Source organism: Lampetra planeri, chromosome 2 (assembly GCF_965212315.1).
Source record: "Lampetra planeri chromosome 2, kcLamPlan1.2.h2, whole genome shotgun sequence".
NCBI classification, from domain to species: domain Eukaryota; kingdom Metazoa; phylum Chordata; class Hyperoartia; order Petromyzontiformes; family Petromyzontidae; genus Lampetra; species Lampetra planeri.
In genome coordinates this window covers 17,399,261-17,543,439 of record NC_136108.1, presented here as the reverse complement: position 1 = coordinate 17,543,439, position 144,179 = coordinate 17,399,261, and the positions used below count along the sequence as shown (strand labels likewise).

General features: G+C 46.3%; 1 protein-coding gene across 2 annotated transcripts; it reads left to right on the top strand.

Moving 5' to 3' along the window:
- The first annotated feature begins 25,143 nt into the window (after positions 1 to 25,143).
- ZEB2 (zinc finger E-box binding homeobox 2) lies at positions 25,144 to 142,323 on the top strand. Of its 2 annotated transcripts, none has more exons than XM_078609271.1 (9): positions 25,144 to 25,510; positions 97,189 to 97,569; positions 119,197 to 119,268; positions 120,741 to 120,935; positions 122,283 to 122,506; positions 128,308 to 128,413; positions 129,178 to 131,519; positions 133,653 to 133,809; positions 140,973 to 142,323. In XM_078609271.1, the coding sequence occupies exons 1-9, from the start codon at positions 25,435 to 25,437 to the stop codon at positions 142,070 to 142,072; spliced, it is 4,653 nt and encodes a 1,550-aa protein (XP_078465397.1). In that variant the 5' UTR covers positions 25,144 to 25,434; the 3' UTR covers positions 142,073 to 142,323. The 2 variants fall into 2 exon arrangements, with proteins under 2 accessions (XP_078465397.1, XP_078465406.1); XM_078609280.1 differs by lacking the exon at positions 25,144 to 25,510 and adding an exon at positions 27,557 to 27,667.
- The last annotated feature ends 1,856 nt before the right edge of the window (positions 142,324 to 144,179 follow it).

The following is a 144,179-nucleotide window of genomic DNA, read 5'->3' as shown; positions in this document are numbered from 1 at the left end:
CTACGTTTCATAGGTCAACTTCCCAACACTGCAAACCGTCTGCTGCCATGGCCAGGTCAAGTGGCCCCCACATTAAAATCTAGAACTGCATGATGTGAGGATTTCATGTGATGATATTTCAAACAATCTTTTTTTCTCTTGTTACAAATGCTCACATCCGCCCCCCCCCCCGACACACATAGAAAATATTAAGGATTCTTGAGTCAATGAGAAACCCACAGGATTTTGCTGTAGTTTAACGGTTAACACACTGGACTTGCAATCCAGAGGTTGCCGAGTCGAACTCTAGTGAGACAGATTAAAAAAGTTCCGACCCGTATGCCTGCTTTATATTTGGAGTTGGCATGTCTACCCGTGGTCACGTGGATTTTTCTCCGAGTCCTCCAATTTTTCCCTCCACATTTGGAAAAGTGCGTTCAGAGTATTTGGCTGCTCTAAATTCCCACGTGATAAGCCACTTCGTTGAGCTATCATTTGCGGTCAGGTCGCTTATGAAAAAGAGCTACGTAGCTCAGTGGGCTTTGCCTGGTAAAATAAAATAATATATTCATATTATTGGTTTTTTCGGTAAAGTCACGTAGAAGGGAAATAATAACATAATATAAATATAAAACAATAAAAATTCTCACGACGTTTCGACTGCAACACAAGCAATCATCATCAGGTGTGAAATCCACAGCAAGAAAATTTTCAATTTTTTTCAAAATTTTTCAATTTTCTTGCTGTGGATTTCACACCTGATGATGATTGCTTGTGTTGCAGTCGAAACGTCGTGAGAATTTTTATTGTTTTATATTAATATTATTTTATTATTTCCCTTCTACGTGACTTTACCGAAAGAACCAAGAATATGAATCCCTGCAGTCACGAAAGCTTTAAATACAAAATATATTCATAGCTAATTTTAAACAATGGTGCAACTTTCTTAAATCCATCTGCCTCTGTTTACCGAGCAGTAGAACGATCGGCAGGTCGCACGTGGTGGGGTAAAGTGCGGGTACTCTCACCTCTTCGAAGAAGTCTGGTCAACATGGAAGAGTAGGCCAAATACCCTCGAGAGGGGATCTCTAGGACTCCCTCAATTGGAGGACCTTCTGTGAGCAGTGGTGTGAGCGAGTAATGGCAGGTCTTTTAACCTTAGCAAAACAAAATGTTGAAGTCATTGTTTTACTCAATGTTAAACATCAGCATTTTCCTTCCCCTGAGCACTTATGAATGTTTTTTTTGTATGTTACAGTGTGCGGAAGGAGTCGAATTTACATGACTGCAATCAGATCATCTCACTGTAATCCGGGACATTACCCCAGCTTAGAGGGATCAAGGCTTCCCAATGCATTATGCAATTCACCTGCATTCTCTCACTGAGAATCGAGTAAATACGATTTTTCACCTACTGTGATGCTCGTGCATATTTGATAACCCATAGCATACGATACTAGCCTCACAACTGCTTGATTAGACAATGCAATTGTACTACTCAATACAGATAGTCGGGGTCACCTGCAGCTGAACATGATGTAAATCACGTGTAAAAAATGCATCATATGTTGTTATTTTTTATTATTAAAACAAGTGGGTAAAAATCTACGAAATTAGCATAATAAACGGTAATATGAAATGGGCAGCTGGGATCTATGGTGAGCTGACCATCTTGTGGTCCCCACTGACCCTGCAGAATACACACCGTACCAGTTAGGGGTGGAATGTTATCATCATCTCTCATTATCGTTTATTTGTCAAACCGAGCCTCACATGCGGCATAGCCTTAATGGGCATCAACTCGGAACGATGCATCGATTTATTAAAAATTGTTGATTCGTAAGCTCACCGACGTGTACGTTGCATCGTGTTCCTAGGAATCAACGTCAGAAGCCGGACAATAAAGTGTGTAATTCTGAGAGTAACTCCAAGGTCCATACTATATAATACATGTTTTTTTGCGGGTTAGATCGCGTAAATATATATATGTGATGTATAAATGTGTCGTTAAACCAAGGCCGTAATTATAAATATTTAAATATGCTCAAAATGTCCCCCCCAATATATTGCTATAAAATTGATTTCTGTTTATATGATTGTGTTTATGGTTTTACTTTATTAATTCCTAATCTCTGCCATTACATACAATGAAACAAGAAAAGGTAAAAAAATTTAAAACAGAGCAATGTAATACAATACACTTTTAGACCTTATTGTAAAAAATAAATATTTTTAAAATATTTTAGGCAGGAAATTCGTTTTCAAATTTAGATTTTCTTCTGGGGAGGGACCTCTAGACCCCCTGGAAGATTTGGTCCCCCCCAATGTTGACTCCATGGCTACGGCCTTGCGTTAAACCCACCACCACCGACACAACCAATTAGGAAGGTTTGTCACATTACCCATGAAACCTGTATTATGGATATTGGTCGTGAAAGCCGACGTGTTAAGCTAGCCATACTACACTCGGCTGCGCATCGTGTGGTTTAACAAGGGCAATGCCACAAGCAGACCAGCGAAACGACACGTGTTCATCAGCTGCTTGTGTACTTCGTGCTTCCTGGTGTCCATTGGCCACAGCGCTGAGCAATGTTACGTGCCTGTGCAATTCTCATCCAGTTTTGATGTTGTCTGTGATTCCTGATGTTTTTTGTTCGTCTTAAATTTTTACAACATAAGTCCCAAAAGAATGGTCTGGCTCTATTTTGAATGAACTAAAGAAAGGAGGACGGCCTGTGGGTTTCCTGTGGGCAGCTTTGATGTCGAGAGTTTCACGATGAAACCCACATCGGCTCCGAAGTTTATCGTGGCGTGAAGGCTGCGGCACAGCTGTTGGGGCACCCCGGTGTCAGCAGGTGCGGTGCAGAAGCACCTCTCGTCCTACAAAGTCAGAATTGCGGAAGTTCCCTTCGCTTGAACCCGCGCGACATATAAGTGACGTGAACTTCACTCCACGCGGTGCACGACTTCCACATGCTGTGATGTCCGCGTTAGAAGAGTATGAAGAAGCCCTGCACATGGCACGAGCTGTCGGGACGAGAGAGCCGATGTTCCCGACAACAGCACGCACTCTTGTGTAACGTTAGCCCAACGCACAAAGCATCCGGGCTGAGTTCAGGCTGCAGGCCAGAGAGGTCACTCTCCGCTGAGCCAGAAGCTCCTGCCACTGATACTGCTGCTGCCGCTGATTTCTTCCACGATGGCATTGGCTCACCAAATGAGTGCAGGGCGCCACTGTCGAACGCTGACATGACACATGGGAACAATGCGAATCAAGAGCGGGAAGTTACCCGCTGAAGCTAAACAGCCTTCACAGCAGTATATTTAAACTGGATAAGCATCAACGCAACAGGACAATAATACTAAAGGTGGGATGTTTAAATGAGCTCACTAGGACAAGTCTGCTTTTATGCCCTCTGCAACATATGCTGCCCTTTTTAATGCTCATTAGAAAAGCTCTGCCTCTAACATCCTCCACGTGGCGCATGACTCTGCTCGAGTTTGTTGGTTCGAGTCATCGGAGCCATTGTGTTGGACATGAGATGGTTATAAATAACGCTTGCACATCTGGTTCCAGAGATGCTAATCCCAGTGCATCGTGCAAACACAAGGCGCAGTCAGCACGCCGCATGCACACAAAGAGACACAAACCTTCGTTTTTAGCCTCATAAGCTGCACTTTAGGTGCTGTTGACGAGCCCCTATTAGGGCCAGCATGAGGGGTGGTGGCACAAAAAAAATCCCAATCACAGCTGCCTTTGTCTCCCCAATACCGTCATTCACGTTACACCTGGCGCTCACTTACAATTCGAGTTGTCCGAGGGGAGGACGTGGAGGAGAGGTTCACATCGCCACCTGCGTTAAGCATGGCCAGAAATTAAACTCCACGTTGCTGGGACTGTAGCGACACACCGGGCAAACGCTCGCAACCTGCCTAACACACACACACACACCATTCTCTCTCCCTCCCGCACCAAGTGTGCTCCGGGTCCAATTGTTGGGGAATAAAAAAAAACAGTTATTTTTGGCCGGAGATGAGGAAGTGGAACGTGAGGGGCTTATTTTTGGGCCGAGCTGGCACATCGAGTGTTTCGGAGCTCATCCGCTGAACTTTATTCCTGCCGCCGCTGCCTCTCGACGCTCGCTCCGGCGACGGCGGTCGTCGTCACGGAGCGGCGTCAGCTGCGCAGGGAAAGCGACGGCAGGGCTGCTAAGTGTAATATTTAAACATATCTGAGGACGGCTGCTTGCGTTGTGGCCGAAACGTCGTGAGAAGAATTTTATTATGTTTTATTTTTATTATTTTATTTCTTCCCTTCTACGTGACTTTACCGAAATAACCAAGAAGATGAATCCCTGCAGTCACGAAAGCTTTAAATCGATATTTAAAAATACTTTTTAAAAAACACGCTTTAATGAAATGTACCGTACGAGTAATGGCAGAACTCCACGATTCGATGAAGTGGCCCCGAGGCTTGCCATAGCGTAAGGGATCGTGGTGATTTAAGCCAATGTGAGTTGAGCGTGGACAATTAGACCCAAGCCGAAACATAACATAGAACAATAGATTGCTTAAAAATATATATTTTATTTTTATGATAGAATATAGTATTGTCATCAGTATGACATGCGCATACCAAGTTTGCAGTCGATACGACATTGGGAAGTGTGTTAGAATTGAATTACAAGATTTGAGGATACGACAACAGACAGAGTTGAGGATACAACAGACAGAGTGAGTTAAATAAAAAGCGTGTAAAATGGAAATGTTCACACGCGCGCACACATTGCGTGCACTGCAGGTTAGGGGATGCTGCCCCCACCCCCCCGGTGTGATCGTGAGCACGTGGTGCTTGGAGTCCAGAGGTCACCGGTTCCGCCGGTTCACACTCTCCCGAAGGTTATCCCAGCAGTTATAAATGAGTTGAACCACAGTGAGAAGATTGATAGGTGGCGTGTTGCGAGGTAAAATGTGTGCACTCCCGCCTCCTCCGATTTGTCCGACCAGCGTAGAAAAGCAGGTCAAAAACCCTCTCGAAAGTGACATAGACAAAGATCCCCCGTATGGCCTTCATAGACTTTTTGGGGAAAGTGCTGTTAAGCGAGCACCTTTGAATGCCGGAACCTGCACACGAGAAAGGTGGGTTGGCAAGCACCACGCCTGGCCGCCTTTGTATTCCTAGCAACAATGTTTTCACACTGCGCCAGGTATTCATTTGAGGCCGAGTCGACCTCGGGGAGACCCAGGAACGGTTCAGTTACTCATCACTATTGTTGGCCGTGAGCAGGAATCGAACTCTGGTCAACGGGTCCGAAGCGCAGTGTACTTTTTGCGGAATTACCGCTTCCAAAAGATGGCCAGGACCACGCCCGGCCAGCTTTGGGAAGCGGTAATTCAGCAGGCCGGGCATGGTCCTGGCCACCCACCTCCTCGTGTACCGCGTCAGCCTTCATAGGTCCTCGCTAACCACACTTGCCCCAAAAGTTTAAGGCTAGATGGGGGATCTTTGTCTTGGTTCACTAGCAGAGGCCTTTTCGCCAACTGGTGCACCGGCAGACAATTTCAGGCTGCACCTTTACCTTTTACAAGTTAAGAGCTGCATAAAATAGTTGAGACCTCTACACATACTTAAATGTGCGTTGAGCAGCAGTGCTTATCTTGATATGCGGTGCTTTGCCGCTGGTGGAGAGTCCACATCCCTAAGGTCGGCACCAGGCTCTCGATTGCAAAGCCAACGTCGGCTCTTGATCCCAAGGGGATGATGGGCAATGTTTCCCAAAGTAATAAATAAAACACTGAATAAGTGTAAATTTCTGCCTAATTTTTATTTTCAGTTTTCCATTGTTGTATTTTTTTTAGTCTCTGAATACAGCATACATATATTGTTTGGAAATTCCGTAAAATCAAATGTCTAAATATTGACGCGATAAAAAAGCAGTTTAGTGAATATAATTATAACTGCATCTCGTCCAATTATAAAACATGACAACATTTTGAACTGCACAATTATCATTGCCATTCAGTTGCACCAATACTCTTAGGAAACAGTTCTAATTTGTATTGATTCAGGAGACACTCGTCGCAATAGCCACGAATGTAAACATCGAGACATGAGTGCACATCTTAGGGTGTTGCGAAGCCAAAACCTTCCAAGCATCTCCGTGTTTTTCCATGCATTTTATTTTTTGCCTTAAGTTTTAACAAAAATCTCTCGAACGTAAAATGGCACGCGGCTGTCATTTACATCCACGACCCTCATCCCGTGGTGGCGGAGTGCATTAGCACGCCAGGGGTCACCATACGCGCGAGATTACCACTGTTGACTTCCACAAAGCGCTACTTATTATTTACTGACCTCGGAAGGGACCGATGGGTTGATGGGGATTTGAATTCACTTAACGTGTGATTGTCATTCACGCGATCTAAGCAGAGTGTTACACCTGGCTGAATATATCTTACATCATATACGCATCCTGTTTTGCATATGATGATCATATTTCTTTGTTTATCTACAAAAGCTGTTTTAAACATTCAGACTAATTTGGGAAAACGTACTGCTTGAAACATTTGACAAAGTGCTTTTGTTAAACAATTTTTAGCAGGTGGGTCCGCAACCTACTTGCTGTCCTGCCTCCTACAGCCACCTATGTGTCTCATGCACACAATGGGTCTACTTCTGTGTGATCCACCAAATCCCACCACCAACTTTCTGCACGACAGCATCATGCTCGACTATTTTATTAATATAGTTTTTTTGGGTCTTCTAGTCAAATACAGTATACGATATAATATTGTTCGATTCAATATATACGTGTACACATATATTGTGCCACAAATTAGAGTGGCATCTACACAAATGATGCCCCATATGTAAATTGCATGCTGATCATTTCTGACCATCTGTTTTGCTTGGAAGACATGAAAGGTATCCTTTTAAAGTCTTCTCCAAAGGGTGCTGCAATTTAAGGATCGTGACTGACAGACACTCAGTGAGAAACAGACACTCAGTACTAAGCTGAGTAACATCACCATCATTAACACTGCTGACATAAACAACACGGCTGTATAACTTAAACAATGACAGAAGGCAAATGTTTTGGGCGACAGCCTTTCTTCAGAGAAGAGAAGACAGCTGGGTGATTTTCAATGAAGGGTGGTAATCTGGCAAAGCGATCGACTCGGTCATGAGGTCATGAAACGACCACTACTTCTTGGCAAGTCGCCAGAAGTTGTCCTACGAGACCGGCCCCCGCCATAGGAATGAGGAATATCCACTGATTTCTCAGCGTCGCCCAAAAAAAAGTTATGTAATGCGGTTTGTTTGAGCATTGGGGCACTTTGAATGGTTCAAGTGCAAGTTCATTTATTAGGTATAGCCCTGTGAGCCATTCGGCTCTTGAATCTGGTGCAACCGCAACAAACAAAAACATGAACATGAAAACATCCTAAAAGTGACTATGTAACTATGTGCGTCTTGTGTCCAAGCACACGTACAACCACTCCTGAACGAGGGCCTCCTGACACCTTGCAGGTCATAAGGTGAAGGTGGGTGGGGATGGGAGGGGGGCAGGACAATGTAGTTTTCTCTACTGCCCACAATGCCTATCGATTACACCTGTCGTTTGTGCAAGGTGGTCACTCATCCGAGTGCTATCCAAGCACAAAGCCTGTTTTTTTGTCCATATACCTGCAACAACCTTCTGAGCTGCTAACCGCCTATTCCCTGTTAGCCAAGTCTCGTGGAAATGCCTGGCTCCTGTAGATCTTGCAGGGGGGTGAAGGGAGGTTTGTGTGAAGGTGAAAAGACAACACAGTTGCCAGCGTGAGACTCAGAAAAAAAAAACGACCGAACTTGCATTACCTTTGTTTAACACAGTATCTTGATGCTACCAGGGTCATTAATTTCACCTCGTACAGAAAAAGAGAACGTTAGTTTTATTTGATTCTGATTTAATGTCACCGATACATAGGAATATTTCAACATGACCCATGATTGAAGCTGGATGAAAATAATAATAGATTAAAACATGCATTTTAAAATACCTACAAAAACAAAACAAAATAACAGAGTGGTCGTTCTTAGCAGTTAGCTCCCTAAATTAAAAATGCAATACACAAAAGCCATCGCCAGCGCAGCTGTTGGGTCCCCTGGGCTTTGAGCCAAACCTGACTTGGGCCAGGGCCACCTGGTTGAGAAACACTGTGCTCTGCAGGCTTACTGACCCACAAGGGCTAAAGAAGACCCGCAGATTATTATGATGAGAATTACCATGGAAGGGTCCATTCCTGTGGACAGTGGCACAACAGTGTAATATCTTGCTGACCCACCCATACTGGGCATCTGTGAAAAAGAGCTTCATAGCTAATCGGATTCCTCCAATATGAATAGAGATTCTGATCCTGAATATTTTAGAGCCCTTTGCTGACCAGTTGGTATACTCTTCAGATGCTTGTGTTGGAAACGGATGCATGTCATACATTATTGTTATTATTTTAACATTCCAACCTGGAACCTCTAGGAAAGGATTCTTAAAAATTCTGCAAGATTTTCTTGGTAAAGATTTCAAAAAGTTGCCACTTTTCTATTGATTTCTTTACTCATCCTTATATTGCAGTCACTATGAGTGTATAATATTGATTTACTGAGAGCTGTTACTTGTTTCACATACCCACGGCTGCCTGTGTAAAGAATATTTTTTCCCAAGATCTGTCACATCTTGGTTAATACATTCTAAGATTGCCTTTGGAGATTACTTTTCCTATCAAAACTTAGTCACAAGAATACCATGCATCATGTAATGAAATCTTCTGTCATGTCTCATTTTTCTGAATTATGGTTAGAAACCCCAGGTCAATAATTCTATATTTTTTTTTATTGCATTTCTCTACCCAAAACCTGGAAGCATTCGCAGTGTCCTACTTTGTTACTTTTCAATAAAACAACCTTTATTTAACCAGCTGTGAGCACATTCTGCCAAGATGCCTCTTACAAGGGAGAACTGGTTAAAACACAAGAAGAAAACTACTAGCAATGGTGGGATAAGAATTGAAGTAAATTGAAGAAAAACTATTACATTCTGAATTCATAAAAAAACATCCAAACTGAAATCTTAAACATGCTGTACTAAAACATTTTATTTGGTGAAGAATAATTTAAGTATCAAAAACAAATCTTACTGAAGAAATTGATAATGGGTGGTGTCCATATTCCTTGATGGTCTTGAGTCAGTAGTGGCAATTCTACATTCCTTTTATGTAAGCCAATCTATGGAAAGACTAACTTTTGACCTCAGGAAAAGTGGTACTCATTTTATTGTCTCAAAAGGGTTGATAGGCTGGTTGAACCCTGGCCAAGATTGTAATCTCCAACCTTATAATTGTGAAGTAACATCCATCTCATATACAATTCTACCATGTAATATTCTGATGGAACAAGTTGCATTAGGTCATCGCATTTCATTTATCCGTGAGTCAATGGTAATTTCATAATTCTAAACTAAACCATTTTGTTTATCAGGTAAAGCCCACAGAGCTATTAGCGATTTTCAGAGGTGATCTGGCCACACAGTATAGCTTATCGGAGTGCCTTATATCATAACATATTTGCGAATATATAGGAGCGACCAAATCGTCTAAACGCATGTGTCTAAATGTGGAGGGAAAACCCGGAGGACCCAGAGAAAATCCACGCAACCACCACGGTAGAGAGATGACACGCAAACTCCAAATATACAGGCATCACCAGGGTCAGGATTGAACCCACGATCCCCTGCATAGCAGGCGAGGGAGATAACATCTCACCACCATGGCACTGCTAAAGAATACCTCTTAATTACTTTATTTCTCCCCCACCCCTGTGGAGTATGTATTAAATATGGTGATGTATATGTGTAAACAGATGTCTACTCTGTGGGAGTGTGTACATGTGAAGGTAATTGGTGGCACGGTGGTTAGTACACTGTGCTAAAAACCTGATGAAATTAGTTTAATTCCCAGTAATGGCTAATATCAGTGGAGAGTGATATTGTATGAGTTGGTCAGCTTTGAATAAGTATTTTGTGCAATATTTAAACATCAGTACTGGAGAGACATTGGCGACCAGGTGTGGTGTTGATCACAAAATCCCCTCACACATCATGCAGGTATTAATAGGTACCCGCTGACAACACTTGCCCCAACATTCTATGCGCTAAATTATACAGGTAGGAGCAACAGGTTCCACACTGCACACCAGGGATTATTTGTCTGTCTGTCGTGCACGAATGCACTGTCCAACCAAGTTCATACCTGCCCACTCCAAAGGAACGTTGTTAAGCGCGTGCTAAGTAAACATGCACAAACCAAGAGGGCATACTAACTGCAGAGTCGTGGCCTCACCGGTGCAATCCCTGTCGACTGGCCAACAGCAGTGGGCTGGACAATTTGGCAGAAGTGGGTAGAGTGGCTGTGGAGCAGGAGTAGGAGAGACAGGAAGTCTCCATGAAACAAACACGGGAGTCAGATGCAGACACGCGTAGGGATACGCGGAGCGACGCGGAGAGAGAAAGAGGGAGATGAAGGGAGAAAAACTCGCCGTGCTGTCATAGGGAGGCAGGGGCCAGGCTGAAATGTTTTCTGAAGGAACTTGCCGCTCTCCCTTCCTTTGCATGGCGCTCGAAGAGCAACTCACGAACTATTACAACCGTACGATTGAGTTTCGTCACCTATTCTATGGCGGGAGTATACGCCACGTAAAGAGAGTCCGTGCCTCCTGTATGAGCGTGCGATGGGGCGGGGGTTGGTTATTTGATGGAAACAGAATGCACTGCACCACATTCACAACAGGGCAACTATTTCATTTTAATGATAATACACATCTCTAAGGCACATTTCATACATAGCTCCCAATTTATGCTGGCAGACGATTAAGTGCACAGCCACTAACCATGTACTCTCATCTGAATTTTTTTTTTTAATTTTACCAGGTAAGGCACACTGAGCTACGTAGCTATTTTCAAAAGCGACCTGGCCATAAATGAGATATAGCTCAACGAAGTAAAACGAAACAATTTGTTATTTGACCAGGTAAGGCCCGCTGAGCAATATACTGTAGCTCTTTTTCTGAAGCGATCTGACCACTAATGACAGCTCAACGAAGCGGCTTATCACGTGGACATTTGTAGCAGCCAGAATATTCGAAACTCTGAAGGCCCATTGCCGGAAACGTCACCTATCATTGATATGCTTTTTTTCCATCACTTATTTACCAATGTGTTGAGTGTGTAGAGTGTGGCATCATTTGGACTTGTGCACCGACTGTAGGATCATATTTGCCACAGAACGCTGACGCAAATTTTTTGCTCGGCCCGACGACCCTGGCAATGTGACATGTTGTTGGGCCACACCTCGAATCACTCCGGCCCATTTCTGTGCCCGGCAACTTGGGATACGTTCTCGTGTTTGTAAACAGGACGGTGAACAATTGCCATGCTGTACCGTGGTAATCCCGATAAAGGCATGACAATGAATTCTGGTTCCAATTTTTGGACCTGCGGATAAAGAGAAAGTTATCGATGGGGGGGGGGGGGGGGGTTCTGCACGGAAACGCCGCCTCAAATTTGCAAGCAGAAATACTGCACAGTCGAAAACTTCTTAAAAATGAGCAGACCTATTCTGTAGCACAGTACTGTACAGTAAATACATGTGCTGTGGTCTATTGTTTCTTAAGAGGCTCGAAAAGCTTGAGACTATGTTGAACTTCTTTGCACCGTACGTAGCCAACCACGCTAATCGGAGTACAAATGCAGGAAATGAAACATTGTTTTAAGTACTTGTTTTTTTGATTAGCCAAAGAGGAGTTATTGAGGGACTTCAATGTGACGCTCACGTACGCGTTGCTAAAGTCATTGATGCTGCAAAGAGCAACTACGATGCTTTTGGAAGACTGCACAATCATGTGACAGGAAATTATGTTGGGGAAGATGACATCACCTCTGACATGTGACTGTTGCAGTTTGTTGACAATTTGAGGCAGCTGACAAAGTTTGTTGCCCTTCTTGACTGGTCTTGTTACCCCCCCCCCCCTCCTAAACACAAACTCAACACCTTAATCCATAACGCTCAGCTTGAAAAGGAAATGTATATAAAAGTGGTATTGTTAGAGGTTAGCTGTGCATCATTTACCGGTCAATTTTTGTTCCTTTGCATAATTTGGTCCCGGGAACATGGGATTTCCAACACTCACTCGGGGCTACCATCCCAGATGAGCACACCCTGTTTCTCGTTTGAGCATAGAGACACTCTTCGTTTAAAACGCAAAAATTTCATTCCGTCTCAGTTGCAAATGCGACATATTTCACATTCATGGGTCTGGGAAATTGCTCTGGGAAAAAAAAAACCGAACAACCGAACGTTCGAACATCTTCACATCAGGCCCGGCTCCAGCTCGTGTCGAATGGGCAAGGCGGCAAAGAGCTGCTTCGTAGGTCACCATGACATTGGTGTCCCGCCGTGCGCAGTGAACTTGGGCCGCTCAAACGCGACATTTGGTGGTGCATGGCAGAACCCCATCACCTCCTTGCGCCGGCCCCTGCTCCACGCTGCAATTGCACACCACATCTACGCCTCTATATCAGGAACGAAACAGTTAGAATGATGAAACTAGTTGTAATTACCGGCGAAACGTCGTACTCAGATTGTAAATGTTGTGGCTTGGCTCTCTCCAACACATTGGTTAGTGCTGTACTAGTATACTACACTATACACTACTATAAACTACACTATACACTACACACTAGTGCTGTACTAGTGACGAATTGGCCACGTTCTGTTTACGTGACGACCCTTACTCGTTGGCTGTGTCGGGTGGTGACGGGTTTTAACGACACTTTTATATATTTACGCGATCTAACCCCCCCAAAAAACCTCTATTATGGAGTACATATTCCTTACAATAACAACCGGCCAATTCTCCTGGCAGATCAGACGCGCGAGATTTACCTGCGAGACGCCTCCCACCCCCCCCCCAAAACCTCCCACCTAAGGGGCAGGCGCCCGTTGAAGTTGACTGGCGTCATCATCACTCTCCAAATCTCGCGCCCCCCACTGGCCGCTCTCACTCATTGTCTCGCGATATTAGAGGTCTGGGATGGCAAGGGAAGGGAGTGAGACCGTCGCCCACCCCCCCCCGCCGCCCAATGCCACGGCTGGGGACTCTCATTGCTCACGTAGTAGGATGTCGGACCTTTTGGCATATTTGTGAAAACCGGTTCTCGGATGATCCTGAGTCAGCCCAGCTAACGTCTGCCATACTCTTCAAGTGGTCGTGGAAATGTAAAATGAGTTGGGGATTTTGGTTTTTACTGCGTTGGAGGTTGACAGGGGGTGTTTTATGGACTGTGAAGTTTGTAAGGGTGTCAACATTGAATATACCGTTAATTAATCACACATGCAGCTGACTGGTGAAGTGCATTCTGTCTAACCAGGGACTCCATATATAGTAATGTATATAAATGTACTTGTTCATAATCATAAGCCATGATCAATCCGCAACTCAATGAAGGCCACCCCAAGCTGCTGCCATTTCAAATGACCCACCTTGCACCTGCGCACGGGTTGATTTCACGGCTGCATCCGAGCGTTGGACGACGCTCGTACGTGCTACGTGCCTTGGCTGTCACTTTAACGTTATTCTTGACCATTGGCCATCGTACCTTCATGTAACGAGCAAGCCCACTTACATTTCTTAACAGTTTGGATCGTGTCTCACACGGGCGTATGGTTTCTAATTCACGTATTCCTCTTTCTGTTTCTCAATGCAATACCAAGCGTGCATCGCTCCACGCTTCTTTGTGCATGCGGAGATTCTATCCTAGGTACGCACAATCTGCTGTGTTTTGCGGTGGTGTCCCACAAACAAATACATCTCCAATTATAAAGCGAATTTCTTCTCCATGATCTTAGTTTTGCTCAAATTTATCATGAGCCCCACTTTGCAGTCGTATTCGCTACATTCTCGTGTTTCCTCTAGCAATCTAGTTCTTTGCCACTGGATGTTATAATGACCATGTCATCAGAAGATCCGAGATGGGTAATCTTCTCTCCATTCATATGTAAACATTTGTGTCTCATATAATGTCTGGGAAATGTCGCTTAATGTCACAGTGCATAACTTTGGCGAATGCATGTCAACTTGCGAGACACTCCCTTTCATTTGTATTTTCGTACTTTTTGCATATGTTCTTAGCGAAGCTGTTCCATTTTTCTAAATATTTTTTTTGTTTTGTTCAGGCCTCGGTTTGTGAGAGTTTGGATGACAGCATAACGTTCTACCAAATCGAATGCTTTTTTATCATCTACAAAGGCCAGGCATAATGGTGATTGACATTCATTGGTCTTTTTCAGAATCGGATTAATGTGTGGTTGATGCTAGAGAGACCTTTCCAAAACAAGCCACGGGAGCAACCCTGCTTACACCCGTGGTGGGCTGGCAAATTCATAAAATACCATAAAAGTGTCTTTAAAAAAAACATTGTGTAACAGTTGAATAGTAGTAATAATAATACAAATAAAATCTTGACTTAAAGCTTTCGTGACTGCACAAAATTCATGTTCTTTGGGTCTTCCGGTAAAGTCACGTTAGATTGCTTCAAATTAATAAAAATAAAATAAACAAAAAACTACGACGTTTCGATCGCAACACAAGCGGTCGTCATCAGGCGAAGAGAAAAAAGGGGGGGGAGACCGTTTGTTTTGTGATCGAAACGTCGTAGTTTTATTATCATTTTATTTGTATATAATCAGTTATTCCACTGCCGCATGATGTCCTCCCCACGCTGTTTGGCCATAACTCACCACTCTGGTCAGTGCCAGTCGTCGGGGAAAGGGGGCACCACGACTGGTTCAGATACCGTTCACCACCGATGTTATTCATCACTGGAAATTCAACACAGGTCACCAGGTTCAGCGCACAGTTTTATAATCACGCGTCATCGCCGTGTTAGAGAGATGTAGGTTTTCGCGGCTCGATGCACGAAAAACTCTCCCGAAATCTACGTCATCGGGAAAGCCGTGGCGAGCGCTGCTCCCTTCTCCTTTGCGACGTTTCACAACCCACGTCAGAGGCATCTTCAGGCAGCGTTTGAGTTAAAGAGTTCACTTGTTCAACCGTGGGCTGCAGGCGATATTCGCAAAGACATCAACAATGCAGAGAAGAGTGCCATTGTGTAATGCTACAGTCAAAATTTCTCCCTACCCACCCCATGGCAGGGAGATGACTGCATAGTGCCCTATCACAATGTAAACAGGGTTTCCTTGTAAAACAATCTTCATCTAATGCAGCTTCTCAGTATGATAAAGAAAATGAATCAAATGACACATGCAGTAAACAAGACTACAATGCAGTTGAATGTATAGTTTTAGCATGCATACCTTGAGTTCATCTGTTCGATGAGTGAAACGAAACATTAAAAGGGCTGCTTGTAAATGGCTTATGCTTTCAGCCGTATGAAGCTGCTTTGCTTTAGATGTGTTGCATCGATCTACGTGCGATTGATTTAATTGAGAATATCAGTGAATAGGTCTGCTTATTCCAGGCTAAAGAACAAAAAGCCTAATGTTGGGAGCACTCCGAACGGAAGTGTGCAGTACGAATACAATGTTTAGCTTAACATTTTTGAAATGCAATGTTGACACCCTTACAAGCGTTTGTCTGTATTTTAAACGAATAAAATGCATACGACATATGCAATCACAGAGAGGAAAACAAGATCCTGATTTGGCTCAGTTGACTGTGCTTCCGTTATTAATTGTGCAACAATCGCTGAAGTGGAAACAATTCAATTACATATACACGTTACGCACACATTTGCACATTCAGGAGATAAATGTACAAGACTTTGTCCATCCGCTGCTGAATGAAGGCCTCCCGGTGATACGTTGGACATGGTTAGTGCAGGCTGCTGAAGGGAAGGCCTGAGGAGTGGTTTAGCCATCACTTGCAACTGATGGTTTCTGTGGCTCGAAATTGAACTCAGATCAATTGATTCATAGTGCCGTTTGTGAACCACTTTACATAGTTAAGTAGATATGTTTATAGAAACTACCAGATACTGTATATATAAAACCAGTAGCAGCCTTTGTGTTATTTATATCAGACATAGTTGTCTACTCTATGAGAGACAAAATTCTAGGTTCCCTCGGGATAAGCGGTCAACATGAGCCTCAAGCCATTCAGAACGTTGGGATGGCTCTGTCTTGTGAGAGCAAAACCAATCAACCTTCGGTCTGCAATTTTTAGGAGTCCAAATGTGAACATTTTCATTTTCAAAACGGTTCTACTTATAATAGACCTGCCTGTATTTTTATTTGTACTAAATCCCACCTCTTTAGCCCTTCATAAAATACACCAGTCACTCAGATGGCCACAATCATCTCTCTACAAGTAATGACGATGGTTTCCTATCATGGGAGACTACATGCATATACGTGCGTGCACGCACGCTGGTCATATATGATATCTGCGCACGAGGGGCCGTACATTCAAACCGTGTTATGTGTTGTTTTGGATTGTGGGAAATGTGGCCAAAGTGTTACGTTTCATGTTACATTAGCAATGTTCTTTTTTGCGAAATTGAGTAGGGGGTTGATGTTGTGGGGGGTGCGAGGGGTGGGCAGGGAGCAGGGAAGGGGGTGGCACTGCGGAGAGGAATGCGCTGACGTGTTTAACCTGAAGCGAAACTTCACGAGCTTACATTCAAACATTAGTCACGCCACGCAAGTGAATGCGCCACGTTGTGCTATGGAAATTTTATAGACACGAGAGCCTCACCGAAACATTGTCTTGAGACGGGCTCTTTCATTGTGAACTAATACCCCCCCCCCCACCAATAGCCTTAAACTTATAAACCTATTTCTGCGTACACTTTCTGATGCCACAAAAGTGTGATTAGACTTTGCAAGTGGGGGGGGGGGGGGGGAAATACTCGACGCAGGTACCGTTGGGCCTTGTAGGAGACATGTGGGAGATGAGACGATGTTTGGTCATCTATGGTGATATGCATTGAATGCGTTTTGTGCGTTCTTATTGGTGAATCAAAGGAATGTTTGGATCAGCTGGAAAGTTCCAGCACAAAGGCACCCATGGAGACACATTTACACAGCCTTTTAACGAAATGTGTTGGGGGAAAGTGGCATTTTCCTTTGGTGGGATTCAGTGATAAATCAGTTTTGTTCAGTTAATGGCATGCGTTAAAATGTGCACGTCACAATTTCATTTAAAATGCAACCTCTGTGTATGCATATTAATCAATTTTAAACAGGATACTCAATACGCTATTAGCAATGGTTAACTTGCAAATGTTTAACTGAGACATGTGTTAATAGAGGCAGTAGTAATTTTTCAGAATGTTACGGTGTAGTTTTATTAGGGTGGAGAGCTACAAAGATAATTATTATTATTTAAACTGAATTCGCAGTGTACTAGTACTGGCAATAACTTGCTCTAAGTTAAGCTATATATTATTGGTCATCAGTCAATGAAACCTGCATAATCAATTGTTTAAACAACATTGTAAATTGGTAACCTGAAGATCTTTGCAATCCACTTGAAGTGTTCGTTATACTGAAATTAGACTTACAATTGTCATCAACACCGACCAAACCCAGTCGTCACTCCCCGCCATCAACACCAACGCATACAAGCGAACTTGAAGATATTTGATCTTATAATGTATTGTGGGAGGCAGTAAATGGGGGCTTTATATTTACATCGTAAGACCCTTCATTTGTTTATCTCTGAGTGAGTCTTTCAGTCATAGCACCTACTTTTGTAATGATGTCAGCGGCACAGAGTTGAGTCGGGGCTCATTTCGAGCCGGAATTAATTTGGCGCCTGTGCTATTGCTGATACATAATGACCTAGGTAACAAACAAAAAACAGGTCACGGGGGTTGTTTGATTATACTTCATCACGATGCTCAATTCACGTTGGTTTGAACGGCTTGCCATGAATCTAGAAGCGTAGGCCGTAGAGTACAACAATAGATGTGTTTTCTCTGCACTGCCCTCTGTTGATCACCGTGTAGCACAACCCCACAGATATGCCTGACCAGATGGCATGCGTGTTGGTCATCCATAAAAATGCTATCCGGGTTCAAACTCTGCTTAGCTTCCAAAATCTACTGCATTCTGGGAAATGTTCCCCGAGGCAAAACATTTTTTTTACCTCAGTGTGACTCCTAAAAATATACAGTAACCTACACGTTAATTATGAAACATGCTAACAAAAATGGAAATGAAGTGTATGTTTTACTTTTGATGAAATGCTTGCAATGTTTCGGCTACTTTAAACTAAAACCCGCGTTGATTCAATCCAGAAATGAATACATTGGTGCTATAGAAAGTAACACACACTGCTTTGTCTCAGCTTGCGATTTACCACACATTTTAAACAATGCTAATTGATTAATAAGTTTTTTTTAAAAGTGGGTGTTAAACTTTTGCATTTTGTGTTATTTTTATATACAGTATATTATTATACTGGTAGGAACCTCCTGGTTACACCAGCCCACAGGGGATTATTGTGTCCGTCCGTCCGTCGTGCATCCAAAAATGGGAGGGGTGGGGCTGGGTGGAGAGGGGAGGGTGGGGAGGGGCTGGGTGGGGAGGGTGGGGCTGGGTGGGGGGTGGGAGGGGTGGGGCTGGGTGGGGAGGCGCTGGTCACCCCATGGCGCCCTTATAAAACTCAACGTTTAACCTACTCACGCCGGCTTGTGCCCGCCCTCACAGTCGGCCATATTTGCAGAATACACCACGCCGCCGTTGACCCTGGCCATTGACCGAGCAACCCGACGTTCCTACCACCCCCCTCCGCAGGAATGTGTTTATTTTTACAACCTTTCGTGAGTGCACTTCGAGGCGTTGTCCTCCCCCAAGCCACGTCGATCATGGGGGTCGTCTGGCCATAGTTCACCACGCTGGTCAGTACAGGCTGGTGAAGGCCGGAGGGCACTCAGCACTGGTTCAAATGTCACTCGCCACTGACGTTAACCATGGACGGGAATTAAACTCAAGTCACTGGGTTGCCCAACGCAGCTATATGCCGTTTACCTAATGAGGTCTGTTTTCCAGTTTCAGTTTAATTTATACGTGCTTTGACTAAGACTCTCATCTCCGCGTCGAAAAGCAGTGTTGTTAAGAGTGCTGCGTCCGTTGGAAGGTGGGAACGAACCGATTGTGATGATATTTATTTACCATGTCTGTTTTTTGCGTATGTGTACGTTTTTTTCGTGTGAGTGACTCAGCATTCTTGAATACAATAACAAGGGTGGTCATGATGTAGAATTAGTTAAATAGTGAGCGAGGGGGTGATAATTTCTGACCGAGGAACGCAACCCTATTTTTCCCATACGGTCTATTATTCGTCGAACGCGGATTTTCCCAACACAGCATTTCCCAGGAACGTAACCCCTGCGTTCTGTGAGGTTTGCCTGTATTTTTTTTTTATTAACTTCATATTACATTATTTTAATTTATCCAAATAAAAAAAGAAATGTTTTTTGTTCCTTTCGTTGATGCCCTATATTTACGTTGATCTTTTTAGATGGCTTTTAGGTTGTGTTAATTTAGTCACATTGGTTGCCATAGATGCTGTTTAATAGTATTGGCCACGGAACTATATGTTCCCCAAGAGGAGATGAACAAACAAATAATTTAGATCATAAACACAAGCGTAAAGTTGCAAATACACGTCCAGTAAAAATATCTTCCAGCTCGCATAAGCAATGAGGTGATGCTCATCTACTCGGCACTCGGTCAGGAGTGCATTGCGATGGCCGTATACAAATCGGTGCTTGTTGAACACCTGCCCGAAGAGTGTAATGTTGTTAATGTTGTATAGCTACTGTATGACTATTGCCATGTCAGCAAGCCTCTGTGTGGCTACACGCAGACACTGTGATAGGGTCTCGCTGAAATTTTGCCGCAATGTAATTTTAAAACAATTAGAAAATCGCCCTCGCTTTCTTCAGGATCCTCCATGGAATTGTGTCTACCTCGCCGTGCACTCTCCTACCTCTCCCCTCTCATCTCACTCTACTCCCCTGCACGCACTCTCCTACCTCTCATCTCACTCTACTCCCCTCCGTGCACTCTCCTACCTCTCCCTTCTCATCTCACTCCACTCCCCTCCCCTCCACGAACTCTTCTACCTCTCCCATCTCATCTTACTCTACTCCCCTCCACACACTCTCCTACCTCTCATCTCACTCTACTCCCCTCCACGCACTCTCCTACCTCTCATCTCAACCTACTCCCCTCCACGCATTCTCCTACCTCTCATCTCAACCTACTCCCCTCCACGCATTCTCCTACCTCTTTCGTCACCCTACTCCCCTCCTCGCACTCTCCTACCATCCCCTCCCATCTCACTCTACTCCCCTCCACGAACTCTCCTACCTCTCCACTCTCATCTCACTCTACTTCCCTCCGTGCACTCTCCTACCATCCCCTTCTCATCTCACTCCACTCCCCTCCCCTCCACGAACTCTTCTACCTCTCCCATCTCATCTTACTCTACTCCCCTCCACACACTCTCCTACCTCTCATCTCACTCTACTCCCCTCCACGCACTCTCCTACCTCTCATCTCAACCTACTCCCCTCCACGCATTCTCCTACCTCTCATCTCAACCTACTCCCCTCCACGCATTCTCCTACCTCTTTCGTCACCCTACTCCCCTCCTCGCACTCTCCTACCATCCCCTCCCATCTCACTCTACTCCCCTCCACGAACTCTCCTACCTCTCCACTCTCATCTCACTCTACTTCCCTCCGTGCACTCTCCTACCATCCCCTCCCATCTCACTTTACTCCCCTCTACAAACTCTCCTACCTCTCCCCTCTCATCTCACTCTACTCCCCTCCACGCACTCTCCTACCTCTCCCCTCTCATCGTACTCTGTTCCCCTCCACGCGCTCTCCTACCTATCATCTCACCCTACTCCCCTCCTCACACTCTCCTACCATCCCCTCCCATCTCACTCCACTCCCCTCCACGAACTCTCCTACCTCTTCCCTCTCATCTCACTCTACTCCCCTCCACGCACTCTACTACCTCTCCCCTCTCATCTCACTCTACTCCCCTCCACGCACTCTCCTACCTCTCCCCTCTCATCTCACTCTACTCCCCTCCGTGCACTCTCCTACCTCTCATCTCACTCTACTCCCCTCCACGCACTCTCCTACCATCCCCTCCCATCTCACTCTACTCCCCTCAACGAACTCTCCAACCTCTCCCCTCTCATCTCACTCTATTCTCATCCGTGCACTCTCCTACCTCAGCCCTCTCATATCACTCCATTTCGTGTTGTTGACTCGTTTTTCTGTTAAAGTCCAGGCTTATAATATCCAATTTCCACGTACATCATCTTGAGATGTGGTTCCATTTAGGCGCTGTATCCATCTTAATTGCATCGCGTTGTGGTTATGCACGTTGACAGTAACAGTGGACACTTGCAGAGGACATGTATCGCCAATCACGGTGCAACCCCAAGAGAGCATTGGAGTACACACAGTGCTGTACAGCATCGGGCATCCCACCTCCTGCACTGATTCTCTCGTGATGGACTAAATACCTCGTGGGGATATTGAAATATTTGACATTTGTACAGGGGCTTTCAAAATATCGAGGTGGGGGTGGGGGGAGTGCCACAGCCCGAAGCAATTCACGAATACAATAGATGATAGAAATACTGTAGACAGTATATAGTCAACCAGAACGCAACGATATGTGATGGGTGGAAATCGACAACTTGCATGCGTTTTACGTTGAAAATTAACGTCGCAAACCACTCAACTCGCGAACTTACGAGCGACGCAAGAATGTTACTCATCGACGGGTCAGAGCGTCATCGAATGTCAATCATTCGCAGCTCCTTTGTCAATCCACTGTTGGATGAAGGCCTCCCCCACGCCGCGTCAGTAACGGGGCGCTGTTTGACCATACTTCACCACGTCGGCAGGTGCTGGTTGGCCCAAGCAGGATGTGGGAGATGGGGCAAGGTAGCTGAACTCATACGAATGTGAACACAATTTGGACTAATAATGAAGTAGTGTCACAATACAGGGGCAGGCCCCGAGATGCTTCGCAGAGACCTGGCAGGGCAATTGAACTATCAGAAAGATAAGTATGAAGCCAACCGGCAGACACAAACATATTGCAGGCCTACTGAGATTAAGTGAAGATGTAAACAAACCCCGGAGTGGAAGGTTGCTGTAGCTACAAATCAATCATGAGCGACAGCGAGACTCGTGGGTCTGAAATGAAAGCTCCGTTGTAATCTGCGTATGTGCAAAGCAAATGACAATAACACGAGGGGCCGATAAGCCGACAACGGTGGAATGGGGTTGAAGCAACAACCGTCAGTCACATCACAGATGGGACGCGGCGTTGGGAGAGGGAAGGGCATTATTACGGCTTTCTGGAGCAATTGGAACTAAAGTACTGTCACTGTGTGGACGTGGCGGAGGTGTTTTGCCCTGACGTGCGGGCAAGGAGAAGCAAATTATAACGAGGACGACGCTGGAGCCTTCATCGCGAGGGGCGTTTAAGCGCGAACGGGAGAGAACGTTGGATCGTTGCGGTGCGCGGCAGAGTTCACGGGACGAGACGAGTGGGGACCGCGCGTCGCGTGAAGCGCAGAGACCCGCGTGGTGGGTGCACGACGGCGCCCCCCCCTCTCTCTCTACTCATTACCAAAACAACGAGAGATTGAGGACTCCTCCATTGTATGTACACGTATTGCGCTTGCGTTCCGCGATGCGCACCGAGATGAAATATAGTTTCGATCGCGCGTGATGATGAAAACCCAACATCAACAACAAGACCCCCCACACACACACACAATACCACACGGGCCAAAAGAGGGCGTGTATGTGTGGGTTATTCCCGAAAACCTGAACAAGAGGCTTCTCCAACGGTCTCCATTTCGCGCTGAATGGGAGTCATCGGTGCGGTAGAACCCCATGACTCGCCGAATGCCGCGTCGGCAACATCTGGGTGCTGTTTTTTCTTTGTGTCTGAACGTTGCGAGGGCCTCCTCGTTTAGCCAATAGTGGCGCATCGACTCAGCGGTCCTCCACCTCCGCAGACATCGCCCATTGGACATCACACAGTCTTTAGCCGTGAGCCCGTGTGCGCTGGCGGCGTTCGATGTCGTCGAGCGTGCAGGTGGCGGTGCAATTGCACAGGGGCCCACTGGTTAGATGAGGCCCTTTGGGCCGGGCTGCGAAGAAAGGGGGTCAGGCAGACAGGAGCCCCCCGCCATTTCTTAAAAAAAAACCATGTTTAACCAGGTAAGGCTCACGAAGCCATATAGCTCTCTTTAGAAAGCGACCTCGCCACAAATGATAGCTCAACGAAGTGGCTCATCGTGTAGACATTTATCGCGGCCAAATGACTCTGAACGCGTGTTTTTAACTTTGGAGAGAAAAAACCGGAGGACCCGGAGAAAAATCCAGGCGACCACGAGGAGAAAGAGAAAGACATGCAAACTCCAGATATACAGGGTTCATTGTCGGGATTGAACCCATGATCTATCTCCTGTATACTAATCGAGGTAGTTGACATTTCGCCACCTTATCGCCCCCTTGGTGCATTCAATGCATCAATGTGCCAAAATGTTGTGTATGTTTCCGAACCATATCGAAACAAATCGGGGGTGTCCCGAAACCCACGATACTGTCAGTGACTTGCACGTCTAACAGCAAGACCCAACCACGCTGTGCGCACTGCACGTGGCGTTTCGAAGCCCAGAGATGTAGAAACCACGTGCCCCCCACCACTACCTGCCGCAAGACCTGCGCTGGCCCCCTAGACATGGGCTCTCACGTGAGGCCGATCCGGCTTGTTGAGAAGCCCACACGGACGTGAATATGCACCGTCTGTGTGTGTGCGTACGCGCGCACGCGTTAACTGCATCGACGCGTGCGGCTCGATTAAATATCGAAGCCGTTTTTTTTAGTAACGGTGAACGCACCTGCATTAACACAAGACGCGCACGTGGGAACCGCTCGTTTTTTTGGGGGGGGGGACTGTGATTACATCGACAAAGACATCGAGCTCTGCTATCTGGTGTTGTCATTGCACCCTTATTGCTTCCATTCACTCTTGTTTATCGATGGCTTAACAAGCCGCGTCACGAGATGGCGGGCCGTGAAAAAAAGATGATCCAGAAGAAAGGAGCGTGCGTTAATTGAATGAGGGCTCAATGCAAAGCGCCTATTAATTGACGCGTGCGTGCAGTTCAATACAAGTCGGCCGCGCACTTGCGATAGCAAGCGCAGATAGCTCCGAAGTTGACCCCATTTTTTTTAGATAAGAGGCTCTCAACTAAAGCAAAGCGACCGGAGCGTAACTGCGCAAAGTCTCGTGAGCGAGCACCTAGCAAGGCACCCAGGTCCTAAACCATGGGGCAGGAACCTGCGCCTCCGGAGTAGCATGCGGCATCTTTAAGGACTGAGTTTGTTTCAGCGAATTCTAAACGAAAAAAAATGCGTCTCTCTACTAGTTATTTCAGTTGCCGACCCCCTGGTCTAAACAATACAACTCACAGTATCCTTGTCCCTCAACCGCTCATATTGTCTGCACATAATTTCGGGCTTAGTCGACCTAGGAGAGGGTCGTGTTGTATGCGGAGGACAACAGTGGTGTCGTATGGCCAGCGATGTAAGCTCGATGAATGAGATATAGCATCGCGGCGGTGCGCTAACCACTGCCCCACCACTCCCATGCGTAGCGCACGTTGAGACACAAACTACCGTAGCAGTCTGAAAACGTAAAGTATCGTTTAAGCAACTCCCGTGTCGCGGCGGTGGAACGAGCGATGCAAGGAAAACATTTAAAAAAAGAAGACTCCGCACATCACTTGTGTATATCCTATACCTGTTGCCAGCGTACGTGCGTGTGCGTGTCTGTTTCTACCGACACTCAATCAGGTCGGGAACCGCCGCGCATAACGCTGCGATAACGGCACTCGTGGCGAAGTTTTAAAAAAAGACAGAGCTAACGCCGAGCCCAGCGGGCGCGATGAGTGTGTGTGGCTGCATGTCAGCAGCGCAGTGTGCGCGAGTATTAAGTCCATGTGTGTGAGTGTCTGTCCGTGTGTGTGTGTGGGTGTGTGTGCGAGTGCGTCTTTGTGTGTGTGTGTGAGTGCGTCTGTGTGTGTGTGTGTCGCGCGCGTGTGTAACCGCGTGCGTGCGTGCGTGCGCGGGTCTGGCCACGTTGTGTGCGTGAGTGCGCAACAAAAAAAAAGGTCTCCAGGCGTGCGCGGCCACGTACTCGATAATAATAATAGGTGTCGGGAGGTGACGGAGGCGCGAGCAGGGCGGGCGAGTGGGCCGAGCGAGCGAGAGGGAGCAGCGAGGGGGGTGAGGGAACCCGCGTCCGGCTCTTGCGCTGATCCCTCCCCACGCCTCAAACATGAAGCCGGAGCGGAGCATGGCGGATGGCCCCAGGTGTAAGCGGCGAAAGCAGGCGAACCCGCGGCGGAAGAACGGTGAGTGGTGGTGGTGGTGGTCGCTCCCGCGACCGGCTCTTTTTTTTGCGACTCCGCGGGCACTCACCGCTCCGCCCGCGGACGGGGTTTGTTTGTATTTGTTTAGCTGCTGGCGTGGGTGTTGTTGGTTGGTGGTGCTGGTGGGTGATGATGGTGCTGCGGGTCTTGTGTTGTTCAAGTTGTAGGAGAAGCAGGAGTTAGTAGATTCTACTGTGTTTGAACTCGCAAAGTTTGCGCGCGGGCATGCGCGCGCGCCCTGTGTCTGCGCGTAAAACCGAACGGACAAAAAAGTTGCCGCTCCGACTTTGTCAGCCGGGGATGCCGCGAACTGACGACGATGATTGCGGTGGTTATCACGATCTTCAACATCGTCTTCATCGTCGTCGTTTCATTGCGTGAACGTCACTTTACCGGGTGAGACGGTGGCGGCGCGGCGACGATGACGATGGTGATGATGGCGCTGTTGCGGCCGGGCCCGTTACTTACCGCTGCCGGTCGCGGGGATAACGGGACCCGAATTCGCCGCGCCTCCCCGGGCCGCTGAGCGACGCGCCGCGCCGCGCCTGCCCAGTCTCGCTAGAGGTCACCCCTACAAACGCCGTTACATCACATCGTGGCGCGACGTGCGTCTCTCTGTGTGTGTGTGTGTTGTCCAACACTCCCGCGGTGTGCGCGCAATCGCCAACAAGATAACGCGACGGCAACAACAAAAAGTTCAATCGGAAACCCGTGCAAGACTCACCGAACGCACCTTCGCTGCGAGGTCTGCCCGTTCGTAATCTTAGCCGAGTTGCGCGCGAGCGCGTGTGTGTGTGTGACAACACCGTGGAGCGGACAACTCAACTCGTCGCTGCGATGTTGCGCGCGTTGAGAGAGAGAGAGAGAGATGAGAGAGATACGAGAGAGAGAGAGATGAGAGAGATACGAGAGAGATGCGCTCCGTGTCAGCTGCAGTCGTGCGTGTTGAGTTGTCATTCAGCGGGCGGTGGACGGCACGGGACAGTGGGGGGGTAAAACTTGCGTGGCCGTCCTGTGCGTGCTGAGCGGAGCGTGAGGTTGCGGGAGCCGCCGAGAGGAGACGGATGGGACGTTAAATTCGCCCCGTGTTTCGCGATCGCTGATCCACGCTTAACACTGCGTTGACAAACTCAGAGCCCCCCCCCAACGCCCCCCACATACCCCCTTTTAAGAGAGCCCGGCGATTCGCTTTACGCAGGAAAAAACGCGGCGCTGAAAAATGTAGGGTTAGTCGTGCTCGCTAATTTGAAAAGAAAAACACAAGTGTATGTGTGCGTGATGACATGCAGGACAACAGTGCTATTTATCTATATACTATCCACAGCTCGTAGAGTCGTTTGTTTAATATTTAGCCTCTGCTGGTTTTGCGTTGAGAAACAATGCATCGCGTAGCGTAATTGTACTCGTGTGCTGTAAAGAATGACCCATTGCCCGAAACGTCGCCTATTGTACGTATATTTTCACCTTAAAGACCACAACGTTGTTGATGAATCTTCAGTTTTTTCTTATTGTACTTGGAAATTGATCACAAATACGCGGCGGCGCGCCCCTGTGTGAAACCAAACATAAAGACCCCCCGTATAGCCTTCAACAGACTGTTGGGGCAAGGGCTGTTCGTGAGCATCTATGAATACCGGCACGGTACACGAGAGGGTGGGTGGCCAGCGCCACGCGCGTCCGCCTTTGTCTCCCTAGTAACGATGTCTACGCGTCACACCAAGTACTGATTTGAGGCTGAGTCGACCGAGGGGAAGCCCAGGACCGGTTCAGATAATCGCCACCGATGTTGGCCGTGAGCGAGAATCGAACCCGGGTCGCCGGGTTCGTAGCGCAGCCCGCAAACCGCTACACTAACCGCTCCCTGTATGAAGCCACAACCACCACCCACCACCACCACCCACCACCAACCCCAACAACATTGCAAGTGACACAGGCGCAGCGTGAGAGCGGCGCGGAGTGAACCCGGCTAAGTTTCGGCGCTCGCGAGTTTTGATGTTCACGCGGCACACAGCCCCCTGTCAACGGCGGCGGCCAGGGTTTGCGTGCAAACGTGGAGAGTGCGAAACAGCGGGGGGCTCCGTGAACCCAGCTCGACACAGAATACAACGCGGCCCTCGGTGAGCACCGCTGTGCGTTGCGGTGAGTGCATCATCCAGCAACTTGGTGGAGTCCTCCCGTGGGAGAATCGTCCCCGCGATTATCCATTCCTATAGAACTCGCTTTAACGGGCGAGCGTGGCTATAATAAAACACATTGCGCCTCCGTTGAAAGAGCTTATTATGTTTGAGTCGTCGAACGCACCGCGCGCGTACGTGCGGGGTGTATGGACATTGCGGGGAGCGGTAATGTAGCGGTTAGCGCGCTGCGCACCGAACCCCGAGTTCGATTCCCGTTCACGGTCGATTATCTGCACCGGTACTGGGTATCCCCTACGTCGGCTCAACCTCAAATGAGTACATGTGGCGAGGGTGTAAACATCGGCCGGGCGTGTTGTTGGCCACCCACTCCGCTTGTGTGCCGTGCCTGATTCAATAGGTGCTCGCTAGCAGCGCTTGCCCCAATAGCCTGTTAAAGCTTTACGATGAATCTTTGTCTTATTTCGTACATGTATGTATGTATGCAGGTGTGTATGTACGTGCCTTCTTTTTTTATTTTAAACACGCAGAACAGAGTGTTGCTTCTCACCACTCAAACATATCACGGGCCGCTTGGTGTAACGAGACGAACAGGGTTATGTGACACGCCCGAAGCAGGCGACCACGTTTGTTCACGGAGTTATTCTACCAGCAGAGCGGCAAATTGCATCTTGTTGAGACCGTTCATCCTTTATCTCCCGTTGTTTATACAGACAGACGTGTTCGTGTATAAGCACTTCACGAATATATATACACACACACACGTACAAAATGCAACATGAAGATAAGTTGTCTCGATGTCCGTCGGATGACGCCAGTATTGCACGTTCAAGACAAACCCAAAACTTTATCGCCGCTCAGTTGCAGTGTGATCACAGGCACACACACACCGTGTTATACTGTTGTGTGTACAACAGTATAACACTGCTGAACCGCGCGCGCGCAACACGTAACACACACACACACACACGACGTGCACATTTTCATGTCAACCCAAGTCTGCATCGGCACAAATTGCTTCGAATTCACCGTCGTCGGTTCGTATGTATGTCTGTTGAACTTCTTTCGCACCGTACGTAGCCAAGCGTGCTAATCTGGAGGCGCTTTCGTTCGCAAGACCGACAAAGCCACCTCCAACACCACATTGCTCGATCGACGTTACTGCGCACAACGTTACCGAACGTCGGCCGTCTCAACCACCCCACCCCTTCAACCCTCCCCAACCTCTACTCCCGTAGGTGGCATCGCGCCCAGTCGGAGCAGCTCGCAGTGAGTGGTCGGAGCGAGTTGTTTGTGGGGGCGGCTGCCCACGCCGCACGACGCGCCACGACAGTGTCCCTTTGTGCGTCGCGACTCCAGCAAATTGCCCCATTGTTTGTGATGAGTCGTGCGCGCTTCCCGGAGTCTCTCTCGCCACCGCCACCGTCTCCCCCCTCCCTTCTCGTTGATTGCCGCTCGGCGGACGCGGGCGTGCGCTTCTTGTTCCCACACACCCCGCGCGTGCTTCGCGAGAATCTCCGAGCGCGCAGGAAAGACGACGGAACGCGGCCACCCCAATTGATCGTTCGTCGACCACGCGGGTGAAACGTTTTAACGTCATCCGCACGCTCAGCATCGCAGCGTGTACAACAACACCAATGATAATAATCATAATCATGGGGGGGGGGGCATTGCTTCCACCCAAGTTCTGGCGCGATGTGAATTCTCGTCAGAGACTACCGAACCTTTCTTTTTGTTCATCCACATCGCAAGTGCCGTGCTCGACTCGACCCGAACATGATGAAGCGCTTGAAGAGTATAACTTGACACAGGGCATTTCGCGTCTCGGGGGAGTTTTGATTGCGGCCCGGTCGTTAAGACTGGCAACACGAGAGACGAGCGTAGATCCTGTAAACGATGCGTAATGAGGTGATCGCTGTGACGTTGAGCGCACGTTTTTGCGCCGTCACGGGTCGGCCGTGTTCAAATGCACACGGGCACTGATGCGATCGACTGCCCCGCGAACGCGAAACTTCCAGCGGGGGCGATCGCTCGTTAAATCGGCGAACGAAAATACACATATGTGTAGTGCGCTCGGCTATTTTAAAACAACTCCGGCTTACTTCGACGCTGGGTGCTCACAATTCCACGAACGCGTGTCAATAGTCCCTTTGTCGGTTTCTATAAATGTGTTATTAATAGTCTCCACTCCAATGCCCGATCTTCTCCGTCATTCCATTCCATTCATTCGATCATTGTTAGTTTTTTTTATCATGCTCTTAAGCGGTGCTTAGTCTCGCAATAAATGCAGCGCACCTTCATTGGAGCAGCGATTATTTTCAAAGTGTCATCGTGGGTAAGACTTTGCGAGGCGAGAGCTTTCTGAGCGAACCCAAGGCGCCTATCCGTTCTCAGCGGGCTTTAAAGCGTAAATACCGGGCACGTTCGTTTAGGTTGGAATCCACAACACACGGGGTGGACCTGATGTTTGCGCGTGTAATGTGCGCGCGCATAAGTACGTGCAACGCGAAACACACACGACGCGACATCGCACGAGTCGTATCAGCGCGCAGGGGAGATCCGAACGCGGCTTGCCCTGCGCTTTGTTGACGCGGTGCGACAATAATTTATCCGCGGTTTTAATCGCGATGACAAATACCGGGAGCGTGGAATCAGGATGGATCTCATCGTCGGCGGTATGCTGTTATTAACGCCCCGCTTTGTTTGTTACACTGCACGTTACGTTGTTTTTATTATTGCATACACATTCAAACTATTATGTGCTTCGTAATCGCAGAGTTGAGGGATTGCAGGCGGAAGCCGGCGTCGTTTGTCCGCCCCGTCCCCCCGCCACCCCCTCCTAATTGCTTTGTTTCTCTTAAACGTTAATTTCTTGAACGCGCCCATAACGCGCGTTGCAAAACTCCAATGTGACCAAAGCCGGAACGCACAATGTACGAGTCGAGCTTCGCGATATTCCAGCCGGAAGCGAGCTGATCACAGGCAAAAAGAAAACAAAGAAAAAGATCCCCCGTATTGCCTTTGCAGACTGTTGGGGCAAGTGCTGTTAGTGAGCACCTATGAAGACCGGAACGGCACACGAGGGGGTGGGTGGCCAGCACCATGGCCGGCCGCCTTTGTCTCCCCAGTGGCGATGTTTACACACCGCACCAGGTCACTCATTTGAGGCTGAGTCGACCGAGGGGAGGCCCAGGACCGGCTCAGAAAATCGTCACCGGTGTTGGCCGTGAGCGGGAATTGAACTCGGGTGGCCGGATTAGTCGCGCAGCGTAGCGCTAACCGTTGCAATACCACTCCCACAGATACGCACACACACACACATATATGCAGAGCTGTCGTGGTGCGCACGCGGTTTGCGCTTCCACTTGTGCGCAATTGCGCGCAGCAGCCCCGCGTTCCAAGTGTCGCTACAGCGCGCGCACTTCCTTAAACCACGCGCGCTTCTGTAAGGTGCGCCAAGTCGCGTTAGTTACAAGTAACGCGCGCCACGTCGCGTTAGTTACAAGTAACGCGCGGGGGTGGGGGGTCGGCGCCGAGAGCCGAGTGACAACGCAGCCAAAATCGCGCAAAGGGCAGACTGGATGGGCACTTTCGCGAGGTTGTTGTGGTGAGGATCTGGTGGCTTCTCTGCGGGTGTGTGTTCGTGGATGTGGAGGCACCGAGGGTGGCTTGCTGTCATCGGGGGGATCAGGGAGTGCATCAGTGGTGCGTGCGCTCTTGCGTTGTACTCTACCGATATTCTATTTTGCCGAGACAAGGGTGACCGGGGGTGTGGCACCGGGGCCCCCTCGTGGGGCATCGTGACCCGCTCAACAGAAGCCCCGCTCACGACGCGAGATCTTCTTGTCACTCTCCCATGCGCGGTGTTAGCGAGCGCACATTGTGCAATTTCTCACGGCGTACGCGCGGCAGAGATGAATGGGGTCGATGTATTTAAAGTGCCGCATGAATGGGTGCGGATGCGGCACGGCGATTTCGTTGCGCACTTTTGCGGAGAGGGGGGGGGAATCGGGTTTATGGTGAACTGCGGTTTCAACGTGCGCACTGTTAGCATCAGAGCTCGTGATCGCGAGCGCGTAAAAGTAAAAAATCCGCTATGGATCAACTCATCCGTACGGAATGGGAAGAATTGGTGACACGCCTCCAGCTTCACATTTCTGGCCGAATTTACGGGTCTCCATCATAGAAAAGCATCGTTTGCACGATTTGGCCTCGGACCAAAGACACATGATCAACTCCAACGCTCAAAAGAACTCGGGGCAACGCAAACTCGCTGGATCACATTCACGCCTCGACGGAACGGCCGAAACACATCGTTGGTGCTCGACGCATTGATGCGTTCCTTTGACAACAACAAACATCGAACCATAAGCGAACATTTCGTCGGCTACATGTATAGCTGGGCCAATGGTTGTAATTAATTGTCTTAGAATTGTTTTTTTCCCATTGATGGGGGGTGATTAATGTACTGCTCTATGAACTCGGCCACCCAGTCACCAGAGTTCAATTCCCAGCCACAACTAACATCGGCTCTATTAGCAATCCTCACTGACCATCGCGGTAAGTAAAGTACAGCCAAACAACGCCCATGACAAAGAGGCATAGTGGAGGTCATTATTCACCAGTGCATTGACAGAGTAATGTAAATTATTATTATTATTGTAAAACAATCCGCCACGAGCGATGTTTGGGAACTCGGATTTTAAATGAGTGTTCGTTCTGGTGTCGTACTGGCTGCAGGCAGCCGGCCGTGCACAATTCTCACCGCACCACCCGATAGCGAGCGCTGCTGTACTGGCCTTAACAGGCGCTCACCAACAGCACTTTGTTGTTGTTGCTGGCACTCTATAGAGCTAAAGAAGGGGGGGGGGGTGGCACCTTTGTGTCTGCACGAGTGCGATGCTTCATGTGGACCATCAATCAACGCGTGAGTGCGCTCGCTGCGCAAACAATATATCTGGCCATCATCACCACCACCACCACCACCACGCTCGTCGTCATAGACGTCACTACCACCACCACCACCAACAATAACATGGTTATTCTTCACAGCCACACCGAGTGGTAAATAACGTTTCGCAACGCACCCTCCCGCGGGCCACCTCAATGTTAGAACTTGAAAAAGGGTCGGGGGTGGGGGCTCGTAAATAGAGAGCGGCAGTGGCGGGCGGGCGGGCTGGGGGTGGGGATTGGGCACGGTGAGCAAAAAAACGGAGCGCAATCGGAGAGAATGGTCATCGGCAAGGGGGCCACTCTATGAGCGGCGTGGATCGCGAGAGCGCAGCAATCGAGAAGCTGCGGCGTTGTTCGTGAGCGCGGATCAAGCCCCGCTCACGACGGCGCCACCGGAGCGCCTTGCGTTGCGGCTTCATCTATCAGTCAATTAGCCGTGCCCTCTATTGGAGCAGGTGGAAGCCTACCAGTCAATTAAGCAGGTAATTCGTTATTTTATGTTTTCCGTGGTGAAAAATAAAATAAACAACAACGGGTTTTGCCGTTAATTATTTTTGTCAACTATACATAATTTTATTTAGAAAAGAACAACATTTTTCTTCACGGTTACGTGCGAATTGTTGTTATCATCAGTTTGAATGAACGCATGAATTGCAAGGTTAAGATTGACACCGGCACGCAATGGACTGCTGTTGGGAACGATGCCACGGGGTCTGTAACACCCACTTTGCGGCAAATGGTACCCTTTAGTGATAGCGACGTGCAGAAATCACTGGGTGGCCACGGGAATCGAACCGTCGCTTTCACGTAAACCTGCTCGGTAGTGAATAAGCCGATGAGAAAGCCATCCATCTACTTCTGTGTGCATATTCTATAATAGCGTTCGGCTATTATTATATTTTTTTGTTGTTCAATGAAAATAACCCACGGCGCAACGCCAAATCGTTCATTGTCAAATGCAAAATACGGTCGGCGCTTCGCGAACACCGAAGCCACGCGTCTTTGTGAGTGATCGCAAACGCCGCCGTGCAGTGTGCTTCGCAATGAGAGTTCATGAATTCTCCGTGTAAATGACACGGCGGTGTCTCGGAGAACGCTCGTGCGTCTCGCTCACGCGGCTCTCGCACCGTGGCGGACGTCCATCCACGAGGAGCATTTGCCGCCGAGCATCCGGAGAAATGCGATGCGAGCTGTAACTTTTTATCAGGCGTGTGCATGGCCAGTGGGCGCGCGCGCGCGCATGCGTGCGTGTGTGTGTGTGGAGTAGCGGTGGTGTCGCGGTTAGCAGGCTGCGCTATGAACCTGGCGACCCGGGTTCGATTCCCGCTCACGGCCAACACCAGTGGTGACGATTATCTGAACCAGTCCTGGGCCTTCCCTAGGTCGACTCAGCCTGAAATGAGTACCAGGTGCGGTGTGTAAACATCGCCACTGGGGAGACAAAGGCGGTCGGGCGTGGTGCTGGCCACCCACCCCCTCGTGTACCGTTCCGGCCTTCATAGGTGCTCGCTAACAGCACTTGCCCCTACAGTTTGTTATGGCTATACGGGGGATTTGTGTCTTTGTCTTTGGACCGTAGCGTAGCGGTTAGCACGCTGCGTCACGAACCCAGTGAGCCGCGTTCGATTCCCGCCCACGGTCAAGACCAGTGACGATAATTTGAACCGGTTTCTGGGCATCCCCTAGGTCGACTCAGCCTCAACTGAGTACCTGGTGCGGCGTGTGAACATCGTCACGAGGGAGACAAAGGCGGCTAGGCGTGATGCTGGCCACCAACTAGTGTGCTGTATCAGCCTTCATAGGTGCTCAGGAACAGCAATTGCGCCAAAAGTCTGTTAAGGCTATACCGGGGATGTTTGTCTTTTGGGGGCCGTAGGAACACATGCTCTTAGCGAGCACCTCGTAAAGGCTGGCACAGCACAGGTGGAGGCGGTAGTGTGCCTAGCACAACACCAGACCCCCTTTGATTGAAGCAGGTGCTGAAATGCCACACCAAGTATTCGTTTTAGGCCGAGTCAACAAAGGGGAGGTCCAAGACACGTTCAGAATCCACTTTGGCATTTGTGTGTCGGTACGTGTCTAGGTAGAGTGGTGGCACAGTTGTTATCGCAATTCCCTATGATCCCAGCGACCGAGGTTCGATTCCAAGACCATGCACATCCGTGGTACCTGCACCTGTCTGGGGCGCAACCGAAGGTTTAACATCCGAATTCGCCACTGAGCACGTTGTGTGAACATCAGCGCGGGGGAGAGAACAGCAGCCCTATGCCGTCCTGACCGAACCATTGCCATAGCGCGCGCTGTGTTGGCCTTAATAGGTGCCCATCAAATGCACTTTCTCCTCGAGCACATAGGGCTACGGTAGGGATCTTGGTGTTATCTTGCAGGTGTTGCATACTTATGGGTGGTGGTCAAAGAGTGTTAAGAATAAGAAATGAAATTATGCTATGTATCATATATCAATCTACTGCTTTATGCTATATAAATGTTTCGTCATGTTAAACGTAGTTTCCTGCTCTTTCGAGCAGTGATCGGGACTCGTCACTCGTGATGCTCTTACCAGTGGTGAAAATGACACGTTCCTATGACAGTGGCTATTCTCTCAAAGCTATTGCTACAGTCCCACTAAATGGTGATGATTTTACCGACCTCGAAGGAATGATAGGCACATTTGATTTTGAAGGGTGGTGTGATCTCGTCACCTTGCAATTACCAGGGCAACACTCAACTCACCCGGCTTTTCGCCTGGCGTAATGAACATAATAGCACACGCCAATTGATAGCAATGGGTCAACGGATAACAAAAAAACTGATTGCACCCTCGTAAGTTGGCAAATGTGGTGTTTGTGTGTGGTGTCTGCCTCGGTTTGGTATATCTCTCCATGGGTGTATCTGCATGCACCTGTGCTCGCGCGTGTCTCTGGATTTGCACGTGGGAATTTGTTACCTCGCGTGCGCGCGCGCGCGGGTGTGCGGCGGTTAGCGGCATTTGACAGCGCGTGCATTGCGTAACGGGGTTTTGCCCGGCTTTTTTCACACACACACACAGCCACCCACCCACCCTCTCCTGCTCACTGCCTCTTTAACGAAGGGATGCACCGTCGAGAGACCTACCGAGCGATCACAGCGCCAGTGCGTGGCGTGTACACTGACACGCGTACTCAACGCGCCGTTCCTGTGTAAAAGCGAAAGAGAATCAAGGGGCGGTCAACAATGAGCATGTTGGCATGGCTTGAGCCCAAGCCTACCCCTTGCCCCCCTATCTGGCTATCTGTTTGAGCAGACAAATTCAACACGCTTTCGTAAAACCTAACGCAGATAAATTGACGAGAATACACTCCACTGGCTGCTGGCCACATCCCAACACCGCTGCCACTGAGGTGTGATCGGTGTTCAGCAATAGAATGTTCCGCATTCCGACTTCGTTGAAACTTTCTTTGGCCAGTCCACCCAAGGGGTGCAAAGTCCTGAGTGGTCCCTCGTAAGTGTTGATGCTTAATAATGCACCCCTCATTGTTATCACAGCGCTCGTATTTTATGCGTGTAAAACCAAGGCCGTAGCCATGGAATCAACATTGGGGGGGACCACATTTTCCAGGGGGTCGGGGTCCCCCCCCAGGAAAAAAATATCTCAATTTGAAAACGAGTTTCCTGCCTGAAATGTATAAAAATTCACTAACACATGGGATGGACTTTTTTTTTACAATAATGTCTAATAGTGTATTGTATTACATTGCTCTGTAAATTTGAATACCTTTTCTTGTTTCATTGTATGTAATGGCAGAGATTAGGGATTAATAAAGTACAACCATAACCGCAATCATAGAAACAGAAATCTATTTTATAGCAATATATTGGGGGGGGGGGGCATTTTGAGCATATTTGAATATTGGGGGGGGGGGTGTCTCCCCCCCAATATATATTATAATTACGGCCTTGGTGTAACCCCCCCCCCCCTCCCCAGGTAATACCTGCTCAAATATTGTCCACTTTTGCGCCACAAGCTTGCATGAGCAAAGCTCTCTGCTCGACCACACGGAGAGTCTGGGCGTGTGCCCGTTATGGGTTAAGGTGCAAGCGAGGGGTGGGTGGCGGTGGGGCTGTTGGTGGAGAAAAGGGGAGTGGGGGGGGGGGAAACTGTTTATTCAATCGCAGTCTACGTTTAATCTCCGTGGTAATTACCGGCATTTACTCCGGTATTTGGTGTAAAATTTTGTGCAGGGACTTGGAATAGCACCTTGGGAAAAACAAATAAATGTTGCGTTGTGCAATGTACACGCGATCAGTCGTTTTCGGTATTTTTCTGCAACGCTTTGATACATTTCCACCACCTTGTTAAACTTCTTAACGCAAGACATCCGTTATTGCTGTTACCGTGCGGATGTCTGCTGCTGCATTGGAGCACTTGGCTCCGTCCCAAGTTTAGAAGTTAAAATCATAGGTGTGCTTCAACTCAGTCTAATCATCCTTCCGGGTTTGAAAGAAACAAGTACCACCACCCAGAAGAGACCGGTCCCTGCCGTAGACACGTGTACTTATTCACCACCACTTTTCTCACCGCGAACACAAACGAGTGCTGCTGTTAAATGCTTGTTTGAGCATCGAGACACTGACTATTATTATGAATTTTGCCAGCTGTTTTTTTATACGTACCAAACACATTATTATCTCTTTTATGACACAATCCCTACCATGAAATAATTCAGGGGCAGTGTGCGTGTGTCCCTTTGTTGTCGGACACAAAAGTGCATGTTCGGCAGCGCTGCCGCCAGGGCCCGTGCTGGAGTCGCGAGCGTGGAGGTCGTTGAGTTGCCCTGGTTTTTGTGGGGAATAAATCGTGTGAGAGTCAAACGTTAAAGAACTTACCCTTCGTTGACTAGACGTCACCGATAAACCTCCCAGCCAGGGGTGAAGGTCGAGCGGTGGAGAGATCAGCGACGCGGTATTAAAATTACGCTTCTTTTAACACCCCTGACGTAATGTATATCCCTGTACCTCCGATTAGCGCGGTCGGCTACGTACGGTGCGAAAGAAGGTCAACGTACGTACGTGCGTATGTATATGTCAACCCACTTCAGGGGGGCCCAAAGGGAGGCAAGGCCCTTTTGCTCGTCGGTTGCCCCCTCCAGCTATCACTGCACTGGGTTAATAAGGCTATTGGCCTTGACCAGCAATGCACGTTACAAATGCCCTCTGCTGCCTGGCAGAGCTGATTTAAAAAGCAGAAGCAGAATTGACCTCGAAGCGACATTTTCACGCACCATGCGTAGTGTGCGCTGCTTGATTGGTGTTTGCCGTACAACATTCTCGAACGTGGAACTTTCACTTTCTTCCAAGTCAGTGTTTGTGGGCAGAAGCGTCAAAGATAAATTAACTTTCCTTTATACAATACACAAGAGTAATAGCACATTCTCTACAGCCTGTTGTCAGTGCACCGCTGGTTGAAAGTTTCCGCGTGCCTTTGGGTTACTGGGGTTGTTTGACCATACTTTGCCACGTTGGGCAGCGCAGATTGGTGAAGGAGTGAGGAACCCAGAACTGGTTCTGATACCACGTGATGTTGGCTGTGGCAGGAAATCAAACTCAAGTTGCCGGGTGCATGGCGCAGTACGCGATTCACTGTGCCACCTCACCACGCAGACAATAATGATTACTTCCCAAGCCAGGAAAAGTCTTGCAATAATCCCTATACCATTACATTGTAAACTGTTTATTCAAATAATGACTCTTGACTCCTCGTAGATTGGAAATAATGACATTTCCGTACAGTGCCCGCTGTGCTTGTTCATCCATTGCGGAGTTGTTGCATGTCATGGGCAGGATTTCCTCGTCGTTTAAAGTATGCTAAGTCTCTTGCCACATATCTGTGCCGGTATTTTTAGGTTAAAAGCTCCGCTTAGTGGTAGCAGTGCAGCGGGTTCTTTTTTTTTTCCCGCCTTGTTTTTGCCCTCATCCCCCAGGGGTAATTGGGGCATTTTTCCCCCCTCTGTGTTTAGAGCTGTGGTTTTTTTTGGCTGCCTGTCGGGCTGGCCCTTTGATTTAATCTAACGGTAAAACAGGAGACAGGCAGGCAGGCACCGTTAGCTGAACTCCGACCCTGTCTGTCCCGTGAAGCTAATCCCTCCCACACGCCCCGCTCCTGTCTCCCTCCCAGCCCCTCCCCTGGCCTAATGCCTGGAGGTGTGCTTTAACTCTCACTGGACCGGACGGCCTTTCAGATACAATTCCTTTTTTCTCTTCTTGTGTCCACTTTTTTTCCCTAACCTTTTTTGTGCCTTCCTTTCTCTCTAATTTCCCACCCATCTTTTGTCCCCGAAGTGAACATTCTATAGGTCAGCTTGTTTTCCCACACGTTTGTATAAAATATAAAGGTCCATCCCCCTGTTGTGTTCTTTGACACAGGGGTGGGTGGGGGGTTGGGGAGGGGACGGTGACTCACATAATTACTAGTGATAGTTCTTCATCCGGGAATGAGCAAATAATGTGTTTAGAACATTGTCCTGCAGAAGCAAATGCATTCCTGAGAAAATGATTGGCATTACATATTGTGGAGCAATCATATTGCAAACATTTTAAATAAAAGCTGATGATATTGGTCTTCCATATGAACAATTGAGCAGCCAATACTGCCCAAATCATACATTGATAGTTTATGGTATAACAACTATTCCACCCACCCAAAATTCTGGTGCAGCTGCAAACAATTCTCTAATGGGATTGAAGCATTTTGGCACAATTGTTGTGCTCTGTAAGGACGCAATGCATATTTTCTTCCGTGGAAGTTTCCCCGTCAGCGGCTCGCCTCTTGTAAACGCACTGTTCTCCCCCCGAGTGACAAACTGTTGCAATATTGAACACGAATCGTGTTTACACACCCACGATTTCAATTTCGCAACTTTTCCAGGGCTGCAGGCACCTCTACACACTGTTCTAAGAAGGCTTCAACACCAAAATATGCTTTGGAGGACTGCTTTGGGCTTGAATGATTATTCTTATTTTTCAGATTACAGTATTATTTTCTAGATTAGTTTTCAGCATGTACATGAAGCTTGAGATCTCGGTCCCAGTGTGAAGCATTCCTTTAGCTTCTCTCTTCTCTGACGGCAGCAGACAAATACAGCATGATCTGAACTCGGCAGTATATTTACACCTTCAAGGGTCTACTGTGTCTTTCAGCTGCATCTCACAAACATAACTTTTTGAGTTCAAATCCTGGTACAGAGGGACTGACTCAGGCCATCATCCATCTGAGGCTGAAACGATGAGCACCGCCTTGGGAGAAATCGTGTGGAGAGATTGGCTGCTGCCACAGGAATGCGAATTTATTTCACCCCTGTTTAAGGGCCACCGATGTTCAAGATCACCAGTCCATTCCTGAAATGACCGTGAAGGTAATGAAACTCGTCTTTACCTGTCAAATAAACTCTCGCAGTTCCGTTTGATCCAATTAATTCCACAGACCAATTTATTTATGACATAAAATGTTCATACAAGTCAACGGTTACCGGACTAACGTCGTAAAAAAAAGACGCACGGCACTCGGGCACCCGCCTTTTTACCTTGCATGGCAGCATATGGAATCAAGCCCTGGGATGGCGGGCATCATTGACTCCACGCTCCGACACAGCTGCAAGCATGAGCCCCATCGTGCCACCCAGCTACGCCGCTGGCCCCAACGGCAAAGTGCTTCCTTGTTGCCGAGCGCGAGCACGGAGGGCGCCTGGGCTTGCGGTATAGGGCGGAGGGCGCCTTTTGACCCTGGGTGGCAGGGACACTGGGGGTGGGTGGGTGGGTGGTGGGGGGGGGTGTGAACCGGGAAGCGCGGGAGACTCGTGATGGGCGCATGCCGTGTGACACTGGCCGTGAAGAAGCCCTTTGTCCCGGGAGCATCTCTGGCCGTGGTCGCGCAACCTCCTATCGCTGGCGGTGCAGACGGCGCCTAAACATGTGATCGTGTCGTTAACTCGACGCTCAACCTCTGCATTCTCCTCGTTTGGAATTTTTTGTTTCTTGTTTATGGTGTTCTTTTTTGCGTGCTTCCCATTCCCATTTGCTATTGAAAATAAACTGCCGTTCGGAGTTTCGTGGATATTTTTTTTTACGAATTTTGTTCGTAAATTGCGCCACTCGTATATGTTGATAGCTCCTAGTCATTGGCACAAATGTCCACGTTATCATGGTAGGGGCCAGTCTATCCATGAGATGCCCACTGTTGAATTCTCATAATTTTGGTACGCCTTTTATAGCCTCAGAGGAATGATAAGCTATGTCATAAATCAACCTCTGACAGGGACTTACACTCATAATAAGTTAATTGAAATACGACTGAGGGAACGTACAAGAGTAGTATTGTAATGAGAGTGGACGCATACATCTTCAAATTCAGTCGTCAAATAATGTAACCACCTTCATATATGATAATAGGTTTTTCCCCTTTTTTCTGGCAACAAAACAGGTGTCAAGATGTTAAAACACCAAACTGAAACCTTTTACATTCATATATGTCTTGCGTGTCTGTTTGTGAAATATTGTTGTTTATTTTGTAAATACTGTACAGAATTTTAACGACATGAGCAGAAGCAGACTCCAGCGATAAAAAGGCCACGAGGTTACCATTGGGCACCCCTTCCCCTGCCAGCCCCACAAAGCAGCGGAGAATAAACACCGTAGATTAACAAAATTATAATAATTTACATCAAATAGGTGTCTTCCCAAATTTCTTGATGTCCAATTGATGTACGGCGGTAGTGTATACTGCGTTGATTAAATCTCAGTAGCGCGCTAACCCCTAGAGAACCCGTGAGGACGGTAACACGTCCACACAAGTTGCCCTCTGATGGGCAGTGCTCAGCGAAGCATTTCGAGGAGTATTTATTTGGGTAATGTCCTGTCCCTATCTGTTTGTCAAAATACGGGGAGATACCTCATTATTTCTGTATTCTGTAGCGTAAGGGTCACCGAGATGTTTTATTTTTTCTCTCTTTCTAAAGGTGATCCTTTCGAGGGCGCAATGCATTAGCGAAGGATCGCGCGGCATTGCGACAAACGCGAGCCGAGCTAACGTGAACAGAGCCATGTTAGCCAATGATGAGGGGGAAGACTACGAAAAGTAAACCTCTTAAAGGATGGAACACACGCATTGCGTTAAATTAGCAGCGAGTGTTACCAATGAGCCAAAATAAATCTCAAAGGTGTCTCCCAAGTTCACAGGGAGCAGAGGAAGGCGCTCGTTGTTGCGTTGAGCCAGCCCTAGAACCACACTCGGGGCCGTTGAAAATTCACAGGGTGGCCAATATGATATAAGTGATACCCATTTTATCCACCTTGATTGGATGACTTCATTAAACTCCTGAATGGAATTTGAACTCGTAAACCTTCTGAATGCAAATCAAGCGTCACGTAACCAGTGCCAACATAGTCCATCTACTGCTGGATGAAGCCCTCTCCACGTCGTGTCGGTCGTAGGGGCTCTCATACCATACCAGGCTGATCATTGTGGGTTGGTGAAGGAGAGGGGGGGGGGGCAGACCAGGACTGGTTGAGATATCACTCCTTATTGATGTTAAATGCGGATGGGAATTGAACTCAAGTGCCCGGTTTCATTATGCAGTGCATTACCCAATGTGCCACTACCCCCCCCCCCTCCCTGTACATCTCCCCCCCCCTCCCCCATTGTGCCACTACAGCCCCCTCCCTCTACATCCCCCCCCTCCCCCATTGTGCCACTACTGCCCCCTCCTTCTACACCCCCCCCCCTCCCCCACTGTGCCACTACTGCCCCCTCCCTCTACATCCCCCCCCCTCCCCCACTGTGTCACTACTGCCCCCTCCCTCTACATCCCCCCCCTCCCCCACTGTGCCACTACTGCCCCCTCCCTCTACATCTCCCCCACCCTCCCCCGCTGTGCCACTACTGCCCCCTCCCTCTACACCTCCCCCCCTCCCCCACTGTGCCACTACTGCCCCTCCCTCTACACCTCCCCCCCTCCCCCACTGTGCCACTACTGCCCCCTCCTTCTACATCCCCCCCCCCCCCACTGTGCCACTACTGCCCCCTCCCTCTACACCTCCCCCCCTCCCCCACAGTGCCACTACTGCCTCCTCCTTCTACACCTCCCCCCCTCCCCCACTGTGCCACTACTGCCCCCTCCCTCTACATCCCCCCCCCTCCCCCACTGTGCCACTACTGCCCCCTCTCTCTACATCTCCCCCCCCCCCTCCCCCATTGTGCCACTACTGCCCCCTCCCTCTACATCTCTCCCCCCCCTCCCCCATTGTGCCACTACCCTACCCCCCTCGACATCTCCCCCCCCCTCCCCCGCTGTGTCACTACTGCCCCCTCCTTCTGCACCCCCCCCCTTCCAACCAATAACTGTGATGCCAATGTTAAGTCATTGCTGTGTTATCATCAACACTTGTCTCACATTGTACCGCTAACTGAGTGGCGGTGTTGCACTGACCAGTGTACTTAATGCCATTTTACCAGGGTTTTGCAGAGTCACTAAAACGGCTTACTTCGGGGACATTACTGAAGTGTTCCTATTTTGCTGCAGAGTGAATGTACAAAAATCTTTAGCGGTGTTCAGTTCCTGGTTGAGGCTCCACTCCGTTGACTCGACACTTCATCATTTATCTGGGAGGCCAACAGTTGCCATGGCCCATGGAGAGGTTGTCTCATAGCAATGTGGAATTTCCACCATTGGATTGTTTGAGTATGGCAACACATTGCCTTTCGACTTGGATCCGTCCATCCGTGACTATGTCCACCATGTTTCTCTTACAAGTGAGATTGTGCGTCTCAACGACCTCTCAGCATGGTAAATAAAGGACGTGGGATGATTTGTTGATTTCCTTGGCCCCAGCTACGGGTCCATGAGAGTTACATTTTGGTAAAAAAAAAGGAAATGAAATACTCTTCTATTGCTACATTACATTGTTATAGCAGTTGCTAGTGTTGGAGTCAAGTATAGATGAGAAAAATCCCTATTGAGGAAAAGTACTTTACGTAATAATAATATAGTGTGGGTAGTTAATCTGACCACAAAACCAGCAAACAGTCGATTCTGCTTGTGAACATTGTTGAACCATCTTGGAAAAGCCAAGAAGCTAATCAGCCATTGTCTTTATTCCACCTATCCAGATTCTCAGTGCTATGGTTAAGAGTGTTTAACTTTACATGAAGGGTTGACTCATGCCTCCAGGGTCAATTATATAAGTATAATTGTATTAGTCGTCCAAAGTGGTCTTGCGAAGAATGGACTGGCCCCCACCATAGAACTGAAGAATTTCCACTACTGGCTCAGGAAAACACCAAGGGTGATGCACACCACTCCTTTGGGAGACACTGATTGGACTGGTCAGCCCACACCACGAGACCAATGACTTTGTCTTTTGTTCGCCGCAGCACAACGTGGCAGTGTAGTCAAAGGTCCCGACACGAGATACACTGTGTCTGTGCAATAACAGGTAAATAAATAAGAGCGCCGTTGAGATTATGCGGCATTCAATTAGTCGACCAATGGCCCTCTCAGTTGAGTGTATTTTTGTAGGATTTGTTTAAAGAATGTAAACCCCTGGACCAGTGTAAACTTGACCACATTGCAATATAATGCATTACTTCAGCTTCATTTTGTGCTCTTTCCGATGACATCAGGTTACACAGCAGCACGTGTCCAACAGGCCATACACTGCTGATGAGACTCATTGAAGATAAAACAGATGTACAAACTAGCAATTAGGCGGCATTCATCTCCATCGGTGGTACTGAGTCAGAGGTGGATATTGCACCGTGCCTATGGTGGAGATCAGTTTATTCGCATGCAAATCACTTTTGATGTGTTGAACCCCAGAGGGATTATGGGATAAGTCGACCTCATACAGAGATTTGAAATCACGACTCGGGTGCTCTACCATAACATAATCTGGCCGAAGGAAAGAGTAAAATAAAATATATGTTTAATAATGTGACAGCCTCTGCATGCTATGGTGGGAGAACTGATCATTACATATTTACCTGCACATTTCGGCAGTGCCACTTGTCAAATTGTATGTTTTTCAGCAGTATAATTAGAAGTTTGCAGGGAAGAGTTTCATGATGTTCATTGCATTAGATGTTGGTCGTCATATACCTTCAGAGGTTTTCTTAGGAGCAAGGTAGCACCAATTACGAGTGCCCCCCAAGCTAAGTAAGCATCTTATTCCCACGTTAATCTTACCCCGTGCTCCTACGTTTACACTGTGTCTCTCTCAATCCTCGGCATGAATATTCAAGCAGTGGCGCCGCTTACTGAAAACAAAGATAACGCTGAAGGTCTAGTGCTGGGGAAAGTTTTAATTAGTGTGCCAGGGTCATCTTGCTGGGACCCCTGCAAAGCCGTGGTGTCAACCACCAAGTAAGTACAAGCAGGGGACGTCTTGATCTCTATGGGAACACGTGGGCCTATGTGGGAAAGGGACTCCATTGCTGAAAATGTGCACGTGTACACGGGCAATGTGATTTCTTGCAACAGAAGACCTCCAGTTGGCATTAGCGAATGATTTCAACATAAACTCACATAATAAAGTTTTAACAAGCTTTAAATTTAAAAAGCGAAATATTCCAGTTGTCCACAATTTAAATGATAATTTGGCGATACTCAACTCTGTCCGCAGGTCAGACCCAGTGATGGAAATTCCACATTTATATGGTGGGGGCCAGCCTCTCTAAGGAAAACTGGTCAACTCCTATTGTGATACTCACTCTATTGACCCTGGTGAGATAATGGGCTGAGTAGACCCCCCCACCCCCCGCTGTGACTTAACTTTTTTTTACCTGATTGCAGGCCAATTAATTACAGGGAATCCGGGCAAGGGGCACTATGGTTAAAGATCACTTGACTCACAATTGAAGACTGTACGTTCCAATTCCATTTGGAAAGTCCATCACCCCTCTGGAGTTGGTAAAATTATTAGTACCACTTTGTTGGATATCAACAATGGCCATCCTGTGGAGAGACACTGACTCTCACCAAATTAATGTGGAAATGTTGCCACGGGCTCATGACCCTTAACGGAGATGAGCACTGCCCCATTGCTTTATTGAGCGGGCAGGCGCTTTTTGTCTGAACCTGACTCGATTACAATGTCTGCTTTTCTCAACACAACGTGGGTGCGATCGTGTAAGCCAGCGACAAACCCAGCCTATCCCTCTTACCCCTACCCTCACTTTCCTCTCGCCTACTCTGGAACCAAATAGGTGCTTCACCACTTCAATTCTGGAGAACACTCTTCGCCGCTTCCCCGTTTAAGCCCTCGATTCACCTTTCCCTCTTTCCACGGAGCGCACAGTCGGCTGGTCGGTCGGTGTAATTAACGCGAAACTGACGGTAATCGTTTCCGACGGGCGGTAATTAACGACTCGGCCATGTGAAGTGCAAACCCTCAGCCCCCGAAGGTTGAGCGAAGGGAATTAGAGAGGATGGGCGGGGAGCGAGGCCTCATTAACCCTTTCAGCTCGCAGTTAAAAAAAAAAACACCACGAGGAAGGCAATTGCGTTGCTCACCTCACTGCCACAACGCTTAGTCTGCGCGCTCCGGTGAGTGGACGAATCTTTCGCTTCCAAACTCACATCCAGAGCAACACCTCCCGTGCTCCGTCAAAAGCGTTTTCTCGAATTTGTTTTCTTACAAAGCTGTTATGTTCAGCCAATAATTGACGACTAATTTATGAGATTAATTATTTTATTTAATCGCTCCTCCTGGCTCCGAAATAATGCATCTTATTTTCTTTGGATCGGCACGTGTTGCCTGGCCGCGACATTTGTTTTTTTGCCTTAATTGTAGAGAAGCCGTTACTGACTGGTATTAAAACAAAAATAACTTAGGAATTTTATAGGTCTCAAGTGGCATGTGAAATTATATGCACATGAAACAACGCCTATGTAATTTAAACAACATTTATATGGCAGTACTTATGGTAAAAGCAGGCGTTTCTTAATATATGATGTGGGAAGCCTGTTTAAATGAGCATTGGTTAGAGCAGATGTTCATTAGCACCTCGATCCATCATGGGAACCCCTCTCTCCACAGGTCAACCCAACTTACTACGTAGTTGGTACTCATTTTATTGACTTTGGAAGAGTCATGGGCTATGACATCTCTCAACCGCAATTTGAACTTGCAACCATTCTGATTGCGAGTGGAGTCCTCGAATCATAAGCACACCACCTTTACATATCGTACAAAATTGCCAATGGGCTATCGTGATGGTCTAACGGACCAGTATTTTTTTATTGATTCTTTAATCAATTCGTTGGGTGTTCTAAAATAAAATGAAACCTCGCATCCTCAACTGGCTGCGTGGAAGGTTAGAGCGCACAGCGTAGGGTGCGCCGGCTCTGCCGCCAAGTGACGTAAATGACACTTGGTATTGATTCAAATACCGTGTCCAACTGCTTTAGTGCTGTTATGAAATTTGCTGGAAATTGCAATAAACAAATTGCGAGTTCAAATTCCGGTCAGGGGTCGAACACAGCTCATCACCCACCTGGGGCCAATAAATCGCGTACCGTGCTGCTTTTTTTGGTGGAGTTGACACCGATCGTCTTACGACCGGTGGCAGTCTGGTCTCCATCACGGACATGCCATGAACAGAGATCTGTGCAGCCTCGTGCTCGCTTGAGCAGGGGTCGACGCTCTTCGCTTTAGATTCGGACTCTCCCCATCATCGCGCTGTGCATCGGGGGCTAAGAGCGAAGGGTTGCGGGTGAGACACGGAGGCCGCCCTCCACAGACACGCGGCGACGCGCCGCGTGCACAGGGCGTCCACGCCACGTGGGTCCACGCAGCCCAGAGGAGACCAAAACAAAGATCCTCCGTGTAGCCTGTAACAGACTGTAGGGGCAGGTGCTGTTAGCGAGCGCCTATGAAAGCCAAAACGGCACACGAGGGTGTGGGTGGGCCAGCACCACACCCGGCCGCCTTTGTCTCCCCAGTGGCGATGCTTTTACGCACCGCACCAGGTACTCAGTTGAGGCCGAGTCGACCTAGGGGAGGCCCAGAACCGGTTCAGATAAATCGTCACCGGTATTGGCCGCGGGCGGGAATCGGGTAGCCAGGGTCGTAGCTCAGCATAGCGCAAACCGCTACACCGCTGCTCCCCGCACACTCTCCCGCCCGGGCCGCCCGCTCTGGCTGAAGGGGCTATTCAGTAAGTGCCAAGGAATCCGGGGAGCGGGGCGCCCCCGTGTTTGCCCCTCTCCATCCCAGCGCGTGCACAGACGTGCGGCGACGCGGGCTTCATGGGAAATTCCCAGCGCCGTGGCCGTCGTGCACCCTTGTCGCCTTGCCTCTTTAGTTAGTCGGCCAAATGATATTTGTTTTTCTACACACAGGTCATTTATTTATTTCGTTTTTTTTTACTATGTATATAAGTCTCTCGTGCTTTCTCTGAGCAGTGCTGGGCTGGCCAATGTGTGGGTGTGGGAGGCCCCGATCTGTGTAGGGGTGGGAAGGCCTGTGGAGCGGTGGCTCTGGGATGAGGAGCGAAGGGAGGGGAGGGGGGGCATGAAGGTGACATCACGTCCTAGCCATGCCTGTGATGTCCCAAGCTCTTTTCGTTTGTTGTTTGATCATTATGCCACATACGCATGGCGCCAAAAAAACGACTGTAAGGTCCTGGTCACTCCCAAACTGCTTTAGCAGAGGTGAACAAATCAAACAGGTTCAATCACACTGGGTGGAAAACATAACTTCAGCCACTTCTTAATGATGTGTAACGGCCGCCTTTGTCTCCCCAGTGGAGATGTTTTTATGCACCGCACCAGGTACTCAGTTGAGGCTGAGTCGACCTAGGGGAGGCCCATGCTTGAACGAACGATGAGCAATACCTATCTCTGTTGCTGGTCATGAGCTGGCACAGTAAAACCCTCTCAATATGTGGATTCTTCTTTCGCGAAATATTGATTATTTTTGCGACATCATATTTGTATAACCAGTTCATGTTTCGCGCCTTGTTTTGTCTTGACTATTCGCGATTTGGCAACACGGCATCGTGGCGGAGGGGTGCTTGTCCGGCAGTGGATTGAGGGGGCCGTGTGTGCGCACCCGGCCCATAGTGCGAACACACTCGACGCGCTCACGCACAACGCAAATGTGCCCCACATTGCCAGATGCATCTATCGGTCCACTCGTTGAGGACGTGTGCCGTACGTGCGCCTAGACGGGCGTATTGACAATTCCATATTCCTATAACAAAGACGAGCCCCTTCTGTTGGACAAGTTGACCTCGGTAGGTGAACTCATGAGCCATCTGATCGAGAGTTCGCCAAATGTACGAACAACTGTGTGGGTGTTGATATTGCATAAGATAAAAAAAAAAGAAACATGCGGCAAATACATTTTTGCACACACCAGAAGGAGGGGATTAATTCAGTGTCAAGAGTGAAAGTGTGTATCCGGCAGTAGTTGGAGAGCGAGATGACAAAGTTGAGGCTGATAAATAATGAGCATTTGGCTCAACGGACACAGGGTGTCCACTTGTTGTATCGTTACATATCTGTTACTTAATCCGTGTTTCGTTGCGATTCTTCGTATTGGTTGAGGTTTGAGCGACGATTTTCTCGTGGCATACGCCGTAGCCTGGTGATGGTGAGGCTCACATTTTAAACAATGTTTCAGTATAGCCAGTCCAGTGGCACTTAACCAAATTCGCGCGCAGTGTAAGCCCTTTCTAATAATGCTCCTGCTATTGTCCTCACGTTGAGCTCAGTGGAAAAGCAAATGGACTGTATGGTAAATAAAGCAATGCAAAATGCCGTAGGCGCCCTTTCCGATTTTCTCACAATTAAAAGTTTGTCGGAACAACATACGGCATTCAAGCGTGGCCTGAAGAACGCATATTGATATTCTGAGAGATAGTGGGTAGGGCCAGCCACCTACGTCACGGTTCGCTTTAGTTGGTTGTTCAGCCCTGCTGCCTAAAGACTTGTGCATTGTCTAAATGTGACACAAATGCATATTTATGAGCGATGGGTTTTAACCTTTTAGACATACTTCCTAATAACCTTGAAGCCCCTTTTTTGCCCATTTCATTATCTCCCCTTCATTACCATATGGTTGCGCTCTGATGGAGGTTTTTTCTCTCTCTCTTCCCGTGCGTGCACTATTATGTGCACGAGGCAGGCGCTCGTATAGATTAAATATTTACGGTTTTCGCACGCCGGTGTTTTGTCTGAGCAGGTGATTTCTCAGTCAACGCGGGCGCTGTTCGCAGGCGTCTCAAGTGCCCTGCACTCCAATTTACTGCGGAGTTGAACGAGGGGGGGGGATACACGAGAAGAGGAGCCACTCCCTTAAAGCTACACGGAGGACTAATTAAACGGGCACACTTCAAATCCATTCACACACACACACGCGAAGATAATAGACAAAGATTAATTTTACAAACAGTGCCCTCTTGGACCATTTTTAAATGAATTAATGAGGTCTTGCCTCTTGAATGTGTTGGTGCATTCTTTTACCCCTTCGTATCACCCCCTCCCCACCCTCCCCGGCTTGGCATTTTTATATATATATATTTTTTCCCCCAGTTGATGCCACCATCGGTAAATTGGAATCTCGTTCAGGTGAAACGGCACTAATTTGTTTTCTTGGGGATACGGCGAACAAGGATTTATCGGAGTGACGCCGTTAAATGACAGATACATCGTTTACGCAAGACGGGCGCCATCAGAAAGCTCACTGGCCGTGGGAGACCCCGCAACGTTTGTTAAGAGACGCTCGGGAGATCTGACAGTTTATTAAGTCGGCCTCTGATGTTAATTGTGCTCGAATCGCTCTGCTCCCTCCAAATGTTGCGCGGGAACGGACGTGCAACGGTTTTTTTCTGCCTCGTATAAGCTGCGTTTCAAAATTGTGCTCGTCAACCTTGCTCACACAGCATGAAAACGCCATTCTTTTGAGAAGCTGAGAGCATTAAAAAAAAAGTTCCACGGTGGCGTTTTGTGTTTGCATTGCCGTGCATTTGCGAGTCGCTACTTTCTCGCCCAAACTTGGCAGGCCACACGTCGAATTTATAGATACAGAAATGACACGAGGCACACGATTCATTGCGTGCGAGTTAATTGGTGCTCGATGTTCAGCGCGCATGTTGCGCACCGGGGAAGCGGCGAGGCACACAACCACGAGCTCTGGACAGGAATAGTCGGTAACCACTTTAGAGCGACATGACGATTATGGGCAAAGGGGAAGGGGGAGACCGTAGGCGGACGGGTTTTTTTGTGGGGTGCATTCGTTGGTGTGTGCGGCGAAGTGTCACGGATAGGTGGTGAAGAGGTGATAGAGAAAGAGGGGGGGGGAGTGAAAGGAGCGGTGATGGCCACGGGATTCCGCAGGGGTGAGCATTTGGGTGGGGGAGAAACTCGGGTCGTCCCGAGCCAGCGTGATTCGCCGATTTGTGCCGGTGATTGTGTATGGTGCCAGGATGTCGCGATGGTGTTGTGTGACGCAGTCTGAGTTGGGGGAGTGGGGAAGACAGCAGCGGGCCCGTGGTGGGAGGGCACGTGGGACTGTGAATGAAGGACAGAGGGTAATGGACGCAAACAGAGTATAATTATCAAGGGCTGAACTGGCAATAGAAAGTACAACTTTTTAATCAGTCATTCGTGAGCTTCTTCAACGACAATAAATGAAGAGGAAAGGCATTGCATTATGGGGTTCTTGATATGCAGCATATTCTAAGCTTTCGTTTCGTTTGGTTACAAACTTCAAATCATGGTTTAGCGTTAAGTCAGCCCATCATCCTTAAAAATTCGTATCGAATTAGAACAACTTTGTGGGAAATCTACACTAGTTTATTTCTGTGCGGGAGAAACTAATTCCTACCATGGTGTTGTGTAACTTCTCCCACTTGGCTAAGGCTGCCAACAACAGTGATGAGCTCTTGCCCCAATCCTTGTTTGAGCGTGGACACACTTCTGAATCATTGGTTGTGATTTTAAGTCAGGTGGTATATTACAAGTGACTGTGAAATCATGCACTCCCTTTTTAAAAAAAAAAACGTGTGCTTGCTCTCGCTCTCCCTGTGCCCGATTCTCACACTTGTGTGCCAGCTTTCCAAAGGTGGGACTCGGCTCAGGGCAGTCGAGCCGAGTTATTTTCCTTCCCCCTCCCCTCCCCCCCCCGGGTCCAGCAATGGACACTTGCAAAGCGGCACGATTGATCGTGTCAAGCGCTGGCGTGAATTTGGGTGCTACCCGTTAGCCCATTCAAACCTGTTCACCTGAAAGTAATGCCTGTGCAGTGCCTCTGCCACCACCCCCCATGCACCACGCAAGGCAGCCAATCCCCCACTCCCTCTCCCCACCCCCACCTCTGCCTCCGCGTGAGTGTGTGTGTGTGGTAGTGCGTGCGTGCGTTTGCATGGGAACCCTGGCGTAACTCTCCATGCGCTACACTGCGATCCCGGTGAACCATTGTTCCATTCCCGTCCACGCACATGGTCGTTGGCAACCGATATCTGAACGTGGTCTGGGCATCCCCTAGGTAAACTGAGCCTAAAAAATTAGAACCTGGTGCAATCCGTGTGAATGTCAGCCCTAGGGAGGCGAAGGCAGATGCACAACTCCCCTACTGTGCCCTGCCAGCCCAAGTAGGTGCTCGCTCATAGCATTTGCCCCTTTTCTCCATAATACGACAAAGGGGATCTTCAGGTGTCTGCACGCGGCTATGCGCGCGTGTGTGCGCGTGTGTCCAAGCCCAGAGTATGCACCGCACTGCCTGTTCGACCGTGGAGTGCGTATGTGCAAACATGCATGGTCGTGTGTGTGTGTGCGCGTGTGCGTGTGTGTGCGTGCGTGCGCGTGTGTGTGTGTGCGCGTGTGTGTGTGTGCGCGCGTGCCCGTGTGCTCCTGCCTAACGGTTGGGTCGGGCGTGGGAACCTCAAGCTAGGTGACCTCCCCTATGGGGGTGGCAGTGCGAGGCAGACAGTGCTCTATCACAAAGAAAACACGCGCGCACTGGAAACCACACGCCGGGGCTCTGCTGATACGCGGCTGCCTCTCACATTAGTGAGGTTTCAGACCAACATTTTTTTTCGTGTGTGTGGAAAACGTTGATGTTCAGCGGAGTATTACACGAGGAAGCCTGCTTTTCGCTTACACCGCGAGGTATCGGCACGACTGTACACAAACGGAGGATCTGCCTTCAGAAGGTTTCTCTTGAAACTACCGCGATGAAACGTGCTCAGATGAGTGAATGGGCGAGCACAACAAGTTCGTGTCAGAGTGAATGTGGGACTCTAATCATCTTTATAGGTGGCCCTGATCGAGTTGATCTCCACATTCCTATGGAGAACATTTTCATTTTACAAAGGACACGGGACATCCACCGTTGATTATCACAATGGGATTTGAACTCGCGACCCTCCAACTGTGAACGGATCGCTCTTAACCACAGCACCACCTGGCTGGCATAAACTGCAATAATGGCTCCATTTGAAATTACAGCTCGTTAGGGATTGCTGATTATTGAACACTCCCAGCTGGTTTGTTAAAATAACGCCTGTCGGTTTGCTCACTGGCTTGCACTTCATACGGAACAAGCGCCGGAACAATGGAAGGCGCTTCAGAGATGGCAGCCCAATCATCCCTATCCTCAGGTGTGCCCTTTGGCCCAAATGTTCTTCCTACTGGCGTGGCTGGCCAGTCATGCCAGGCCAAGAAAGCAGTCCTGCTTTCAATTTAATTCTCATCAAACCTTTATTTCAGGCCCGCAATTTTATCCTTGCTCTGAGGAAATATGAGAAGCAATTATTCAATTTTAACTGTTTACACTGTGGCTAGATCAGTACATCTTTTGTTGCGGGTCAAAGGGAGGTCACAGAGGGTTGGCAGAGGGAACGTTGCTCTCTCTCCGTCTCAGTGGCGCATTCGTTGATAGCTGCTTGGTGCTGCCGACCCTAGAAAGCTCCGTTCAACCACACAGTTATCAATGTTTATGCCAGACCCAAGTGCGTAATTTGTCAATGTGTCATTTTTTTTGTTCGGCTCAAAACTTGTGAATTTCTAAATTTAGTTAACAGTGGCTCAGGTCTGCCAATTGAGATGAGCACAGTAAAATGTTCACTTGAGCGAGGAGATTATTAGATTTTTGTTTTACTTGACATACAGCACAATACTCAGTGCCATTGAGGTATTGTTTATGAGTAAGTCAAAATAATAAGTACCGTTGTTATTGGAAGATAATGGTGACTTGTGTAAAAACTGAAGTTTGACGTGTTTCAAACTAAACGACTACGAGAACATGTTTGGAGATTGCTAGAGCCTTTGTAGAAAAAAAAAACGTCTACTGGGCATCAAGCTACCGATAAGGAACCTATCCATCACATGTGACACATGCTCTTTATGGAGTTCTTTCGGGAAACAAATAATGTCATACCAACAAGCATCGTAACAAGAGGGATGTGTTCATAAACATAGAGTCTGACGAATACAATTGAACAAAATCTGGGCAATACGCAAAGACGCTTGGAGAGGTGTATGCTTGGAATTACACCGAGAAACAAAGGAACACTTGGCTCAGAAAACAATATACAAATTACAAGTTTCATTGACTCATAAGGTAATGAGTCATTGGGCAGGCTCAGGCAGGGCACATTGCTATGAGGAGTGATGGCTGATTGATGAGACTGGTGACAGAATGGCAGCAACAAGAGGATGACCACCGTGGAGATGTAGCCATGAGATGAGATGGTGTGGGAGCGAGACGGCTAATTGCATCACAGGGCAGTGTGGGATGGCAACGGTGTGGAGAGGACTACATCGAGCAGCGGCTAGACCATGGCTAATGATAATGACGATGTATGCAAAAGAAGAGCCAGAATTGGCCGTGAACATGTATTCAGGCAGAACGCGGAATACACGTTTATTAAGTTACCAGGTTTTAAATAATGACAACCAGTCACTCGTGGAGAGCACAGGTCAGTGTGGCTATGCCTATTCACAGTAGACGTCGTTTCTGTATACAATGCGGAAAGCCAGCCTCCTGCTGTAAAGTGGATGTTCCAGATGATGTGACAACAATCTCTCTTTTATCATTTTATTTTGTACCGGTGCCATAACTCAAAAATTATTTTAAATGAGCTATCATCATCAATAGCAGCAGCAGCAGCAGCGCATAGAGGCTACGTAACATGATATTGCGAGAATGGCTGTACTGTACTTACATTCACCCCGAAACACAATTAAAGAATGATTATTTGTCAGTCAACTGCTGACTCGAAGCCTTACCTCCCAGTGTCAGTCATGGGGTTGTTTGGTCATACTTCACCACACGGGTCACTGGAGGTTTCTAAATATGGGAGGTAGGGGTGTGGAACAGAGGAAGGTGGGGACACACCTGGTTCAAATATCACTCGCTATTGATGTTACCTAACCACTGCGCCACCGCTCCGTGCCCTCACCAAATTATGGGTGAATCAACACAAGTAAGCGAATCCATTGTATGCCGCCATCACACAGACGCAACTATCTAAAACAAGCAAATGCAATGGAACGCGAGTCGCAGTGAACAGGCGAAAATCTGACACGTGTTTGTGTTAAATGTTAATGAGAATAACGTTGGTTGTGTTTGTAAAGCCGCGCGCGCGGGTCGTGATTTGCACTCGGTAGGGGCATGTTTGTCTAATCCTGCCCGCTGCCTCCTCGGTGCGAAGACAGCTTCGTGTCGGCGCCCCTGTACGTCTCCAGTGGTTGCATTTGTTTGCGCTGACTGTCACTCCGCGACATCGTCGCGACTTAGATATGCATACACCGTTGCGTATACTACTACAACAACAACATCCAGCAGTAACAAAGCGGTGGGTGAGGTCACTTACGATGCTCTGTGCCAAGCTCGGCGCATTTCGAGGCGACGTGGTATAGCAAAGGATTACTGGCAAGAAACTTTGGGGCAGACATGTGTGTTATAGGTTAACAGTATGTATGTAGGTGTTTTGGACTTCCTTCGCACCGTATGTAGCCAGCCTTGCTAATCGGAGGTGCGGGGATAGGACAATATAGATTTAAACGGACAGTAGCTAGTAGTATATGGTAACAGACCAGTAATTGGTCGATATCAATTGTGCTAATAAAATCCGCCTGATGCTCTGCTAGTTGTTGTGTGCATTGTTTCTCCACTTTCCATGATAGATAGAGGCTGGCACATACACACACACAACATCTCCTCCCAGGCTATATACACCTATACAGCCCATCCCTGTGCCTTCAGGAAGGGCCCATTGAGGTTGTCAAAAAGAGTGCATTAATGGACGATGCGACTGGCATTTTGCCCATCTGCCATTGTCTCCTGAGTACTGATGTTTTAGCAAGGCACGAGATTCACCGCACCACTACTTCTTATGCAAGCACAATTTAAAGTCCCTGTTATTTTCAACGTCTTGTTTCAACACCGTGTATTGTGATTTCATCACAAAATGCACGAAACCAGGTACAGCACTTATGTACATGGCTGACCCAGCTCTGGCTGAAGCCTCAGAAAAGATTGAGATACCATTCAGCACTTTTTTTTTCGTTTTACGCTACGGCCTGCAATACAATCCACATTGTATTTGTATAGCACTCTTTTGCTGTGTTTCCACAACGTTTTGAAGCTAGATTGAGGCTGTGCCTCGGTCATTCCTGGAATAGCCCAGCTGGGGTTTTGGTGCTCCCTGAGCTTGGCCCCCTCTCCCCTTGGTTTCCCTCTCCTCCTCATTCCCCACCGCAAACAGTGAGAATCGGTGGTAATGTTTTTCTTTACTAGGATTGAATACATCACGTGGTACAATATTGTAATTTTGTAATGTTGTCTCATTTTGCTTTTAAATAACAACACGGCCCTGAAGTTGACCGTAGACTCGAGACACCGCCGACAGCGTGCGTCTCTGCTGCATTGACCCCCGTGACATCGCAACTGTTTCCAAGGGAAGCCAGAATGAAAGGGGAGGTCCACCTCGGCAAAAAGTGGGCTATTCAAGTGCGTCGGGCGGCCTGGTTGCAGCTTGCTTGGCCAGTACAGGTCTGAGGGAATCTCGGCCCTGTTGGCCCGAGAATGCAGCGTTGAGAACAATTGTTCAAACGGGCAATGCACATGGATAGATGGTGTGCACCACACAGGTGACTGCAGGTTGATAATCCAGCACTGTGGAGGAAGACGGTTGGTAGATTGCACAAGTGTTGTGGAACTCTCTTCGCATGGGCATAGAGGTACCATACCCTGGCTTGCCGGGAGAAGGCGGTACAGAAAATGTCGACTCCATCTGTTCCATCTGTATGGGATAGAGTGTTGCCCCCTTGCGTGTGTGGGTTTTCTCCGGGTGCTTCTGTTTCCCTCAAATATATCTGTCTCTCCACGTAAGAAATGCAAGTATTTCAGCAGCATTGTTTCAAGACAAGAAAACTCTGGGCTGATTTCAACATGCGGTGTTGCATCAGCAGAGTCAGGCTTGCTCACGTTATTGGGACCCCATATAATAAGGGGAGGGTTATTGCCTCTACGATCCACAGTTCACCAGCATACTCTTTGGTTCTTTCGGTAAAGTCACGTAGGTATAAAATAAAATACAAATAAATCACGACGTTTTGGGGGTGAACACAACCTGATGACGGTCGCTTGTGTTGCACCTGAAACGTCGTGATTTATTTTTATGTTATACCTACGTGACTTTACCGAAAGAACCAAAGAGTATGGATTCCTGCAGTCACGAAAGCTTCAAATCAAGATTCACCAGCATAGTTCCAAAATAGATCATGTGATGCAGGAACATTATCTAATGAGTGTGCTGTCCTTCGAAGGGGACGTCCTGTCTGTTTGCCTGCGAATGAGAAAGATCTCGTGACACTTATCTGAACACAAGACGATTGTGTGCCAGGTCCATGGCCAACTTCCTTCAGGATGAATCTCGCATTTTTTGTCAAACGCCTAATTATAGGGTTGTCTTCAAATGGGCTCACCACCCTTGCCAATGGATGCTCTTGTGTCAGAGCGCGTTGTGCTTGCTAAAGTAATAATGTCATTAAATGTGTCCGATCCACTCTTGTTACTTTAGGGTCCACAAGCATTCAATGCAGAGCAGTCAAACAATACGATTCAATGCAAGTCAATTCGGTGCCCTTTATTGAACCAAGTCTCATTTAGATTCATTATCTCGTTTTCAATTGAGACCAACAAACCCATACATATGTCGGGAGAGTAATTATCATTAGAGTTTAGTTGATTTCGTTTCTGAAATTTGCAGGTTAGTCTATGGCATCGCACACAATGACCTACTCTTGTGAGTTATGTCACAGGATCTTAAATGTCCACTTTGCAGCAGATAATGCACTCGCGCAGTTACGCACCGGAATTGAATCAATTGGCGACCGTTATACCAAGTGAGGGCCAGAGTACAATAGTCTGTCAGCCATTAGCAAGCAGCAAAATTACAACTACAGTATATAAAGATGTGATATTTTTCTTTAATTTCTAGTGACTGGTTCACGATCAACAATTAGGCTATCAACATTAAAACGTGTTTTAATTTCATGGCTGGAAGTCCCAATCAAAGCACTCAAATATACCTAACCTACGTGTGAAATATACATATCTAACGATGCCATTTGTGGTTATATTTATTCGTCGTAGTGTCTGATCGTTGGTAGATGGAGCCAACCCTGGCAAGAGGCCCTTGCCGTGTCGGGGCCCCGAGCCACTAGTGGGTCACTGCCGCCGAGTCGTTGAGCGCTAACTTTGTGGTGCAAAGCGGCAGCTCTTCAGACACGAGTCGCGTTGAACCCCTCGCGCGCAAAACCTCACGCTTGGTGAGAACTCAATTTGGCCTCCAGTCCCTGTGGCCGGCACCCATTTGTGGTGCCGACGTTAGCAAGAGACCTAAAAATTGGCCTGAATTACCAATTACTTGTAACGACTCGAAATTGGTAATTGGTTTTGTTTCAACGCCCGGCTCTCGCGCCGCGCACCACAAACGTGAGCTCTGCATGGCTTCAGTAGCCCAGCACAGGGCACGCAGGAGGTGGGTGCAAAACAGAAAGCATATGATGTGTGGTGTGGCTGGGACGATAGAAATGTCTCACACCTCACCATACAACACTTGATTATTTTGTTTTTATCATCAAACCGTTGAATTTCATTTACATAAGGACTGCAGTGACAGTAGCAACGATGATTGTTGAAAATTTTAAGCACATGCCAAATTGTCTGATCTCTCCAAGGAAGTTGCATTCATCCCCAAATTTGTTGTTGTGAATAACCTTATTATTCTTGCAATTGATGCCACGGGACCCTAAATGTCCACTTTATAGTCAATTAAAGGTTATTAATAGTAGTCAATCTGTTGAACCCTTTATAACTTTTTTTAAATGTGGAGCACATTAACCCATAGGTTGCCAACTACAATGTAACTTGATTGCCCCTTAACCATCCCAAAAACAAGAATTTGAATAGGCGACAAAGCCTTTGCCATTGCAGCAAACATGTTTTGGAAAAACCTCGTTTTCTCCCTTAGCATCGTAAATCTTCCTTAAGATTTACGATGCTAAGGGAGAACATTAGTGCTGGATACAACCACGTTTGCCAATGTGATTTGTAGCTTACATCCTTACCTGTGTATCGACAATTAAATGTTAATGTGCTATTTTTTTTGAGGGACTGTGTGTTGTCTTGGTTGCTTTGCTGCCTCGCCCGAGTATTGACACATCGGCAAGAATTTATGTACTTATGCAATTTGTACTTAGATACTTTGTTTCATTTTATTCATGTATTGGTTTGTAGTCACTTGCTTATCTTTTCTCTATGCTGCACTCCTATCGGTTGTTTTGCGTTGTTTGTTGTTGTAACTTGCTCACCCGCCCCTACTGGACAAAAGAGCTTCCTCGCTCATTGGATTGCTCCAGTCTAAATCAAGATTCCGATTGTTATTTGAACGTTCATAATCGATAGTTGTACATCGCGGAAAGGGAGCGACGAGATCGGCTTGCGTGCGGGTGCTAAATGGACCGTTTACATTGCGGGACCGTAACGGCGGATGACAGTGGTTGGGGTGACCTTTCTCCAACAGTAAATTGATCATGGCTGATGAGGATAATGATGGTTGGTCTATGAAATGACCTGTCCCCACCATGGGAATGTAGATTTTCACCGCTAGCACGGAACTGCCAGTCAAGATTGGCACCATGCAATGCTCATCGAATGTGGAAACACTCTTCGATGTTAATGATATTGTACTGATCATATTATTATCATCATCATTGCCAGAATTGAACCGTGAAATTTGTGCACACAAACTTGCTCATTGGTGTGTATTGTCAAGTGTCGTAGAGAGTATTTCGTGTCGGTAGTATTGCAGCTGGGCTCACGCTTGCGATATTCTGGGGGTCAAATCAAAGCTAGGGCTGATTAAAATCATCTGGATTTACTATAAGCACGGCCTGTGGTGGTGTATCCAAAGGGAAGGGGGGAGGTGGGGGTGATATAAACATTGTATTGGGTTTGTTTTTACTAATCTAGAGCAGCCTTTGACTACCTGGCTGGGCTGCACAACTCGGTGGGAAGTCAGCATAGTCAAAAATTGTCCCGTGGACAGACTGGTCCCAGCATAGGAATGTAGAATTGCCACTGCTACTGGCACAAAAAACACCGATATGGGTACAACCAACACTCATTTAAATTACTATAATACTATATTTACGTATTAAGCGCTCTGGCATTTGGAGTGGCCCAGACTCATATATGAAGATAAAACTTTAACCGTGGAGTTCACGTGGTTGTTGCAGAAATGCCGGTTGGATGGAAAGTTTATCGTTGCAAACCGATTGCTCAAACGTGAATCCTTGGCCGATTGTCTGAAGTCGCTGCAAATTTGTTATGAGCGTTATTGCATCACCGTGTCGTTATATTATAACTTAAGAAAACAATGTTTAACATTGCTCTCTTTACGTACGAGCTGGATGAAAACAAATGCGTGAATATTATACGTTTACGAAAAAACTCACCAGGAGAAGAAGATGAATACAGCCAATGGGTTAAATTGCCAAGCATATGGTTTTAATTTGCTGTTGGAAAAACTGTTTTTGTAACCGCTTTGGTTGAAAAAGGTTGGGATGTGCGGTGGTATTTTTTTTCTAATCTTTTTTGACGTACAATTCCCCGGCGCATTTGCTGGCCAGTGTGGGGGCGATACAACAAATGTACACTGATTGCTCAGGTTCGGGGAGGTCCGGAGTGGCGTTGGAACACAGCTGATGCCCTGACAAGATTCCCGTGAGCCTACTTCTCAAGCCGGGATAGCTCCATCAGGACAATCTGTGATTGTGGGTTCAGCACTTGCATGATATAATAATACTCTTTAATTGAGTCAGGGAAGTTGAGCTGAATCTTGCGACTATTTTTTTCAGGTGGGTTCTGCAACAGAAAAGTGTGGCAAATATCTTTCGAGTATTTATGGGTGTGGGAGATAAACACATACTTACGAGGGGAACGCACTGAAAGTTAACTTTGAGCAATATTACAATATTAAAATTGTCATGATTTCCAAATTTAGGGTTGATTAGTGTAATAAAAGGCCATTGCTAAGAATTATATATTCTATTGATGAATCAGCAAAACTAGCTTTGACCAATTTACTCGAAAAGCACCCGATCTTATCAGATTAACCCTCTATGCACAGCAGGTTGTTATAGGCTTTGGGGCAGTACAGCAACATGCATCCCACATCTAATCCACTCCCACCTTGAACAACTGACATAAACCCGTATGGTGAAGTATTGTCAAAAAAAACATCGTGGGCCCGCATAGCATAGGGAGACCCTCATCCAGCAGTGGACTGACAAAAGGGCTGTACGAGTAAGCACGTGTGCAATCGGAAAGTTTTTACGAATCGTTACAATCCATAATTGGTCACTTGTTGTGCTGCTTGCTGTACATTACACTCATTACATCTGGAATGTTCTGAGATCGGTTCCTGGTCAGTAGTTTACACGGCCCAGCATCATATGAAGAAATTTTCCCCCTCCCACATGGGAATTGTGAAATGTCAGATTTCTAGTGCTGCTGCGAAAGGACCAGCCCAGATGAGGACAGTTTACTGGATTCGTGCTCATTTTGAAGGGAGTAAATGATGGCTTTAAACAAAAAAAGTTTTTTTTTATTTTACTAGGTAAGGCCCACTGAGCTATACAGCTATTTTTTTCAGACGCAACCTGGCCACAAATGATAGCTAAAAAAAGTGGCTTATCACGTGGAAATTTATAGCAGCCAAATACTCTAAACGCATCTTTCTAAATGTGGAGGGAAAAGCCGGAGACCACGGACAAAAATTCCACGTGTCCACGGGGTGAGAGACACCGCAAACTCCAAATATACAGGCGTCAGGGTTGGGATCGAACTCACAACGTCCTGCAAACCAACATCTCGCCACCGCGGCACCAATTATACTAATTAAAGTCCGTAATTTATTTTGTCAACAGAGTTCATCTGAGTGGTATTCCCATTATAAGTGTAATGCCATTACAATATTGTCATGATTTTATGACAATGACCTTTATAGTGACCCTGAGCAGTGCCTTCACACGATTGGAAACGTATATACAGCACTGTATACAAAAGCCAGCACTGTATAAAAGACAGTCCTGGCTTTTAGTGTTTGTGACTCAAAGATGCATAATGATATCCTTGGGTAGAGCTTATGTAAGTACTCTTCCTAATATCTGTACTTAGCGTGCAACCGGTTGCTCGTCACCGAAAATCACGTTGAACAATTTTCCAAAGTTGCATACTTCCTTACAGCATTGGATGTTGTGCAACAGTGAGACTTTGAACACGAGTGGCTCGAGACAACCTAACTTTGTTTTTTTGGCAAAGCCAAAAAACTGAACGACAGCAACAACAATGGTGCGTTGGAGGGGAATGCTATTTTAAGGTTTCTCCTGTTTTCCATTAAAGTCACAAAGGGGTTGATGATCAAAGATACACGTAAGCTGGAGGTGAAATGTCTATCTTTTTTGTTACATACGTGCTATACTCATTGATGGTAACTTACATTTTAATACTGTCAGCATGTAATAGGTTTGGCATTCTCCAGAACTGTGCTGACCGACGGGTATTTTTTTTTACTTTCTTTAAAAGGAACAAAATATAATGTACCCTCTCCTTATAGGCAGCTTTTTTTGCAACTGCTTGTAATTTTCCCTAATAGTCTGGGTCTGTGCAATAACGTGCTCATATTTTTTCACAAAGCAGATACCAATTTTCAATGTTTTATGTAATTTTTGTCGCTTTTACGCTCACAGTGCTGACACTGCTAAGGTTGAGGATGGCGGATTTATTAAAACAATCGACCCAGTACAATACTTCTGTAATGCCTTTTTTTTCCTTTGGTAACATTGGTCATTACTTCTCTGATGGTGCGAGCTTCATATTTCTGAAAGTGAAAATCCAGATTACGGAAGTTTTTTTCCAGTAGTTTTTTTTATTTTTTAACCATTCTGCTGATGATTTGTCATCAAGATTTATCGGCCCTCGAGTAAAATTGCTTCTGTTTGAAATTAGTTTACAAAAGCCAGTGTTTTTTTGTGGTTCTTTCTCTCTCTCCCTTCAGATTTGGCTGATTAGCAGTTGGCAAAGTTGGCGGTTTGCTGTCATTAAATTTGTTATCGTTTAGTTGTGCGCCATGCCATATGAGCCAAAAGCTGTAAATGTTTTTTTTATTTCCACTTTAGAATAAACGTGATACTGTCAGAGTGGCATTAGCACAGATCACTGCATTGGTTGGGCGTGCTGCTGGAGAGAGGAGTGCAATTTATCTGACATTTTTTTTTACTCAACATGACTGATCACTTGTTAATGTGGCAGGGCAAGTGCTGTGGCCACATCACGCACAAGATACAGAAACGCATTCAATTGTGAGCCCCTGTTTAATCTCATTCATCGCCTTGTTTCACACGAACCTGAAACATTAGCTCCAGCCTCTGCTGCTGCCCTCTCCACCACGAAACAATGAATTTGACTTACTGCAGCCGACGTTCAGTTTGTTAACAATTTGTAAAAAAAAACAACTTGGATACAGCTCTTGGTGTCGTGCGGGGTTCGCACATCGTGCTATGAAGCAAGATAACCAATTTCGATTTCCATAAATGGCTCATATAAATCGTGAGTGGTATCAGAACTGGCTATGGGCACCCCCCCGCCCACCCCCATGACCGATTGGTTAGTTGGGGTAAATTAACATACCTAGGATAGATTGGGAGTAAGTGCCTTTGAGGTTATGTCTAATGATGCCGTTTAACATTGCATTACTTACATTATGGTACAATATTGCATGCCATATTAAAAACCCTTGGGAAGAGTGGTGGTGCAGTTGTTCGTGCACTGCGGCGCTGTAATCTCGGCGAGCCACCTGGGTTTGATTCCTGGCCACTGCCAACACCGGTGGGGAGTGACATCTCAACTGATCCTGCCTCCCACCTTCACTAATCTGCACTAAGCAGCGTGGTGAACTACGGTCAAACAGCCCCCTATGACCGACCCAACGTAGTGAGGCCTTTATCCTGCAGTGGATTGATGAAGAGCTGTACATAACTATCACAAAAAAGGCTTAAAGTGGAATGTGTGCATTTGGAGGGTATACGCGCTACGTTGATGGGGGATTTCAAGGAAGTTGCTAAAGCGCCGCTTGCCACGTGGTTAACGTTAAAGGTCAGTGATGCCATGTGCCTGTGCCACCACAGCATGCATCTCGAGTCTGAATATCGCCTGCAAGGTCTCCCTGACAATTGGTCATTCAAATGGCTATGAACCCTCACTTTATTGAGAAAAGGACACTGATCACTCAACGACTACACGGTGAACACAAACGGAAATACGGTGCAGCAATTAAATAAAGTAATGGAATAGAGGAAACATTAATTAATTTTGTTACAAATGGTACGAAAATAAATTACTTTATTTGCAAATGGCAATAAAGTAATCGTCTGCATCCCACCGACTTGAACGAGTTGTGGAAATTTCACATTACCATGACAGGAGCCATTGTTTCTATAGGATACCCACTTGACTTACCGCAACGGTGAACAGATTTGTATCAATCCACCGAGGACATGAAGCGTTGGCAATCAGCTGGTGTGCAAGTGCTAGGTGGATTATTGCTGGATTGTGAAAAATTGCCAACGGGGGAGGCTTACATCCAGCAGTGGATTGATCACGGCTGACGATGACACATCAACTATTGACCCCGGAGAGTCACGCGCTCAGCTGACAGCACCATTGGGTCGCGAATCGAAGCTGTAAATGAGCACAGTTGGGGTTGGCAGGGGCCAAGCTGACGGGGGTCCCTCCCCACGAAGTGGGCATACTCGAGCTCTCACGCTGCTGTGCCAAGGGCTATCGGGGCAAGAGGGTGTGGGCACAGCAGAGGTCGCAAACGGGTTTTGATTCCTTACCCGTACCCGTACCCGGCCGCACCAGGGTCGCAAACGGGTACCCATACCCGGCCGTACCCATACCCTACCCGTACCCAGGGTACGGGTAAGGTACGGGTATCGGGTACCTGATTGCGACCTCTGGGATGAAGCCATGTTGCAGGCGCAGGTGGGTTGATTCTAGGAACTTGAATTGTGAGAAGAGACAAGACGTTGGGAAATGAGTGACAAACAGTTACTCACCAGTGACTCACGGTCTACCCGTACCCGGCCGCACCAGGGTCGCAAACGGGTACCCGTACCCGGCCGGGTACGGGTAGCCGGGTATCGGGTAGGGTACGGGTATCGGGTACCCGGTTGCGACCTCTGCGGCACAGATATGCATCTTTCTAGACATGACTCGCGGTTGTACACCACCCACCACCATTTCAACCCCCCCCCCGCCCCCCACTCCGCACCACAAAATAAGAAGGGGGCTTCGTTTCGGTCGGTTGGCTCCAGCACTTCTCTCTCATCGCGGCGAGCCGCCGTGCTTATTTTGAGGTGTTATTTATCTGGCTTAATTTAGGACCGGGCTGAGCAAGCATAGATGCGGGCGAATGCAATGCGCTCGGCGATTGTGTCCCAACTTGTCCGGCATTGCCCAACGCAAATACAAATCCGGAGACAGTGTCAGCAGCCGGTGTATTTGCAATCACCGGCTGAGCATGCTTTGCCACTGCTGTCATTAACTTTGGCTTGACAGAAACATAGACGCGGCTGTAGTAAGCCACAGCCGTGTAGACATTTGAGATGGAGCAAGTGGACACTCTGTTAGAGGGGAGGATCCTTTTTTTTTCCGTGTCATCGGGACACCAGTTTTAGTGGGTGGACTCCTCAGGCCTCTTCGCGCCTCTGGGTCTGCTGGGGCAATGCTTGAGTGATGACCGTTGCTGACGGCAGAGAGAGAGAAATGTTAACTTCATGGCCAGTAAATGTTCACTTTTGTGAACTGTTCGACAAGAATGCAGTGGTATATATATATAAATATATATTTGTTTATTAACTGTCTGCAATTGTTGTACAATATTGTTTAAAACCATGAGCGAATTCAAACGTTGAAGAATCTGCATTCTGCAATGTGCAGTGTGTTTTTCTTTTCTTCTACAAGCGGCCACAAGTCAGTGGAGACAATTACACATTCCCATGGCAGGAGTCTCAACATTTCGCCACCGAGTGCCGTGGTGGCGAGATGTTAACTATCTCACTTGATATACAGGAGGTCGTGGGTTCTATCCCGACCCTGACGCCTGCTGTATATTTGGAGTTTGCATGTTCTCCCCGTGGTCGTGTGGATTTTTCTCCGGGTCCTCTGGTTCTTTTTTACCTCCACATTTAGAAACATGCGTTGAGCGTATTTGGCTTCTGTAAATGGGTCGCTTGTGAAAAACAGCTCCATGGCTCAGTGTGCCTTATCTGGTAAAATAAAAAAAATAACTGAAACATCGTTTGCCTTTTCTCTTTGCTCCTGAGCAGGGCCGTTTCCTAACATGTTACCCTATAGTTTCCCATTATTTAGGCATTGTTGATGATGGCCGTGGTGAGGAGTACTTGGCCGATGATTGCCTGTTACAAAAGCGTTTTATTTAATTTTGTAGAGCCGGCTGGAGCAGGAGGCACCCGTGTGGTGCTGCCTATTTTTTTTCCCCCGACCATCAGCAAATTCCTGTACCTGGGAGCTGTTTTCATTGTGGAGGGTGGAGGGGAGGTTATTAGAGCTGCTGTCTTTCTCGTCTGGGTTGTACGTGCACTTTAATTCACTTTAATTTATAATAAAATAAATATATATTTCCTTCTCTGCGAGACTGTGTTTTTGAAAGGTTTCGTGTGAGTGATGAGTGTGTCTGATACGTGTCTGTGTGTGTGCGTGTGCGTGTATGGATAGTGTGCACATGGTATGTTGTGCTTGGACTTACGCATGAACATGTATACACCTGTGTGTTTGTATATATTTCAACACGTACCCACAAAGGTTAATGTGTGGAGGTGTGTCACTTAACATGTTTTCGTTTTTTTAGGCTACGTTCGTATTTGTGTGTCATCCTGTGTGCGCGAAAAGCATGGTCAGGGGTCGTGCACTGTGCATCTTGTCCATCGTCGGGTGCTAGTACCATTTATTTTGTGCACATGTTACACGTGTTGTTTCGAACTAAAAGCTCCGTGTACAATAAATTGGGTTTACATGGTCAAGTGGTGTGTTCTGGAGGTAGCGATACACAATCAGGAGCTCGTTGTTGTTATTGCGATCACAGCCTCAACAACACCTTAGCCTACTTCTCCCACAGTTACAAAACCAAACAGTCATTTTACGGAAAGAGCGGCGGTCCCCCCGGGGTCCCGTCTACATCGCACGACGACGCTCTCCGTGAGCCGCGACGAACAACCCCGCGGAGGAGATAAACGTCTCTGTGCGCGCGAAAACCTTTTCCGTGGTCCTGCAGTTAGGGTCTTGCTCTCGTGCACTGCATCCGTCACTTTATAAATTATCCGCCTCCCCAAAGTGCAAAACAAATGCGGCGTGAGACCATGTGTTTTTTTTTGTTGCGCTGCACGAAAGCACCGCGCTGTTCACGGATCCAGGGTGAGGTGACGATGGTCCCTGAAAGCAGCCTCACGCTGCCTCTGGGTGCCGTGCGTTTTGTCTCGGTGGGTCTGTCTCTCCGCGTCTGTCTCTCCGCGTCCGTCTCCAATGCCAGAGGCAGACTGGACGCCCCTACTCTTCCCCAAGAGACTGTCTGAAGAATGTTTTGACTAGATTGGACTGCCCTGCCACACACTTCACTCGGCGTGCTTTGATTTGGTCTTCTAATTTGTCCAAATAGCAACTATAAAAGCACAAGCTGGCCAGGCCAATCTGACAACCGAGCTTAGCTTCACTCGGTGCAGAATGCAGAAACTAAAAATGCTGTCCCCTGCACCTTGACACCCGTCTCCGCACACTCGCCGCTATGCGGGGTTTGTAAGGCCGTGCTATATAGAGCCGGCTTTACAGATCCCCGGAAGCACCTGTCTTCACTTGATAGATAGAAATGTTGCCACAATCCTTCAAAAAATGTAGTCACTTTATATACACCCTGCTATATGTGTGCGCTCGTGCGCGCGCGCATATTTGTGTGTGCGGTCGGGCATCGTGCTGACCACACCATCCCCTCGTTTGCAGTTCTGGCCAAAATAGGTGCTTCCTAACAACACTTCCTCTTGCGATATATCAGGCTATACGAGGAAATTATTTACTTATTTTCCTCTGTGTGCACGCGACACTGTGAGGAGTAGTTTAATGTAGATTTTAGAATTGATTTTGCTCGTTTGGCCGCGTGATGATGTGATGATCAAATCATAACCAGGTTCAATTCCTGGTCATGTACACCAGGAGCAATTGTATGTACTGTAATCCTGTCCTGGGACTTTATATTACAGGTCAGCGGAACAGAAGCATCTGATGTGGTGTGTGTATGCCGTTAATGGGATATTTTGAAAACAAAACTAGCTTGGTGTGCATTATTCCCTACCCCTTCACCTTCTTTATTATTGTAAACAAAAATAACACTAAACTATTTTTGTTAAAATATTTTACCAGGTAAGGCCCACTTGAGCTATTTTTCAGAAGTGACCTGGCCACAAATGATAGCTCAATGAAGTGGCTTATCACGTGGAAATGTATAGCAGCCAAATACTCTAAAGTGTACCCATCTTAAAAACAGCACTTGCTGCCTAAGTCTCCATAGACTAAACTGACATCTTTGTCTTGATGAACAAATGTCGAATGTTTGAACCTGTACTATTATGATCATAAGACAGCGTACTAACCACGACAACTTAACTCTCACAGATATAAATATGTCACGGTGTGTAAAAGGAAGATAAGCCAACAGCAATGTTAATCTCACTGCGAATTGCAAAAACACGACAATGTCAAATTTCATTCATATTGTTACGTTCCAACTTTTTGTTGATGTTCAAATTACGTTGCGTAACAGTATTGTGAATGAATCTGTCAAGTGTTGAAAGTGGCACGTTATTGAGATTTGATGCGTGAACTAATTGTGGATAATACTGACTGAATCTTTATTTCACATCTGCATCAACTGATCAATAAATCAATGGAATGATCAATTTGTGCATTGAGAAGCAGGTGAGCACTCTCTGTGATAAAACAAAATTTGCAAGGGAGAAGTGGCACGGAGCTGATTGTTGTTTTTCTGTCAATTTCCTGGTAGATGATAACATTCGTGTGACCTCTCATTTATAATCGATCTTGAACAGCCAGACCAAGGTTGCTGTCTGTTAGATGCACACAGCACATGCTTGTCCACATCATATGAAATTACCGATATAATTTTAGGTGAATTTTTCAGAACGGTGTTTAAGTAAACGCTGTTAATAACCATACTTATTTGTTCAGCATGTTATTTGTATGTTATACATTTCAATTATTCTTGTTCTTATTATTGGACGGTAATTTTAGGTAACTTTAAAACTTCGAATTTGAGCGATGAAATAGGCTCACGATGGTCTCACCTTGGCAATCATGTCAATAATCTCACATGGTCTTAATGCCTACACTTACAAGGAGACGTACGTATGCTGAACTTCTTTCGCACCGTACCTAGCCAACCATGCTGATTGATGTTGTGGGCGAAGGACAACAACCTAAACACAAAAAGCAGTTCTAAAAAAATGCGTTTTCAATTTAGATTTAAAAGTGCATTGCTCCAGTGGCTTCCTAATAGACAATGTCCTTTGGCAATTCAGAGTGGCTAAGTGGTGAGCACAGCTAAGCTCCCGGGTTCCCCACCTAAGGGGTGAAACCCCATTCATTAAACACTAGTCTATAATAATTTTAAAAATAACGTTTAGTGTGCATACATGTTATTTTGTTTTTTATTGAAGCGGCACACCTTTAAACGGATCTGTGTGTGAAACATGAGCGGAACGGAAAGTAGGACAGCATGGTGGTTCAGAGAGGAGGAGGGGAGGAGGTTGCAGCGACGGCGATTGTTAGGATTGTCACCGTGATGCGCCCCTAATGCTGCTGGTGTGGTAATTGTATTCTGAACATGTCAGGAGCCACCACGCACCCGATAACGCATTCCGTGGGGTGCGGCATGGGCTAAAGTGCCGGGTAGTTAGTGGGAGGGGGGAGTGTGGGGCTACAGGGATTGTAAAGGAGGGGGGGGGGGAATAGGGTTGTGGGTGGATGGGTAGTAGGGGGGTAGGAGGTGGCGAGGGGCGGGAGAAGAGATTGCCGGCTGGGAATTCTTGTCAACCTTGCTGCGGAACATCTGCTAAGAAAGATTTGCATATTAATTAACCCGCATTAACTCTAATTATTCGGGGAAATCGGCCAGCCAAATTGAATTTTCCAATTTTAACCCGGTTATCTCAGGCTGCCACCGGCTTGTGTGAGCACGATAGCATGTGGCTTTTTCACATTCTAAATATCCCTTAGCCTCAAATTTGAAAATTTGTTTAGAATCCTTCTGAAGATTTCTCTGCTGTGGGGAGGGGTTTTTTTTGCTTGTGGTTATGTCAGAAGGTTGCATTTGTTTACTTAGCCATTTAACTTCGTTGCTAACTGGCTTTGTGAACAATTGTAATGGGCACGCATGTAAGCAGTCAGTAGAAAATGAACAGTGTTTAGCACTGGCTAATTAATAACATCTGAATTAAAATTTAATATCACTCTAACAACACTACACGCGAATAAGCAATATTAATGCATTGGGATTATGGTATTCATATAGAGTTTTCGTTGCACCAAAAATCTATTATTTCCAGGTTTGGCTCAATTAATCAGTGATTAGGCATAACATTAATCTTATGCCCATTTAATCTTATGATCCATCTCATGTGAGATGTTAAGACATCATTACTCGGGCAATTAATTGTTTTGATTAATTGTCAAAGCCCTAGATGTGAAGGTAAATTAAGAACAACATTAACCTTCACTTACCGTATCCTTAAAACCCATCCACAGCAGAGTTTAGGCAAACGCTGATTCCCACCAGTACCATCATTGCGTTTCTGAGCGTGTATGGCGATATAAAATCAGGGGCTCTCCAATTCACGGAAAATGATTTTTTTCCTGTTGCTTTTTAGATGATGATTCTTAATTTTAATATACACAGCAATTACACGTAATAGGTTGTTGAGTTGGCCTCTAGACAGACAGTTTGGATGGACGGCCAGACAAATGGTCTCGCTAATTTTACCACCTTGGCAACCAAAGCCAAGAGCAATTAAATTCGTATTTGCATATCCCGTTTAAAACAGAAACCAGGCGAGATCTTACAGCGTAAAGGTGTGAGCTGTTAAAAAAAAATCCGAAATTGGTCAGTAGGGTTGTACAACTATTTTTTTTTGCCTAGGGAGCAATTAATGGTTGGAATAATTTCCTACACTTGCTTTCATGTCACGTACACAACGGCTCATGCCTTGCCTATGAGTAAAGAATACCTCGTGGAGAAGTTCCCGTGAAATTGCATCGGTCTCGTTTCATGTCCTCATCCGTGTTTGACCCGCCATACCCTAAACGTCATCGGGTCATCTCTTATAGAAGTTCGGCACGTGACTCACAGTTCGCTTTCTCGCGGTGGCTTGAATCCATATGACAATGTGTGTACACACATGCAAGGCTCCCGTAGACATCTGTTCAATAAGCTCAGCTTAATTGCTGTCACGGTAAACAGCGAAAATACCTTGGGAAACAGTAGCTGTGTGTACATTATACACGCTGCACTATACGGCTGTTGGCAGGCCAAATAAAACGCGCACCGGAACAAAAAGAGAAATGCCAACGGGCGCAGTAATGAGTGGAGATGCGAAGCGAGCACGCCCCCCTCCCCCCTCTAAGACGTTTATAAATTCAGCCTCAATGGGGATAAATAGCGCATGATAAAAAAAAGTGTCATTGTTGACACAGAACAGTAGGCACAGGTTTGTGCGTCTCGACACCCACACACCACCCGACTTCTTCCATTGCCCCCTTCCCCAGCCATCACGAACCCCACCCCCAACCGTCTGTACACAATCGCCCCCCCCCACACCCACCCACACTCCTCCTCACTCGCAGCACACTCGCACGCAGTGGACAGACGGGCGGACAGCTGTGTGTGGGACGGTGGGCACGTATGGCGGCGCAGATGGACGGGGTGCATTAGAAAGAAGGAGAGAGAGAGAGAGCGAGAGAGAGAGACACACACACGAGGTCCCAGAACGCCAGTAAGAAGCTCAACCAGAGTCAAATGGACAGGAGCTGCACCTTCCAACACACGCAAAGTGCGCACGAAAAAAAACAACACGACGGACATCCCCCGTAATAGCCTTAACGGAATGTTTGGGGACGAGGGCTGGCTAGCGAGCACCTATTATTGAGTCAAGGTGGGTGGCCAACACACCACGCCTGCCCGCCTCCGTCTCCCAAATGCTGACGTTGAATACACATCTCACCAGGTGGCAATCTGTTTTTAAAGGCCGAGACGACCCTGGGGAGGGTCCAGGACCGGTTCATTGGTGTTGGCTATGAGCAGACATCGAACTCGAGTCTACGGGCTTGTAGCGCTCATCGCTACACTGCCGCTTCACACACAAAAGACAAAGATCTCCCGCATAGCCTGTAAAAGACTGTTGGGGCAAGTGCTGTTAGCGAGCACCTATGAAGGCCAGAACGGCACACGAGGAGGGGGTGGGTGGCCAGCACCACGCCCGGCCGCCTTTGTCTCTCTAGTGGCAATGTTTACTGCACACTGCACCAGGTACTCATTAGAGGCTGAGTCGACCTAGGGTAGGCACAGGACCGGCTCAGATAATCGTCACTGATGTTTTTTTTTGCCGTGAGCGGGAATCGAACTCAGGTCGCCAGGTTCGTATTGCAGCGCGCTAACCGCTACACCACCGCGGCCCACACGCACACACGCGCACTCACACGTGCACACACACGCACACACGCGCACGTACCCATACACGCGTGCGCGCGTGTGTGAATGCGATACGGCGCAAGCTCCCCAAAGTGCGTGCCATCAAGAGATGGCACTCACCTCTCACGTCTGAATAACAGACGTGCCGCGAACACCTTTACACGCTTGCTCATACATCCATCCACGCACGCACGCTGGGATTACTAGACCCAGCAGGTCGGCCTCTATAGACCGATGGATGTGCCGAGTTAAGTTAGAGAGCGCTGTTCTACCCGCATGCCATATATCGAATGATACACGCAATGTGAGCACTTTACGTGCTTGCGTATGACATATACTGTATATATTCGCCCATAGGACACACACACACACACTCACTTGCAGTATCCAACCCATGCCTGAAAACAAACCAGTTGTAGGATTCACTTTTACAGAAGTCCAACTGCATTTGGAATAAATTAACTCAATAACGGACACCCTTTATCAGAATTCCATGCATAATGCATGAGCATTAGAAAAACCATAGCGGGCGAAACTTACAATCTGGGAGCTGTGAGGTTAAACCCTGGTATGGGTCGACGCAAGCTCTCATTCCATCGGGGTTGATAAAATAGGTAGTTGTGTGAGAATTCCACAGTGTTTGTATTTTGCAAAGGACACCCAGTGTCGTATGGGAATGTGGGATTTTGATTCCTGTCATGGAACAGCCAAAAGAGATTAACAATATGAAATGTCCTCTGAATTAGTTAGATAGTTATATATACATTTATATACGTATCAATAGGTACACATAAAATTGTAAAGCTACAAATGGGAGGGGAGCGTTGTGAACCCATTTACCTGAGTTTGAATCCTAGTGACGGATAACATCAGCGGCAAGTAATATCTCCCCCACCACTACCCCTTTATTAACCATCACTCACCGATGTGGTGAAGTATGGTTAAGCAATCCTCATGGCTGTCAGGGTGTGGGGATGCCATCACTAGATTGACAATGGACTGTACATTTATGTCATATTATATAAAAAATAAAATTCTAAACTCTGAGAAATATGCGCCTTAAGTTGGCAAACTGCGTAATGCATTTAAGGGAGCAAATTTCCTTTCGTGGTAAATGGATGCGCACACCAGCTGGTATTCGCTGCGTCCGTTTAGCCGGCAACTGTGATAGAGGTGTTTGGCGTAAAGTCACAACTAAATTAACCCTTGCGCAGGTCTTTTTTTGTGGCCACGGCTTGGCTCACCGCGCTCGCGTTCACAAAGGCCCTTTCAACCCTTTGTTGGCGGTTGACAGTGGAAGAATCACGAATTTGGGTTCGAGCCTTAATAGAAATCACTTGAATAGATTTTTTTTCCCTTCACCTTTGACACACGGCGTAAAAAACAATGCACGTTCGTGGATCGCTTGACCTGTGCCGACGAGCACAGCGTGGAGCGTGCGCCTTTATTGAGCCACGCGTGAAATTTCAGCTTTTGTTTGTTATGAGTTAAGAAGCCATGGTTGTTTGTTGGTTGCCTCTGTTTGGCTCGCGGGAAATGTCGCCGATGTCGGGACAAGCCAAGTCGCACAGTTTGCACAAAAATGTTAATGAATGTAATGTCCTGACACACCTTCGACTCAGAGCATGCGTTTCATGTCTGCAATTCGGAGGCAAGGGCACCCCACTCGGAATTGCAAGGTTGTAAGATGAGGCGAGGGGGTTGTCAGGATCTCTCTCGGGAATTGATCAAATAAGTACCAATGTGTGGGCAGCCGCTCGTTGTTGCGGCCCACTATTAGACTGCCACGCCTTGTGTCCTTCCCGTTGGAATGAAGGATTTCGACGGCTGCCCTTTGAATCGTCAACAGCAATTTGCGCCAATCAACACACGTTTGAGGACACTTTGCAATGAAGAAATGTGTGCTGCGCTGGCTAAACGTGCACGTAGGTCAATCACAAACAATGCCGGTAAAAAACAAGGTTCCACAGTTGTGATCGAATAACGTGTGCATGTTTACCAATGACTTAATTTTTTAAAATATATATTAGCCGTACGTTTTCTGACTCTAGCTCGCTGTAGGGAGAAGCTTGTTTTGGGGAGAACATTGGCAGTGAAAGGAGTAGGTGACTTCGGCGTGGGTCTCTGCCAACAACTGTGTGGCCAAGGAGGTGGCTACGTATAGGTGGGTTAAGGGGTGCATGGAAGGAGAGGAGCAGTTGGTTCACATCCCTTTTGACTTTGCAGATAGCTCTCTCTCTCCCTCTATCACTCGAAATAACTCTGTTGCAAGCTCCACCCCGACGCACGCAACACACTAAGACGCTCCATTTAGTCCGAAAGACCACAGGGGCAAATGTCGTTTGGCGAACACCTTTTTTGGTCGGAACAGCACTTATGGGAGTAGTGTGGTCAACACGATGATTAGTCACGCCCGTTTTTCTTCAATTACTCATTTCATGCTGATTCAACGGAGGGCTGGTCCGTGACAGCTTATGATACCGCTTGCCACATATGTTCAAGACTGGAAATAAAATAACCACTAAAATACACAAAGACAAAGATGCCTTGTATAGGGCCGCAAACTGTTTGAGAAATTACTGTTAGTAGGCAGAGATTAAGGCCATAGTGACACGTGGCAGGATATAATGGTCAGCACCTTACCTAGCCATCTTTGATGACACATTGCACCAGGTACTCATTTATATGCCGAGTTGACCTAGGGGATGCCCCAGACTGGTTCTTAAACCACCTTTTAATACTATAAGCCATGGCCAAGAATCAAACTCAAGTAAGTGGGTTCCAATGACAGTGCGATAATCACTTCGCCACCGGCCCCTGCAAACACTTGCAAAAATGCACACACACACACAGATGTATAGAACATAGCCCAATGTACATTGCCTGCACTGACCTGTACTAACCTCCTGCTTTCACAATAACACTGCCTACTGTGACCTTTTTCTTTGGGAGAGAGAGAGAGAGTATTTTCTGAATGATGCATCAAATCACAACGGTGTTCACTTGGTAAAGTTCTGTTGTGTTGCGATGGAATCTGCCTTGCGGTTTATGTTGTCATATAACGTCGCTGAGAATCAGTTGAATGGCAAAGTTTAATGATGGGTTTTTTTATGGCGGGGTTATGGAGGGGGGGGGGCATTGGTAGCGTATTTTACAATAACCTTGCTTGTTATAAAATTCACATGTGATGCACACCAGAACAGTAGAAGAGCCTGCCCCATGGTAGGCCTCGTAAGGACAGCAGTGTCGTTTAGGGCAGTAGAGTTTCACTGGCAGTCACTCAAGGTCCTGCTGGGGACTTTTAGCACGTTGAGTGTGTGACCAATGCTTGTGATGTGTGGGTGTTTATTCAGAGTGCTCATCTTATTTTGACTGATTTTTGATTACCCCCCCACCACACACACACATTTTATTTCAGTTCTACTGCTGATTCGTTGCCAGAGATCACAACTTGTTTTTAATCTTATCAATCCCATTGCTGTTAAATAGTCGCCAAACATGTTATTGCTGCGGTATAACTAAAATGACAGCACAGTTTATTTAACCTGTGTTCACCAGGTGCTCGCCTTGCTGTTTACAATAAATAATCTCCTCTCCTCACTACTCCCATCCCACTAGCTTGTCATGTCGTCCAACAGAGGTGTAATAATTCACTCTCCATGCCCCACAAATCGATCACTCTCTGCGCTTCAGGGTTGTGATTCAATTCAAGAGCCGATGCATTTTTTACATTATGGCGAATATAGTGGCCACTAGTGGCTGCAGGGATCACGTGAACTCATCGCACATACGTACGAGGATTTAAACAGATGTCACATTAAATACTCGATTCGGTGAATGTGTAGTGAACTTAAGAATTCATATTAACCAGAATATCCACACGTCGTTCCATTTCTCTTACACAAGGGTGCTAGAGGGTACTTGGAAATTGCTACACATAGAAGAGCACACAATGTAAATAAAATAATAAATACATTCCTTCACGTATAATGGCAACGTTTACGGGAAAGCCTGGAGGAACTTTTTACACCAGGAGTCTAATTTAGCAAACTTCCTAAAACGTGCACCAATTGCAGTAGAAACACGTGTTGAAGCACTCGCAGAATGCATTGTGCAGTTTTAACCCAACACGTGCACTTGCCAGGCAGAGCTGCGCTTCTAAACCTGGAGGCGCGACTGGAGGGCGTGAGGTTAAAAAGGGAAAGCGACTTCCACGGTAGGCTAGAGGAACGCTGTGGAACTTTGTGGCTTGAAAATTTGTTTCAACAGAACAGTGTGGGCACATGAGTGGAAACAGGCAGCTTCATTCCAACCAATAAGCAAATCATTTTTTTTTACAAGCAAGTGACTGAAGTGTAGTGACAGCTTACATTGCAATGTCGAAATGTATTTTGTCCCAAATGCAGTGGCATATCTATCGAGTGTGCGGGTGATGCAACTGCATCCGTGGCTCACAGACCAGAGGGGCATAGGCGCCGGGCTAAAGAGAGAGACAGAGTAGAATTTGGACAGGGTAGCCTTCATGTGCTTGCATCAGGGCCCATGCCAACCACGCTGCATCTATGTCCAAATGTCACAGGGTCAAAGGGTGTCTATGCTCAATCAATGTTTGGCGGTGATAATCTTTGTCGGAAGCCCCTGATATAGTGCTGGTAATTCCACATTCCTGTACCTAAGTCATTCTTTCCATAGGACACCGACTGATCAAACAGCAACATAAAAACCCAGCACTCTGGAACTCCCTCCCCTTGACATCCATAATGCTGACTCTGTACCCCTGTTAGGGCGTAATGCTTTCCTCTTTCGCCCTGCTTACTACTCACTTTTCTCTTTGTCCTGAAACTGACCAAATTTTTGCATTGTTATGTAGTTTTATCTTTTGTAACTTCCCTCGTGGATGATTTATCCACGTACATTTTCCTTCCCCCTTCGTTATCAACTTCCACCCTTATTTAGAGGCTAAAACGCACATTGCACGGTTTTGCCAAAACGCATTTCCCCGTAATATGATGGTTGTTTTGAACATCATCATGAAAGCATATTCGCGACGATTGAACGTTCAGTCAAGTTTATTTTGTTTACCTGGGTGAAAACTCAGGGAGACCCGGGGAGTCTAAATTGCAGTCGTGACCTGGATCAGCGACACGACAAATGCAAAGCAAGCGAGAGGAGAGCAATGACGCGACATAGACGTAAGAACAAAAGGCAACTGCCACGTGATACATTGGAAACATTGCATGAACATAAAGTATGGAGGTCGATCTTAATTTGAAGCTTTCGTGACTGCAGGAATTACTCTATTTAAGGCCCCGTCACAGAGACGATCTCTCTCTTTGTGCCGATGTGTATCCTCTCTCTGTGTATCTTTGTGATATCTGTCTGCTTATATGTCTGTCTATAGTTTTCTGGTTAGATTTTTGTTGCTATTTCTTTCTTTTATACCTGATGATGATTGCTTGTGTTGCAATCGAAACGTCGTAGTATGCTATTATTTAATTTATTATTTTATCTTCATACGTGACTTTACCGAAAGAACCAAACAGTATGGAGGTCGAATCAGTATTATATGTTAGCGATTGATAAAACCAGTGCCGCTTTGTAAAAAAAAAAAACATTGCGGTGAACGTCTTATGAATAGATTGATTCTGCATTGGGAATGTGGGATTCCCACCACTGATTAGAGGTCATCAAAATAACTAAGATGGTGTGAAAAAATCGACTTGCGATTTATCCTGGTCCTCTAGTTTTCTCCCACATGCCATGTACTCATTAATGGGAATTGGTCAAACACTCCGATACAGGACTCTCCTGAAAAATGTCCAGCAAGGCTTTTCTCAGGAAAGACAGAGAAATATTATCATTACATTCCACCCCAATTGTTGTTGTGTGCAATAAAACACTGACTCGTATGACTTTGATTAACTGCAGTAAAGTTGTTCACTAAACCAATTGTGTCCGTGAGTGACATCTCAAAAACCACATTAGTTTCAATTCACAAAATTTGGCTTGAAGTTTGCACAGCAATATTTAAAAACAACCAACGGCCATCATCCCTGCCTGCCAGTTTGCCTTGTCATACCATGCGCAAACTACACACAAAGTAGCCACTTCTACTTATTGCCTGAGCGTGCGGCGCGTTGATGCGAGGGAGGCCCGGGGAACATACTTGAAGTAATGAGTAAACGTATTAAATATAAACGGGAGGGCTCATTGAAGGTTGGCTTTAGGGACTGACACGAGTTCGTGCTGGAGACCCAGAGTAAGCACTGGGGGGGAGGGGGGGGGCTCTGTTCTGGGGTAGATATCACACCTCCTCCCCCACTGACCCCACACTCCCCCCCCCACCCCTATCCACTTATAAACGCGCTAAAAACAGGAAGGTGGGCGTAGGCTTCTGAGTAGTGTGTCACATGGCTGTTACATTCAGAGTCACATGCCAGGTGTAGTGTCACAAGCGCCTTTGCATTACGAGTTTATAACATGAGTCATCTGTTTTATTCCGTTAACATTTACACGTAGAGCATATATATATTTTTTAAATTGTCATTTCAGCACCCTCTGAACAGCAAAGCCACACCTCATGTTGTATACACACTCCAGACAGGGTTTCTCTAATCTTAGGCCCTTTTTGTAAATCCCTTTAAGAGTCCACACTGTAGTACATGATCACCACACAGTTATTTCAGCTGTGCAGACAAGTGATCTTTTAAAATTATGTTTTGTGCCGGGAGTGCTCCGCTTCGAGGAGGAAGATTTGGAGTTTAATTTCAGTCCACGATCGACTCAACCAATGCGGCGGTGTGCGGAGTCAACAGCTGTCATTCTAAAGAGAAATGACCTCCGCCAATGGAATGTCGAATTTCCACCACTGGTTCAGGGCCACCAATTTAGAGGCGAGTTATCCTAGCGCACATTTGACCTGTATTTGAACCTGGGATCTCTGCTGTGTGGGCTCCAGTTATCTTGGTGTGGGTATAGCCAACGCTGCTTCAGTTACCTGGCTTACCTCTAACCAAAAAAATACCTCGTAGAAGAATGCATCTAATCTTGAAGACATGTGGAATATGTTGGACACTTCTATTGTGCAGACGTTTGCAGCACAGCAGCAGAGTTGTATTGACTGCATTTGTAAACTTAAATTAACTGCATTGTGTTCTCAAAAAGGTAATACCCTCAATTAAACTTCAGGCGAATCTCATTATAATCAGTGGTGAATCCAGAGGATTTAATTAACCACTGGTGTGGGTGCATGTAAGGTCAAGGCACTAAAGCGTGTGGGGAAAAACTGCCCGTGATAACCTGCCACCATAGATGAGAGGTGATGTGGGCCCGTTGAAAGGAAGCGCTGTGAACAATTTAGCAATGTAGGTGTGGGCGAGTTGTCAGCAGATAAGCCACCAATGGTATTTTAACTTCTCCCAATTGATATAATAATGTTGTTCCCAAGAACCACGGCATCTCATTTATAACTGGGTGATAGGTCATGAAGATAAACATAACATTTATTTGTAAGTGGCCATACATGGATTTACCGTTTTATGGATAGGTTTGAAAATTAGCAGTAAACATTATACCTTATGGGTGTTGGGTTATTTTTCTGCCAAATATTGGCCAAAACCTGGCTCCATTTCAACAGGTGAATGTGATTAGGAACAGTGACACTTTTTTCCTGGGTGACTGCTTTAGTGGTGGATATGAGCAATTTTTTTCACTTAGTTTTGAAAGGTTTTGAGTCTCTACATTCACACGAGCAGTGTGGAGAGCTCATCTCCATCAGCAGCCCTCAGACAGCAGCGAGTCGGATCTCTGCACAGCACAAACACCGCCACTGACTTTCCAAAATGTCCTCATCTTATCAGCCCTGCAATATAGTTGCAGATAAATTTTCGCTTTCGTGGTTTGCCGAGTGCTGGAATTATGAATGGGTTAAATCAATCACGTTACACAAAGATAATCAACAGTTTTAAATAATCGATTAATGGATTAAATCATGCCCAGCGTGGCACGGTGACGATGAGTGATAGCGATGAGGATGTCAAATCCTCCACCTCGTGTAGGAAATTGTGCTAAGGAAGAATGTCCATTGCCCACAACGATGCCTATTGTATATGTATTTTTAAAAATATATTTTAAGGCTACAGTGTTATTGACAAATGTTTTGAGTGTTTTTTACCCATAGGCTAATTGTATATTGTGAATGTATTTTTACGCTTACATAATTAAGATTGCTATAATATAATCGATTCACAGTTACTCATTCATATTGTCAGTGTTACACTTTGCAGCAGTGGTCTTCCGCTTGTTATAGTGATGTTGAAACTAGTTATTGCAGTGTTATGATAAAATTGTTCAATTATTGTCGGTCATACTATTGCATGATTATCCTTACAAAAGCGTAAAAGCACAATACATTTATCTTATTGAAAGCATATTTTTGCAGTGTTGATTTTACTGCGCTGTGATAGTCAAAGTCATCGTAATGTTTCTATGTGTTGCATAGTGGTTAATGTTACATTATTTATATCGTTCAGATCGAGTCTTATTGCTTTAGTAATTGTTGAAGTTGGAATTAGTGTTATACACGTTTTGTACTTGTTTTTTATTGCTCGTGTAATTGTGCTACAGTGTCTACTAGTATGTGAGTATTATTGTAACTATGTCTTAGGTGAAATTAATTATTATAATTCGATTGATTAAAACATTCATTGATATATATCAATACTCGATTCTTTCAATGGTATAGATAGCTGCAGCTCTCGGTTTGCGGTAACGAAAGTAGCATAGAATTACTCACTCTTCCAAGTGATGCAACATTAATATACCACGAAATTTACAACAGACGGGGCATTTTTGAATTGCCCAAGGCGTGACAGTGCTGCTGCCAGTAATCGAACTCGTGACCTTGAGCATACTTACCGATGTTGGCACCAACTAGCGGAGTGTGCAGCCACGCACGGGATCCTGACTCTGCGAATGCGGTCACAGGCCGGGTAATGGTTAGAGAATGGTGGGTCCCTGCTGCGAATGTTCAACCCGCGCATGGTCAAAACATCGCCACCTTCAACTGCGTAGGTTATTGCGGCGGCGCCATTAAGATCTCCGATGGGTTATCAGGTCGTTTGGCAAGACGGCCGGTGCTTCGCTCCGCATGCTGTGAGTTCCTGAAACGTCGGACACCACGACAAACGGAATCAGAATATATATTTTTACTGGAGGAATCCGATGAGCTGTAAAGATTTTTTCACAGATATTCAGTAGGGGCAGATAAGAACGTTACAACAACAAACAGTACAAGAAACATGATCTTAGTGAAAAGTACAAGAGAGGTAAACAAATCACCCAAACACATGCAAATTGACCTAAACCATTCCCATCCTAGCAGGCAGAGCCCGCTGAGGTATTCACTTATTCTTCAGAAGCGACCTGGCCACAAATGATAGCTCAACAAAGTGGCCCATCATTTGGACATTTATGGCACCAACACGTGGTACAACCCGAATGGCACAACGGAGAGCTTTTGCCTTATTCAAATGATAAAAGTGAGCTCTGTCTCCAAAGGTACTGATAACCCTCTTCTTGGTTCTTTCGGTAAAGTCACGTAGAAGGGAAGTAATAAAATAATTAAAATAAAACATAATAAAATAATTCTCACGACGTTTCGGCCACAATGTCTGAATGACGCTGTCGCCTCGACAGACCTGGTTTCACCTGAGGACGGCTGCTTGCGTTGTGGCCGAAACGTCGTGAGAATTATTTTATTATGTTTTATTTTTATTATTTTATTACTTCCCTTCTACGTGACTTTACCGAAAAAACCAAGAAGATGAATCCCTGCAGTCACGAAAGCTTTAAATCGAAATGTACTGATAACCGTTTCATTCTGCGATCAATAGGTGCTTGAATATAACTATGCTTGTGACACTCTTGACAAATCAGTGTGTGTTTTGGCAATGTACGCTGCAGTGCGTGTGCCTCTGACACAGTCTGCAAAACAAGACACTCGTTAAGTTGGCTGTTTCTTAGCGCTTAGGGTATCTGGTCGAAAGGTGCTATTCAAAGGTAATTTATTATTAACATTAATATAAAATATAGTAAATCAAGCGGAGCTATAATATTGGCTCCATCAATGCATCTTTTACAAATATATATGCATTGATATAATAACTGATTTTTACACCAGACACCTCACGATTGATTGTCCCGTGGATAACATGACCCCTGTAATAAGAATATGAACTTTTCTCAGCCGAGCTTAGGGCTGCCCAACTGTTAATTTGAGCAATATAGACCCTTTGACTTTTGAACTTATAACCTAAACACATGGTACAAAATCTTGATTGTGATAACCAATAGCACTTGGGTTGTACTTCATCAAGGCATCCAACCCACTATTAACCGTGGGTCTACTTGCGTTGAAGCAAATAATAATGGTAACAAAAAAATGTTAAAAACAGGATGCCTGAATGGTCATTCTATGGGTGTGCAACTTGCGACTCAACTGGGTGGTGTATTCTGTGGTCGTCGAGTTTCAAATGGGCCAAAACCACCTGTGGCGATTCAGCACAAAAGCAAACACAGAAAAAAAAGTGCAGGAGTTACACAGTGCTCCCCTGCTCTCGACCTTCTCAACAACTCTCTTCCCCACCAAACTGCCCTGTTCTCCGAACACACTCACAAAAACACTTGCGCAACATCATTTTGGGAAGGAATTGCGAAGTTCCTCCTTTTGACCAACTCCTTCTCTCGCCAACAGAGCACAGGGCCTCTTGCCAGGAGCTACATTTTGCATGTTTTGACTGTGAGCTTGGGGGGGATTGGTCATTACTGGGGTGCAGTTTCCACAGATGACACTGCTTAGGTGTAACTCTATTGTCCTTTCATTAATGTGCCTCTATGTGCAGCATGTACATGTAAATCTGTATATGGAGCATATATAGTAATGGGCATGTAAGCAGTTGTGTGACGCTATGAGCACAGCATCTGACCAACTATCGGAAATTGGCAAATTCAGATACTCGTCGGGGTTTGAACTCAACTTGTCATTGCTCTGGGGCCAATACATAAGTGGCACTGTAATCACCCACTGCAAAAACTGGTCCCTGCCATGGAAATCTTGGTATTTCTTCCATTTGATCGCTGCATAGTGACTTGTTTTGTCGGGGAAACACTTTGACCATGACAGTGGAATTGGCAAATTGTTATTAAGTTTTGGTTGGAATTACTTGTCTGTAAATTTACTATTTGTGGAATTTGCAAGGAAGACATTTGTTATTGAATTGGGGCTCTATATAACTCACCCTCATTTATACGTTTTTCACAAGCACCAGTAACGTGCTCCTACGCTATCATGCAGGAAGTAGTTTTAAAGCCAGTTTTTCCAAAATCCTCACTTTGTAAAAAAACACCTTGCGACTCGAATGAATGCGTGCAGTAATCCGTGTATTCACTTTAATGCAGAATGCAGTATAGTGCAGTATAGTTAAACATTTTTGACGAAGATCGATTAACATAAACCACGGTGGCAGAGTAGCTCATTGCCTGTGTGCCAGCTCTCACCTGTTGACAATTTGGTGGAGGAGAAATTGGCACAGACCAGGTGGGTGAAGCAATGCCATGACAGACACACGAACCGTGCAACTACATGACACCAGTTATGTCTGAAGAGAAGATGGCGCATTCAGTCCCCCTCCACACACTGCGTCTGCGGCCATTTGGATCACACGCCGGTGAACAAACGTCTGCCCCGTGAAATACAGCACGCCACATTGGAACCAAAACACCATTCAACACGAATCTCCGCGCATCACCCCCCCCCCCATTACTCTAAACGACGCAGACTGAGATTTTATCGTTGCGCTACAGCGTGCAGGAAGTGAAACGGAGGGAGGACGCTTTATCGATACGAAACTATTCAAATCGGTGGTGGCTTTGTGGCGCAATTGCACTTCCACTCCGGGCACTGCAGCCAGCCTCCCCGATCCGCGTGCATAACTGGCAGCAGTTTCGCCACTTCGCACATTGCCTAACCCATACGCTACGTACACGTACTCTGCATTCCAACGCCACATGCTAACAATCCCTGGGTAGCCGGTGCACCAAGGTGGCGCGTACGTGTCGACAAGCCATTGCCAATTGTTGCATCGATGAGGGCAGAACGGCACGGCGTGTACATGAGCGCCTGACTCGCTTGAGGATGTTCAGAGGGGACACACACACGTAGGCCCTCCACCACGATTGTTTGTGCACCGTTGTGAATGCAGTCGTCCTCCTTGATGACACTGTGTAACAAAAAAACATGTTTTTTGTTCCTGGGTAGTAAGTGTTATTTCCTGATTGCTTATGCCTCCAAAGTGCAGAAAATGGCTATTATTCCCCACAAACTTTCCCTTTGTGACCCGGACGTTGATATTTTTAATTTTACCTATTTTCAATGAGAAAACGTGTGCATTTGTGTCATTCCTTCACATAAAGTCCTGGTCACAAAAGCAAAGTTTGTGGGGAATAAAAGCATTTAAAAAATACCTTTTAGGCATAAGAAATAAAAATAACACTTAGTACCCAGGAACAAAAATCGTGTTACATAGTGTGATCTGTTTACTTGGTTAGTGCTCAGTGTCGCTTCTCTAATAGGCTGACTCTTTTGTGTGTGTTTAAAAAAAAAGAAAAAAACTGTTTATGGGCGAGTATCACGTTGTTTCACCCTCACACTTGGCGTACAAGTTGTCTTCCAAGTCCGCGTTGGCTCACGATGGTATGCACACTTCACGCGACGGCTTTAGCTGCAGCGTCGGTTCGTGTCACTGTCACGGGAGAGGGAACGGAAGGCGTCGACGTTTCAGCTGACAGGCCTCCATCGGGAATTTCACCGAGGGTGACGGGAGAGCGTCTTTAAATGGGGTGCGGCAAGGCGGCCACTTGTGTCAGACAGAGGCCTCGGCCGCAAGTGCGATACCCTCATCGGAGTGGTTTTTCGAATGCGCTCCAGAAGTTTTTGCAGTAAAAGCAACAAAACAACAACCCTGTCCTTGCTTTAAATTAGCCAGTTGTCTCATGCGTGCATTCACCGAGGCAGCAATTTTAGTTGTGCACGGAATTTTTAACTTCACGATTTGAACTCAATTACCATCTATCCTTCACGATGACTTACCTGATTACATTATTGTTTAATGTAGCCGTAGTAGTAGTAATGTTATTAACTGTGCATATACTGACCTACCTCAACATGTGTTTATCTCATGAGATACCCAGGTACACCAACACACATTTATCTTACTTACCTACAGTACATGCATACCATTATAACCGCATTTATCAACTTACCCACCTTCGTCGATTTTTAAATAGAGTACGTACAGTGTGATAGCTGATACAAATGTAAACTCGTTCGTACACACGAGGGGGGCATGATTTGCTTGGGTCAGAAGCAGATTTATGGTAGTCAAAAAAAAAAGTTGAACTTGATTGAATGATGAAACGGACATTGCAAGATGATCTTACACGGTCTCGTTGTCCAGTTGGTCGAGCTCAATTTTCTTAACTCCAACGGCAAATGGATCCATCAACAATACCGAGTACTTAGTATTCCCTGGTAACAAAACATGCATTGTTGTATGAATGCCTTACCTCGCTGTCTCCTTCTGTCATGGTCAGACTGATACAACACTCTCATCTAGCTTTTGAACAGGGGCTGATTTGATCGCTCCATCTTCGCGATGGGTGCTTGCTCTAATGTGTGAGATAAATGATGGTCCGAACATAACAAAATGTACTTCATTATTTAAGTTCACCTGATATGTGCCATCTCAGGTAAATGCAGAGTATTTTAATAAACAACGGTTTACGTATATCTGTGACAGTTATAGTTTGTTCGATAATTATCAATATGTAAGTGGGAAACTGAATATATTTAATTTAAAAAACTGACCACCTCACCTTTCTTTAGAGCTTGTTAAGCAACACACTCAGAATTGTAATTTGCAGCTACATGTCAGTTAATCTCTCCGCTCCTTCTCTAATCTGAAGAAGGGCTATAACCCGAAACGTTAGCCTTCCATACATGTTCTGTTGTGAGGCCGTGTTAATGACACCCACGTGCTTGTTTATCGCTGCCCACGTCGTTACCCCAATGCGTGTGAAATAAATGTTCAATTACTTGTGCAGAGCGTACCGCACGCTGCAGGAGTCTGTACATTCTGCGTTTTCTTCGAGTATGAAATAATCGTGAGGCGTGAACGGCGACGGGAGTGGAAGAGCTGCTCATTGTATGTATGTTGAACTTCTTTGGCACCGTACGTAGCCGACCGTGCTAACCGGAGGCGTGGAGTGTTGAGTGCTAATGGGGGGGGGGGGGTGTCATTTAAAGGTCGCAGGGAGAGAACGACGCGATTCCTCCTCTGTGCACGGGCGAGGCGTGCGTGTGGTCAAGGTGAAGATGTGCAGGGCGAAAGTTTCGGGAAGTACGCTCAGTCCAGTGGGTTGGGGAGGCAACTTTTCAGATTGTGATGACATTCGTAGATATATTGTGGATTTGTTTACGTTAAAATATCCTATGTTAGGAGGAGATGCTTTGCTGCTCGTGATTGAAATACTATGGAGCGAATGCTGTGAGTTTTTATCCTGCTGATTCAAGTCAAATCAGACGTGATATAATCAGATCCTTTCGGACCTACAACATCTGATCACATAAACGACACGTGCAATAATAAGTGGTAGGCTGACGATGTTTTTTCACGTACAATTTTTAAAAGCTAACCGTACTGCTTTCTATACATATATAAAACGTAATACTGTATTATTAAATATAGTTTTTGTTGGGCATACATACTGGACATGTTTATGGCAGGTATGAATACTCATGAGCCGGGCATAGGCCACCACTAGATAAACCACCGCTTGCATCAGTTACAGAACCAAGTGACCTCAACACAGAACTCGAGGGGCTTAAAGGCTCCTTAAGCGTGTGACTTGATCTGCCTTAAATAAAAGAACCCGCAAAGATTTGCAGGTGCCCTTTTTAAAAAACATGTGCAGTATATACAAACAAATTTTTTTTTATTTTCAAATAACAAACTGCTTATTTCAGAAAGACAATGCTGCTCCTAATTTGTTTGGTGCCCTGCCCGCCCCCAGCCCGACAAAAGGAAAGGCCTGGCTCTGTGCCAGCCACGAGTCAGTCTCTCGAAGAGACACCACCTCTCTCTGTGGTCGGAGGGCCATCCAGACTGGTAATGCGTACATGCGCAGTTGTTGCAAATAGCAGGTAATAATTGAAAAATTCCCGTAATGCAATCATTTGCACGGCTATCGTTTCACTGTGTCACCACAGCATGGAAGCACTGATAGACCCATTTAAAGCATTTCTAAAAAGCATTTTAACTCTCCATGTGTGGGTGGAGGGGGTGCAGGTGGTCGATAAGTGGTTTGAACACTGCACAACGAACCTGGGCCACCTGAGTTCGATTCCTGGCCACACCTTATAAGAGGAAGGAGTGATATCGGAAGTGATTCTGGGCCCTCTGTTGATCAAGTCAACCCTAAATGAGTACCTGGTGGGGCATATACACATCAACACTGGGGAGACAAAGGTGGCCAGAAGAATCCTTGTGTGTGTGTATTGGAGGTAAAGTTGCTGGCATTCTGTGCTATGATTACAGCTACCTGGGTCGGAATCTAACATTAACATTAGCGGCAGTACAGGATATCCGAACCAGCCCTTGGCATCCCCAAGATAAACTCATGCTTCAATAAATACCTCATATGGTGAGTTAGCACATGGGGAAACTAAGGCAGCCGGATGTGGTGCTGACAACTCCACTCCCTCGTATAGTCACAGCCTTAATAGACGCTCACTGACACCACTTGGCAAATGTTGTCTGTGCGTACCTAAGAGGGGTGTGCATATGCGGTTGTGCATGCGAGAGAGGGGAGGATGTTTAGCTGTGAGCATGTTCTGTACATTTGAGAGGATCTGTGTATGTGTGTATGAATGTTAACACATACGAAGATGACTATATGCACATTCAGCTCTGTGCACAATCGGTATGTGTGCATCACTGTGTGCGTGAGTGTAAACGAGTGGTAGCGTAGTGGATTGCACACTTCGTTGCGAGCCTGGTAGCCGGCATCCAAGTTAATTCCATGCCGGTCACAGCTAATATAATTGGTGCCCCACCTGAGCATCACGGTGAAGTATGGTCAAACAAAGCCTCACGATGACAGCGTGGGGTAGGGCTTCATACAACAGTGTATTGAAATGGTGCTGAAAATGATGATTATTTTCACGTTTCAGCAACCCCGTGAGCGCGCGAGTTCGTCAAGGACGGGTTTGCGCGTTCTCGTGCGCGCGTAAGGCGCGTGTACGACCGACAAACGGTGTGCATTCTTGCGTCTGACCATGTGAAAGGATCTGTGCCCACGCGTCAAGACATCGCGCGCCCACCCGCCCTCGGCTACGTAAGCGCGTGTCTACGCGCTTGCGTGCCCGAGGGCGGGTGGGCCGGCTGGCAGAAGTGGGAGCAGCGGAAAAAAAACTCTTTCGCTGGAGGTTGCCTCTGGCCGGCATAGGTAAAATAAACTACACTTACATTAAGTGCCTGCGGAAGCACTAGGGACGCACTGTAGCAGCCGCAGATGATCGCCGCTGCTGCTGCTGATGCTGCTGCGGAGACCGCTGCTGTTTCTCTTAACGTGTGTGGCGCGTGCTTCCTCCGCGTGTTTTTCCAAGCTGATCTACAAGCGGCAGTTCAAATGTACACGCTCCTAATTTAACGTCTCCCGAATTCTGCCTGGCAGGGAGAGTCTGTCTGTGATTAGGTGTTTTGGCTCTGTCCTTTCTGACTCACTTTCTCTGTTTTCAAATGAATTGGAAGTGCCTAATAGCTCGTGACAATTACCATTCTTTTTTTTGCCAGGATGGTCAAAGGGGTCGAAGCAAGATGCATTGCCATCAGAAGTGCAAATGTACTTCCTTACTCCTAATGGCGGCTTGAGCAAGAGCCATATTCCCTGCAGTTTCTAGTCTGTGTATATTTAAGTTTGACATGACTTGCCTCACAATGCGCCTGCTATGTAAATTAGAGAAATGCAAGTTGTACACATTTGGTGGCAACACGGAACATGTAGGAAGCTGAGCCATGCTGCTGTATGGGGCATTGCCGAACTTTGGCGTTTGGAAAATTCTCCGTTGATAGAATTAGGTGAAATAAGTCAAAGTGCCCTCCTCGATCCATCTTGAAACCAATTGCGGAACGTCCACATTCCCATGGAAAGGGACAGTCTTTCCAAAGAGTGCCTGCTGGCTTCCTACAAAAGTAGTACCCATATTTTCAACTGCCCGTTGATAATGGGTGGAATTGACCTCCGGCATGTGAAGCGGTCTAACCACGGCGTGACCCGGCCGAATCGTATAATTAAACACGAGACCGAATTTTGATTTGTAGAGAGTGTGAGTGACATTTACGGAGACCCTTGTGTTTTCTGTTGTCGGAGCCACATTACGGCATGAGCCAAAAGGGCATGTGCCTTGGTCTGTTAGTCTCACGGAAGGGTTACTTCTGGAGGGATGGAGACAGAGGGGAGTGGGGCGGGTGAGGTGAGTAATGGGGCAGGGGGGAGAGCTCATCAGAGGCATCACTCTGTGTCAGGTAAGTTGAGGGAGGTTGTTGTTGTAGGGATGCCCTGACCTGTATCTTTGCACACACAGAGGAGGCGGGGAGGGTTACTGAGCGTTGTTCGTCAGGTTCGTTCCTTCCACGTTTATGGCCCCAGTTGGCCAGTACGTTTTAAAGACGAGCAAATGATGACGAGCCGGGCGATCACTGCTGCTCCCAAAGAGGACCACCTACAGAGTTAGTACCATCATTTATTCACTTCAGCACCGCATATGCACGTGTAAAGGCCCCCGGAACATTCGGCTACGTTTCGAGTCTGTAAGTGAGATACCCCGCAGTGCGTCAGTGGTGCATAAACACGCAGGCCTCAACGATGGTAGCGAATTCAGCGGGGAGAGAGCAATGCAGTTCAATATAAGTGGCTCAGTTCACGGGGAGTGGAATATGAGTCAGTTGCCGAGTTGCAAATCGTGAATTTTCATAGACGCTGCAAAAGCTTAGAAATGAGAGATGCGGCGTCGCAGAGCTTGGGAAACGTACTTCTGGACGTGGCGCATATTTTTGTGAGGAACGCGCCCACGCTAGAGGAGCATCGGGATGGGTGGCTGCTGCATCCTCTCACTCTGATCGTGTAAAAGCCCCATTTCATTATACATCTCTGCAATTTTTCAGCATAAAATGCGTCGTGCTCCGCGGAGCTGCGTTTTGAACGAGTGCTAAGCATGCGATTAGAGTCACGCAACGGGATGCAGGTGCAGATCTCAGAACGAAACACATGTATGCATTCCTTTGAAGTACGGCTTACTTACTTGTATAGTTGGGTGGTTAATGCCTATTATATATTCCAACATAAGTAAATGTTCCCATGTAATATTCTGTGACTATACTGTAACTTAATGTAATTGTATATTTCATCATTTAAACTATTGTAACCTGGTTCCAATGCTTCATTACCTTGTTTTACTTTCTTTAAATTGACTTGAATTATGTTGATGTCACCTCAGAATTAACAGCAATGTCTAGTAACTGTTGACTTTGTAATGCAATTCATATGCGTTTACTGACATTCCTAAATTAACATAAGCTGCAGAGATGGCCACATTATTATTTTAATTATTTCGGAATGCTTAAAAATTTACGTTGAATCATCACACACAATGTTCATCTGGTACATGCTCAGTATTGGTATCCTGATCACACGCTAAAATAAATTTGAGGATACGACTAATGTATAGTAATTGGTAATCTGATTACAGTAACGCATTGCGCATAAAATATTACACCTCCCTGCAGTATGGAGAAACCCATAGTTTTTAATGTAATTTGTTTTAAAAGTGTATAAATAAATGAAAGCAAACTTTTATTTACATAGATGCATAATACCTTTCTCATGAACAATTAGCAATGATGCCATTTGGTAATGTAATTCTGGACGCCTTTCGTTTCAAACTTACATTTTAGCTGTTGAAAACTGTATTCTTTGGCTCTGCTCCCTCACTTTCTCATTTTCTGGCAGTTTAAGATAATTTCAAACTTTCCTTTCTGTCAGCAAAATTAATATCACTTGCTCACTTCCAAGTTTTCTTCAAGAAAATCGCACTGTGTTTGGAAGAAGTCTCGCCTGTGTGCAGACCACACGCAAGCTGCTGCCCTTGTACCAGGGGGGGGGGGGGGCTTTCTGTTCGACGCTCATTCTCTTCCACTACCGCTTTTTTTTGCACACCGGGCAGCAGCAGCAAGGAAGTTCTCCTCCTCATCTCCCTGGGACTCTGGCCCAAAAGGCGGGCGCGCGTGCGCGCTCACACACAAAAAAAGTAAATCAGCAAAAAGTTCGCAAACACCGGTTTTGTTCAAAAACAAGCGGTTACGGAACAATCAGCACCGTGTTGGTCAAACAAAACCCCATGGGTCGTTTTGGGGAAGGAGAGAGAGAGAGAGAGAGAAAAAAAAGACCACACAGCTTGTGTGGACGGAGACGCCCGTGTACCTTCATGCACACGCGCGTGGCGAGCCTGCGCTCGTGCACGCGAGCTCGTGCACAGACACCACAAGGACAAAAATTCCCCGTATAGCCTCAACAGACTGTTGGGGCAAGTGCTGTTAGCGAGTGCCTATTCAGGCCGGCACGGCACACGAGAGGGGGTGGGTGGCCAGCACCACGCCTGGTCGCCTTTGTCTCTCTAGTAGTGATGCTTACACACCGCACCAGGCACTCATTTGAGGCTGAGTCAACCTCGGGGAGGCCGAGGACCGGTTCAGGTAATCGTCACTGGCGTTGTTGGCCGTGAGCGGTGAATCAAACTCTGGTCACCGGGTTCACGGTGCAGCGCGCTAACCACTGTGCCACTGCTCCCCGCGGGCCCGTACACACAAACGCGGACGCACCACGCGCACCCGAATGTTGCACGTGTGCGGGCGACACGCAACGCAACCGTCACAGGCAACGCGTGCAACGCGTGAGTGGTCGCCTGCGCCGGTCGCGCAGCCCCAAAATGGATTCACGCACAGATGCGCGTAACATTTTTCAGGAGGTGTCTTTATTTGCATCGCGCCGTGATTGTGCGCGCGCGTTAGTGCGTGCATTTGTGAGCGCGCGTGTATGTTCCGTGTGAATGCATGTGGGTGCAGATTTCTCTTTCACGTTATTCATGCTCTTCCCAATTCATGGTCTCCACATTGTGCGCGTGTGCACGCACGCACGCGCGCACGCTGTGTGTGTGTGTGTGGGTCTGCTGTGACCCACCGGCTTACACCTTTGTGTGCTCTTGCCGGCTTGCTCTGTTAAGTTTAGGCTGGTGGAAAAAGTTCCTGATCGTCTCATTGGTATTCAAACCAGGATCTTTTTCACCGTGCCCAGGGCCGTTTTAATTTTAATTTGCACCTGTTGTGCAGTTGTCGGATGGCAGGGCTTAAACAGGGGGGTCTGAGAGAGATGACTGCGAGGGAGGGGAGGTTTTCCCGAACACAAAGCGAACATTATTGCAGGGAGGGAGAGAAGGGATCTTTTCGCTCCAGGATAAAATGGCTAAAGGGAGAGTGAAATCTCCACATCTTTTTTTTTTTGGGGCTGGTGGCGGCTTGGGGAAATTAATCGGCTTCCAAAACAAAATAGTTCCGGAGTGACGTAAGGTTGGGGTCAGTGTTGGGGGCGAGTCGTGGGGTAAGGGGGTGATAGGGGGTGTCGTGGGGGGGTGGAAAGTGTCTCGGGATTGGGTGCAGGCCTCATTAACCCTTTATTAGCTCCACTAAGTGTTTGGAAAGCAGACTAATTTCAGTCCCACGGTGTAGTGTTCAACCTTCTTATACTTCTTATACTTTGTAATCAATGACCACAGACAATATCTTGGATTGAATGTGAATAATTAGCAGAGGATTGATGAAGAGCTGTAAATAATGATTGTTTTACAAGTATTATCGTATTCACCGTCAGCCACCTTCACTAGTGTGGCCTGCATTGCAATCACAAACTAGATTATGGATAAATTGTTCCCCATACCTCAATCTTATGACCTTTGCAGGAATCTGCCCTGCCATTGGCTAAAACACGTCTCGCCCCACAGCCTTTGATTAAACAAAGTACATCGCAGCGTAGTACATAAGTCAACTTTTCTAACTAAAAGGCAAATCATCTTAAGATATTTTTGCCAAAACGCCTTGAAGAAGGGCGCTCAAGGTAGCGAGCAGCACGAGACACGTGGTCACTCTTTATAACCACGAGGGATCATCATCGAGGCATACCCAGCTAGCTGTAGGCTGGTGTGAAGAACCAATTTTTTTTGGTTAAATGGTGAGGAAATTAGAGGAGTGGAACCATGGGGCTCAAGCATCGTATCAAAAAACCATTTTCCTCCAGCGATAACAACAACATCAACAACGTTGAGTTCGCAGTCAAGTTTAAGCTTGGGTTGCAGGGAAGACGTGCCTTTGGGTGTGGTCCTACAAAAGGCAGTGTGATTTGTTGCTTTTAATAAAATGTTTATATGCCGCTTTATTTATATAGTTATTTTTACCACCGGTGCAATTAGTGTAGCCGCTACAAATGTTGTGCAGGAGCTTTGGCAAAAGTCCGGATTCTGAGTATTTGCCCCGAAAGGACAGAGCATGTTTAAATTGTCTGGCAAATTTATTTTTGTCAGCGTTCATGTTCACAACGAATTGGGTTGCGATCCCTTTGCGAGAAAAAATACATAACGCCGCAGCGACAACACGAAAGTGCCAACTTTTTAAAACGAATTCGTCTAAATGTACTGAAGAAAGTTATTAAAAGTGTCATTTTTTTGCAGTGTCTCGGAACATTGAGCACATTAGAGATTAAAGTCAATAAGTGGCAGACATTTATCCTTGAAACGCACTCAGATGTTTAACTTCTTTTAAAAAGTTTTAATAATAAATAATGGCCTTGCAATCGTGAGCGAACCCCACCCCCCCCCCCGTAATCAGAATGAAAAAAAAATTAGAATGAAAAAAAGGGGCATATTTTCTTGGTGACGTTATGAGAGGGACAGACAAGATTAAAGAGCCTGGGGGGGGGGGGGGCGGCGGGGAGGGGGGGCTCTTGCCCCCTTGCTCCGGATCTGGGAATTACTTAAACTATGCTTCGGCGCTCTTTGCCACGACCACAGCTTCACCAAGCCCAGCGCATGGCGTCAGGGGGGGGGGGGGGCTTGCAGGAAGTAGCGAGCCTTAAATGTAACAGATTGTTTGTTTTTAGTCCAGAGTTTAGGTATCCGTGGTGTGATCTGGAACACTGGAAAAATGTGTCACGTTACCAGGCCAGTAGACGAAATGCGGTAAAGGTTTTTTTCAAGAAACGAAATAAGGTTGAGATTTTTTTTTCTCGTACCCAGAGTGAATGGGAAAATTGGGATGTGTTAAAATGTGAATGATAGTCCTGAAAATAAAATTCAATGAGTTGCCCTTTTCTGTGCTCTGGCAATACACGATGCGGCATTAAAGGGGCCTGTGCTTTCAATGGGTTCTCCTGGTCCTGCAAAAAAAATGTAGTGAAACCTGTGCTTGCTATCACATGGCCACTTTTCTTATCATGTTCTGTTTATGCTCTGTAAATACTTAACTTGTATTTTTCTGCTTCATAATGTGCGTTTACCTGGCAATTGTAGCTGTGCATTTGGATCAATTACACCATATATACCAAATGCTTTTCCATGCATTTGTGGAATGAATGTGTAATGGAATCATTTGTGTAACAATTTGTGTAATAGAATGATTGCATTGTTGTCATATGGTGTGGTTGAGGTCAACATCACCCTGTGTCGGTGCTCAAACAACAAGTGGGTTCGTGAACATTTGCACTGGTGAACTGAGGTAGTGAATTAATGAAATTCTGCATACCCATGGTGGTTTACCAGTCTCTCCATGGGACTTACCTTTGCTGACATCCCACTGGATGCTAATATCTTATTTACCCTTTTCAAAGTGTATATAGGTGTCAATCTCTCGATATATGCTCATATATAATGTTTTGCTCTTTTTTGTGTTCACAAGATGTATCCCGGTTTCCTACGAGGAACATTCCTCCCAATTAAGAAAGAGACATGCCTTACAGAACAGTGACGCCTTTGAAATAAATAATATGTATTTTTTTGCAACAAAAAGGGAAGAGGGCAAGTATAAAATTAGAAAATCGATTCCGGCATGGAAATTCGGCATGGCGACATGGGGCATCCGAAAAGAAAGGAATGATTGTGGGGTTCCGTGCGACAGTTCTCGAACACTGACCTGTTGTTGTTATTGTGACTATGGTGATACTGTTGCCGCTCGCCGCCAGGCAGGACACACAGATGGCCCCAGACACGTTGTCTACAAGACGCCAATTGTGTTGGGTCTGGTTCTTAGCGTCGGGGAGTGGAGGGGGGGGGGAAACAAAAATTTGAGAGAGAGAAGGAAAAGCACAAGTCGCCGACTGTTGCCCTGCGTCCAGTTTTAGCACGTGGGAGCCTGGCCGTGGCGCGCTGATCACAAGAGGGTTTTCTGTGCAGGAGTCAACAGCGCTAGCGTGCGTCTGAGTGGTGGCAGCACAGAGGGGGCAGTGGATGCGCGTGCCCTTGCTGCGTGTAACCGCGCCGAAGTAACTGCACTGCAGGCGCCACATATTTTTAGCAACGCGGGATTTTGAGGGACGTGGCCCACGGCCATGGTGTGACCTGTGCCAGAGCATGCCCTTCTCTTAAACCCTGGCGAACGGGAGAAACGCATCCTACTCAACGCACACACGCGCGCGCACAGTGGGTGGGTGCCACTAATCCCATGCCAAAAAAAAAACCTCTTTTCGTTCTCAGCAATTTGGATCAGCAATATCGGTCCTGATTTTTTAACAAATACAAGAGTAAAAAAAATTAGCTCATCGTTACATTGCATTCTTTCAGCGTTTGCATTCAGATTGTAACGATTAGAAAATGTAATTTTTTTTTGTTTCTGTTGGGCTGTAATGCTCACAGCTGCTTTTCTCTCCTGGCTGCCGCTACGATGTCAACGCTCCAATTCTCATCGCCACCGTGTCTCTCTCTCTGTGTCTTTCGCCCCACCATGCCCTCTCCGCCTCCACCCCTTCTCCACGTGCAGTGCTGCAGAGCTATGAGAGCGTGATCGACGCCGGATCGGAGACGGACGAGGAGGACTGCCTGCAGATCGCCGAGGATGGGGCGGCCCCGGGGCCTCCGTCGCCTCCGCCGTCCCCTTCCTCGGCGCCGGCCGCGGTGGTGGCGGCGGCTGTGACCGCGGCGGCCGAGGCGGAGGCGAGGGGAGGCGAGGAGCCCGGGATGGACGGGCAGCCGGGCAGCACGGCCCTGGCGGCCACCGGCGCCCCCGCGCCGACCCACGGGGGAGCGGTGGGCTTCCCCAGCCCCGACCCCGGAGCAGTGCTGCGGGAGGTGGCAGAGCGTGGGGGCGTGGACGTGCAGCACACCTGGAGAAGCAGAGATGCACAACCCTCTCCTCACTACAGTGAGTCGCGCTCGAGGGGGCGGGCGGCGTCTCGCTGCTCAAACGAGCACGGGGGTGGGGGGGGGGAGTCGCGCGCACACACCGGGTGGTGGAATTTGTCTAAACTATGCACACTTGTGCTACGCCCATCTCTAAACCTATATCAGCGGTTTGCCTTTAGAGGCTAACCCCTTTTCCTGATGACGACCGCTTGTGTTGCGATCGAAACGTCGTGGTTTTTTTTATTGACTTAAATTTGTATTATAATTTTTCTATCTACGCGACTTTGCCGAAATAACCAAAGAATATGCAGTTTATGGAGGCAATTGAATTAAGTGGTAGGATTATGATGATGATGACCACTGTTGACGTTCACTTGAACCTTGTGTGACCCAAAGTGATGATTGGTCAATTTATGACCTTCCAATTGTGTGAAGCACTCCAACTTCAGTGCCACTGGGTGCCACTGGGCACTCTCCGTTTTACTTCCAGTAAAGTTGTGCGCCACCTGTCAGCTGAGTAGCATGTGATTAATCACTCGGCTCATGGCCCCCTGACAAAACCGTCCGAGCGATGGTGGCCACATCACAGTGGTGGTGCCTCATCAACGAATTGTTGTGGGGTGCAGTGAAATTTACCTTGCCGAAACTCTCCGAGCTGTGCATGTTTTAGCTATGGCAGAGTCGTGTCTGCTGCGCTTTTTATCTACATGCAACCTGACTTAGCTGCTGTACCCGGGTCGCCCTTTCAAAAGGGAAAGTACCAGTGGGATCGCAACCGTAAAAAAAAAATAGGAGATCGTTCAATCAAGAGTGCCCAGCTCGTATCTGGGATTGTTGCAAGCCAACATCCCTCGTACGTGGTCAACCTAAACCCACCATCGCTCGTGGCCGCGTCGATGAGTATCTCTTTGTCGGAAGTCAACAGTGGGTGTCCTGTGGAGAGATTGTCTCCAAGTGAAAACTCCTCCACTGGCTGTGGGCCTCCACAATGGATGAACACTGCATGAGTTTCTTTATATGGCAGTGAAAAAACCTTGGAATCCTAAATTGACTTAATTATGTCTGACTTTTTGCATTTTCTAGCATTGCATATTGCGCTGTAATTGAATTATAATTAGTAAGATCAAAAAAAGAATGCATTCATAATTGGAAATTATAGATTCGGTCTGACAAATAAAATGTTATCGACATGCAAGGGTTATTTTTTAAGATGCAGATACAACATCGTTCAATGTAACTGGAGCATCAACGTTTTTGGTAAAATGTGTTTCTTTTTTAAGTTTACTAACATGTTCGGTGAAGCAGCAGCAGGGATATAAATGAAATGCATCTGTCAAATGCTACACCCAGCCCATGTACCTATTCCTGCTATTGAAAGACATTTCCTTGTACACAGAATAACATTGCATGATGGTTCAGTTTTTTGTTGGCAGTACTCGGCTTGTGGTGCCATTTCCATAATTATGACTCTGTTTTGTCTGTGTGCTGTCGTGTTACTTCACATCATACACAGCCCATTGGGCTCACGCAAATGTAATGCCCATTCTAAAACTAAAACAATGACGAGTGTTCCCACCTGAAAACTCCGTGGGGGTCACAGAACAAGGCCGCACTATTCCCAAAAGAGATGTCCACGTAATGCAAACCACATGTGTAAAGTATGAATTATGCCGGTTGTAGTTAAACCTGACTATTGCACTATTATATTGGCCACTTGGCTTGTAAACAGGACCCGTGAAGAAGACGTGCTCACTTTATCAAGCGAATACGAGCAATTCATTTTCTGGAGTTCAGGTTTGCAGTCTGTCACGAAGGTCAGCTTAAACATATGGACATTATTACACGGAAGCCTCTGTAGGTCTGCGAATGTGCAGGGTTTCTCCGTGCCAATTATTGCCACGAAAAAAAATTCTTACTGTTGTTTTCCCACCTGATGATGATTGCTTGTGTTGCGATCGAAACGTCGTGATTTAATTTATTTTATTTTATACCTACGTGACTTTACCGAAAGAACCAAAAAGTATCGATCCCTGCAATCACGAAAACTTCAAACTTCAAATCTAGATTGAACGTTACTTTTTATTTTGAGTTAACATTGCTTTAACTGGTTTCACATGATTCATATTCTCGTCATTCTAAGTATTATGTTTTCTTCCTGAACCTCTCTTATCTTGACCCAAAAGAGATAAGGTGATATTCGCAGCAGGGATTTAGGCATTACCTGTGCAGCAATGTAGTATTTATGTTCTCTAAATGTGCTGTATATAAAAATAAAGTAAGCCTCAATAGCTTTAACATACTGTTGGGGCAAGAGCTGTTAGTGAGCACACATATACGTACATGTCTTTAGCCATGAACAATATTTTACTCGTAAACTGTAACAAAACGTGCAACTATTGCAAATAATACGTAATATACGAATAATATACAAACACTGCATTGGTATTGGACCATAGCATTGGCTAACGTTCGCCTCGCTTTTCAAACCACGTCAGGGAGTCTTCAACATTGTAGGCAGGGTTGGAGCTTTGGGATTTATGTTCAACAGTAGGTCTCGATGTATAGGCATGGTATTTGTGACCGTTCTATACGGAGATTTCATCATCCCACTGCTAACTTCAACATGGAGATACTGACTGTGACAAGGATAAATGCGTGAATAAAAAAAGCCAACGAAATTAAACTTGTGCATTTGTTCAAATGGCAGGATGTTGTTTTCGTATGAATAATTTTAAATTGGAATACATTTAGACTGGGCGCCAATATTGAGACGTACATACGCTGGAAACAAATGACGAAATGTGCAGTGGACACCTACGACCTATCTGCCCATGGATCGTGGTGATGATGATGATGACATACGATAGACAAGACATTTTTCCTGTCTTAAAGAGCCATTACTCTGACTGGTGCCCACGCAATTGAACTCGCTCTTACAAACTGTCTACTTACTTATACAGTGCTGCAAAAAAACAAAGACTCCTTGATCCTGGGCCCATTGGATGAGGTCACTAAAATGTAAATAGAGGGTTGCCGTGACACGTGTATTTTATTTGAAAACAAATCCGAAGGCTTATAATGAGCACCGTCGAGGAGAAGACAGTGCAGCGAGGTAGATGACGCATCCTCTCATTATCGCATTTTAATTTTTCACGTAATTGCAATCTGCCTCTTAATGCGGCTCACGTAGCATTGTAAAGTTATTTTGACATTTACAGGAACGCTACGAACAAGAGTACACACACATGTTTGTTTATTTTTCACGCTGGTGAGGTTGCTATGTGAGCAATTTCGAGTTCTACCAAATCTAGACATTATATATTGCTTCCGAGGACAAAAACGCGTGCCAGCGTTAAGTATAAAGGCTGTTTGGGTTTTTCGAGCTCTGTCTCTTACAGTGTTCTCTGATGACTCACGTTTCACCGTGGTAATTTAATCTATGAGGTTTAATTCTTAAGGAATAATAATACTTCAGCACTATAATACTGCAACTGATATCGCTTCTATTCCTATTGCTAGATTAAAATGTCGTCATTTATTTTCACACAATGTTATCTAAACATTAATTGCAAGCATTACATCTTTATTCATAACGAAAATCCTATTCTTATACCTATTAACCCGAGCCCAATTGCAGGCCATGGCTAACATCAGTGACAGAGATATCCTGAGGTCTGCCCCCTTCACCAACATGCACTCACAAGTGTGGTAAAGTTTGGATAAACAACCCCCATAACTGACATGGTCTGAAGCGGCCTTCATCCAGCAGTTGATTTGCACGGGGCTGTAAATGACTTTGTATCATCATTAGTATAACTAAACTTACGATTTTAATGTTGACTTAAAGCTTTCGTGGCTGCAGGAATTCATATTATTTGGGTCTTTCGGTTATTTTTCTATCTAAGTGGCTTGACCAAAAGACCCAAAGAATATGAACTTACAATTTATTGTATAATTGTCAATGTGACATTTCAAGTTTTAAGATGAATAAAACACATTATGAGTGTAACCCTCCAAGATGCTCCTTTTAACATGCATAACCAAGTGCATTTTAAATCATATAATAACAAGCCATGTTTCCGTATGTATGTTGAACTTCTTTCGCACCGTACGTAGCCAACCCTTACTTTATTTCCAAAAAAGCGTTTTAAAACGTGAGTGCCATCACACGCACGTACACCGTGTGTTTACCCCTGCCGCTGCATCGCTCACGTTTGCCATCTCAGACCGCGACGCACAGCTAATGGGTTTATTCACGGCGTCTACAACTCGCTCGCCCACAGCCTGCCACGAGCGACCCAGGAGCACCTGCGTCTGTCCGTCAAAGCATTGATTATAATAATTCACCAATGGGCCTTCTTGCTGTTTGTTTATGTGGTTTTTTTTGTTGCCGCTGCCAGTTTCGTCTGTCTGTCCGTCAGCCTGTCTAAGTTTGGAGCTCCTGTTTTCCCTTGTCTTGCGTCGCTGTGTCTCGCGATCCGTGGTAAAAAGCCCGTACGCCCACTCCGGTGCCTGTCGCTGAGCCATTCACCGAGGACAGCTTTGGGGAGTTAACTCTCTCCAAGTGGTGCGATAGTTGAATCAGATTACCGTGACTTTACCGAAAGAACCAAGAAGATGAATCCCTGCAGTCACGAAAGCTTTAAATCGAAAAAATTCAGATTACCGAAGGCAAGGCACTTATCGGTAGTCCAGTATTGCTACTTGTTTTTCACTACCATCATCATAGTCCTGCAATGCAACAGCCCATTTAGCCCCTGTGCACGAGATGATTTCTTGTCGGTCCATCTCCGGCAGTGGACGTGTTCACTGTTGTGTTCTCACCTTTCTCTGCCACGCCGTTGTCGTTTTCGCAAGGTGTGGTCAGAACATAGAGAAAACGTTGGCGTAAACTTAGAACTCGGTAGATTTGATAGTTTCAGTGGGGCCTATGGAAATGTCTCCATGTGTGAGAGGACAGATCTGTAAAGGTACATGCCATGAGATAGGAGAGAGTCTGTACATTATTCGTGAAATAGATGAAACCGCATTTTCCGAAATTTTGAAACTGAATGCTAACGCCTTCCTATAATGAATCGCACGTAAAATAAATGTATAGAATCATTACTAGTAAATACAATATGGTATTCAATTAACATTTGTCTATCCTTTATTTAATGAGTACATTGTTGACTTAATGGGTTCTTATCTGCTCACAATGAAAGGAGTTGATTGAATTAGGCAAGCGAGAGTTAATTGAAATTTATTATCACTTTGGCAAAGAGATCTGAGTAACCTTAGTTAAGTATAATAATTAATTTGTTGCACAGCACATTCATTCACAGGCCTTTTCCTAATTATGAGCGTTGGGCTTGATATGGGCACATACACACATGTACATGAATCCACGGGATCTTTAACGTCCACTTCAAAGCACACGTTTTGTATTTTTATAATCACGAGATAACTGCACGAATTGAACCCTCGACTTAATACAAAGTAGCCAAGCGGCAACAGTACTCGAATTAAAGGGGCACCCCGTTCAAATTGCACAAGTCATGTGAAATCTTGTCGCAGTCACTTGGGGAGTTTTTTTCTTACCGTATAAAATATGTCGTCCAGAAATTGGAGGTTCAATCTGTAGGCGTGGCAGTTGAAACAACATTGCACATTTATTAAATACCCCCACCTTTGTCGACCCAGCAGTACAACTAGGTACACCACAAATATTCTTGGTTCTTTCGGTAAAGTCACGTAGAAGGGAAATAATAAAATAATAAAATAAAACAATACAATTCTCACGACGTTTCGATCGCAACACAAGCAATCATCATCAGGTGTGAAAACCACAGCATGATGATTGCTTGTGTTGCGATCGAAACGTCGTGAGAATTTGATTGTTTTATTTTATTATTTTATTATTTCCCTTCTACGTGACTTTACCGAAAGAACCAAGAATATGAATCCCTGCAGTCACGACAGAAAGATCGCGTGTGGTTGGGTAAAATGTGGGCACTTCCACCTCTTCCAAGTTGGCTGGCCAGCATGGAGGAGTAAGCCAAATGTTTATGTGTGTGTGCATGTTTGAATTTCTTTTGCACCTTCCATAGCCAACTGTGCTAATTGGAGGTGCGAGAAATATCCCCTCGAGGAGCCCTTAGAATGGAGGCCCTTCCACCAGCAGTGGTGTGAGCAAGTCACTTCAGCGCTGCACCTTCACCTTATAGAACATGGCACGGCAATCTGACTCGGTGTGGACTGTCAGTTTGTTTTGGAATCGAATTGATACCGATCTGAATTGGCTTGGTTAATCAGACAGAGCAAGCGCGGATTGAAATGTTACCTCGGAAAAATAAGGATGCTTTCTGGTCAGATAATATATATAATTTTCTTGTGATTTGATTATGCAGAATATATTGCGACAGCAGTATAATCGACAGAGGCTTTAGGAGCAACGTTGCGGTGTGTAAATGCGTTTTCTTTCTGAACCATTGTATAATGTTAGACTTGATAAAGACTGCAACAGTCGTGGTTCAATCCAATGATCGATTCTTTTCTAACTACTGTACTGTGGAGCGACAGTGCACACCTGCAATCCATATCTTGGGAGGCAAATAGTTCAGAGTTCACACGCAGATTTGTGAAACTCCAGGGCTGCGTGCTGGGAAATAGCTCGAAGTATACTGGTGGGTTCGTGAACCCATTATTGTTCAGCGTCTTGAGATGCGGTTTCATTTTGATGGCAATATGAAGCCAAATTGCATTGTTGTTCCATCTTCTAATATCCCTTCATATGGGTGGTGGTTTTTTTTTGTTGGTACTTCAGTTTTCCTCCCACATGCAATACACTATTTGAATTCATGACCCTCCAAATCAGTGAGGCTTTGTTAGATAAAAAAAAACCCTATATATTATATAAATAACAACAAAAACGCATGTAATTAACTGTTCTTACATCACGTCTATATATTGCAAAACAAATTATTGCTCAATAATTAAAATCCAATCCCACTGAATTAGTGGAGTCAAACATCCGATTTTTGGATATGACCCTAATCACCTAATTGGGTGCAATTAAACCCACTGCACTCATAAAGTTTCACATAGAAGCTGGAACTATGTTTTTAATGCACAAGTATGTTCATCTACTTTTCCACGTCATCAGTTCATTTGTCTGTGTGTTTGTACATCTATGTATAGGTGCATCCATCACTCCGTCTGTCAGCCTGTCTGTCTGTCTGCCGGTTTGTCTGCCTGCCTATCAGCCTGCCTGTCTGTCTGTCTGCCTGCTTGCTAAGCTGTCTGTTTGAGATAAACGGAGCAGCACCGCACCATGCCAGGTTGCTCCGCTGGGGGTATGTGTCTGTTGTGGTCACGCCCCGAGTGTCAGGCGGGGCACGGCGCAACGCCTGCTCGTACATTCCACGTGGTAAATATAGACCTGGCAACTGGCCACGGTGGCCCCACCTCTCCAAGCCCAACCCCACCTATCCAGCCTCCTGTCCCGTATGCTCTGGTCCATCCATATCTGTAAGTTTCCCATTTTTTGTACCCGTACGTTGTTGTTTCTCTTGGTTGCTCTAAAACGTTCCTCTTTGCTGCCACTCAGTCAGGCTTTTCTTTTCTCTTTCGGAAAGAAGTCAATTGAGCGTACTCTGTGTACCGATGAAGAAAGGGAATAGAGTGTGACAAGGTGTCGCAAGGGGTCACGTTTCGCCTACGGTCCTTCGCTGACCATGCGTGATGAATGAACGGATGTATAAGTAGCAACTTCAAAAGCCACCTGTCGCGTTTATGATCCGGTCGTGTCTGCCGCGATCGTCTTGCGCTCCCCTTTCCCCTGCTGCTCTCCTCAAGTCTCTCACCCTCTGCTACCTGTCTGTTGACTTGCTGTATTACTTCCCCATCGTTTCGCCACGTGTGGGAGTAATATCAATAATCTTCCGGATGCAGCTCCTTGCTTCCTCATTCACACCCCACGTTGCTAAACGACGCAACGAAATCACCTTCCTCTGTGCTGCCCACCTGTCCACAACTCACACATTTCGCATTTATTTCGTAGAGAGAAATACTTGCCTCGACAAGAGAACTGCGGAATGGCTACCAATTGCTCATGGCCACCAATGGATCAGAAACACACACACACACACACAAAGACAAAGATCCCCCATATAGTCTTAGCAGACTGTTGGGGCAAGTGCTGTTATCGAGTAGCACCTATGAAGGCCGGCACGGCACACGAGAGGGGGTGTGTGGCCAGCACCACGCCTGGTCGCCTTTGTCTCCCTAGTAGTGATGTTTATACACCGAATCAGGCACTCATTTGAGGCTGAGTCAACCTAGGGGAGGCCGAGGACCGGTTCAGATAATCGTCACTGGTGTTGGTGGCCGTGAGCAGTGAATCGAACTCGGGTCACCGGGTTCACGGTGCAGCTCGCCAACCGCTGCGCCACTGCTCCCCGTGGGCACGTACACACACGCACCACGCCCACCCGAATGTGGGTGGCCAGTACCATGCCCGGCCGCCTTTCTTTCCCCAGTGGCAATGTTTGTACACACACCGCACCAGGTACTCATTATGAGGCTGAGTCCACCACGCACGCACGCACGTGCACGCGCGCGCTCGTTCGAATCTGTGAATACCGATGGCGATCGGGTTCAACAATGGGCCTCGACTTTTTGTGAGCGACTGCCCGAGAACAGGGGGGTGTGGGGGTCAGCAGTGCTGGGCCCCGGCACGAACGTTTTCCACATCAGCGTGCGTGGTCGTCACTGCCCCACAGTTTGCGTCGGGGTGCAGCCGTCCGCACAGCTGCACGCGCTGAGCACACTCGCCGCTGCTCGAAATCCCTGGCGTGGTTTTTTTTTGGATAATTTTTTTTGCCAATTTGAAAATGTCCTTTTGAGCAAGCGCTTTGGAGTGGGGGGGGAGACTCCCCGCTGAGCCTGGGCACACGGGGACAAGCATTCGACAGCCGTGAGGGGCTAGCAGCCCTCCCTGCAGAAGCAGGCACTCTACTCCTAAATCCTTGCCCAGGCTCCACCACTGAAGGCATGGGAATGTTATTATAAGTGACAAAAAAAACCGCAGGGTGAAAAAAGACCTCAAAAGAATTGTAACTTAAGTGTTAATGATGTATTGTTAAATATGCTCTGGTTGGTAAATTCCTGCTGCGCATAAATCGTCTCTATTTTCACGTAAACCCTCACAAGTTTTAAACACGCGTTGATGTATTATTATTTTTGTACCTCTATGTTGATGCTTTGTCCATGAATGGGAAAGAAACCCATTTTTGTTTTATTTTTCTCCCTGCAGCAATATTATCTCACCAATTGCATCTTAATTAAATAAACGCTTGTAATGGAAGACATATCGTCAAAAGTTAAGGTATATTGAATACAGGAATGAGCGTTTGTACACGTGCGGAGTCAATGTGTCTCCCTGCTAAAAGAATCATGGGCTAGTGAGGACGGAAAACGCTGAGGCAGCAGTGACGTCGTCAGTCTCCGATAAGAATTCCCACAAAGTAGTAACCATTTTATTGACTCAACATTGATGATGATTGGCTGGGTTTACTGGGATACACTTGCATTCCTTCGATCATGAGTGGGAGTCGCAATCACAGCACCACTTTGTTGCCTGCTGGCCAGTTGAACTATAGAGCTCAGAGGGCTTTACTTGGGAAATAAACTTCTGATTTTGAGATATAAATGAGTCAATACGTGAAATGAGGCATTGGGCTTCATCTTTCACATAGCCTGTTAACAGGAATGGCATGATCACTTGTCTAGTCTTAAAGACTTTCAGTGTATCGCCTTTTTTAAATTTCAAACATCCTATGCCATTGCATACAAACCAATATATCTGCATTCCAAGTTCCTCCGTGGTCTTGGGCAATATTTAGTGGCTTAATTATATAACTTATTGTCACAGAGCAAATACGTCCAGACCGTGATTAAATCACTACGTACGCTTGATTACTGCAATCCCTCATCCAATCTATGGACACTGACCTGGAGTTTAGAAAGATGCTCTGCTGACAAACCAAAACCAGTGGTAACTCATGCTGCCAGAGCAGTCCTAAAGGTTTGCATGACCCATTACGTCCACGGTTTGTTCTCATTGCAACGATCCGGGAATTACAATCAGTTGCAATTTCCACAGTACAGTAAAACCTTGGATTGCGAGCATAATTCGTTCCGGAAACGTGTTTGTAATCCAAAGCACTCGTATATCAAAGCACTTGTATATCTGTTGTCATCACGTGACGCTCGGCAGACAAAGCGTATACGTAATACTCGTATAGCAAAACCTCGCTCGTTTATCAAATTAATATTTATTTAAAAAAATTGCTCGTCTTGCAAAACACTCGCAGACCAAGTTACTCGCAATCCAAGGTGTTACTGTACTTTTAAAAGCATGCTTTTTTTTCTCTAACTCCGTCATTTGCAATTTGTAGCTGACATTTTTCGTTCTGAATAAGGGGTCGCTGCCCAAAGTGTTACCCTCCTGTTATTATGTGGTAGTATTTGTCATGAAGTTATTAGCACAAACAGTAAGCCTCTTAGAGTGTCTGTGCTGATAATTAATACCTGTACAAATTGCTTCACTCTTGAATTCAACGTAAATAGGATTACTCTTGCGTCATTGTTCACAGTGTGATGTGTTTATAAGAGTGGGCATGGCTTTTACGACCAAGTTTTACCACCTTTACCTTGGCTAACCAGGCTGGGGAAAAAGAAACGGCTGATTTTGTTTCTGACATGAAATTATAATGCACGCTTTAAGAAATAAACACAACAATGTACACGTACACACGCACATGCGCGTACATATGATAAACACACCAACCAGCATACACATTTCGTGAATCCTTCATTACTAGAAACCCAACAGCGGGTTCCAATGTACCAGCTCTTTTCAACTTTCACGTTTCTTTATTTGTAGTGAGAGGCGGTAGTTACGTAAATACATTGCAATATATGAGAATAGGTTTTCCCCTTTTTTCTGGCAACAAAACAGGTATTAAGATGTTTAAACACCAAACTGAAACCTTTTACAAGGAATCATGTCTGCATTAACCACAATACTTGTGGTCAGAATGTAAACAAAAACACACTGATAATATATGCATTATGGGAACCTCATTTGCCAGTAAAAATATGATAATTGGTTCTTTACCCTTCTATCTGGCAACAAAACTGACACCTTTTTACAAGGAGTCATGTTTGCATAGACCGCAATACCTGCAGTCATAATACAAACAAAAGAACATAACTCTGATAATGTGCACTGTCCTTAAAGTTGATTGATCCACACCAGAGAGAGCTTTCTCTTGAGCCTCGTCTCAAAACGGTGTTAGACCAGGCGATGCCAAAAGGTGTACTACATTGCAATATAATTTTTATTTACACCGCACCTACGTCTTTGTGATCATATCTCAAGATGCCCTTGCCCGCCTTCATCTGCAATGCGAATGTTGCTGAGTCGAAGTGACGGAGGTGGAGACTTTTGAGAAGTGGCGACTCCCCACATCTCGGAGCCTCGGCGTGAGAGGAGTCCCATGCAAGCGCCGAGGCTTCCGTGCCACTCAGTGTTGCCCCACAATGCCAGTTCTGTCGCTGCGTTTCCACCACCGCTGGGGAGTTCACCGGCTTGCCTTACTAATCACGCACACCGACTCGGCCTGCCATTCCCACGGCAGCATTGCTGAGTCGACCTGTCACCAACTGGGTTTTGGGAAGTAACATCATTCCTGTTTTTGTACTTGTAAAGCAGTAGACAGTACTGCACAGTAATAATAACTTCATTCCAGATAACAGGTTGACTCAAGCTCAATGATAGCGGCACTTTGCTACAATCGTGGGCTTTTGTAGTGTCATATGTGAGGATCGGCTGCTGCTTTCATTACATTAAGCCACGTTGCTGACTTGACCGTTTCACTTGTGCAGTTGTGAAATCACTTCGAAAACTTGTAATTAAAGTAATCATTAAAGGAATGCGCTAGCCAATGCTCAGCATACTTAATCCGGTTACATACTGAAAATAGTCAAGGAATCATTTAGGATTACACAAGACTGGCTTTAGTAATCTAAATACAGTAATGCTTGTAACATGTTATTCCCAGACTCTCCCATATGCACATTTACTTTTTATAGTTAGGCAGTTAATGTGGGGTGCCACAGTGGCCAGATTTTAACTCCCTCGCCTGGTACGCAGGAGCTTGTGAGTTCGATCCTGACCCTAACGCCCGTGAATTTGGAGTTTGCGTGTTCTCCCCGTGGTCGCGCGGACTTTTCTCTGGGTCCTCCGGTTTTCCCCTCCACATTTAGAATAAACATGCCTTTAGAGTATTTGGCTGGTATAAATGTCCACGTGATAAGCCACTTTGTTAAAGTATTAATTTGTGGCCAGGTCACTTCTGAAAAAGAGCAATATAGGCCAGTTGGCCTTATCTAGTCAAATGAAAATAGTTTATAGTTGAAATGTTGATATTGAATCCATATTTGAAGATACAAGCAGTGGCGAATGGACAGATTGAGCAGAGGGCTGGGTGTATGTGACCGCACCTCTGATTAGCATCGTTGGCTACGTACGGTGCGAAAGAAGTTCAACATACATACAGCAAGGAGGAGAAGACAGTCATAGTGTCGTGTGAACAGCAAAGAAGACGTTAGATCGGGGAGACATCAGTCATCAGTGCAGGAGAAGGGGACGAAATGTGAAGTCAACAGTGCAGGTCACTGGAAGTAGGGAATTCCAAACGGCCGGGAGCACACAGGAGATGATCCTCTGGTCCAATGAGCAACGCTGAACGATCGCAAAATATCCAGCGGGTAGAAAACTTCCACACTCGCTCAGTAAGCGTTGTATCGCTGCAGGTAAGTCCTGTGAAAGATTGCATTAGATGATGTGGGGACATGCTGATGGGCTGCTGGGATGGTGAATGCCAGTTATTCACGCCAGTCAGTTTTTAGGGCTGCCTGAGTTTGAACTCTGTCATCATTGAGTTACATTTCAGGCTGTTGTTACCAGAGCATGCTTTGTCTGCTGTGAAGTTAACATGGACAGACCCTGGGACTGCTTTTATCAACACTGCAAATTATCCACACTGACATATTTTGGGAATAAAAGCTGACAGCTGAACATCCTTGTAAGCTTTAAGCATGAGAGAGTTTATTTTCTTAAGACTTTCGTTGTCTATGGATTCGACACACCAACACGAATTCTCCACGAAGGCTATTTGTAATGTTTCTTCGTTTACATTTTACTCATTGATGAGCAGCTGTTCGTTCAACTAATCAACCATATTCTTTGGCTACATTTTCGCGAAAAATAACAGCGTTGTATCATCATCACCACCAACATTCTTCACCAGGCAAGAACCCACCGAGGGCCATGAAGTCTCTTTCACAAGCGGAGCTCTGCATCGGATAAGTGAAGCCAGTCCAGGCCTAGCGAACAGAACTAAAACAGGTCTCGCATTTAAATACTAACAGAGGGAAATTGCAATTGCACGGCGGTAAAACCTTTCAAGGCATGCACAATATTTAGCATATCAAAGAAGGTACAATACTCACGGATTCGAGATCTAATACGACATTATTTGTCAAGATATGAGTGTATTATTTCTCTCGTATTATTTCCCTTTTTAAACTTTTTCACCTCATGTCAGGAACTCAATACCTTCTTATGCTCCGGGGTAACTCTTTAATTTTGAATGATCAAGTTATATAAACTGACCTCAGTTTGTCTCTTGACATGGACATGAAACCTTTGTTCTTCGTCGTCGAATATGTATTTGTTAAAGCAAGGACGTGCTCGACTGGTTCAAATCTTTTGAATTCCATCAGCAGAGTCCGGCTTGCTAAATACTCCCTGTTCAACATAACAATAAAAAAAAATTGTGTTGTTAAAACATAACCATAATGTGCCGTTGTGGAGCATTCTGGGTAGTTAATATGCTCACCCTCCATCATTTGAGAAGGCCGACATTTGCATCATCTCAGTGAGCACATTTATCTTGAATACTAAAGGAAAAAACAACCATGACTTAAAGCTTTCGTGACTGCAGGAATTAATATTATTTGCGTCCTTCGGTAAAGTCACGTAGATAGGTTCAAACTAAATTAGAAAAATATCCAAAAACTACGACGTTTTGATCGCAACGCAAGTGGTCGTCATCAGGAGGAAAAAAGAAAACGTATTTCTTTTTGTATTTTTTTGTTCTTTTTGTTATTTTTTTTGAACCTATCTACGTGACTTTACCGAAAGACCCAAATAATAAAAAAAAAACTACCAACATATCTTCTGTTGATTTGAACCCCCAATCACCACTCAGGTAAAAAAAACAAATTACCTACAGCACAAACTTATCCACACTTCCTTTTTTGACGTTATTGGTGATGTCGCACCAATTCGCCACCTTTTTCGCTTCGTTAGACATTGCCTCAAGTGCCTGGGCATCATTGCACAATGGCCTCTAGATGCACTGTGCCTTGGCATTGCAGAAGTATCGTGTCAGAGACGGCGCAGCACACGGCTGCAGAGCGAGCAGCGTGGGGTGGCTGGTTCATCACCACGCCAAGGAAGGAAACTGTGGGAGAGGAGATAGAATGGGGCTTGACTTCTCAAGCACCAGGGGCAGCACAAGATAACAACAAGAACCCCCTTACTGTCAGCTTTTTTGTTGTTTATTTTTTTTGTCAGCAAGCGTATATATATCGTTCACAAATGTTCACTGTTTTCTGGGGAAAACCCATTCGTTTTGCAGGAAGCGCTGTGCTGCGGACTAATTAGGTTTGAAGATAGCCGCGTGGGCGGTGATGACTACTCGAGTGCTCGTATGATGAGGGCTGTGTGGAACGTCTGTGACGGCATTGCGGCTACTCTCCAGAGTGAAAGATTGACCCGGGTGAAAAGAAATCCTCAGAAGCCCCCCACGTACCTGACTGATCAGTGCAAATTAGTGGCTGCGTTCTGATCGCTATTAACCATCCAAGTGTGTCCTTTGTGGCTCGGTGCTCCACCTCGCAAATTGGGAAATGTTGAATAGTTCAAAACCCTAGTCAGAGGGTCAATGGGACATCAACACAATGATTCAAAAGCGATTGCAGTTTTATAGACGGTCAACAGGAGGTGTCTCATTAATTAATTCTTTCAAGCAAAAAGTACGAATCACGTAACATGGTTTTGCTATGGAGACCGTCTCTCACCATTACATTGATCATTTGAACTCCTTGCTTCATTCATTTCTGTCAATCGGGAAAAAAGCACCGCGCCTTTGCTGAATTAAGCAGGGAGACACTTTAACAATAATATTGCTTAATTTTCAATGACATAAAGATGGGAACTGCTCTGTTGCTCACAAACTTTAAGGTACTGTGTGCTTGGCTATCCTTACATGGCTATTTCGGCAGTTTGTTTCGAGAATTTTTGAAGGGATAACAGCGGTTCTTTGGTAAAGGTTGGTGCATTGGCGATTGGCGGCCCACCATCAGCAACGTCATCATCATTGCAAGATAACCACTGTCATCTGTGTCACTGTCATCCAACATCATTATCCTCATCATCATCATCATGTTTATTGCTGTCATCATCTTGAACATCGTATTCATGACCATCATCGTTGTTGTCACATAGGCCTAAACCATATTTGGATGTGTACTATAATTCTCAGTGGATGGCGGAATGGCGGAGCAGCTCTCATGCTCGCTGGCATCTGTGTGTGTGAGAGAGACGGACGGAGCCTGATTGTTCTGTTCAGTGCATCGGAAGGACGAACATTCTGACGTCAACACACGTGGCCCCGACTCACCCCCCCTCCCACACACTCTCCCCCCCAGAAAATAATTAAATAATTGGCTGAGGTTTCGTCGCAGAATGAGAGAATGAGACCTTCCATGAGGTTAATCTCCCCCAAAACTTGTAAATTAAAGTGATCGATTCACCTTCGCAGGATTACTACCTTTTGTCGGAATTGGGAAAAGCGTGAAACTTAATGTTACTTTAATCTGGACCCGTGATTTTTTTTGGTTACAATTCTTCTTGGCAAGGACAGACTTCAAATGTCATATGTTCACAAACAGTTTGTGATGATTTGATCTATTTTTATATGGAGACGGTTGTGAAAGTTCCATAATCATATGCCAAGAACCAGTCTCATGAGGGTGTCACTGCTGATTTCTCACCAATGTGTGCACCCAGGTGGTGGTGATTTAACTGACCCTTGGGAGATGATGGGCTGAGTTGGCCTTGTTATGGGTACGATGAGAGTCAACAGCTGTACCAACTCAGCTTGCTCAGCTGTACGTGTTCTGTATATATGAACTGTGAAATCATTTATGGACATTTGGTAGTTACGGGCCTTATCCATTTCTCCAAATGACACAAAAAGCTGATCATCAGATGGAAAAATCTATAGATACAATAAGTGATTTTCAGATGAATGTATACAGTGTTTTGTTGCACCATTTTCACACCCACGGAGAAGTGCGACTTTAATTAGGGAAGTTGGCTCTTCCGCAGATTTCTAACGGCCGTGAAATTGCGGTTCCTGTTCATGCAGTAAATGTGAACGTGTACGCTTTGCAGGTTTTCAGAGAGCCCCCCGTTGACTCTCTCCAACGCACTTCCTGTGACTTACATGGAAAACAACCATTCATTCAATTAGCACGTTCCTAATCAATGTGAACACCATGGGAAACGTACGCTGGCACACTGACCGAACCTGAGTGGATTTCGAGCTATGTATTGCAATGCTTCCGATGATGAGATCTCTCCCCCTGCACCTCTTGACATCTTTCCCTTCAACCCTTTTAGAAGTGGGGATCGTTATCAGCCATGATCTATCCACAGCCAGATGAAGGCCTCCCGAATTAATTGCCATCTCTCAAGCACGTGACATAATACTCATCTCCCCCCGCCGTCCCACCCCCCCACGAGCTTATCTCATTACTTCGTCTCCTCCGTGGACACCTCTTGGGTTTGTTTATTGTTTTGGATGCAACTATGTCGTTAGTCTCGACCACTGGCCATCATCCCTTCGAGTGAGGTGCAGCCTTGTGCAAGCCGACTTACTTTCATGAACATTCAACATGATGCCTCTAACTTGTACTCCTCTGATATCTGTGACATCCGTGCTTCTGTCTCAAGCTCTTTGCTAAATATGGAGCGTTCAAAATCTTGGATTTATTGATGAGTTCTGTCTTTTAGTGCAATTCCCAGCATGCACCTGCTATGACATATGGATCAGAAACATGGGCGATGGCATAGAAAATGGGACAAAAAATTTAACGTTTGCCAAAAAGTGAAGAGGATATCATGCTTGCAATGTGGGAGTTTCAAGGGGGGTTTTTTGATCCAAGAAAAGACGCACCGAGTCTCGGATCACATTCCAAACACTCACAAATGGTATTGGCCAAATATCCAAATGCAGTACCCTCCTGCAAACGTATTAAGGCTTAGTTAATTGTAAACGTTATGGATTTGCTCTCCAACACACAGGTGTGCTGTGCTAGTAACGAATCGGCATGTTCTGCTTACGTGACAAACCTTACTAATTGGCTGTGTCGGGTGGTGACGGGTTTTAACGACGCATTTATATTTACGCGATCTAACCCAAAACACCTGTATTATGGATGATATTGGTCGCGAAAGCCTACGTGTTAAACTGGCCCAGTTAGTCTTACGTGGGTAAATAACTGGTGACATTATAAACGGAGACAGTCGTGGATTAAGCGGCCGCTGTACCTTTTTGCTCAGCCCCATGGTACGGCGAGCAGGTGCTTGAGAACTTGACGGGCGCTTTGTGGAAGGGACGTCACATAAAATCAGAAGCATCTACACAACTGCGCTGCCCGCAGGGAATTGCATGCACTCGCGACGCACGCGCAACGTGAAACACGGCCCGTAACCCCACGGGTCTGTCTCATGCCAGGGATTAATTATTTTGAGGATTCCTCATCGTTCTCAAAATGCCCCTTTTGTTCTGCAGTGGTCGTTGGGTGAATTAGTCTTCCTATCACATGGAGGGGCTAGGAGACTAGTAACAGAATTCAAATAAGCCTTTTTAGTGGCTCATACCTGACTTATACCATGGGCTGCCTCCTAATTATACAATCCAGCTGAGTGGCACTGTGGTGAGAATGCTCATCTCACAATCAAGGTTGTGAGTTCAAATCATAGTTGGAGTTTGCTCAGCCTATCCTCCCTCTGGGCTAGATAAAATAACTTCTGTACTGCTTTGGGGGAATGCAATATCGTTTGTTTCTTTGGAAAGAATGGTACCATCCATAGAAATGTGGAATGTTCTCCACTGTCTTAAGACGTCTGACAGAAATGAGCACTGCTCTCATGCAGTTTTGAACAGGGGACACTTTGACTGTATGCAATGATAAAGCTACATTCTTGGTGTAGTAATGTGGATGATATCAGCCAGATCACCATCAGCAGCCTTGTTTTAGCAACTGCTGGATGAAGGCCTCCCCATGTCATTGACTCTTGCTATGGTCCAGCGATGCCTCAATCCATATAGTTCCCACACATGAATGAATCTGATAAAAAAAACACATGTACAAGCATATTTTACCACAATCGTGTGTGGTTAATGCAGACTTGTTGCCTTGTGATAGGTGTCTATTTGGCGTTTGAACATCTTAGCACCTACTGGAAAGGCTATAGCCTATTTATTTTTATCATCATCATCTTGATACTGACAAAGAGGGTCCCCCATAGATACGAACTAATCTTATCGCTCTATCCCCAAGGTGCTCATCGTCTGCAGAATGATCACTCCCCTGACTGCCGTTCTGCCACCAGTCTCATCCATCAACCTTTAAAAACCTTCCCGTGATGTGTGCTGTCTTTCCAGTCACTGTGATGTCTCTGTTGTTTGCGTTTGTTCTCCGATTCATATGTTCCCCTGTCTGTCTCTCAACGATCTTCCCAAAATGCATCTGACCATACTCATCATCTTTTGTTACTTTTACTTGTAATTGTCTCATATCTTCCATCCACACGTCAATGGACGATAACATGCCCTGATTGGTAACATTCCATTAGTACGTTATCACTATGCTGATTTTATTGTTAAATCTCCAAATAATAGACAAATCTACTGTTGCTTATTTCTTTATTTGTATTATTTTGATCCCAGTCCACTTTCAATAATTTCCATATATACAGACAGCACTGTTGTAATTCCCTGTTGTGTTCCTCCGACAATTATTGTCTTTTGTTCAGAGAAAAAAAACCGTGTACGCGACTTTCATTCAGGTCATTAACAATTATGGCAACAACCAACACGGACTTTTCTTTTTTGCAGCTTATCATCGATTTTGTTCAAAGGATTTCAATTATAAGCGTACAAGTCTATCTATCTGGCCACTCCTTGTTGTGCGTGCAAGCTCGCCTGTGGTGCAGCAGGAACGATGTCACTCCTTCTGGCTGCATTTGCACAAGTTTTCAGGCTGGTGCTCTGTGGCCTTGAGGGCGCTCCTCGACATGCATGTATGTCGAACTACGTGGCCAAACCTTGCTAATCGGAGGTGCGGGACTGCACGTGCGTGGGACTCGGAGGTTCTTATCACTGGCCACGAGGCCACGCGTCAACCTCTGGCCTCTACTGTAGCCACGATTGTGCAATGCTTCTGCACAACGAACGTTTCCAATGCCCCCGGGAAGGATGCTTGAAAGTGCAGATGGGCCAGAACCTTAGAACTTCACCCCAGTGTTCTCGTAAGCGTGTGTGAATGAGGACACACAGCGAACGCTACGTTTTTCGAGCACTGTGGGGTTTTTTTTTTGTCCTCTCATCTTCCTGAGGAGAATTGTAACTGTTGTCGTTGAGTGGCACAAAATATATTTGGAAAACCGTATGTGGATTTTCAATTACAATGCAAGGCTTGGCTCCAAGTGGCACACATGAGCGCACACGACAAAACAAGTATTTGTTAATCACATTTGTGTCTAATCAAAACCGTCTTGGTTGGAGATCATCGAGAATTCTAATTGCTCTCAAACACTGATTTTGTGCCCGCTGTGATAATAACGCAAGTGGGAGAGCTAGAGAAGTAGCGTGTTTATAAATATGTATCTGACCGTTGTCTCTGCAGACTCAATTGGAGAAGTTAACTGGCTTTTATAAAACCGTCAGCAAAATCAACTTTGGGCCTGGCAAATATAGGAGGCATCTTGGTTCGCTTTTATGTATCTTGATCTTCAGAAACTTATGGAAGTTTCTGAAGATCGAGTTGAGTTGGGTTAGAGTTAGCCACACTTACATGATGATTGAAAGGTTTATTGTATCATCACAAGAAACATTGATTGAATGCTGTTGTGCTATCCATGACAACAGTTTTACAAGCTGTGTGCAGTTGTGTGCAGGGCAGATAGACACTAAACACATCCTCTGTTAAGAGCGTCAATAAAAAATGCTCAAAGCAAAGCCCATCACCCGACGATCACTCGTCCCAGTGTTCAGGCCACCAGATTTGGTGACGCACACTTGTAATCCAGAATTATGAAGGTTGGTTTGGTGGACTGTGTAGAGACTTCATTGTGTGAGCCACCAGCAGGGATACAATGTGGTCAGATGTGGCAGTACAGCAATTAGGGTGTGACCTGTTCATTTTTTGTTGGTGGTATCACTTTTATGAGTCGGTGTATGATGGACACACCGGTTTACTCTCACATGCAAAACACCCATTGATGAATTGGTCAAACACATAAAGCAGGTCATTCTTGAAAATGAGATGGACTATCTTGGTCTCTTGAAATATGACCTGGTTAAATAAAACCTAAACACTCAAAAGTGGGACACTTCTGAAAATGAGTCTTGGGACTCAGTGAAACTCTTTCTTGTTATGTGAAGGTTAACGGTATTACCATTATCACAACTATCATATTGTTTCTATATATAGTTAGGGGAGCATTAGAAACTCTTTTAAACCACTTCCAAAGCCACAAGTGTAATTGTGTGATAATTAAACCCTTTCAATAACACACTTCCCTATAACCTATTTAACCATACCAGCTTTCTCTGAACCAGGAGCCTTGCATTGGCCTCGCTCCCAACACCTACTCATAAAGCGACACACTCAAAAGTCACAGAGCAAATGATAGAGGAACGAGTAACCCTGAGTGTACTCACACTTACCACAGGAAAAATAGGTGGGTTCCACACATGGCAGATGCATTCAATACCATGGTAAATCATATTACTAATTTACAGCTATTTTGTCAATCTACTGCTGGATGAAAGTTTCCCCACACCAAGTCTGTAATGGGAAGGTTTTTTTTTTATAAATAGTGTCTGTTGTTGAACTGAGAGGCCTAGGACTGGTTTGGATGTCACTTGTCACTCATGTTTGCCATAACCAGGAATTTAGCTCAGCGTGCCTGGTTCAGTGTAGTGAACTAACCCCTTTCACCAATGTCAAGATGTTTCCATGCAAATCCACTTTCCTTGAGCGTTGGCAAATGACACACGAGCAGATGTGTATATGCAATTAATGCCAATGTTTACTTTTAGGTGGCAAGAAAACGAACACATACACTTTAACTTCGTTTTGTAAAAGCTATCAAAAATGATTGTTTTTCGCCTCATACTTTTTTTTTAACAACTAATGTGTATGTCTGTGTGTTTGTGTGTTTGTGTGCTTGCAGATGGCTTGAGAGAGGAGAGAGTCACCATGGGGCCTGAAGCCATACTTAAGCTCAATAGAGAACTCACTAATAGTAAGTCCTTCGAAGTGGTTCTTTGGTCTTCTCCAAACATGAACATGTAGCATCCTCTTTCATTCTGATTTTAAGCTGGGAAAAAAAGTTTCTGTTTTACTCTGGAAAGCCCAGATTGCACATGATGTAAATATTGCATAGTTGCCAACACTTTGGGCTTTTTTTTTCACGTTGATTTAAAAACTAATTATTTACTTCACTGGCAAGTATCCGTATGAATCATAGCAAACACTTAAAAGTTATTATCGTCAAAGTCATGGCATCTCCCTCAATTAAACAAGTTTCGGGGTGGCTTGTAACCAGGGGTGGAAATTCCACATTACCGAGGCAGGGACATGCTCCTTCTTAGGACCACCATGATTGACTTCCCACAAAAGTGGTACTCACTTGATGAACCAAGTTTGACCTCCTGCTGGGATGTGAACTCACGATGTTGCGAATGTTTGTGGCCGTGAGAGGGCACGCTTTGCCGACAGCCCCACCCAGCGAGATACCACTTACTTAGTTTGCAAAATGTAACGGGCGGGTTACCGTACTCTGAAGGCGGTCGTCACTCGAGTTATAGTGCACGCTGCCCTACGATTTAAACGGGCAGGCGCAGCTCCGTTTGGGTGGGGGAAGCGCCGAACGTTGCGCGTCGCAATCGTGTAACGAGCACGCGGTAAAAATAACCCCGCCCCAGAGCACACGTGCGCGCGTAGCCGTGAGGGTCCTCTCTTGCGGCAGAGCACCTGCTATCGGAGCGACCGAGCAGAGTTCCTTCCAGAAAATGTGTCTATTAAAAGCCACTGCGAAGCTGCGTTACAACGCCCGTGGCGCCCCAAAGGGGCCGAGGCCAGGTGGTTGAATTTAGCGTTGGAAGGACACGTGGCAGGCAGGGTAGGGTTGAGGTTTCAGTCGCCGATCCCTTTTTACTCCCCTCCCCTTAAGAAAAAGAAACAGGTGCTAGGCTTTGAGCCTTCATGATGTTGATTGTCTGTGGCGCGGCCGCGTATCGGTGGCTGCCGTTGCTGCTGCTGTGAAGAAAAAAATAATAATGCCCCACAGACCGAGCCAGGCGCTAAATTCAACACGGCCCGAACCAAAGGCACACCGAGGTCTGTTGACATGTTGGTATCAAGAGTGAGAAGGGCTATGCAAAAATGAAGTCTTTATTACTTAATAAGGATACATCACTTGAGAGGGTTACGTCTCGCGATGCTTCGTGCTGATCTCACATTGTTTGCATGCTATGGCGAGCCGTGATAGCAACGCATGTCGACCGACAGTTTAAGTTTTTTCAGTTTTCGATTCAGTTTCATTTATTTGGTATAGCCCTATGAGCACCGTAAACCAACGCTGTGTGCAAAAATCCCAGTGGGATGCAAGTCAAACAACAACAACAACCACAAGACAACTTAGGCTAGGCAGCGCAACCTCACAAAACCACGGGCGCGTCCGTCCATCTCACGCCCGCTGTTTGCTTGTCACAGTCACAAGCGTCAACCATCCGTCGGAATTCGACAACTACTTTGCGAGGCAGAAGAAGTGCGCGGAGGGAGACGGGCAGGCGAGCAGCATCGCCGAGTTCCTGCGCCGCAGCGACACGGCCGTGATTTACCCGGAGGCTCCGGAGGACCCTGCGCTGCACCAAGGCACACCCGAGCACGAAGGACCGGCAGAAAACGGTACCCAGAGAGCCAGAGCACGCGCGCGCACGCGCGCTCTCCACCAGCAACCACAGTGGCAGTAGCCAATACGGCCACGTGTTGGGTAGACTCAACGCGGCCCGTTCAGTGGCTCCAGAAGGAAGTGAGCGACATTGAGCGCTGTGCAGGTCGTAAGAGTCGCTGTCCCAGCAACTGTTGCCACCTACAGCATGGTGGGAGGTTGCCTTCGCGGTGGTGTGAGGTCGACGGTTAGCTATGCAGAGGGGGGTGGCATGCAGACCACATGACTCCTTAATCTGTCTGCAGGCTGTGGCCATTCGACTGTGTAAATACATTCTTAATTTTAGAACTTTCGTGACTGCAGGAATTATTATTTGGTTCTTTCGGTTAAGTCACGTCTAAAGATAAAATAATAAATTAAATTAAATAATAGAATACGACGTTTCGATTGCAACACAATCAATCATCATCAGGTATAATGAAATAGCGACATAAAATCTAACCAGAAAACTATAGACAGACATATTAGCAGACAGATATCACCAAGATACATAGAGAGAGCAACACAGGTAACAGAGAGAGGTGGTCGTCTCTGTGGGGTGGCCTTAAATAGACAGAGGAGGGCGGATGCAGAGAGAGGGAGGGGGGTTAGAGAAAAAATTAGCATATCAATGAGTGGACAACAAACAAAACGTGGTGCTGCAAGTGCTGCATCCGCCCTCCTCTGTCTATTTAAGGCCACCCCACAGAGACGACCACCTCTCTCTGTTACCTGTGTTGCTCTCTCTATGTATCTTGGTGATATCTGTCTGCTAATATGTCTGTCTATAGTTTTCTGGTTAGATTTTATGCCGCTATTTCATTATACCTGATGATGATTGCTTGTGTTGCAATCGAAACGTCGTATTCTATTATTTAATTTAATTTATTATTTTATCTTTAGACGTGACTTAACCGAAAGAACCAAATAATGTGTAAATACATGTTGATTGTTCACTTCGTAACGTGGTTTTTTTTCATGGCTTGATCGAGGCACATATCTGAGAAGCCTATAAAAGGCGGGCAGCTTTTTCAGGGGTAAAAACATATGGGGGGGGCGGTGGTGGTGGTGGGGTCACCTGTCTGGGTTCACCTATGAACCATCTTCTGCCATTGCTACCCAGACCTAAACCATCGGTGACAGCGTATATCTGCTGAAACGAACATCGGGAAGCAACTGATCTCTGAGAGAGCCAGCGTAATGTAAATTCCCCATTGCAATAGCTGGGGGTGGGGGGGGGGCATTCTCTCCACACCGCAAGCAGCCGCCAAACACGGGGGGACGCGAACTCACGTGAGTTGCCCCATCGCCCCCCCCACCTACAGATGCGCACGTTGCCAGCGCGCTGGACGCCTTCTCGCAGCTGCTCGCCTGCCCGTACTGCGACCGCGGCTACAAGCGCCTAACGTCGCTCAAGGAGCACATCCGCTACCGGCACGAGGGGCGCGCGGAGGGCGACGCGCCCCTCGTGTGCCCGCTCTGCCCGGGCTCGGCGTTCGCCACGCGCGCCCAACTCGACCGGCACACGAGCACGCACGCGCGTCAGCAGGTGAGGCTGTGATCTCTGATCTCACCGGGTGAGGCTGTGATCTCTGATCTCAATGGGTGAGGCTGCGATCTCTGATCTCACCGGGTGAGGCTGTGATCTCCGCTCTCAATGGGTGAGGCTATGATCTCTGATCTCACCAGGTGAGGCTGTGATCTCCGCTCTCAATGAATGAGGCTGTGATCTCTGATCTCATTTGGTGAGGCTGTGATCTCCGCTCTCAATGGGTGAGGCGGTGATCTCTGATCTCACCGGGTGAGGCTGTGATCTCCGCTCTCAATGGGCGAAGCTGTGATCTCTGATCTCACCTAGTGAGGCTGTGATCTCCGCTCTCAATGGGTGAGGCTGTGATCTCTGATCTCAATGGGTGAGGCTGTGATCCCCGCTCTCAATGGGTGAAGCTGTGATAATCACTCTCACCAGGTGATGCTTTTGGACTATTCATCAGGTGTCCCTGTAATCCCACTCGTCAGGTGAGGCTGAAATTGTTCTGACCAGGTCAGGGTGTATTTACCATCACCAGTTGAGCCAGTAATCCCGCTCATCAGGTGAGAACGGTATCACTTTTCAGGTGAGTCGTGATCACTGACCATGTGTGATGGCAATCAATCATACTGCAAGGCTATACTTACTTACCGAGTGAGGCTACAATTGCTCACCGGGTGAGGCTGTGATTCCTCATCAGGTATGACTGAAATCACTGACCAGGTTAGACTGCAACCCAAGAGGTGAGATGGTAATCACTCTCCAGGTGAGACAGTAATCATTCAGCAGGCGAGGGCCAAATCACTCACCGGATAAGAAGGTAATCATTCGTGCAAGCGAGGCTGTAATTATTGACCAGGTGAGATGGTGATCAAGCATCCAATGAGCTGTGTGAGGCTATGCCCAGATCATCGGATGCGAGGTAGGTGTGGTTGTGATTGGCTGGCCACGTCCTCTGTGAGAGAGCGTTGTGTGCCTCCTGCATGCACGCTTGTGTGCTCCTGCACGTGCCACGGGCCTCCTGCGCGAATGTCCACGCAGGCTCTCATCGCCTGCTTTGTGGTAAGACCACAAGCTCACTGTGGACAGCTACAGCGGCAGTAATGCCGTGCGACGCACGTCAAATGCAATGCGTAGGATTTTTTCCCCCCATGGTTTTTGCAAACACGGTGCGTACACGGTCTGCACCAGTAATACAATATAGGTCATTCTGAGCAAGAGACGCTAAGAGCATTTCACGGCAACTTAAAATGGGTAATTCCAGTGCAGTTGTTTACGTGTTGCCATTATCCGAGTGCTCCCCGTCCAGGCAGTGGAGGCGCTTTTTGTCGATGACAGGTGGCCCATGGATATGGGGGGGCATTTGGCAGTGCGATATTGAGCTGTGGGTGGGATGGGGAGGGGGTAAGGGTTTGGTGGGAAGTTGCGTCACTGAATCAGATTATGTTGGGAACAAACGCGATCTTTGTTCATGGCCTCTTCCCCCAGAGAGACCAGCTGTCACCCCACTGGGAAGTCCCAGCAGCTGCACTAGGGTTTAAAAATACAGCCTTTACTGTCCTCATACCAACTGTGTGTTCATGCTGTCCTGCACATACATGTCAGCACGCCTGTGCCCATGTTTGCGGAATTGAAACACCGCATTTCGCGATGAACGTTACGTGTTTAATAATCCCATGACCTGCAGTGGTGTGCTTAGGATTTCTTTCGAGTCATTCTAGCTAGCAGCAGCTGGAACGATGTTCCACTTAACATAACAAGCGCTATGTTTTTTGCGTGGCCTTAATCGCTGAGATGATATCACTATTGTCAAGCAAGCTGTCGCTTTGTAGCTGTGACGTACGATCCAACGCTGCTAAGGCACGATTCGCGGGTTGCGCAAATTTCATGATGTGCATGAGAATAATCTTCTGTACTACAAGGGGACCAGCCTTTGGTCGCACAGCAAATAGGTTGCTAACCTATCTGTGCAGATTTTCCAGTGTTATCTATTCATGCGCACGGGTTTTATGTTGACAATCCAGTTTCCTCTCAAATGCAACAGACAACGCCTGGAACTGACCAAACATCTCTAGCAGGCTCTTGAGTTGTAAAGAGTTGGAGGGACGCGGTTGAATCTTTGATAGGTAAATAATGAGCTGTTATTATTGAATACAAAATTTATGCAAAACCCAATTGGCAGTGGATGGAATGATGATGTTTTGTGAACGATTAATTAAACTGAAGGAGACATTTTTGAAAATAGTCCATCGACATTCATAGGCAATTTCAAAATGGTGCAGTTTACTTGTTCAAATCTACGACATCACGTAACATGTACTGGAGCAATGAAGAAAACCTTACTCATGAAACTTTACAATTCCAAAACGCTGCAATGAGATCAACATTTTAAACGGCACACTATATATCAGCGCATTGGATCACACATGCATATACCTGCAATGGCGGTGCTGTGTCACGCAATTGTGTTTACATTCGGGAGATCTTGAGTGCAAATCCAGCACAAAATCCTTTGCTTCTCGCTGTGAGAATGTGGGGTATTCACACCGGGTTTAGGGCGAGCAACAGGGATGAATGCCACCTTATGTCCGGCACCTCCCGATTCGCACGGTTGGCTACGTACGGTGCGAAAGAAGTTCCACATCCATTCATTGGCAGGGAGAGCTTGAGTTTACATGAAAAAACACCAGTGCCAACTCATGCGGGACTTACTGCAAAAGTCCTTACGTAGGGAATCAACGTACTCGTGAGACATTTCTTACAGTTAAAATAGCTTTGCAGGCAGCCCAAAGACGAATATTAAATTATTATTTTTATTTTAAAAAAACGTCTACAGCATTTTCTTACGTGACTTCAGTGCGAGCACTCATTCCCGTTCGAATTGTGACAACAAATGGGTCGAACTGAACGCATACAAAAATAGCCGAATGAGTCAGCTTGGGGTTTCCACAAAGGCCACATCAGGTGCTGCCAGGGGAGGGGGCGGGCAGGGGGGAGTGTGAATTACATCTGAGCTGTCAATCATGCCACACCTGCCATGCTCACTCCACAAACCTGGACACACCCGCCCCCTGTCAATCGGCCTCGTCCAGATCGTCTCCTTGTCTTGGATGGCGCCGGCTGTTGTGCCCCATCTGGAGGGGCCCTGCTGGCATCATCCAATTAAGATTAAGATCAACGTATAGAAAGAAAAACTCGTGATATGACAAAAAAACTACCAAAGTTCCCCAAAGCTCCAAAGAGCAAAGGATGGTACTATTCACTATCAGTGATCCTGCCTCAGCTGTAGAATTCCCTATTGTTATGGCCAGGAACAAATATATCCATTAAGCACCGTTGACATATCACCAAGTGGTGTGCTTCAGCAGGTGGAGTTAATGTAATGATGATGATGATGAGTTGATTGACTTTGGCCAGAATTTTAACTCATGGGTTCACACTTGGAAGCTCCACTGCTTCACCTACCGAGCTGCCTCCAAATGAATCACAATGACTAAGCAAATAATATCCGTTGGCACAATGTGAGAACGTTGTGAAGTGGTGTTGCAATGGTTAGTGCACTGAGTTTGCATCCCCCGCCGTGGGCAACACAAGTTTTCAGTGACACATGAACTATCCCCCGACACCCATAGCCATTCGACCTCCACTGCCGACAACTCCCATGGCCGACGCAGCATGGCAATGCCTTCATCCATCGGTGGATGGACAAAGGATTGTAGATGTGAATGTATTATTACTCTGAGAGAAGACCCTGGAGGTTGGGTGTCAACAGTGCAACAGCTGTAAGATGTAGCAGAGGCAAGAGAGAGAGAGAGAGATGGTGAGTTCATCACAACATCATTGGCTACAATGACCCCTTAATCTTGACCTTGAACATTCTGCCAATCCCCATTCCACCCGATTCTCGCATTTAATTATCCACCTGTTGTTCGCCATATTCACAACCAACAACCCACGTTGTTTTTGACCTCATGGTTGTTGGTTGACCTCTACGTACTCGGCTGGATCACGGTCTTGGGCCCAAGAAGCATGAACATCCCCTCGTCGTGCTTTTTAAAGTGATTTGTCAAATAAGAAACTAAAAGAGGCATTTGGGCCCCATGGTCCACCGCACGATGTCAGGGCAGTGAGGGAGCACGATTGAGATCCAGCATTTAAGCCTTTGGGTGAATAAGAGGACATTTAATAGTTGTCCTCTAATTATATGCTGATGACCAAACTAAATAAGTTGCTTTTACCAAATTCAGCAACTTTCCCCACTGAGAGGCCACAGACACCAGCATGTACATTGGAATTATTTCTCACCCTACATCGCCAACCGTGCTAATCAGAGGTGAGGGGGAAGGACAACAAACTAAACACTGTAATTGAAGCACACCGAACACTGCTCAGAAGAGTAGTGTACACATTAGAAATGTAAGTTAAAGATAACTGGTTGAGTGGCTGAGGAGACTGAGGTTAATGTTATGCGTGCCCTAGAGCATTGAGCGGGCGCTGTTGAGATCCTGGATTTGAATCACGTATTTATCCTCATTTGAAAACAACGTCCTCACTTGGGAGTGAGTTGCATGGCCCTGGTCCCGTCACCAAAGGGTGTACGTAAAAAGTTAAGCCATAGCCAAGAGAGTCTTGCTACCCTAATGAACAATCGGGGTAGTACTCATCTCCATGGAGGGTCCCTGAGACGTTGGTGGATATTTGCTATTCCAATGGCAGGTCTCCATAAGCCAACTACAGTTGAATTCCCACTAAGTGGTGCTTGTGTTTTAGCCCCCCCCCATCTCACTCCACCCGGAGGGGTTAATGGGCTTTATTAATGCTAGATTTGAAGCTTTCGTGCCTGCAAGGATTCATATTCTTAGGTTTTTTCGGTAAAGTCACGTAGGTAAAAAATTAAAATTAATAAAATAAAATAAAAATCACGACGTTTCGGAGGCAACACAAGCTTCCGTCTTCAGGTGGGACCGTCACAGCACGATAGCTGTAGTGACTTTACCGAATAAACCTAAGAATATCTTTATTGATGACCCACAACCCTGGCTGTACCGTACAAGTCTGTAGTAGCACGGTGCACCTCACGGAGAGAGAGCTGTCGTGGCCAGGTGGCACCATATTTGGTAAGGCCCATTACCAAAAGTGGACAGGAACCTCGAGGCAGCGTTCCACCTCGAGGGTGACCCTTGACCATACATGTAGCTCTGAAGAAGGGTTTACCGGCCCCGTCACCCCCTGCCAATTGCACCCCCTCCAGCCAAAGAAATCTTCCTTCAGCTGTTCCCTTTTGCACCTGCCCAGCCTCCTCCTGCCAGGGAGCACAAATAATGCACTGTGCTTTAACCAAACTTGGACACTCTGTTTTCTTTTCCTTTACACGTAAAAAATATATATTTATATCGTTCAGGAAATGTGTTAATATACTTAAGTAGAACCTTCCTGCAAAATAATCGTGAGATTCAAGGAAGGCTTTCCGGGATAAGTGAGGGACTTGGTTTGGTAGTTACGTTACAAGCGTAATATGGAACATTTTCATACAGATAACTGTCCCCCCCATCCCCGTGTAACTGGAGTTTAGTTTATTTGCAGTGCTTTCACTGGTTATTATTGGTTTATTACATTCAAATGTCATGAAATAAGGTTGTTAATTTCTGCACACATATAAAGTATATATCGTATATATTTGTTTTAATCCATACCCTGTGAATTGTTGGTTGTTAGTGCACGTGTTTATAATTATGTTTATACTTTTCCCTCTCAAATTGTGTTGTCATTGTCTACAGATTTGACTTTTGCTCAGTTACTTAGTTGATTTTACTCCGCAGGACGTGAGCGCTCAGAATGCAGGACACCGCAAGTTTAAGTGTGGCGAGTGTGGCAAGGCCTTCAAGTACAAGCACCACCTGAAGGAGCACCTCAGGATCCATAGCGGTAATACCTAAATGCAAAAGGCATTCTATTTCCACAGTAGCATTTTCGTAAAATATTTTATTCCATCGTTAAAAGGTTGCGGTTATTTATTTGACACCGAGAATAATCTATTCAAGAAGCCATTCACTTTTTATCCCATTCACTAAACACAATGCTCAACTTAAACTAAATGTATTCAAAACAGATATTTCATCTACATGGTATAAGCATGTTCTTAATGTAGATGTATAATATGAACACGCTTCTAAATATAACCAAGGTTATTCAGGTTATCCCCTACAAAATACATAATTAATCTCGGGGGGATTTGACTGGGTAAAAAAAAGTTTGGCAGAGGATAATCCTTGATAATCGCAGCTGTAAATACTGGTAGTTTAGCATTTTTTCTGATGGAATTAAGTGTAATACATATTCAACCACGAAAGTCTATATACAAACTCTATAAGCATACACATAACATAGCAAAAGGCCTTTTCCAGAGTGGGAAATGTAATCTATAATAGACACTGTAGTTAAGATTAAATATAGAGTTGATTTTCACACTTAGTGGTGCAAAATACATTGTTGTATTCTTGAAAGTTGGTTAACTAAATGCATTCTCTGGGATCATATTTCAATGTAGGCATATTTCAATAGGTGCTGAATCTTGCATGGATAGGCACACACCTTTGCAAATTAAATGTGGAGACAATAAGCTAATGCCGGACGGCATGACATTGTTGAATGCTCGCTGTGTTGTGCTTGTGCTGTACTGCGTCTGCCAGGTGAGAAGCCATACGAGTGTCCAAACTGCAAGAAGCGCTTCTCCCACTCTGGCTCCTACAGCTCCCACATCAGCAGTAAGAAGTGTATTGGGCAGCCATCGCCTGGCGGGGCAGGAGCTGGTGGAGGCAGGTCCCGGGCAGGTCCCAGGGCCGGTACTTCTCCTTCCACCCGCTCTCCCACCTCTCCCGACAGCCAGGCCCTCAGCCAGCTCAGGCAGAAGTTGCAGGCGAGTGGCAGGCTTTCTCCTGAGCGCCCAGGTCTGGCTCTGCCATCTCTCCCAGAGGCTGTGTGCGTGAAGAGCGAGCCGCTCACGGCCTGCGATTTCTTCTCCAAATTTCGGACGACAATCTCCGCATCGCCAGTCGGTATGAACGGCAATGGTGGTGGAGCACTGCATCTGAGCTCCCCATCCCACAGCAACTTCCAGCACCTATTCCACAGAGACGGAATGGCCGGGGTGCTGAGTGGCCGGGAGGAAGCCATTCTGCAGAACCTGGTTCATTACCGATCCGGCAGCGAAGGCATGGCAGAGACCCCACAGGCAGTGCTCTGTGAGCCAGCTGAAGGAACAAGCCTCAGTGAGGTGAAGAAGGTCCTGCAGATTGTCGATAATACAGTTACACGACTCAAGGTCTGCAGTCCCGTTCGGGAAGAGGCGAGCCGCCCTCCGCCCCAGCCATTTGGAGTGAAAATGGAGCCGGACATCGAGGAGCCCCAGATGACAATGAACACGCCAAAATGCCCTCCGATCTCGCTGCCAGGCCTGACCATCCCCCCGTTTCTAGCTCGTAATGGCACGGCCATGAGCATAATCGACTACACGCTGGAGAAAGTAAATGAGGCCAAGGCTTGTCTACAGGGACTTGGCAGGGACCCGAGCGGGCGGGAGCAGATGGCCTACACGGCGCAAACTCTGAGCCAGCACCTCCGCGAGTATGGCGGCACAATGGATCCCAAGATGTTTGCGATGAATGGCCAAAAGTTTATGCATCAGCAGGACTTTAGCCCGGAGAGTTTTCACTCAGCTGCCACCCCCACTACCACCGGCATGTACCGATGCCAGTTCTGTGGGCAGGGCTTCCCTGGCCCCATCCCCTTGCACCAGCATGAGCGCTATATGTGCAAGATGAACGAGGAAATCAAGGCTGTGCTGGTGCGCCCAGAGCCCAGGGTTTGTAATGAGGCAGCCAGCACTTATCCAGGCATCCCCACGAGCAGTGCTGACCCAGCCATGACCACGCAGGACAAGGTCTCTCTACATTCCCTGATGCCCGAGGGGGCAGCCGAACGGATGGCGTTTCTAAGAGAGGCTTACCGCACACGAAATGTCGGCGAGCCCATAACTGCTGAGATGCTGACGAAATTCTCCATGCTCGTTCCTTCTCCCGTCAACTTCATGAGCCGCTGCCATGACAAGCCGAGCTTTTACCACATTCCTGATCCAGCACCTATCTCTCAGGCTATGGGGGACTTGGCATCATCCGGCAATGGCGATTGTCACCTCGTGCAGAAAGCCTCTCCCAGGGGCCCACCCCCGGCAGCTACAAATGAGTCAAAAATGAGGAGCCCCCCCAGGCAGGCAATCAAGCCCGCACGCTTTAACCTCCCGTCCAGGGTGAACCACGAGCTCTGTCCCGGAAGCGGGCGCTCGCCGTTCCCCCTGAACCTGTCTGCAGCAAGTTTCACGCGTGACTCTAACGGGGATGCTCACACTCCAAACGGCCACTCGCACACTCCAGATGGGAATCTGCGCTCCACCTCAAATGGGTCATCATTGTCCTCTGAGGACAACGTGGCCAAGTCCCAAGCGGAGCCTCTCGATCTCTCCCTGCCCAAGCTGCAGATGGCACGAAAGCAGGCCAAGAAGCGGAGACGAGAGGATCGTGAGAACTTCACGAGCTTAGATCTCAACAGCGATTCCTCGTCGCCATACACCAACCAGGACGAGCCGCTGAACCTCGCGTTCCTCAAGAAAGAACTGGGAAACGAGAGCGAAGGCTACAACGAAGAAGAGGCCATGGACGGCCACCGCTCGGACGCGATGGCCGACGTTCTGAAGCCCCTGTTCGGCATGCCGATGATGTACGGCGCGAAGCCCCCACTCCACCGTCCTCTCTTCTCAGCCTTCCCTCCGGTGGGCGCGTTCCAGCCGCACGCGGGCCTGGTGCCGCCGCCGACCCTTCATTCAGGCCGCGGCGCCGAGCTGGCGCAGTACCCCACGGGGCTGGAGCAGCTGGCGTTTTTCCCGCAGCTGGCCTACACCGCCTTCCCGCCCCTCGGTGCCGCCAGCCTTGCGGAGCTGCAGCTTCGTCGGAAGTACCAGCGCAAGGCCAACTCGCAGGTGAGTGGGGGGGGGAGGGGCGGCAGGGCAGAGGGGGGGGGTATTCCGTGAACCCAGCTCTGCCCCCATTGTTGATGCCATGGCGCAGAAAGTTGTGGTGAAACACAAGGGATGGGGAGTTCCTGGGTGCCCGTTGTCAATTCATTTTCGTATTGTATTACGTCCTTTCAGTGTCAAGTCAAATATCGAATTGTGTCCCTGCTAAGATGAGCCTGAAGTGTGGTGCTCATCTCTTTTGGTAGTCTTTAGTCAATGGCAGAAATGCCACATTACTGTGGCTGCGTTTCAGCCTACACATAGGGCAACTATTATTACATTATGGTGGCATGGTGCACGTTTACTTTGATGAGTCGAGCGTAAATTGTAGACAATAGTATTTCCAACAGTATGGTATCTGTTAACGTGGAATACTCCTCTTTTACATTGTTAGCTGCTTAAACGATACCTTTAATCACAATGGCGTGCAATGTTTCAATATTATATATGTTATATATATATACATTTGTTGGTTGTGCCGAGCAGGTGGTTGACATGCATATTGGGTTGACTAATCTTTCCATATGATCACTGTTGAGATTATTTTGTAATGAGTATGTACACGATGGCTTCTAATTCACAGACACATTACCTTGTCAATGTTGTTCGCTCACCATCACTCCAGCAAATCAGCGATTGTAAGTGGGCCCTGCAACTGCCTGAAAAACACTTGAATGGCTACATACAACTGGCACTGAATTGCCATTGGTTTGCGCGCAGGTGTCACATAACACGGGAGCAGATGGTGACCTCTGGAGGGGGGGGGGTCACCCATCTGAGTGAGCCGCACTCCGCTCATTGTTATCAATTAACTCCATCACATGCTCTTGGGCCTGAGAGGATCTGACAAAGCGTTTGTAGTTAACCGGTCGATGTAAGTGATCAGGGCAGCGCTGGTCATGAGGGGGAGGGGAGGGGTTGGAGGGCAAGGCCTCTCAAAAATGTTAACGTGTCCCAAAGCGTTTAACGCAGGAATATTATAAATTGGCTGCCTTGCCAAAGTTTGGTGTTAATTCGATTTGCTCTCCCAGAGGGTCCACACCACAGACCTCGTGACCCTAAACATGTGAGCCGCAGCACGGATATGTCTGGAAGCCGAGAAATTTTCCCGCTTGTTTAAGCTCTCTTGATGTCCATTGACACTCATCGCCACAGCCACACTAATAAAGGATGTGTCTACGGTTGGGCTTACCTGTCAGTAAAACCTGTGCCCACAGGCTTTGCTGTGACCAAGGGTGGGTTTAATGATGCATACGCATGGGTATACCTATGACCAGTGTAACGAACGGTTTCAGTGTATAATGTCCCTAATGCAGATACTGGTGCAATGGTTAGCACACTGTAAATCTGATGACCTTTCGAGTTCAATCTCCGGCCAAGGCCAACATCACTGGAGACAACCCCCACGATTAACCCCTCATGGGGTGAGGCCTTTATTTCGCAGTAGAATGACAAAGGGAGCTGTAAATCATTAATTATTGCAGTAACACACAGACTATTCCGAAGGAATGTTTTCAGTGAGTACCTCCAAAGATGACTCAGAGTAGTGTTCGAACACCACTAGCTTTCCTCACCATGCATAAATGTGCATATACGTATGCACACACAATAATAAAGATTCTCCATCTAGCCTCACAGACAGTTGGGACATTTTCTTTTAGCGGCTGGTCTGGCACAAGAGGAGGCAGTGTGCCCAGCATCCATTATTCCTCATTACTAACAAACACCATGAGTGGCTTACAATCTTTTCTCCCCGAGGTTAACTCAGCCTTAAATGGGTGCTTGGTGTTGGCCACATTACCCTCTCATATGATGTCAAAATTCAGAGCATCTCCATGCTGAAACGGCCATTTCTGGCGCTCACTTCAGTTTGGGACCCCAAGCCAATGGTGGGAATGCTACGCCAATCTTAGTTTGTGCTCGCCTATGAGAAATCTCTCTGTTTGTATGTCTTCATGCACAATTGTATGTGTTTATAAATATATATATATAGACGTGCATGTGTGAAAACACAAAGGCTGTGCAGGCTGCACAATCGGTTGCGACCAGGATGCTGCGGAGAGAGTCCATGGCTTTTTTGTTTATTTTCGATGGCAGGCGGAGAGCTTGGACGGTGATTATGGCTCGGACTCCGACACAGGGCTCCCACGGAAGAAGCTGAAGAAGGCTGAGAGCGGCAACTTCTCGTGTGACTTGTGCGACAAAACATTCCAGAAGAGCAGCTCCCTTCTGAGACACAAGTACGAGCACACAGGTAAACGCTCCCGCTCGGCACACGCACTTCGATCTGGAACTCGCGCACGTCCGCTAGGGATGGCACCCGTCCGCGCTGTGTGATTTTTGTTTTGTGATCATTATAGTATCGCGTGAGCGGCAAGCAATTTGAAGGTAGCCAGTTCAAATCCTGGTTGGGGGTTGACTCATCATCACTGTGGGGTCGTTAAATTGAGTATCGATTTACGAGGAAGGTAACGGTGGTTGTCGTTTCCCTAAGACTGACCCCGCCATATCAATGTAGAATATCCACTACTGGCTCAGCCTTGCAAACAGGAGATGAGCATGGGCTCAATGCTCACTTGAACAAGTACGCACTCTGACTATAAATTATTATTTATTCTATACTCGTCGAAATGGACTACAGAAAATGCTGCAGGAACTTTAACAAAGAGGGCCGGAAAGTTAAATTCAAGATAGTTATATAGAATGAAAAAAACACAATGAACAAAACACAGTTCAAGACACAAACACAACCTGTGAAAATCATATTGACTCTTAAGGAAAGCAATTGGGCTGGGGTGGGGTGCATCGGGAGAATGGTTGATGGCCAATGGACGAGACTGGTAATGGAATGGCAGCCAAAGCAGGCAACAGTCCTGACAGCATGACCACCATGGAGATGGAATGATGAGTCCAGTCCTTGTACAGGAGCAAGATGGATCACGTGGCATCACAGGGCTATTTGGGTTGGTGATGGCATAGGAAGGGCTTAATTCAGCAGTGGATAGAACATGGCTGATTGTAAATGTCATGCAGACTTCAAGAGGAAAACACGCAAACATGAAATGTAATGTGTGCCATTTGAGAACATTTACATGCAAGCTAGCAGAATAAAGACAGCTAATATTGAATAAAACTATTCAGTTCAATCAGTATCTCCATGGGCACCAGTCCACTGGCCCATCCAACCCTCATCTCTCTCAATCGTTGCAATGTGGCCATGTGAGTTTCACTGCGCTGTCAGAAGCAACAAACCACCATTGAAAACACTATAAATGTGAACAATATCATCATCAGCCATGTTCAATCCACTACTTAATGAAGGCCTCCACAATCTGCCCCCCATCTCGCTTGACCCTGTGATGTGCTCATGGCTTTAACAATACGTTGTAGTTTAATGTAAATATGAAGCTTAATTATAATGGCAATTCACTCCATTACTGACGTTACTGGCGATGGCAACAGAGTGAAGGGCGTGTGGGACCTTGGAGCGGGGCTCAACTGTGACACTTCCCACAGTCTAGGGATAACATTATTTACGAAAAAATATAGAGATAAAAGCGTACAACAAGGCAGACACGTGTCTCGGGGTGCTAAGACCGTGCCAGAGCACTGAGTCAGTGCTGCTGAGATCCTGAGTACATAACCGTGTAACAATTTATCATTAAATCATTATCCAAAGTATGGTGAGCTGATGGTCTCGGCCTAGTTACCAATGACAAAACAAAGAAACTCATTGCATTACATTTTATTTTTCACTTAATTCAGCTTATTCCCGTCCGACAATAGACCAGAATGGTTTGATTGACATATTTAACCAACACTTTTTTTCAGACATGAAAGGTGTATTCTAACAGTGTATAATGATGCCTATTAATGAGAATTCAGAGGTAGTTTTGGAATATAATCTTACAGGGCCATTCTCTGACAGATGGTGGTGCAATGCTCACTGAAATAAAGTTACAAATGGAATTTTTTTATGACACCGGGCCGATAGGAAAATTGGAAAATGATTTGGCATTTTTTCAAACGATGGGAATGTAAAACAAATACAATGTTAATTGAAGTTCACAATAGATTCAATGTGTGCGCGACATGTGCAGTGAAACCTTCACGTTGTCGAGTGACTGAGCGATCCAGCTTCCATGGTGTATTTGCTGCTGGAGTATGGCCATAGATAGCAGAGGGCAGTGCACAACCAGCGTGCTTGTGGGTGAGACCGAGTGAATCACCGGGTGATGTGAATAGAGTAGAGGTCGCCATAGGATATCTACTTGCCAATATTAGTGGCTGGAGGACCAAGGGGGTGCTAATGCCCGTATCAGAGCACTGAGTCAACACTGCTGAGAGCTTGACTTTGAGCCCCCTGTTGCCACCCAAGGTGAAGTGTAGAGAATTTCATGGTCTCCACTGATTCTCATAAAAGCACAACATACATGTGGCTCTGTGTGGTATCTCTGTCTGTCGCAACACTCGGTCAGTACTGCTGAATTCCAATCCCAGGCTGTTACTGGACATCAAAATGGGCTGTAGTGCGGTGAGTTGATGGACCCAAGCCTGGCCACAAACAACGCAAAACAAGGACAAGAGATCATTATCGGCAATGCCATTGATGCCACCACACCTAGCCATAGTTGTCTTCCTTCTGCTAGATTCCTCGTTTGTTACACAGCCGACACGTGACCTTAACGCTACCCTCAAACAGTATCCCAATGATCCAATTGCAGCATTGTGCAAAGGCACGTTGCTGACACTCACAGTTGTGAATATATAATTTTTTGATAAAAAATACGGATAACTAATTCATACACATCAAGAATGACTCTTGATTTGTAGTTGTGGTGATATAAGCCACTGTATGACGCATATATATTCCGTGACATCAACTTCTGGAGTAATTTCCCAAGATAGGTTTACTCTGACATGGTCCCTTTTTTAGATGCAAGCTTTAATTACGACAGCATGAACACGAGGTACATATTTAAGGGTTGGTACAGTCATAAGCTCTGTGCACTATGAACCCGGCCACCGGAGTTCGATTCCTCGCCACAGCTATATAGCATCAGTAGTGAGTGATACCTGAACCGGACCTAGGCCTCACATTTTTCACCAACTCACACTGCCCAGCATCGTCAAGCGTGATCAAACAACCCCCACGACTGACATAGGGGAGAGGCTTTCATCCAGCAATAGATTGACAAATTACTGTACATGATTGCTACTTATTTTAGAAAAGTTGTTTTTTTTAATAGAAGAGAAATGGTACATTCCATGATGACTATGCTTACACCTATTGAGCCTTGTGAGCTATGCAGTGGCTCGTTCATGGGTGGGTTGTTTTGGGCACACCAAGTCACGTCTTACATAAGTATTGCCCTTCTCTGTCTAGGGAAGTGTGCAAGGCAGGAGGCTTACACAACGTGGGGCATAGCACCGCGCCAAATCTTCGTGCACTGTGCTGTATTATAATTAGCATTATCAGGAGCAAGTCAAGCCACGGTCTTCTTGCCCAAACAAGCAAGGCAGTCACGTTTTCTCCCATGGCGATGGGCGGTATCTCTCTCTCTCTATAGGACAACCACAGTTGACTTCCCTCAAAGTTGTACTCACCACCCCCCATGCCCCCCCCCAACACCCCCCGCCATGGCATTGGAACATGGTGAATGCGAGTGGCACACAGCAGTGCTCTTCCTCGGTGGGTCCCTCCACTCCCCTGCGAAGGGGACTTTTGGTCTCCTTCATTGACACCAGTGTATTTTAAGGTGCCGTAAAATGCCCACAGCCGTGCATTTTGCTCCCGCGTGTTTACGTGTCCACGTAGGGTGTGTGTGTGTGTGCGTATGCTGGGCATTTTTTTTTTGCAAGGCCGTCCCCTTAAGTGCGGGCGCTCACACACTGGTGTTTGCGGGGTTATTTTCGTGCAGGCCACGTTGTCGTAGGCATCGCTGACATGCCTGCCGCGGATATTTTGGGCATCCAAATAACCAACCGAGGCGCCTTTGGGTGGGGTCCTGAAAGGCTTGCAAGAGGCTTGGAATATTCGCGTGTTCGGTAAAATTTACGCACCTCGGCATTAAGTTAGCGGATTATAACGTGGAATTAAGAGCTCCATATTGTCAGACGTGTCTGATTTTATTCCAACAGCAATATGCAAAGGAGCATACATGAGTTCAGTGCTCACCTCCATTGTCAGCCCTGAGTGACTGGTGGAAATTACTTATTCCTGTGGCAAGGACCAGTTCTGTTGACGTGTTATTCGCAATTAACATCTCTCAAATGGGTTCTCAATTTAATAACCCCCAGAGATATGATGGGCTGAATCAACCCCTGACCGGAGTTTGAACTCAGGAACCCTCCCATTGTGTTTCAGGCGCCCTGCTATTGCGCCACCAGGCCAATGCCTAAAAGTGAGCTTTCAAATCATTAGCAGCGACCGATGATAGTGGCAACCAAAATGGAGATGTTTGGTCAACTTGTTTCCCTCTACCTTCCCATTAGCGGCTCAACAGGCTCCCTCATTATTCTTGCACGTAAATATCAAGACACAATCTGATCCTGTCGCATCTGAATTAGTGGCCTGGGAGGATCCGTCATTGGCCCACTATTGCATCAGACGGGTAAGTGTATTCCAATTTGGCATGAGCGAGGGAAGGGCAGAATGTTTATTAAAAGGAACAACTACGCAGGCATATTTTTGCGCCAATGTTAAAGGCCCCAGACAGCCTAGACTGAGCAACGTACGGACGCAAAAATGCAGATGTCAATGGACCTCTTTGTCTGTGCTGCTAATAAGGGTTCTGAAACATAACCTTCCACCATGACATGATCATAATGGTGACCTTCATGCACAAATTTCTGCATGTTTTTCTTTTTCGAACCAATCTTGAGGTAAAACTTTTCCACAATTGTTTCATTTTCATGCACACTCACACACACACCAGCTGACATGCAGTTTTGTTTAATTATCCAAGTTAAGTCAAAGAGAAAGTGTTTCCTGACTCAAACAGGAAATGGGATAGTGCGTGTCTTCACTATAAGCCCTGAGGTAGTGATATATAAATTCCATATTCCCATGACCGGAAATAGTATATCCATAACATGACCACTGTTGGCGTCACAAAGTGGTACTAATTTTATCGACCCCAGAGAGCCTGGCATGACCACAAACAGGAAATTTGACTCATAGTTTTTCTATTGAGAATCAAATGCCATAGCCAAAGTGCCACCCAGTAGGATTTTATTACCAATCGTTACACAATGCATACGCAAGAAGTTCTAAATGCTATTATTTTGCCCAGCTTGTTCCAAGCAGGTTATTTTGTTTGTTTACTCATGCGGAATTATTCGCATCCAAGGAAACTCAGTTGATAACAGCACTGAAATTAAAGACAATGCACAGGCGGAAATGAATGGTACAAATCACTTTTTTATGATAAACGTGAAAATATAACACCTCTAGTGTCTTGTGGCGTGCAATACTTCTCGTACGTAGTCCACAAATTGAAGATCCTTTAGATGAGGCGTTTATCAACTCCTGATTGTGGGCCGAAATTCGTATGTGAGTGAAAATCATCTCGAGCAATATTGTATGGAAAACGATAAACTATCATATTTTAAAACTGCCAAATAAATATAAAATGCCCTTTCACCAAAGCATGAATTAAATTACAGTTCATGCTTGAGGCTGAACCATGTTGTTCGTCGATGCTAAAGTTCCACACATCGGAAGTGGGAAATGGCTCTGGATGCCACACTGGATATCATATTGTATTTGTAGTTTTAATATGTCTTTATATGCACTACGCTCTATATGTGTCAGTAAACATGGGTAATGAAAAAACTAATTTGTATGTGTGTAGATATTTCACTTCGGGCATTCTTGGAGTAGTTATGTTCTGACATTGATACAGTCGTCCTCTTGTGAACGTTTTTAATCCGTTCCACGAAAACTACTGTGAACCGAAAAAACTGTTAATGGAAGAGAGAGTTGTTTCGACTGCCAAAACAGAAAACGCCATGCAAAACAAATCCGGTCGAGGTCTAAACGCTAATAAATGGGCGTCTCTGATTGGCTGAGGCATGCTCAGCCCACTTACGAGTTCTCGGATTGGCCGAAATTGGGGCCCGCGTCCTCTAGGAGGCGAAACGTTAACCGAAAGTCCATTAACCGATATCACTGTTAACCAAGGGACCACTGTATTGCCAATATCGTATTTTTTGTGATTGTATCTTTCTTGCCGAATATTGAAGCATTTTAAATAGAGGCCAGATCCCTTTAAATATGTTTATCGCAGTGATGAAGTCAAATATATATGCACACTCTCACTTATGTAATTTTAATTCAAAACAGCATCTACATTGATGTTTTTTTAACGCTATAATGTATCTTAGACAATCATTGCTATTGATGGCATTGTCATACTGAATATTTGCATTATTCCACAAAAATTATATGAACCATAACACCTCTGATCTCACGTACAGTATATTTACATGTTGAGTGGTATATTGCATGTTACACGTCATGTGGTATATTGCATGCAGTGTGAGAACTATGGTGTCATACAAATTGCTGCCCTAATTTTTGCTAAACATGGAGAAATGGCAGCAGAGGAGGCTGTAGGTCGGCTAGCAGTGGCGCGTGTACAAAGTAGTAGAGAGCACAGGTAGCCTCGCTCAGCGCCTCCTGGCGTGGTTGTCAATGGGCCTTTTGCTTCTTCACAATCGCCACAGGGCCAGCACTCTTGAGATGTCGAGAAAACCGGTGTAAAGAATGCGATTGCAGAAGCGATGCGTCTGTAGCCATTTGGTCAGCCATGTGCGCCTCTCCGCTGCTGTCCGATAAGAATTTAGTGAAGGACTCCCCCATATAAAAGTGCACGCTCCTGCTCGCAGTCCCCACCTCGGTGGGGCAGTGAGCCCAATTTCTCCCCTTCCCGTAAACACAGGAGCATAGAATTGTGGGGCTTCTATCCATGGAGTTGATGTGCCCCCCCCCCTCCCCACGTCAAGGCTTATGTTCCGTACCGGGTTCATTGTGAAATACCATAAGAACAGTTTAACACGTATGCTTTTGCGACCAATATCATCCATAACACAGGTTTTTTTGGGTTAGATCACGTAAATAGATCGCGTATTTTACACGATATAACCCAAAAAAACCTGTATTATGGCCCATAAGAACAATAAAATAGAAAATAATGTAGTGAAGGCAAGTTACAAAACAATGGTCAGATGCTCCGATGCACAAATAAGCCACGGTAATTAGTGACGTTACTTTGGGGGCTGACACTGCTTGCTGTTAGAAATGTTGTGCAAAGAGTTGGCATTTCATTCATATAACGTTGTTTCAGTATTATAATTAAATTTTTTTGTTCCACTTGTGTCCCCACTCCGCTCACTCCCTGCCACCCTGGCCAGGCAAGCGTCCCCACCAGTGTGAGGTGTGCAACAAGGCATTCAAGCACAAGCACCACCTGATCGAGCACTCGCGCCTGCACTCGGGGGAGAAGCCGTACCGCTGCGACCGCTGTGGCAAACGCTTCTCACACTCGGGCTCCTACTCGCAGCACATGAACCACCGCTACTCGTACTGCCGGCGCGGGGTGGGCGAAGGTGAGGTGGGAGGGCCGGGCGACGTGACGGGAGAGCGGGCCACCCCACCGGACGAGGCGGACCCCGAGGTGGAGAAATTCGGCGGCGGAGACAACTCGGCGATTCGTGGAAAGCTGGCTATGGAGCAAAGGATGTTGGGAAACTTGGAAAAAGACAGGAAGGGTGAAGACCATCGAGCGATGATGGAACCGTTCGGCATGAAGCATCAGCTGCTGATAAAGTTTGATGGAGAGCAAAGAATGTTCGAAAGGAAGGAGGAGCAGGAGCAAGGAATGCTGGGAGAAATGGACCGAGAGCGAGATGCATTGACAAGCAGCAGTGACCAGGAAAACATGGGCGTAGGAGACATGAAAAATGAGTTTGGTATGTTGGGAATTCCGATGGTGAGTGGAGGAGTTTTTAGATATGGCTTTGCATCGCAGCACTGTTATGGCATTAAAGAAAGAAATGGAGAATGTGTTACTGATGGACTTGGGGAAGAAGACGAACAGAAGATGAAAGTAGAGGAGAATGATGGCGATGATGATGAAGTTAACGATGAAAATGGTGACGAGAATGGAACGGAGATGGAAAGAGATGCAGGTGACCCTGAAGGAAGTTGGTCAATGGATGTAGATAATGGTGAGAGCAAAAGTTGTGACATGGACAGAGACGAAGCCGTAGAAGATGTGAGAGATGAACTGGAAAGTGTAGCAGATGGTGATGAAGACGTGAATCTGGGAAGTGACAAGGAGAAGGCTGCTGAGGGCATAGAATGCAAAATGGGAGCAGGAGAAGACGGAGAAGGTGAAGAGAGGTACGTGTTCGCTGGAGAGCTGAAGAGAAGCAAGGTTGGGAAGAGAAAACGGTCTGCGGGTGAGAATGGCGCCGAGGGAAAATGCGATTTAGAGAAAGGTGATAAGTAATTCTGTAGATCAGCCGTGATGAATAACAGTATTATTATGGGCCTCTATTGCACCGAGCCTATTGAGACGTGCCTGAACTTTCTGGTAGTGTTTAGAAACATGACAGGATGGTTTAAGAAAAATGAAACAACGTAAAAAAATGTGAAGTTTACACAATCAGTGTTAAATGATCTAACCAAACATTTTCATCGGATGTCATGCCAAAGGCATTTAGTCGTACAATTCCTAACAGGAACGGGATGAAATTTAAATGTAAAAATACAATTCTCTTTTGGAAATAATTAGAACTAGACATTTGAACTACTTTCATAATCCATGCATGATTTATTTTTAATTCAGTGGTTAGGATTATACTGTTGTAATACAAAATAAATAAGTGTAATCTTACAATGGGCACAATGCAACATTGACCATGTTTTGATTATAAAATCCCGATGAACTTGTTCTGGTTATTTAGAACCCTGGGATGGGTGGGGAGAAGGGGGAGGGGGGAAGGGGGAGGGGGGAAGGGGGAGGGGGGAAGGGGGAGGGGGGAAGGGGGAAGGGGGAGGGGGGAAGGGGGAAGGGGGGAGTGGGAAGGGTGAGGGGGGGGGAGTAGACGGACATCGAAGGGGCAATGACAAGTTTGAAAGTAAACTTGGTAGGTTCTGCGAATGTAAAAGACAAACTACAAAAGGGTATTACCAGGTCAGAATGCATGAGCCTAAGAGCACATTCTCTCGATAAGGTGAAATGTATACTGTGTGCGGCTTATGAAAAGTGATCCATGGAAATCATTTTATGACTTTTGAAATTCCAAAATTAATCTGTTGTCAATATATATATTGACTCCCTAAGAGCACATTAAAATATTATTGGTGTTGAATGCATTTTCATAATATGGATATATTTTGTTTTTTTATAAACGCCTACAGTGTACTGTATCGAAGAAGGGTCTATACATTAACTAATATGGTAGCAAATTATAAGCATCATTCCTATGCCTTCATGCAGACAGTGTTGTATTCAATGCCATGTGTCTTTTAATTAACCAAATTGACCATACCTGCCAATGCACGATTGGCATTGCACTTTAAGTTTGGCATATGTTTTATGTCGCCGAATAACCGTAGATTTGGACCAGGTTAGTTGGTGTATAAACCCTCACTGAGGATCGTGACACACTCGATATAAGAAGCCTTATGCAAGCAAACAAAGGTGCGAGTCACTATTGCGCGGACGGAGCGCTCTCCAAGTATTACTTATATAGAGGAAGAAAAAAAAAACCGTGGCTTTTTCCTGCTTTTCAGCGCATCAGTAATTCAGTATTATTATTACCAGTTACAAGGTTTTCATCCGCACTGGTCAGTATTAGCGATATAACCGTGATAGATCATTTTAGTCAACGACGCGTAGAGTTTACCCTTGTGCAATTTCCTAGAGCCGAAGCAGTGTTATATGCCCACCCCGCCGGTTGCATTTGCCAATACACAACCCCATAGGTAGTTAGAGCGTTTACAAGAGAAAACAAATATTTATACAGCCCGCTAGTTTCGGACAAAAGCATCTTTTATTGTTATTTATTATTGCATACTGTAGTGTTTACAGTAACAGTAAAAAAAACAAAGTTTTACAAAAAGTATATTTTAGTAAAAAATCGTGAACTTCCGGAAGAGTTCAAGAATTGGAAAATCCGACGCGTTCTTATAATTGTTATATTTTTAATTTTGTTCCATACTTCACGTCTCAAACTTCCTGTTCTTTCCTAATTTAATTTAATTTTAATTTTTTGTCCCAAAAATAAAACCAGAAACCATGTACACTTTTGATGAATCAAGATGAAAAAACATTTTGATATGACCGTACGACTTTTGAGAAAACTATTTTTAAAAAATGAAACGATAAAATACTTACACTTTCCATGTTTGTTTTTTTTGCTAAAACCTTACAAAGGAAATTATTGCTGATGTCTTTACAGTGTGTTTGAAAAAAAATCTTAATTTTTACAAGTGTAAACTTAAATTCTATATAAAAAAAGTGACTAAACTATGAGAATCAAGTAAGTTGTTTGGTGCAGCTCGCAATGCTGTGTAAGGAACAAAAATAAACTCTTAGCATCATCATATAG

Coding starts and splice junctions, on each gene's coding strand:
- ZEB2 (XM_078609271.1), top strand. CDS start 25,435: ATGAAGCCGGAGCGGAGCATGGCGGATGGCCCCAGGTGTAAGCGGCGA. Junction 119,269..120,740: donor CAATAGAGAACTCACTAATA/GTAAGTCCTTCG, acceptor TGCTTGTCACAG/TCACAAGCGTCAACCATCCG. Junction 131,520..133,652: donor AGCGCAAGGCCAACTCGCAG/GTGAGTGGGGGG, acceptor TTTCGATGGCAG/GCGGAGAGCTTGGACGGTGA.